Source organism: Haliotis asinina, chromosome 5, assembly GCF_037392515.1.
Source record: "Haliotis asinina isolate JCU_RB_2024 chromosome 5, JCU_Hal_asi_v2, whole genome shotgun sequence".
NCBI classification, from domain to species: Eukaryota; Metazoa; Mollusca; class Gastropoda; order Lepetellida; family Haliotidae; genus Haliotis; species Haliotis asinina.
The window spans coordinates 46,307,707-46,451,885 of NC_090284.1; the positions used below are offsets into that span (position 1 = coordinate 46,307,707).

At 38.8% G+C, this 144,179-nt stretch overlaps 5 protein-coding genes across 5 annotated transcripts; 2 read left to right on the forward strand and 3 right to left on the reverse strand.

The window, feature by feature from the left end:
- Positions 1-19,021: 19,021 nt before the first annotated feature.
- On the reverse strand, positions 19,022-62,099 carry LOC137284603 (guanine nucleotide-binding protein G(o) subunit alpha-like). Its single transcript, XM_067816484.1, has 9 exons — positions 61,638-62,099; positions 31,491-31,582; positions 29,353-29,445; positions 28,602-28,762; positions 25,890-26,018; positions 24,923-25,052; positions 23,513-23,584; positions 21,843-21,930; positions 19,022-20,674 (listed from the first exon to the last, which is right to left on the reverse strand). Exons 1-9 carry the CDS (start codon positions 61,759-61,761, stop codon positions 20,484-20,486), a joined length of 1,080 nt encoding a protein of 359 aa, XP_067672585.1. The 5' UTR covers positions 61,762-62,099; the 3' UTR covers positions 19,022-20,483.
- Positions 62,100-68,487: 6,388 nt separating this feature from the next.
- LOC137283507 (large ribosomal subunit protein bL27-like) lies at positions 68,488-70,110 on the reverse strand. The gene is made up of 3 exons (XM_067815046.1): positions 70,018-70,110; positions 69,004-69,185; positions 68,488-68,767 (listed from the first exon to the last, which is right to left on the reverse strand). Exons 1-3 carry the CDS (start codon positions 70,079-70,081, stop codon positions 68,573-68,575), a joined length of 441 nt encoding a protein of 146 aa, XP_067671147.1. The 5' UTR covers positions 70,082-70,110; the 3' UTR covers positions 68,488-68,572.
- LOC137283506 (crossover junction endonuclease EME1-like) lies at positions 70,077-85,680 on the forward strand. Its single transcript, XM_067815045.1, has 11 exons — positions 70,077-70,440; positions 71,383-72,177; positions 72,801-72,923; positions 73,602-73,760; positions 75,249-75,341; positions 78,083-78,204; positions 78,431-78,563; positions 79,552-79,667; positions 80,517-80,700; positions 81,063-81,119; positions 85,025-85,680. The coding sequence occupies exons 1-11, from the start codon at positions 70,279-70,281 to the stop codon at positions 85,133-85,135; spliced, it is 2,055 nt and encodes a 684-aa protein (XP_067671146.1). The 5' UTR covers positions 70,077-70,278; the 3' UTR covers positions 85,136-85,680.
- Positions 85,681-86,119: 439 nt separating this feature from the next.
- LOC137284608 (matrix-remodeling-associated protein 7-like) lies at positions 86,120-91,890 on the reverse strand. Its single transcript, XM_067816488.1, has 2 exons — positions 91,577-91,890; positions 86,120-89,763 (listed from the first exon to the last, which is right to left on the reverse strand). Exons 1-2 carry the CDS (start codon positions 91,812-91,814, stop codon positions 89,513-89,515), a joined length of 489 nt encoding a protein of 162 aa, XP_067672589.1. The 5' UTR covers positions 91,815-91,890; the 3' UTR covers positions 86,120-89,512.
- A 21-nt stretch (positions 91,891-91,911) lies between these two features.
- LOC137284609 (cytosolic Fe-S cluster assembly factor NUBP2 homolog) lies at positions 91,912-112,157 on the forward strand. Its single transcript, XM_067816490.1, has 8 exons — positions 91,912-91,935; positions 93,612-93,730; positions 94,607-94,695; positions 95,464-95,573; positions 96,822-96,976; positions 97,992-98,102; positions 99,655-99,724; positions 106,649-112,157. Exons 1-8 carry the CDS (start codon positions 91,920-91,922, stop codon positions 106,789-106,791), a joined length of 813 nt encoding a protein of 270 aa, XP_067672591.1. The 5' UTR covers positions 91,912-91,919; the 3' UTR covers positions 106,792-112,157.
- Positions 112,158-144,179: the final 32,022 nt, after the last annotated feature.

Consider the following 144,179-nt stretch of genomic DNA (forward strand, 5'->3'; position numbering starts at 1 on the left):
ATGCCATTTATGAAGCTGTCAAATGTACTCTTGCTTTTCTTGCAGATGGACTCAGAATTAACAGAGATGTGTGGTTAAATGTGAGCTTGCACACCTGAAGAGAACTACGTTGTTTTGTCGAGCTGTATATCTTTTTCAATTTGTTACAATCGTCTTCCTATCTTCTGGTTGAAACAGAGATATAATTGAAATACTATTTTTAAGAAAGCATAGGAAAAATGGATATTCAACATTTCAGTTGTATATATTTTGTATAGTTTAGTTTAACATGATTATCCTTCCTCAAGTGTAGTATCTTCACTGTAGGAGCTGGTGTCACTTTGAAGTACATCTTAAGATGCTGTCTTGAAAACTTGGAAGTGACCTTGACATTTGTGAGGTCAAGGTGAACATTACTTCAATCCACAGTTGTTGGCAAATATCAATCAAGGTCATTCTCAGACTGCCCCACCAAACACAAACACTGACAGTCTGTTACTAAGTTAACAATGCATACTCAATCTTTTCCAACTATCCCTTCACCAAGTTTGCCCACAGAGGCTGCAGGCAGGCAAATGGTAGGATTGTACGTTCCTCTAAAACAAGATCAATAGAGTCGTTTGCAGCAGTAAAGGCCATCCTGATTGAGGCAATGAATATAATCTGATTTAGTGTGGTAGTGGTAAGAATGTTGGTATTGATCGGCGGAGCGCGCAGGCAGATCGGAAGGAGAAAGGGCTCCTGTAGGTAGAGGCAGAAATTGTACCACAAGGGGCTCGCTCCTCACTCGTTACTGTAGTTACAGGAGTAAAAAAAGAGGAGAAAATTGGAATTGATTTGTCATGGAGATGACATTTAATTGTTAGTGTGCTTTTATAGTTTGTGGTGTTTTTAATGGACACTTAAAATTCAGACAGTGAAGATATGCCAAGATTCTCATCAGATGATCGATCGTGAAATATTCAATCTCATAAGGCAGTATGTAGCATCTGACATTTAAAAAATTTATTGGAATTGTTTTTTTCATCCTGTATCGCCACATGGGTACAATGTGTGAAGCCCATTTCCAGTGTCCTGTGCTCATATTGCTGGAATATTCCTAAAACCCACGTAAAACCTGACTTACTCATTCTTTACACTGTACCCTTTACACTGTAGCCTTTACACTGTAGCCTTTACACTGTACCCTTTACACTGTACCCTTTACACTGTACCCTTTACACCAAGCTGGGCAGAAGGAAAAGCAATTCTAAATGCCAGAATGCAAATCCAATTTAGAGAACAAATCAAAAATATTCCATTTTATTTAACTGGGTTCAGTTGCTTCATTTATTTCAAACTTTAATGGCAAATCATTAGTGATGTGGAAATGCCACCTGTAAGTGTTTCATTGAAGATCAGATAGAACAACCAGCAAAGAGAAAGCAGAGTAGCCGGTTTTATAGTTTGTTGTAGCAGCAAACACAGTGCTTCTAGTCTACAGGTATGACCAAAAATGAGGTACAAATCTGGACCTGTTGGGTGTAAGATAGCAAGTACAAATGACACAGAAAATATGCCTTTCTTTACAGTGATAGAAATCAAAACTGGTCTGCTTATGTTCATTGTAGTGAGTACTTTTACTTCACAGACACTGTTGCAATGCTGTAGACTGGTGAGTGCTATGTACATTGATGTCAAGTATCACAAATAGCATCAGAGTAACTTATTACCCACAGTCTCCTGATTCAGGAAGCATAACCCAATTAACCACCACAGGATAAACCATCATTGTTATCACCCTTAACAGAAAAGCATGATGTCCCTACTTAAACCAAAAGATCTGCCATAGATCAATATTTTGTCATTCGGATGCCAGTCACTTTGATGAAACCCTACAGCAATGGTATGGGGATGACAAACCTTGAAACACAGCAGGGTGAACCGTGATTCAAACCCGTTTTCATGGGTTACTGGCATGCCCAAACTGTGGCCTTCAGATGACGGGGCACCCTGTGGTCCATCTCTAAAGAATACTGATATTAGTGTGGTGTGTGATTATGTTTTTTCACACAATTCAGACTTCATCACAGAGTTTGCAAGCTTAGATAGTTACAAATGTTTGTCTGGGAAGGGGATGGTGGTGTGGCCTGGAGGTTAGAGAGTCCACTCGTCATGCAAAAGACCCGGGTTTGATTTCCCACAGGGGTACAAAGTGTGATGCCAATTTCTGGTGTCCACTGCAATGATGTTGCTTTAATATTAAGAGTCCCACAAAGCCATACTGACTCCATAGGGAAAATCTCCACTTTAATTGGTCTGCATCGTCCTATAAGTGTCTTAATGCTCGTGATGTCAGTCACTGGATTGCCTGGTCATGATAAACTTAACTCTGCAATAATGCAGAGTGCAGCATCTGCATGAGACATATTATTTGAGAAAGCACACGAATACTCAAATCTGATGAAAAACAAAAGTTATCCCATATCAGCCCTTGAATGAATGACAAGTATCTGAAATTGGAGAAATACCAAAGCTTAGAGATCGTGTCAAATCCTCCACAGATCCTGCATCAATTATTTATGTTTCAATTATTTCCTCAATCACATCACCTAACCGCAGCCAGTTTGGTAATGTCTGTAGGGTTCAGCCCACACTGAATAAAATCCAAGCGAGGTAAGACCTGGCAATTGTGTTTAATTTTGATGGATCACCCTAATTGTTCATTTATGTCACTTATTGATTTTCCAAGAGGAGAAAATATCACATCTCACCGTATTTGATGAGACGACCAAAACACACGCAAGAAAATTGCTACACATCTATTTCGCCAATGGACTTTCCTCTGTAAATGACAGAAGATTGCAGCATTTATAACAATTTTAAGGGCTTCCAGCTAGGACGGAATGTTCTTTTCTCAGTTTTTACTGCCACAGACTTTTTATTACCATGAATTGTCTTCATATGACTACCTTACTGTTTGAACTGAACTGCAGAAAGCAATTTTCCAAATACAGTGGAGCTTACCTCAACTGACCTGTAATGTCTGCCAATTCAGTTCCGGTCAAGAACTGAATAATGACTCAGGTGGAAACTCTCCAAACAGTGGATGAGTGAGTTGGGTTTTATGCCTAACTTATTATCAGTGTATGAAACTCAAAAAAAGACAAAACAGGCAGCCCACCAGGCTGATAACTGAAAAATGTTGCTGGCCCTGTGAACATGTAACCAGCCCTGTATTAAAAATAGGAAACTGAGGTAAGGTATTAAATTACTCTTATCAAAGAATTACTTATAGTGAGGTGAAGTTAAACATATGCAAAAGCAAATTTTACAAAGCATAACTTGGTGGTCCCTGTTGATTCATTTAGTGTCACTGCCATGTGAATGAGACAAACAGGCAAAGTCAGAATGGTCAGTATCTTTGGCAAGAATGGTCTCTACATGTTATTTCTGCAATGAGCATAGGGGATTTGTAACTGTCCTTGTGAAGAGTAAACATGCGCAACAGCAAATTTAACAAAAACTTGGTCACTGAAATCATGTTCAGTGTCAGATAAAAGGGTCGGCTGATATGTGAAAGCTGCGGTTTGATTGAACATGAACTCTACATACAGACGTCGTTTAGCTACCACAATTGTAAACTATTTTCAAAATAACACCCGTGGTCAATGACATGGTAAAATATATACCCATGGAAAATGGATTGGCTCACAGGGCTGGCTGTAAACTAAAGTTGTAAGCCCACCAAGTAACTAGTAAGCAGCAGGCCACCGGGCAGACACTATTTCATACACTGCTTTTATGCTGATTTTTAGCAATATTACAGTTATTTCATGGCAATGGACACCAAAAGTGTGCTTCACACAATGTACCAATGTGGAGCATCAAGCCCGAGACTCTACCATGACAAATAAATTCTTGCCCCAGAAGACTTGGTAGTTATGGCTAAGGAGCATCTGAATGCTCCAGTGAATCTGCCTTCTTTAAAGGGCACATGCACCCAAAAAATCAAACATAATCATCACTATATACATGGTATATAACATGCATTGCTGATTAGGAAAAAACAAATTAACAAAATTATAAGCATATAATCGCAAATCAAAGTGCAATATTCTGTTCTTGAGTTTACCTCCCTCGAAACGAAGCAGCTGTGATACCAAACTCAGAGCCGATGGGTGTGCTATCATAGAATAATAATTTATACAAAAATTCATTTATTACCACTACAAGCATTATACATTAGGATTCAGATGTTAAGAAAATATACACATAGCATATTAATTTCATCATGATCAGTAGTAGCTTAAAGTAAGACACCAGCTTAAAGCAAAAACTAATTTCATAGATCTACAACTCCACAAGGGTTTAAAATTACAAGTGCATTGTTTAAAGATGTTTGGTACATAAATCCTACCCTGAGATATTCAAAATGCCACGGTTAGACAAACTGTTCATTCTAGACAGTTTAATGAGCTTCTTTGAAGAAAACATATCATTAGTACAACAATGTGACAACATTTTTAATTAAGGTCATTAAGCCATGGCCCAGTGAAGCACATCTATTGTAATCCAAGCTATTATAACTGACACATCAAAACAAACTTGGATAGAACTAGCCCAAGCATACAGTAAATGTGCCAGCAGGATTAATGCCACTTAAGATAGGATTAATAGGATTAAGAGCACTCCCCTCTGTCTGGTTATTCCAGTAGGTCACACCCCACTCTGTATATTCAGTATTTCATTGGCTATTATAGGGCACACCCATTTTGTATCTTTTAACGAGCCACAACCTTTTGATTGTTTCAAGTTTAGTTAAATAGGCTCCAACTCCATTTGTCCAGAAGAAGGGTTTAGACTTCCAACTCAGACCAACTCTAGCCCTCAGCCCAGAGGGTTGTACCGACTCTCTGTGGCCACCCTTGTTATTCTAATTCTTGTTAATAAAATTGTAATTAGCTTCTTGTGACTTCGGACTCTTTGCTGAGTTAATTCCCCCAAGCAGACCAGCACGCCAGTTAGATAAGGGATTTCAGAGGTACGCTCATTTGGACCTGAGACCCTTATCATAATAGTGCACTGAAGTGTAAGGAAGCCTTTTCATTGGCCACTAGTTCATTTGCCGATATGCTTAGCCAGTTCTTTGTTTATAGCATAGAAGCCCGATAGGTGTTAATTTCAAATTGCATGTGGTCAATATTTGAAGTTGTTCTTTGCATATTGTCAATAGCAGGTACGCAGCCTTGTAGGTCATCATACACCTATGCATCTATTCACTCCACATGCGTTATGAGCACAGCGCAGCATAGGTGTTGAAACCACTTTTAAATCCCTAAGCACTGGGGGAAAATTAGTGAATCCTTGTAACTCCAATTTCACTGGCTTATTTTCATCATTTTGTTTTCTGCTTTATAGGTTGAACTGGCATCAGAATCTGCAAAGTTGTGTTTTACAGTGCATGTGACTTTGAACAGACACAAAAGGCACTTGGAAGATATCGCTCAGAAGGAGCATCTTTGGCAATAATGATTTATTTGGCATATTCAGAACTCAAACACACGTGGTAGTTATAGTTCAATATAAGCATCTGAAAGCTACTGTGAGTCTGGCAGGACTTTGATATCACACACAGGAGGCAGAAGGCTCCTGCTACACTTGGTAGTAGCGGTGTAGTAGGAGCATCGGCTCAGCAGGACAGCCTGAATGCTCCTGTAGCTTATGTAAGCGCAACATTGGCCTTTGGTAGATGAAGTTCAGCAGAAGCATCTGTATGCTCCAGTAGCTCCTGTGAGTCTCTGACTGGCCTTGTTTACCACACAGGGCTCAGCAGGACAGCCTGAATGCTTCTGTAGCAGGTATGTCCCTGACATCATTGGCCATAAACACAGCTTAAAACCTTTGGTAGATGTGGCTTGGCAGAAGGATCTGAATGTCCCAGTAGCTCCAGTGTTTCACAGAATGACAATCTTTGCAGTAAAAAGAACCCCGAACTGTTGGTTGTCGACCTTCAGACGAAGTCACAGATAAAGGTCTGAACCTCCCTAACTGACTGTTTGTCACCTACATTGTTGAGTCAGATGCCACTTCACTTAAGCTGTGAAGGGCAGGGTTCTGAAAGCCAAGATTTTGTCCTATAAGAGTCTGTAACACATGTATGTGGAGGTGCAACTGAATATCAGCGCAACAGTTTACATGGATGTATATTAATTTTAGCAATACTGCAACAACAGAATGTTGACAGACACCAGGAATTAGGAGTAGAACAGTTTACCTATGTGGAAAATCCAACTCTGGCATTTGTTATGACACTTTACTCACTAAGCTACCTCACCTAAACAAATATATTAGTTATAATACAATAACGTAGAATGTTATTTGTCAACATTTTGGGTGGATATTTAGAAGCTAGTGAATCAGATGAGGACAAACTTTATGAGCAAACAACTTCTACATTTGGATGATGCAGTATCATTTCAATACAGATTCTTGTATCGTTGTTTGACATACATGCTTGACAGTGATACAAAATTGTGTATGAAAATGATGCATCACCCCAAAAAATCATCCATAAAGTTGGTCATTATTTTATTTGTCAAAATGATCAAATAATATCTCCAAATGTTGGGTTTTACCACCTGATTGACTCAATGCATTTTATGAGATCTCATTAGTGAGCAAGTAAGTTTTAAGGTCACCTCAGGTCATGATATTTGTAAAAAGGGGCACCGAATAATGAGGTCAGGACCCCCTTCCTCAAATTGCATAGTGCATTTGCGTAGTTGATCGTAGTGCCATGACAATCGTAAGTCTATTTGTTGACTGTTTTAAAGCCTGGGGAATTTGCATGCACATAAGGTTGAACTAGACTCATGCAATATTGTCAAACAAAACATACAGAGCAGAAGTAAACAACCCCGAAAACCACATGAACATATTATTCCTTGTTCACATATGGTGTAACACCTTCATTGCAACACCTGCTTATCCCTGTGAACAGATGTCGATCTATCTTTTCTTTCATAAAATTATTGCTTTTATCAACAGAATAAGCAGATGACACAGAATTTTTATCAGATGAAGATAGCTGACAGACTGAATATCTTTCATGACATGTCTGCACGATAAAGCTAAAACAATGACCACACATTTACACTCGTACATATCAAATATAATCTTCAGCTAATCCTGCCTGGTTTAAAGGAGACAATATACTCTGAATTTTTAGTTATGCTTCGTGTTTTTATAAACAGTGTATAGTCTTGAAAACAACTATTAGCTTTACTCACAATATTTACAACAGATATGTCACTGAGGAAAAATATCTCATCATTGTCTCATACACCCAAAAACAGGAGCAACAAGAGAACATTAGTGTGTAAGTCTGGGTTTCTGATGCAATGTTAACGTCTTCAAAGGAGACATCTGTTGTGAATGGTACTTAATCCTTCCACAGCTATAAATCACATCAAATATGGGATGAATCATACTGGGACACAATTAAATGAAAAATAATGCAATCAAGAGTCATCTGATACTTCCTTAACAAAGTTATTCAAAATTCAAGACTAGTGAAACATTTGAACATGTTTTGTTTCCCAAATACTAAGATATTCTTTATGACTGCATTTCAAATTATAAAGTTTCTACTTATTAAAATCACAATATCATGCTACTGATACCTAAGAATAATGTTGCCAACCATTGTCTCCCTCAACACTGCAATTTGCAGCATTTTGTTTTGAAACCCAACATCCTGAACCTGTCATCGATCTCAGGACCCAACACTTTTAACCATTCTGAGGTTAGGACAAGCCATCAAAACACAGTAAAATGTTCAATGGAGAAGGAATTCTATCTGAACTATGTAATCTCTCTCACATTCCTGACTTGTTTATCAGACATTGTTAAGATTACAATCTATACACTCTTGTTATGGGGACACCAGTATAAGACTGTACATCAACCTGTCCTCTTGAACCAATCTCAGTCTAGACCCATTAGGATCAGCTATAACAGTAAACCAGTACATCTTCCTGGGGACTATTTCAAAACTGTTTCGGATGATTTTAGCTCCTGATAAAAGTTCAAATATCTCAAACCTCTAATTTGTTTTATTTGAAAAAATGTATAAACAGCTGTTCATTGAAATTTCCAAAACTAGTGAAATCATTAATTTTGTGCTTAATATAACCATGATATTTTGTGAAAACTTCACATCTCACTAAAATACTGCATTTCTAAACACAGCATAATGTGAATCATATGAAAAACATAACTGAGTTAACAGTGAATTTTGTATCAACTGCACTATTTTGAGTACTTGTGTAAACCCACCTGAGATTTATAGATTGTTACTGCATTTGATGGAAACTACTGACAGAGGCCAGAAGAAAAAGCGTTATGAAGCATTTTCTACTTTGTCCTTCAAGACTAGAAATCAGGGTTGTGGCATAGAACAAATGTAGTTTGGAGGATCAAGAAATAAATATCCTGGGAAGTTCAGAAAAAATGAGCAGTCATTACTCTCTTTAGGCATTATTCAACATAAATTTGATGTAACATGTTTAAGGAAAGGGTCATGAAAAAAGCACAAGCACTTGCATGTGGATGGTCTTCAAGAAAGGGAGCAGCACCTGCATAAAGCGGGTCATATCTTTGTGAGCATAATTTTAGTAAATTAGTGCCAGTTTCTGGCATTCCAGGTCAATCTATTTCTGGAATAAGTAGCATATAACCATGTTTACTGACCTAGAGAACATTTATGGACAGAAACATCTGAACCATTATCCGCAAGAGGCTAACGTCCTTAAGTTCCATGTAATCTGTGTTCATTAAAAAATAATTGTAACCTTGATATCTCAACATTAAAGTGTGACCATGTTCAAATTTGGGAACCCTTTTGCAAAATATTTTACCTGGTTTGAAGCCTGTGAAGGTTCAAAATATCTACATCATGTCTCCTTTTGAAAAGGCCACCCTTACTAGTTTTTGGTTTGTGGGATTCAACATTCCAGAGCCAAATGCACCATTTAGAAATGATACGAGTCCACAGAACCTTTGTTCACATGACTACAGTATCATTGTGTCATACTGCTTTTGACAATCTGTCACTTGTACAGCTAGCAGTAGCTGTGAGGTTCTTTCCACAAAAATAAATTGAGGAAACTATGAACAATTGTGTAAAGTTCTGAGTTTCATTGAGGAAATGGTCACTGTGTATCCAAATAATGTAAACAAGATATTGATGACTTGGCAAATGAGGGCCAATTATCAATGATGGTGTCTGGGAGATGAGCACTAATTGTCAGTGATGGTGTCCACACTCACATGTCAGGGTGTTGGCTAATCTGATAAACTCATTAGCCTTGCTTAGGTTCATAAGTTCTATCCCACACAATGTTGATTGATTAAATCAGGAAAACTGCGCTTGTCTCCTAAACTTTCAGATATTTTTGTTTTGATCTAAAGGTACAGGAGCTGCTTCTAGGTGAGAACCAAACCCAGTTTAATGGAGTCATGAATGTTATTTTTACCTCAAGGCTACCTTGCTTCCCCATCAGCCTTTAGACTTCACAACAAAACAGGCAATGACATGGCCCCTATGTCCATCAATGATATGTCGACTTCAGCACAGTGTTGACAGCTGATTATAGCTGATGCTGGATCACATTGATAAAGCTGCTTACTCCACTACAGGGAGCCCAGATTCTGGTTGCAGGACCTTGACAATATCAGGGTTTGGTCAGGATATATTTTACCACACTTACTGTCCACATGGGATCAAAGGTTTTAACACTCAGCAAGATATTATAAGAACATATGCCCCTTTTATATACTGTGACCTTACTTATGGAACAAAGTTTATGGATAACAACTTCTTTCATTTGTGTACACTATGTTTCTATACAGATTCTTGTACCATTGTCAAGAATTACTGCTTATTTGCACCATGCAAACCTCAGACATATGACCTTAATGCATCTGTTAAAGTGATTGGGTTCCTGACAGTTTCCAGTACGTACAAAGATTATTTAGGCCAGTCTGATACTTTGATCTCAACCCTACTTGTATAAGGACTATACTATGATGACAAATCTATTTGTATCAGGACTTGAAGTTTATCAGCAAGTATTTAAATAAACAGGATTCTTTCTAGCACTGACTTGTTATCCCATGCTTTATCAGGTACTGATAACCTGTTTGCTGAAGCTGCAAATACACTTAACACTGAGAACCATTTCCATGGTAAAGAGACAAACAACTTAAGCAGGACTTGAATTTAACATGAATACTCTAAAAGACACAGAAAATCTGAAATGATGTGCAAAGAAGCACATTTCAGAAATATAAGAACTTAACTGTCATCTCAGTATAAATTGTGATAAAAATCACTTGCATAGAGACTTAATTGCCAATTGATACAACTGAGAGATAATTTGTTTGATTGGCATTATTAAAAGTTGGTGAGTAATAAGGGAGTAAGATTCTTTATGGATAACAACTTCTTTATTACATATGATGCGACGTTTTGGTAGGGATCCTTATACTTTATAACATTGTCAACTTAGAGTCACTCTTGCTTGACAATGTTATAAGGATCCCTACCGAAATGTTGCATCATATGTGAAAGAAGTTGTTATCCATAGAGAATCTTACTCTCTTATAACTGAGAGATAACTGCCAATTAATAGACACAGTGGGAAAACATTATTAACACTGTTAGTGGTAACAGTGATTTCAGAAACATATTAGCATTACATTGTAAAAAAGATCATGAATAGAGATATTTTAACTTCCAATTCATACATACAACTGAACTGTCATTAAAAAGATAACAAGTAAAGAGATTTAACTGCCAGTTCATACATTTAGCTAACTATATAAAAATGTAAATAACATCCCAAGTCTATTAAACACCATGGGTAAAGAAACATCACTGATCATGATGTCACAACAACATTAAAACATATATATAAAGAGCAATTAAAAGATATGTCGAAATCACAGCCCCATAATACAGTGATGAAATCTGATTCATTGATATTTACACAAACTTCCATTACCAGAATGAAGGTCTCCAACCCTATCTAGTGATTACTACCAGCTAGTATTTGTAGAGTCTTTATTGATCAAGGGTAAACAGATGACTATTTATAAAGCAAATGAAATGTAGCTCATAAATTCCAATCAGCTAAGCTGGGAACCTGTGAAGGACCATGCCACGGAAAAGGAGGCCGGTCGGAACCTAGGGTGGTTCTGATGCGTTTTTATCGATTATGTCCGTCACTTCTCACAGTAACATTGATCTTCGTGGAGTGGTCACCACTGCTTATTGTGAGCAGTGACCGTTCTCACTGCCCAATGATGGATTAATGTATGTATTGATCTTACAGTGCCAGATTCTTAACAGGATAGAGGAAGAGTTGCCTCCCTTATTGTGAGGTGTAATTTTGGCTTGCAGCAGTTAAGAGTGTTGGAAAACACACACATCCAAAAGTCACTGATGGCAACCTAGAATTAACAACTGTTTTCCCATCTGATACTGACTTGGAATTGCAAGTTATTTCCTTACAATTATAGAGATTATTCTCACCATTAGGTCTTTAATGTGATTTTGAGAATTTTTCTGGAAAAGCTGAATAATTGTTTTTTAAAACTGCAGTCAGTAATACCATTATAAAGTTTGGCCATATTACAAATTACATAAGAATTATGTTTGGCTTGATATAACACAATAAGCTAGATAATTCATTGTATCCATCTGATGCCCATTGGTTGGTTTTTCCAACAATCAATTATGTCATGAGTGACACCACTGAGTGAGTGAGTGTGATTTCAAGCCACTTTTAGCAATATTCCAGCAATATCACGGTAAGGGACACCAGAAAACGGGGTTCACACACTGTTTCTACGTGAAGAATCAACCTTGGGTCTATGGCATCATAAGTGGATGCTTTAACTACCAGGCTACCCAACCATCCCCATAACACAAGGAAATGTGTAAACACAGGAAATATACAGTTCAATAATAAGCAAACAATCTTCCCTGCAAATAATTAAAAAAAAAACATTTTTCTTTTGTATTTTCTTTATTTCTATACGTTGCTAGAAGCATTCTTTGTAAATAAATCAACTGGACAGATTCTGTATCCACGAATCCTTCACATGAAGGGGATGAACCATGATGGGTTTTTTTGTGATGAAGGCATTCAAGAGAATTAACTTAAGACAGTAGAAGAGTTATTTCCTTTCTCAAAATATATATGATGAAATCTTGTATGGCATTAGCATTCATTGTGCAACTACACCACACTCATCATTATTTCAGCAATATGATGGTGTATCTGTTAATAAACAAGCCTGGATTACTGATGATCTTTCATAAGTTGCGACTGAGGTACAACCATGTTTTATTGAACAGGTTTTTGGGGACGAATTTAAATACTGAATGAGTTTGTCCATAAAGTTGCAAAACTGCTAGGATTAACATTAAAGAGTGACAGGCTTTAAACACTAGGTTTCTTAAAACAACGTAACCAGAATCTGTTCAGTTAATCACAAACAACAATAAAACATAAATAATATGTTTGGTACATTATGAACATGTATATCATACATGCTTATACACATAAAGTTGTATAAAATAATGATAATCTATGTTGCAGCCAATTCAAAATGAAATACAATCTTGGTGAGGTGGTAACGAGAGTGCAAGTTACAACAAACATCTATGTCCTCTTCCATAATGGCTTGAAAACAATGTTACAAGAAGATTGTGGTGATGATGTCATTGCTGCAGTGTGGTGTAGTCATGAAACTGTTACATAATAACAGTGCTACAAGACATGTTACATGACAAGGATAATGTTACAGCATGATTTTCGTTGAACATGACATGAGAATGATGTTACAATATGGCATTGTCATGACATTGTTGGAGGAGTAAGTATAGTTCTATGCCACATTCAGCAATATTCCAGCTACATGATGGCAGTATGCAAACAAATGAGTCTGAACCAGAAAATCTATGCAATTGGGATACCATGGTTATGTGTCAACTAAGTCAGCGTGTCTAACTACCCAATCCAGTTAGTCACCTTTTATGACAAGAATGGGTTACTGAAGACCAACTCTAACCTAGATCTTAATGGGTCCATTGTAACATGACATGACATGACATTGATGTTACAATATGACCATGTGATAACATTTTTGCAACATGTGATAATGTTTCATGATATGGTGATGACATAGTTACTTGACATGATATTGATGGCACAATATGGCCATAGGATAACATTTTTACAACACGTGAGGTTTCATGACATGGTGATGATATAGTTACATGACATGATACTGATGGTACAATATGGCCATAGGATAACATTTTTACAACATGTGATGTTTCATGACATGGTGATGATATAGTTACATGACATGATACTGATGGTACAATATGGCCATAGGATAACATTTTTACAACATGTGATGTTTCATGACATGGTGATGACATTGTTACATGACATGATATTGATGTTACAATATGACTATCTAAAGTCATTACAACATGACATGACAAGAATGTTCTTACATACCTCAAAGGAGTTAATCCAATAAGTGAAGCATGCACCTTCATATACAATAGCTAAACTCACTATTATGGACGTTGCAGTCATTATGTTGAATAATGTCTCTAAAACAATGTATCTCGTAATATGAAAATTGAGATACATATGTGCTGAAATTGAAAGATGATTGAATTGTAGACTTTTCCTAAATCTAGACAAGACAGTACAATACACATATTCTCCATGGAATGAATATGATAATGTATACAATGAGAAGGGTGAATACTAATAAATCTACAATAATTACAAATACATGTAACACTAATACACAATTATTAAATATAAACCATATCTAAAAACATTGGCCTTACATTACCCACACTCATTAGACAGTGTTTATTTGGTTCAATAATTAACAATCACTTATTACAAGCACAAATGCAAAAAATAGCAACATTCTACTTCAGCCAGAGACATGAAGAACCAAAACAAATCAAGTCAGCTCAACCTTGACAACCATACGTCTCTATCTCAATTTCAAACTGTCATCCCAAAGGTGCAACATCAGAAACTAAACAATCACCTCAGTGAACTGTAAGCAAAGAACAGAGTTGATGCACAGACACTGTCTTCCCTTCAAGGATATGTACACAAAATCTTTTGTTTATCTGTGACAAAGACCGTTACACAAACATACCCAATACCCTAGAAGTCTACAATATGTGGCAAGTCTAGATTATCCCGGTTTCAAAGAAGAAAGTCTCTGGGCTCCCTTTATATTTTATGAATGTAATACAGGAAATGTTTCTTTCTGTAAAATATGTTTCAGAGCAGATGTTAGTTCCTTTATCACACATGCACACATACAGTCATGTAAGTTACATTAAGTCAATTTCTCAGATCAGTCTGAAGGTGGGAAAAAGTCAGTTTCTCAGATCAGTCTGTAGGCGGGAAAAAGTCAAGCTTCAGACCAGTGTGAAGTTGGGAAAATGTCAAGTTCTCCGACCAATCAGCCTTTAGATTGTATTACACAAAGGGCTAAGTTTCTCCTGCAACAAGCCCCTTGTGGTCATGCATCTAAGCACTGCTTCAATATCATGCACAAGGTGGGTTCATATGAGGTTCAAACACTCATTTGACTTCCGTGAGTTATGCACATACACATTTGTTTACTTGATCAAATACATCAGGGGCATGTATTCAAAGTTGATGGAGGAGCCTTACGTATACATATCCAGGAAGTATTGACAGTCATGAGACACATGAACCTATCTGAAGCTAGTCTGTAGTTCTGACACAGCATATACAAGCAGTGTGCGAAATAGTTTCCAAATTTTGTTAGTCAGTCGAGATAGCCATGCCTGAAAGTTACTAGCCGTCAAAATAATTCACTCGGCCAAAATTTGAATGCACAAAATAAGATAAGATTACAAAAAATAGGTGAGAATAAAATAGTGTCGGCATGACATGTGTTTCATCATTAGCTGCTAATATGATGTACGTTTTTATCAGGCCATAATACTGAATGATACAAAAATGCATTATAACTTAACAAGTCAGAGAGAGTGATATATCTACAAAATGACCCCATGAAAATTCACTAGCCATTTGAGGCAGTGACTGAGGAGACTTACTGCTCCGACTTGATTTTCATCAGCTGTGGGCTAGCAAGCCAGTGGCTATTTTGGACACTGTATACAAGCATCAAACAAGTCATACTGTACAAGCCTTGCCTCCCTTCCCATTCCTCAAACACCAAAGCAGTTCCAACTAAGGATTCATCACACAAAGTCCCACATGTCTGATGTAAATTCTCGGTATTATTTCATTCATATGAAGATGAGGAGTGACCAGTCATGATATTGTGCTTCCAATTCCTGATTTCACTTGGCGGGTAATTATATATTTTGAAAATATTTTAATACACAAAATACTTCAACATCTGATCTATGAAACATGACAAATCTTAAAGACTTTCAAACATCAGTAACCAACACTTACAAATTATTGCAGACTTGCATTAGTTCTGTGGGAAATATTTGACAGCACACACAAATCAGGTCTGAATTTTTCTTTCGATCCATGCAGCAATTCATACATGAATCAAAACGTGCAGTGAAATGAATAAGCTAGATGTTCAAATGGATTTGGGTAGCATGAAATTTCAGCAGTTATTCATACTGACCAGGCAACTTACAAAATATAGCCTATTGCATAACACTGATCAATATTTGGGTAATATAACGTTCAACCACATACATACAGCTCAAACCGTAACACAATCATTAAACAAATCAATGTGAAGGCCTCTATCAGGCATCAACAGGTGCAACCATAGCAACAGTAACAGCTGTATCTTAAGCACTATCGGATGCTGAGGTAATGGACAGATGTATTCATCATGTTCATTATAGCACTATCATTGCATAGGCAGTTTGATATATATACAAAATGTCAAATATTCATATCATTGTAATAAGAAACATACAGACACCTGAACTTTCAGTGCCAGACAGAACCATACAGAACAATATCTATGTTATTACATTCTTTGATGTCTAACCCTATTCCAACCAATGTAATAAGTCTCAAACTACAGAAAACATATCAATGGAACATAGTGACATTTCCCAGACAATTTGTTCACAGGTCCAGACCTGTACAAATTCTTCTTGTCAGAAACTACAAACATAAACACTTACTAGTACGTACATTTGAAGGGTTATAATGAATAAGGAAAGGGTAGTCTCAGTCACCATTACAAAAAGGAAAAACCAATTAATACAGTTCAAAACACAGTAAATCTTAAACATCATACAGAAGTGCTGTCCTGACAAAGGGATCCATTGTTACCATGCTTCCTTCAAAAACTTTCTGACTGCCTGACTGAAAGATCTGAAGTAACTTAATATTGTCCTTAGCTATACGTAAGTATTTAATTTCTGTACAACAAACCCCTTTTAATCTCTTTATTTGGCACAAACAATTTGAAAACAATTCCACACTGGTTTTTCACCCATCAAATTCCGATACAATAAACATGGAAACAGGTGATATAATGTGACCTTTGCTGGAATGACAGGTTGCTAACTGTTATAAAATGTTGGCTTTTAGCCTGAATATATACAAACAACATGCGCAAATGCCCTTGAGATCTCAAGTATGACCACATCCACAGCTGGATGGTATGGTGTAGTTCATATGACACTATTATTGCAATTTCAATGTAGTTAGGTATCATGAAAAAATTATTTGCATCATGTATTGCTACATTTAATGTGTTGTCTCTTCAAAGTTGTAGGCAGGACATAAATAGTCTTGGTTGGATCAGAAAATTCAGTGATTGAAATCATGAACATTACAATACAAGCAGGTACAATGACATGTCTCAAGCAGGAAAATGAAATTCTATGGATAGTCAGTTTCTTTCTTGCATGGGTGTGACGTTTCGGTGCAGGTACTTGAACACCGTTATTGAGCAGGTGATGAAGACAGGTGATATAAGCACAATATATCACTGCACCGAAACATCTCACCCAATACAATAAAGAAGTTGACTATCTATAGAATTTAGTTTTCCCTCATCTATACAACTTCTATGATGCCTTTCAAAGAAGAAATGCCTCAAACATGTCAGTAATTTTGTTATTCTCCTCTTATGACAAGCATGAAGTGCTGACGGACAGCGTGTCATTATACAAACAACCTCAGTGCTAAGACTATCATAGTAAGTCTATGTTATGATATGGAACTTAGTGACATAAGGTGTTGTTTAGTAACCTAGCATCCAGTTCTGATCCAAATTCTCACCTAATGTGACACATATGTTCTGAGTAAAGGGAGGAAAGATGAAGATAAGATACTTCATACTTCTTAGCTGTTCCTTGTACTTGCTGACTTGGACAATTTCCAGCTACTCTGTACTGACATAAAAGTAGTAAGAAATGATACTGAAAATACTGACAACAATCTACAACTACAATTTACAATGATATCTATTGGCCAAGTCAAGGATCTTAAGCATTAGTGCCCACCTTAGCCAAGTGCATGCAAGAAGCATGATGTTCTAAAGGCTGAGATTTCAACATTGAACATTTCCTATCACAAAGTCAAACTTGATTTAAGAAATACAGGGTCACTTAGGAATAATGGGGATGTGGATTGACTGGTATTAACTGTTGTAGACAGTCATTACAGTACTGTCCTATATGTCTTGAATCTAGTGCAGTGTTTACAGTGCTTTAATTTGCCAGTTGGCCATCAGGGCCTGTTGCCGCCTCCAGGCTTTAAAATCTGCAGGCCCTGAATGAAATCTGCAGGCCCATTTTGTTAAAGTCAAACCAAAGAAAACAAAATAGACTACACTGTACACAGCTTCTACGAAATCAATTAGCAAGAGACGTTTTCACGTGTTGAAGACTGGTGTTGACATTCCTATGCACAAAGAAGTGAAACTTTAAGCTATTATAACACGATGGATCATGGATGATTTCTGAATGTTAATAAAGGGATTCCACTTGAAAAAAGACAAATAATTTACTGAAGACAAGAAGGGCCTGCAAATATTAGCAAATGCCCGGCTGATACTATAACAACTGGTGCAGGGCATCCAGGCTGGCGATTATTTGAAATGCTGATCTAGTGTCGTTTCTCTTAAATTAGTGTCAGCATTGTTCAATGCCTTCATTCTTCTTTGAAGAACATTGGCTTGCAATTGGATGGTAAAACTATGGCAACTGTCAACTTGACATAGGTTATTCTTGCTGAATATTAGACACTAGATTTGAAAAATATCAATTTAGACAATCCAAACAGGGTGAAGAAAAACATAACTGAAATGATAGCAGCACAAGCTGGATTATTGCATTCTACTTTTTTTCCCCAACAATATGAAGAATTGGCAAACTGACAATGTGTTGCACCATGTTCTCTGAAGGAGTTCTGAAATGGCAGTACAGAAGAGTCAGTGCAAATGGATTGCTGTAGGGTAGAATTGTATGTCAGATATGACAAAGCTGATAATTTGAACACAATCAGTACCACTAAGGTCTCTGCTGTGAACACAGTTTTACATCATGAATGTTTAATGGCACCCTGTGTAGCAAGTATGTGGTTCCTCGACTTTCTATGTTCTGCTTCCTGTAATTTTCTAAATAAACATAACCACAGACACAAACTGATCCCTGTGAATCTGAAACGTTGATGTCATGAAACTGAATCACACAGCCTGAGAGGATTGTGAGGAGCCAAACTGCCATTAAACATAAGGCTAAATAAAAAGTGAAATGTTTCTTATTGCCATTTAAAAAAAAAAGAATTTTGAGTTGGCCGTTTCCTGATCAAACATTTGTCCACTACAAGAACGAGTGTCTGTAAAAATGAGTATGACTGAATCTACTACTCATTAACATGTGTAAAACTTCGTAAGCTGTAATTCTGAGAGAAAAAAATATAAATCTGTTCCTCCAGCGTCACTTTTTTTCTATCAATTTTTTTTTCTAAATTCTTACCACGCTCTTCACTTTTGAAAACATTTTGAAAAATTTAATTTTATTTAATGCAGCCTAATGTATCTTTACAATTCATAAAAAATATAGTCATAGACAAAGACAATTAACAAGACTAACATTTAACATTTGATCACAATAGCAAAAGCTAAAAACATTTGATTAATGTGCATTCCCCCTGATAATCCATTATTAAAATACTACATTTGAAAAACTGTGAATGATTATGAATTATGAATTATTGCTCCTGTTGTGAAGATTGGAGAGATTGCATCTAACACAAAGTATCTGTGGTCAAACTTGACAGAAAACAACAGTCATGTAGCTCAAGTGACTTATAAAACCAGTAATGAAACCATTGCCACATTTTCTACATTATTACCGTACCTACCTTATAGTGCCTATATTTTTTATCTGTACACACACTGATACTGCCCTTATCTGGAGCCCTGCATAGCAAACATATTCAACAAGATCCCATACACTGTGGTAAGGGTACTGTACTTGTCTTTATAAATAATCAGGTCTAAATCTGTGAGATGGTAGAACTTGAAAATTCTCTTTCAACTAAAGGTTACTCTTTTTGTCATGATATACAGTTTCCAAACAGCTCCACCTAATACTTTTTCAAAGTGTGAACACTTCTTATGAAGATAAGCATGCTATCACATAGGCATAAAATTACACAGCCCGTGAAACAGGTTGGACAGTGTACAACAGACAAGTATTCCAAACAAGGCACTGGCAGCCAATGGACAGCAATGATAAACAATTAGCTTACTGCTCGTAAAACATCTATATTATTTCACTGCCTTAGAGTCACACAGCTTCAAGCTGACATGAAAGTAAGTGCAGATAAAGTCAGCAGACATCAAACAAACTCCATGAACACTCAAGCTACTCAAAATCATCCATTGATGAGGCATAGCTGGACAGTCTGAGGAAAGATAGACACCAGAAATCCGTCAGTTATGTCAGTGTTGAACAGCCCTAACATCCATACAGATCCATCCTATGTGTAGCTTGAGTAAACATGTAGACAGCTGGCATTGATGGCATACGTCAATGACTGTCTTCCTTATCCCACCAACATGCGACACAATAGACAGCTGACAACTACATTTACCCCCCTGCAATACACTTTGACACAGTGATCTCATCACAACCTGGCGAGGCCAGAGACTAAGATGAAGGAGGAAGTGTGAGGCTCTTTGTCCAACACTACCTGTTGGACCAAGCCAGTGCTACAAGATGGAGAAGATTTGACACTGTCTGTGTCTGGCATTAGCAACCTGCTGAGGCAAGTCCAGTGCTACAAGAACATAGATGGACTTGAAATTGCCTGTGTCCATCACTACTCAGAGATAGGCGAGTTCTGTGAGATACAGGGCAGAAGGTAGTCTCAGTGCTAATTGTCCATGACTACCTACACAGGAGGCCAGTGCTATAAGATTGAGAATGACTTGAGATTGTCTCTGAGTATGGAGTCCATCACAACCTGAAACACCACCTGGATGTTGGATGTATCTGTTGCTGTGGTGAAGTGTGGGTAAATGACCTTTGTTTGGAGGTTATTCTGCATCATGAACAAGTGCTGGATGTAGCGAAGAGCAGAGTCAACATCACGCTCTGGACCTGAAAACAATAAAATAGTTTAGCCAGTCAAGCTGGGCACAACACAATACTAACTAATACAGTTTAACTAGGCCCAGCACTTCTTCTGAAAGATTCAGGCGTATTTGATCTGTAAAAAATAAGTCTGGATCAGACAATCCAGTGATCAACTACATGAGCATGATAAAAGTTAATTTCGTCACAAATTGCAGAGAGGCAAAACTTCATCAATACAAGCAGGTTAAAGTTCCGCAATATATCAAAATGAGGGGGCATATATCAGAGCAGAGATCATTGCAGATTCTTTTCTGATTCAGAGCAAGGTTACAGACTTGTAAATCATCAAATATGGACAGATAGGAGACACATCATGCACCATGACATGTGCACACTAAACTCCTCTAACTACCAGCCTTGCTTGTGATACTATGGGCCAGATATTGATGTGGATATGTAGTGGTACCAAGTCATTCTCACAGAATACACTCGAACTAAGGAAACTAAGGAAATACATCTCCAGTACAGCTGCAAATAGAAACAGATAATAATGAAGTAAAGCCTCAACAAATTGATCCCTAGTTTGTCGGAATCACTTCCCCTCCTGAGGCTGAAATGACTATTCTTGGCTACAAAATTACCCCCATGGGGAAAAGCCTCATTATGAATTTCTAAAAAGGTGAAACAGCCAAGTTCTTTGAAACCTAAATGCCATATTCTGGGAAAAAAATTGTCAGCATTACATACATAAGATGCATGTAAACCACGCATTCCACTTATTTCTGACTAAAATACCCGAACATTTGAATATCACTTTGATATGCGTCTGCTCTCTCTTAGAGGTCTCCTAAAAGTGAAATTAGAAAGTTTGCCAAATGATATACTTTTCTCCCATCAAATCTATAAATCACACACAAAAGTCAGTACACCAACAGAATCAAAAGGTAGGCTAAATTACAATGACATTTTACATAAACTGTGGATTTCCGATGATGAATCTGTAACAATACACAATGCAGCTGGATAAGGAAACATAATTATGTCACAGACAATGTTTCACTTGTGGACCATTACATTATACAGCAGAGGGTTTATTTTGATATTATAGTTTCACTTGTCCCATCAATCTCCCACAAACACTTTCCTCATTTTGAGGAAGTGACTGTGTGAAAGAAAACAAACCCAGACCTACCTGGGTAGTCTGCAAAAAACTTTTTGAGATGGCGTCCTGAGTGTAGAATCTTGTCCTGGAACAAGTCCAGCTTGTTCAGAAACAGAATCTGAAAATAGCAACAAGCATAAATTGCATTATATTTTTTTAAAAATGATATGATCACAAGTGCAAACACAGTGAAGCATTGTTAATCCAACACATTTTTATAAGATTAGTCATCTCTGTCCTAACAGGCTCTTGTTCATTAATATGTTTCAACAACTGAACAATGTTTGTTTCTTCTACGATAATGTTTTCTTAAAATCCCTATTGACCTAGCTAAACATAATATTTCACTGTACATCACTAGTCATGGTGACTATCACCAGAAATTTCACTATTGCAAGAGTTCAAACACTATTGTTACAATGGTATAACCACAACAGTAGGACTTTGTATTATTCCAAATCATTCAGAGATTACTGATTAAAGTTACTGACAAACACTGTGTAATCTTATGACTTCCTTGTGATATATCTATAGTGTGGCTCCTCATAAGTATTTACTATATAATAGCACTGTTTCAGCCAAATAAGTGAACTCTTTGAAGTCTCTTCTAAAAATCCAACACTTCAGAGGTGTGTCCTAGATCTTTTTTCCTTGTAAACCTCCAACTATTTGTTAGCTCCCTTCACCACTGCACACAGATTTATCCTTTTCGTAGCATCTAGAGGAGCACAGAATGCAAGGATACAAATACCCACTATTCTTCTTCTTATTATTATTAATTATTGTGGTCTTTACATATCGCCTTTGTTAAATATACAAGGTCAGTTATACCAGCCTGAAGCATGTTGTATTGGTCCAAGACAACACCAAATATAAGAACATTCATTAGTAATTAAAATAATTAATTAAATGTCTACCGTATGTGAATGCAAATACAGTAAATTTTGAGGACCTAAAAAGTATTCTGCAGAATGGGGTAACCTGGCTATGATCTTCAGGTTGCACTTTCATCAAAAATATTTTTCTGGTGGTAAGAAAACAACATTGTATCATATTATGTGAATGAACAAGAGAAACCAGTTTTGCCACAAAAGACCTTAAATGTGCCTGAACCATGTTTCACCAAATAGAACCATGCAAAGGGATAAAAAAAAAAGCTCATAATGTCACAGTTATGAGAAAACAGGAACCATGCCTCAAGTGTCACAGGAGACAGAATCACATCTGTTGCCTTTATGTGATTACAATGTGATGAATGCAATCAGATGCCAAAACTGTACTGTCTCAGTCATACTGTCTGTCTCATGCCCTTATCTGGCCCACTAAATCTGCAGACCCTCTGTTGCTTCCAGGATATGCGCCTGTTTGAGCATGTTATCAACAGTCAATTGATAAATATTTTAACTTACACAGTATATTTCAACACATAAATATGGTTATAAGAACAAATCTACAACTGTGACGCAGACATAGACTGATCAATTCTTGAATGCCATAATTCATCTTTTTTGATCCAAGTACAAACTGCTGTCAAGATAGCACGGCATCTATACTGAACAGTAACAGACACACAACTCTGGCTTTTCGTTTTAAATTAAAGACAAAACAATTAACGCTTAGTTTTATGAGATTTAGGCTTTCTTGTTGAAAATTGTGCTTCTTCTGCTGTTTAGTACGTATTGTATCATTCTCATGCTTACCATAGTTGTGCTGATGAAAAATCTGTTATTGCATATCTGTCGAAAGAGGGTCAGACTTTCCACAAGCCTGTTCTGTGAAAAAAGGAAACAAGTAAGATTACTTCATTTGAGCAACACTGACATGTTTCTTGGAATAAACTAGAAGTTTCATACCGTGGAAGAATAGGGAAAATGGGCATCACTCACAATTCAGCTGAGGCATTTCACTCTGACGGCAATGTTATCCCTTAACAAAGGATGTCAAAAGGCATCTATACATCAATAGATCAATAACATTCTTAAACAATACACGACAAACACTCATCTGTCTCGATTCCTATTTTTATCCTTTATCAATTCTTACTTAAATCATATATGGTTCCAAACAAGGTCCCATTCAGTTGTATTTTATTTACTTAATTCCAGGCACACATCTAAGGTATTTTCCTATCAGTCTTATAATTATTGTAAACAATACCAGAGACTCCTTGTGTTGACACTCCAGTTTTATCTAAAATTAAGTATTGAGTGAACTGAGATATATTTACTTCCACTATGAGATCAGACATTCAAGGTTTCAAGGGTTTTGATAGTGTTTGTGCCCATTGAAATATTTATGCTCTTGCAAAATTCTGCCAATTAGCTATTGTGACAGTTGTCTAGGACACCATATAAGAAGGAAGTCATACTGTGACCCCGCTAACATTTCAAGCATGGCATGGGATTGAAACATTACACCAGTAATAACTTGGCAATTGATTCATCTACAAAATAACAGTATTCCAAAAATTTACCATTATTACATTTAAACAGCTCACTGAAATCCAAATACAACTGCTGGCAGCTAATGTACTACAACAAATATAAACTTATAGAACAAACAACAGCATCAATTAACTAATATATCCTATGTCTGTACAAACAAGACAGCATCACTGCCACACAGACCAAGCAAGGAAGGATTGAGCAGTAATTACTTGATGCATAATGATCAATATTACACAAAACCAGGATGAATAAATGATTAACAATCAATGTTGAGGGACAATTTACTCTAAGAAGGTTATTAAGTCTTTCAACCAGAGAGCAGGGTTGCAGATTGACATAAATGGCTTCTTCCCTGCGCTATAGTAGTAGATTTGTATGTTCTGATGCAGGTACAAGGTAACAGGCATGTTAGGAAAGGGTTATTTAGGCCCTATCTTTCACTAAGACTGCAGTATCCATACCAGCAATTTCACCTAAATGAGTGGGTGGGGTTGAGTAGATGAGTGAGTGAGTGAGTGAGTGAGTGAGTGAGTGAGTGAAAGAGTTAACTTTAACACTGTGATTTCTCTTATTTCTAAATGAAGGTTGCTGTTGACAAATGCATGTCAAACCAATATGCATAATTAGCAACAGTTTTATCAGTCAGTCATTATTTTATCTTACCATTCTCGTGTCCTCATAGAGGTAAAGATCATAGGAGCTGAGAGCAACTACAAACAATATACATCTGACATCATCGAAACACTGGATCCATTTCCGGCGTTCTGACCTCTGACCTCCCACATCAAACATCCTGGAACACAGAAATATGTCACAAAACCTGAAGGAGTGGATCGTTCTTGTTAGTGCAATATTGTTAGTTATAATGACAAAGTTTGACAACTTTTGTTATGAAACCCTATCTATTAACCACAAAAAATAACATAATGAGCATAAATTACAGAAACACAATTAATTCGAAAAAATTGGAGCTACACTGAATATTTGCCTCTTTGTTATAACGGGGTGACAGTGGTCATCTCTGTTTGAACTCTGTACTAGTTATATACTGAACAGCAAAAGAATCAGAACTGGGTTTTTTTGTCAAGCTTTTCAGTAGAAGACATAAACACGAATGTCTACTTTTATAAAATATAATTTTTTTCAACATTATTTTTGCTGTTCAGTATACAAAGAGATGAATGAATGTCACAATGACAAATACTGTTGGAAACTTAAACATCAAAAACACTAATATGAATATATTAACATCAACGATTGATCTATTTTAAAACCTTTTGAAAATAAAATGTTGCCAAGACCATCTAAAGGTTCCTCTTCTTCACTATCATTAAGGGGGCAGTAGGGTAGTTTAATGGTTACTGTTCGCTTATCACACTGAAGACCCAGCTTCTATTCCCCATACAGGAACAATGTGCGAAGCCCATTTCTGGTGTCTTCCCCTACCATATTGCTGGAATATTGCTAAAAGTAGTTCAAAACTAAATTCACCAAGCTATTCTAGATGTAGCACAGCTAGAAAAGGAACCTTTCTTCAGTGTTATGAACTTATAATGTCTCTGACATTGTCATAAAACATTATGTCGATATGTGCAAGTGTATCAGGAAATCAACAGAAACGAAACCTGACCTAATTATGACACTATCTATCTTGAAACATGTCTCTATGACCCCGGTCGTCCTGACCCGTGCCCTCAGGACATCTTTTGCTGTGGGGACGTAACTGGAAGAGCATATGCGATCCATGTTTTCAAAGTAACTGAAAAAAACAAACAAACCCAAATGTTACACATCAACTGCAATAGAACCTATATAAAGGGCAGTTAGATTTGGTAAATTTGTTGACAGCATGTCATCATACCACAACAGCATGGATCTGAACTCAGAACATCAGTCACTGGAACATGTGGTCCAGAGTCAATTATATACATCACTCTGTAGACAGTGCGGCATTAAACGTTAACTAAATAAACAGTCAGTCACTGGGCTGATTGGTCCATATATAACTATATATACCATTAAAAAAAATAAGGAATATTCCATTCCACTAGCCAATACCAATGCACATGAAAAAAAGTAATATATATTCATACAGATGTAACATTTCCTTCATCATTGGCATTTTATCAACCTTGTAAATCTAGCATACCCTACCTTTCTTAATGGTGCATCATAGAGCATCCATTAAAAAAGACATGTTGGGTTGCATCACTGATTTACCTGATTTAATGATGAAGCCAAACAAGACTTTATCAAGCAAGACTCATCAACTGTGTGACATTATTCATGAATGATTTCCTTTAAAAATAAACATTAACAAAAATGATATTCCAACCCAGTGACTCATTCATGTAACCCAAACTTCCTAACATTAATCTTTTAAGATTAAGTCGACCAAAGATTTAATGATATGTGAGTCAATTCATCTGGCAAACTCACTTCAGTACAATTCTATACACAGGTTTGAAGATGCAGTCAACCTACCTTTCAAAGAAAACTATGGATTCACTGAATCACTTTTCAAATGCATCTAATTAAACAATCTGACAGTACTGAACAATTCACCACAGCAATGACTGTCACTGACATAATTTTACCATAATTCTTTCTACTGAAACAGTTGTACCTATGTCATATGAACATGTTACATGTTAAATGGCTATTGATCACTGTCTAGTGGATCAACATACAGGAGATAAATCTTAATGAATATGAACACACACTGCGTGAATGTATTAAAGGTATACAAAACTCAGGGGGTTTGCTGCAGACAAGGACCTAAAACTATTTGTTATCATTCCTGGATTTTATCAGTTTCTAATTAACATTAATGTGTTAAAATCAGTGCAAATCCTGGGACACTTAAACTTATAAGTTCAAACTAACGTAGGGCAATCTTAGAGCTTGAGAAATTGACAGAAACACACACATAATCTTGAAATGGTACCAGTGCAAAGTTAACAGACACATTGATCGAAGTGGCAGTAAAATATGTCTAATTCTCTGAATCATCAATATATATATGACAACTATACCACCTATGTATATGTATATATTTATACACATCAACAATGAATTTCTTCAATGACCTGTTGGAACCAACAGCACATGTGATGCAGATGTACTGCATGAGTATCATGCATCAAACTGTAGAAAGGCATGAGCAAATATGCATGTGAACAACTGCATTTTGGTGTCAAGTTTTGCTGAGAATTCACAAAATTCCCCTTATGTTTCCAGTGTCTATTCTAGAACTGAAAATTTAGGGGGGATTTGTTGCCCCCTCACAAAAAAAAGGAGAGAGGATTTGGAAAATGCAGCGGGGTATACCTGTATTACCATCTTTAAAAATAGTGTGGATGTACAAAAGTTATTGCAGCCACCACCAGTGAAACTATTGCTCATTTTATTTTGGCTACAATAGTCACATATCATAGCACCAAGCTCATTTTGAGAGAGCCATGGCCATTCTTTCAACCATTTTTTTCTGAAAAACACTTGGCTTGTTCTTTTCAGAGTCGGAGGGACCGGGGTCAGTCTCGGGGTTCTGCTCACCTTTCGATTCACATGTCTCCTTAACAGGCATATCAGTCTGGGGAGACGTGGCTGACACTGTTGCTTTCTCAGCAGTATTTTGTGCAAAAAAGTCAGTTATTTTCATTCTTTTGCGTGACATAATTCACGCCAAATTACCATAAACCATTGTGAATAAAAATTTCGTGTTCATTTGTTGTCTGCAACTTCAAGTGGTAATATTGTCTGATTTTGAAAACGAAGCTAAAACGAACTGATGTTCTAAAAAAGATTGACCAAATTTTGTTTTGCAAGCGCTGTACACATGCACTATGTTTAGAGTTCATAATCTAACTTTGTCAATTAATTAACTAATCAAATCCTAACTTCATCGAAAAATGTTATCTATTCTCATACTGATATGAATGGTTCCCTAGTGCCGATAGTGGTTTTAACCAAGGGAAGTTACTCTGTTATGTTTACATGTTGTCACTCGAACTCCGATTTAGACAGTCATTCCTTGTCAATATTAAGCTTTTTCTTATGTTTAAAGTTAGGTAGGGAGCAAATTACTTTGTGCGACAGTTCGCGCTCTGTTGTTTTTATGAGGGGCGATTTGACCATTATTAGTGTGAATCGCGCAATCACGCATCCTAGAATAGACACTGTGTTTCATCATTTATTAAATTCAGAACAATAATCTTTCAGCGTCACGAATTTGTTTGACAACACACAGTATCTTAAAACAGTATGGAAGTAAGTGGTTACACTTACACTAAAGAGTCTACAGCTTTGATGGGTAGTGTATATGAGTTTTACTGATACTTACTATATTGCAGAATCATTGAGCTCATATTCATAGCCCTTGAACACAGAATGTCTGACCCCTCGGTCATGCCAGAGCAGTTTGAGGGCTTTGTAGACATGAGGCAGCATGATGGCCTTCTTGTCATAGCATCTCATGCAAGCCATGATCACCTGGGCATGTACCTGGAGAGCAGAATTATATACTTTACACCATACTACATATGATATATACAATATATACTCCATACACTACTTGTACAATATGATATAAACAATATATGCACCGTACACTACTTACAATGTGCAAAACATTTTCTACATACACTACTTGCACAATATGCTTTATACACTATGCACTACTTACACAATCTTCTTCATATTCATGTCAACTACTTATACAAAATGATACATAGACTATATGCACCACACATAACATGCAGAATACATACTACATATTCACCATACACTATTGACACTGGGGTCTAGGCTAACTGCCCTGTGGACAACTGCCCCCCCCCCCCCATCCATTGTGCCCCCTGGACAACTGAACCCTGGGTTAATAGCAGCACACAACTCACGCTTTATACACTATATACACCATACACTAATGACACTCTATACATCATGCAATACACATTACATATAAACCATATACAACCTATACAGTCAGTAACATACACTATAACACCATACACTACTGATGCAGTATACTCATCCTTCATACACAATATACATGATGCTGTGAGTGGCAGTGAATGAGAATGGTGTCTTACCCTGTTATCTGGGTTCTGCAGATTGATACGGAGCATGCCCATGCCAGTCAGGACGAACTTCATCGAGCTGACCAGATTGTCCAACACAGCTGTCTGAAACACAAACAACCTCATATACTTTAACTTGGTCCACATACACTCTAGTGAGTGTAGAATATACCATCGAGCAGTATAGACACACTTAAGTCTGGTCCAGCTACACTTTAGCTTTATCCAGCTATTCCTCAGCTTTATCAAGATACACTTCAGCTTCATCAAGATACACTTCAGCTTTACTTCAGCTTTATCCAGATACACTTCAGCTTTATCCAGATACACTAGATACACTTCAGCTTTATCAAGATACACTTCAGCTTTATCCAGATACATTTTATCTTTATCCAGCTACACTTTATCTTTAACCATATACACTGCATCGCTATTCAACTTAACTTTATCTTTTTCAGCTACAATTTAGCTTTATCAGTCACACTTTTTTCAGGGGGTAAGAAAAAGACATTGTATCGCTTTGCATAAACAAACAAACAAGGGATAACGAATATGTCAGTAAAGATGTTAAATTTGCAATTAAACATCACTAGACACGAATATTTACCTATTCAGTTCTAATTTGCTTTTACTAGGCATTGTCATATACGCAGGTATTAAGATTACTGTGTGTAATTTTCTCGCATACAGCACCAGAAATAGCAATCAGCTGTGCAATGCACACGCCCCTAACCATGAGTTAGCTAAAATGTACCCAACAATATAACAAGATGAATTCTGATGCAGTGATCTTAAAAATACAGCATCTAAAACAATTATTTTGTAAAGGGAAATATATTCTAGTATTGTGTCATTTTACTTGCAGGTTTTGCTTATAATAACTAAGTTATGTGACAGCTTTTTAGTGTATTGCTGGATAGTTTTTGTGCATGGAACAATTTGATGGCAATCTACGGAAATATATGGTAGTTATTTACAAGCATGCTAAAAAGAGGCTTTTAGTGATGTTTGAAAAAGACGACCCCACCTAAGGAATTTATGGTACTTGAAGAATCCCATCAGTGTAACCAGGAACTCATTTCCTCAACAACCCCCCAACTGAGCTCATTTGTTTCCTGAACAACAACCAAATCAAGCAATACATTCAAGGATTAACTGTAATTTGATATTGAACTTCGGAACTATTATCATTAGCTCTAACAGCAGGCAGACCATTATTGTACAAGAATGTAAGAAATATTGATTGTTCTGCAGAGAACAATTTGTTTAGATCACTAGTCACATAAAATTGAAAATCCATTTCTCCCTTGTACATGAATGAGCTTGGTACAGATGATGTACTGCTGGGATGTTGGCTAGTGCTTTACGATACGACTTCTAAACACGATATTCCTGTTTGTTGGGGATATGCCAGAACATGTAGTTTTTCCATACATCCTGGCTGACTTCAAAGGCATGATGATTCATCTCAAGTACAAGACTGTCTATGTAACATTGATTTGCCATCACTTCCCAACAGATCTCTACAGCAAAGCATCAATGACCTCAGTGTTGTGTTGCTAAGGAAGCCAACACACTTCAGTTGGGTTCAATACATAGAGTTGTCTCCCCTCTAACTCTGTGGCACACAAGCCATTCTATTCATTTCTAATAACTTTCAGAAAAGATGCATAATATGTAAGGTTTACCTAACTATATACAAACTCACAACATAAAAGCATCCTAGACGGGTAAAAAATGTAATCTAACACAAATTACAAAGTCTGAGTAAAAGAAATAATGCACCCATTTCACAGACTCAAGCTCCACTGATAGGAAGGCGCCTTGCGAACAAAGGGGCGCTGTTAAATCAACTCATTGAAATTACACAGGCTTGTTTATAAAAGAAAGTTAAATTCCAGAACCAATGGATCGTTGTGTGTACTTTACATACAGGCCAATATGCTTGATAAGTTTTGCGATAAGTAAACTGCCTGCACATTGTCCCTCCATACAACTGTTATGTGTCCTTTTTCTGCACAGTCATGACATTCTTTAATGAAATTGCTGTGTGCGTATCATCCACAACAACTAAATATGCCTAGTCAGCATAAAAGGATATTTGTTCACTAAAAACTTGTTATTTCTAAATAGAATGGAGCTAGTGTTACCTTGAATGAGAGCAGTTCCTCATGAGAAAATCCCTCATTGTGTATAATCTTCATCTGTTTGACTAGAGTACTCTTTCCACCCTCGGCAGTTCCTGACAACAAACACATGGTCAGACTGTTATTTATCATAATATGTATCCACACACTGAGTGTTATTCCCCCTCTCAAATACAACTTTCAGGTTCGATGACCCATCTATTGCCTACAGAATGTCCTTTCAAGAACTATCAACAACTATCATGAATAAATTCCTTGGATACAAGTACTTACTTTTTGCACTGTTATATTAATACAATGATATACAAGGTGATCATTTAAGGAATCTGTGAAAATAATACAGAAATGAAGTCTGCATGGTTTATGTTTATGGATGTTGAACATAAAAAACACAATGAGTATTAAGTTTACATATCAGTTTTTAGGCTAGACCAATTTCATTTCTTGTTTTACAAATATTTGTGCTCAGAAGACCTAGAGGCAAAAATACTAAAAGCATTTTACTTTTGGCATTTCATAAAGTTTATATGGTGCAAACACAATCTAAAAAAATTGTCCTTGTAAATTTACATTTTTGACCAAAGAAAACATTAGAAACATTATTTTTTGAGCCAGAAAAAACAAAACATTTACTTATTTATTTTTTATTCTTGAAAAGATATGGCTGGCAGATCCATAAAACAAGAAATTAAACTGGGCTGGCCTAACATTTATAACTCCATAAATATAAAACCATTTTGAAGTCCACTACAATGAACAATTATGACAAAAAACAGCAACTTCAAATATAACTTACTTATTAAGTAGTAACAGAAACAGTAACAGAAACAATTGTAACATAGGCAATAGCATAAATGTGGTAACATCATTTGACAAGCAAACACATGCAACATTATAAATACATTATCAGCTGGTCATGAAGCAAATGTCCATTATTGGGCATGGATAAACATTTGGGGGTTTGTGGAAAAAACAAAAATGCAAAACAGAATGAACTGCAACTGATATATATATTTTTTATCAAAGACTTAAACTTTGTTGATTGATCAATGTTCTAATGATTCTGTCACACTGGAGTGAGTGAGTGAGTGAGTGAGTGAGTGAGTGAATGAGTGAGAGAGTGAGTGAGTGAGTGAGAGAGTTTAATGCCGATTTCAGCAATATTCCAGTAATATCATGGTGAGGGACACAGGAAGTGCGAAGTGGGAATCGAGCCCTGGTTTTCAGTTAGACGGGCAAACACTTTAACCACTAAGCTACCCCCTTTGATACAGAAAACACAACATTACAATGTTCTGAAATAGTAACAAATGTATATTTATGATGGAAGGTTAGAGTTTAATCCCCAAGGTAAGCATCTGTGGACACATGTTCAGATGATCTTACCATCAGGTATGTGTAAAGTAAACAGTTTAGGTCTTATCTAAATACACACTCCATACTTGTGACCTGTGAACAGTGGCACAGTGACTTGACACATGCTGGCACTATGTCAACACTGTCACACAACAATATCAGCTTTTGTCAATGATGTACAGGTGTTTACATCTTGACATGCCCTCTTGAGCTAATACTGAACACAACAGAGCTAATCTAAATATCTACTCATGATTCATCCACTTCAAGAACAATGTAACATTTATATAGAAAGATTATGTAAATAATGATGCGAGATTCTTTGTCAATATGCAGAAGCAATCACACAATAAAGAATATATATATGTTGTTACGTTAGGTATCAGGTAAGGTCCTCCATATAAACTCTTTAATTCACAGTTTCAAAACCAGTGCATGAAAATATTAAAAGGGGGTGATGTGTTTTGTTATACAAAAGCAAATTATAACAATAATTGTTCTGCCTTTTTAAATTTAGGTTAGGCCAGTCACAAAGCCATAACCTGATACTGCTGCAGTCAAGGTAGGTGCACAATACGCCCATCAAATATCATAATCAGAGGCATTGTACAGTGTGTACACATATCCCCATTGTACCTGTTTATCTTTGGGGCTAGACAGAGCCATCAATTCCACAGATTCTTGTGGGTCATTTATAGTATCGGCATATCAGTCTTCAAAATTTACACTAGTCTACGTGCCAGAGATAATTTGGATGTGATGCGACATGGTATAAATCCTCTGACATGTATAAATCCCCCAACGGTTGCCTTGAACAAAACTTGTAGTTTATTGCTTTCAGGCAGTTTCAATGTTTCAATCTTGACGCAAACTGGAATTCTCAAAAGACTGAACATCTGTGACAAACTGTTGAACTAAGTCTGATTCAAAGATTTAGAAGTGGACATGGAATAATATTCATGAAGAATACAAAGAAATTGCAGTTTATAGTTTCTTTATCCCTCAGGTATTACTATTTCAGGTTGGTAAATGGAGCACACACATAACGATCTGTAGTCAAAATTCTTTCCCCTTTTTAAATTTGTTTACATAAATATTCCTCCACAGGGATAAATTGGTCTTAAAGAATATTTTATTGCAAAGTTAATTTCATTTTGATCACATACTGTCCCTCTAAATACCTCTCTATAGATAAACATCACATGAATGTTCTAATGAAGCCTAGTCATGAGGAATACTTTTACAAGCGAAAGGAACTGCCTCCATGTGTAGAGAAACAGTGATTACCAAGTCACTATTATCAATGCCAAAGATAATTATCTTCAACCTCAACAGAGCCAGCAATGCTGAAAAAATAACCAGAATAACAACTAAATCCTAGTGGATTTACATCAAAGATAAACCTTTCTCCTACTTTAAATATTTGCTGAGCAAAGTAAATTATAAAATTGATTTATTTCCATCTTGCGGAGATTGCTTAGATGGACATGGACAAAGCCAGGGGACCAATTTTCAATGGCTGGGTGGTTCAAGATCAAATTTCCTGTGAACCGTACTTGTGGATGAAATATGTTATAATTCACAAACCTGCCAAGCATGGGATGTACCTAGTCTAATATTGATCCATCTACACAAAAACTTCATGCATTGTTGTCTGAGGTGTCAAAAAAATACTTCCTGAGAATATTAAACAAGACTTCAGTTTACAGATCCAATATTCTACCCCAAGGCCTGGCTTCCCAATAAAGAAATATGCATGCTTTGCTAAGTCAATTTCACGATGAATGGTCATGCTTTATTTCCCATTATTTCCCCTTAAGACTGAATCTATCATATCAGCTATCAAATCTGTGTAACTCTTCCCTGCCAATCACCACCAATATTGAAATCAAGCACATCGCACAAAACATTTCGCTCATGGCAAACACACAAAACTGTATGCCACAAAGGCATGGCGATAACATCACCACCGGACCATGACCCATTATTCTGTGATTGCCAGTCCCCTGAAGTACTCTGTTGTTTATAACAATCACCCTACACTTATTGTGCACAGAAGTTGTGAACTTTCACCCAGCCACTTAACCCTTCAGTTCTCTATTTCACATACAAACACACACAATTCTGACGACATCTTGACCTAACTAGAGTTAAACATGAACACCTACAAGTCATATCTTGAAAGAAATTTATCACAAAGTCTTAATCTACCCAACAATGGAGAAAAGTGGGACCTCTGTTAATAGTTATCTTGTTTTTCCAGCTTTAATCTTTTCAACTTTTGACCTGGTTATCAAATGTAAACTTTGCCAAGAGACTAATCTCTTAACAGTCACTTTTGATTAACCTTCAGTGTTGTGACATGCCATGACTTAATGGAAACATAGCTAATTTTTACTCACTCAATTTTATGACATCATCAAACAGACCATTTTCTGATAGACCATGTGACTAAAGATCACGATTTAATTTTTTTTAGCATGAAATGCCTCAGCTAATACAACACAAAAATAATTTTCTTTGAGAAGTATTATAATAGATGTTGCAGTCCTAAGAAAGGTAAAGTATCCTTGAGGTAAGATATCTGAATCAACAAGGTAAGAGGGACATTTAGATACAAAAGTCCCATCTAATTGTAATAAGGAAGTTACACATCTGCATATCCTATCCTTACTAAGAAATAATTTACTTCATGCTTCATTAAACTGAAAACAGTCAACCTAATTATTCTTTTTTATTGTCAATGATCAGCTTTAATTTTTTATTAAAGATAGAACTGAGGTTTCCCGATTAAAAGGATCTTGATTTAAAAGGTCAAACTATTTAGAAATATTGTCATCCAGATCATCCATGAAGTTAGGTTTCCAGATTAAAATAATCCTGATTAAGAAAGTAGAGATATTGTCATCCAAGTAATCTAGGAATTGAGGTTTACAGATTAAAAGTGTCCTGATTAAAAAAGTCAAAATATTTAAAGGGATATTTTAAGAGATACTGTCAACCCAGATCACCTGGGAGGTGTGGTTTTCAGATAAATAGGTCCTGATTAAAAAAGTCAAAATATTTAAAGGTATTGTCATCTGGCAGGTGAGGTTTCCAGATTGAAAGGACCCAGACTAACAAGCTGTTACTGTATACAAACCATTCATAAACAGGTGTTCCAGGATTCCGCAGTATATCACATGCAAATAACGATAATTGCATGGACTACTGTAATATTACATTACATTACATTACAACATGACACAGAAATTGACATTATCAAGACACACCTACAAGTAACATCATGTCAGAGTGACATGGTCAAGGTTCAGTCAGAAGCACTACATATTTAGTAGTTAGCATGGTCATGAGTGGGACAACACTGCCTACTTGATTTATATTGTGTTTGACTAAACTTACTGTCACATAGAGCAATGTGTTGTCTGTAGTGAGTGCTTTATTTCACAGAGATGAAACCTAGGGCTTTAAACCCCATACTGAAGCTTAGTCCATTTATTTAAACAAACAACTCTATTCAAACAATAGAATCTGGACTTGCTTCATTTAAGACTTCAACAGCATGGTATAAGGAATGGAGAATATTATGGCTTAGGGACTGACAGAAACACTATCTTAAATGCTAAGTGACGGAGACTGTTTGTGTGATCCCCTGAGTTAATTACATAACAATTTCAGAACAAGAAATAATTACAAAATTACCAGTTCACTAAACAATAGTACATTTTGGAAACTAATCACTGTTTAATAGTCCTGAACTGAAAAGTTCATGGATACACATTGCAATTTACTTGCAATTGTGTGTGCCTGTGCGTGTGTGTGCTCTCAAAGCAGTTTGTTGGCATTTGATTTTCAAGTTAAAAGAAATATGATTTTTAACGAAACAAAGTATTTATATGTATCCATCTACTGTCATCTACATGTCATGTTAAAGCCTGAGTAGAGCCAATATGATTGTGGTTCCTATGAATAATGTTGATGCATCAAAGGGACACTTGACTGTGCCACAATTCATGGAAACATTATTGAAAGACATTTTAACTATGAAACTAGATTAAAAACATTAGTCAAGATATACAAAGAACATATTTTCTTATGAGATAGTGAATGTTGTTGCTTGTTGGTTTGCTGTTATATACCACACTCAGCAATATTCAAGCTATATTGTGGCAGTGCGTAAACAATCAAGTTAGGACCAGACAATTCAGTGATCAACAACAAAAGCATTTATCTATGCAATTGGGGTATGATGAGATGTGTCCACCCAGTATCGAGAGTCTGACCATCCGATCCTGTTAGTATCCTCCTAAGACAAGCATGGGTTGCTGAATACCGATTCTAAATCTCCTCGGGCCTGAGAGAGTGGAACAACAGGATTAATTTGCATACAGTAGTATACAGATATGTGATAATTTAATACACTGCTTGTGATGACTAATCATGAGATGATGTGCTGAAAGATTGTTAGTCCGGCTAATGTCCCAGACGCACCATTTTGATCCTGATTTTAAGTGTCATGCAATGACCTCGGCTTATTTGTGGGATCGGCTAATCAATGGTCCTGTACAGAAATCCCTATCATGACAATAATTTCGCTGAAAAGTCCATGTAGTGAAATTTAGCAATCATATCTAATAATTAGAGGAATGTGTTTATTTTGTGTAACAAGAGTTCATACAAAGCACCTGTTATGCCATGAGGAGGCTGCTACTAGTACATCATGAATTTGGCATGACTTGCACACAATGGCATATCGCAGGTACACAATATGTAGTCAGTAGGCTCAACGACCTACAGGTGACATGCTCAGGTAGATAACAATAGTGTACATCATGTCATCCTTAATAGGTCATGGATTCTTCACATACCATGATCTCAATTTGTGTGCAAGGATAGGAAACTAGTGAATCAGGTCTGTTAAATGAAAGCATGTCAAACCTGTCAGTGCATTGTTTGAGGACAAATATCGCTTGAAAAGTTCAGTATACCTGATCCCATATCTGTAAACCGAAATTGACTGGGAACATGCCTAATATCGATAAGATCCTATCAGTTTATTTTCATAAAATCTGATCCAAACTGTTTCAATGAAAACTTAGGGGCAAACATATAAAAAATTGCAAATATTCCTGCAAAATGATTGAAAGGGAATGTTTTGATTGACACTATTTATGTTTGATTTATTTGAAAGGTAAAAGAATGTCAACATAATATTATTGCATTTACTGTTTGATTAAGCAAAAATAATTTAATTTACTCCACTGTATTTACTTGATAAACACTAAACTATTCCAGTAGAATCCATCAATACAACATCAACAGGCAATCTCACAGGCTAACCCAATCTTGATCAAGCCACTATTACTAAGCAGAGACACCAAACAAATGTACTGGTAAATATTTACAGAATGTGAACACCAACTCACTCTTTGAGAAACACTCCCATTCATACCAACCTATAGCCTGTTTCACATAAGTACACCCTTGCCTAAGCTCAGGGTCTCACACAGGTAATGCCATTCAACATATGACCTTATCTAATATAGTATTTCCCCATTCCGCTCTTGGCTATGGGGGCCTTAACCTAAATGCAGGGATGACGGCATCGACCCTTGATCTTTAGAATACTTTGAATGCTTCCTCACTGAAATCATATGGCCAACACATAGCGACAAAAGGGTGATAATTACAGGCACTCCTAATGCAGTGTTTGCCACTTACCCACTCCCCTGGGGCTTTGGTGTAATGTTTAGATTTACCTGGTATGATGATATGGAATTATACCCATTATGGAACCTGCCTACTCGGGCGTCCCCTAGCAGGAATTATGGAACACTTTGCCACCATTTAGTGGGTGGAGATGTTTGATTTGTTCATTAATAACAGTTAACCTTTCCACAGGTGTCACTACCTTTGATCATTTGACAGCCAATGCTATCATAACACTGAGATAAAACAAGCTCTGTCATGTCAGCACATCTTGTGTATTATCTATTTCATTTCATCTCTCCTCAGCTTACTTTCAGTTGTGTTACCGGAGGTCATGTTGACTTTGATAATGTTACTGTTTTGAACAAATGTAATACTTTATCCAAAAGATATTTGGAATTAAGAGTCAAGGACTCAATTTTATTTCTGCAGCCCAAAAAAAACACTTTTGGGGCTCTTTGAAGGTTATGCTTAAAAAATCAGCCAGTAGATAACTTCTGCTACATGATACTACAGTACATTCTTGTATTGACACAGTTGATGTGTTATCACTAGAAGTAAAATCAATACCCTCACCAAGTCATGTAGATTAACTGCTGTAACAAGCAACATATATAACAATTATAGAACCTTTCAATAAGCAGTTTCATCAGTCAACTTTATGACAAACTGGAAAGTTGTGATAATGAGTGAAAATATTTATGACAAAATCAGACATATGGTCAAGAGGTAGAAAGGACATACTGCAATGCCTTTCATTCTTACTCCTGGATAAATATTTCATTGAATTTATACCATCATCAAATTCATATTCCTTCGCCTATGAACAAAAGTCCACATTGCCTTAGTACTAGCCCCACTGACTCAACATAGTCTTACATAATCAATACATCTGATCAACATGTCATGCCACTCCATACCAATATAAGCATTAGTTCATCGTGATTAAGACCAGGGTTCGAATCCCCTCATGGGTACTTGTCTCCTACCACATTCACTCCACATTCATCCCATTCTCAAGTCTACCAGCCTATACTTATTCCCTTTTCCAGTCTAGCTTGACTTTAATATTAACAAGAAGACAAAGACATCAACATCCCCCGCATTACCTCCAATTTCAGTTTTAGTCACACTTGTTGCCATGGAAACGCAAAAAATATTTTATTCAGAATTCCAAAACTATAAAAAGGCACCAGTACACCACTAGACCAATGTATGTGTCAAGTTTGCTGAAGAAATATTGAATGGTTTTAGAGTTCTGCTTTGGAAAAGATAAATGTGCACAGACGGACAGATGGACAGGGTACATTTTAATATCCCTGCAAAACACGTTGCAGGGGATAATAAGGACTTAAGGCATAATAATTAAGTTCCTTCTAGAATTATCATATTAACCTTACAATACTTTCAACATCTAAAGGTAGTCTAATAGTGGTAGGTTATTTATGAGTCACCATAGCAATACATACAAGGCATGTTATTCAATGCATCACAGCCATGAATAATTGAGATGTTCTGTTAGCTTGCCATCATTGTTACTGTAGCCAAGACAGAAACAAGTGATAGATAGAATTACATACTGGGTTGAAAGAGGCACTGATACGGCAGATTAGTTCTCTGGCAACACCTGCAGTAGTTAAAAGAAAGCATGGGAATGTCAAGAGGCCTCCATTGATTCACCCTTATCACTTGTGATGACAGCTAAAGCTGTATATTTTATAAACAGATAAAAATTAGCCTGAAAGTATTTGCTCTCAGGTTAAGCTTCTGTGACCTATGAATTCAACAGTGGATCTTTCACAGACATAAGTTTGCTCTAAACCATGCAGTTTGATGACTTCTAATTTGCATCTGTGCATGTGATGCTCCAAGTGTGTCACATATCACACCGCCTCATAAAAGCAATGCAAGCTCTGTCACAGTTACAGTTTAAGAGACTATGCCCTGTTCTAGGAATGCCCTGAGACATTTTGCATTATTCATTGCAATACAGTTCATGCGCAGATGTAGACTGATGCTTAGTTTCTGATTATATACATTACTTTGATTGAAAGAAAAAATTATATTGTAACAGTGAATAGAACAGTGATATTTTAATACATAGAGTTTATCTGACCTCTGTTTTAAGTTTGGGTAAAATTATGTGCACAGTGCCAATAAAAAATTAAATATGTACATATGAATTTAGTGCAAAAATGGTCAGTGCATAAAATATATGAGTCTTAAATGCCCTCTTGAATGCACTACATACTTTCAACACAACAAGCCCCACCTCTCACCTGCTGGGTGATACCTGAGTACGTGTCTCCCAAAGGAACACCTCTAGGTGTATAGTGTCATAGGAAAGTGCCATCCTCATATCGTACATGACACCTGCCACACTGCATTAAAGGTACTCTTCATCTATGGATCTACACTACTTCATTTGGCATTGGGAACTTGATGTATATGTAGCTTTACTTGCTACATGTACATGGTACATACATCTGTCAGGACAGACTTAAAGGGACTCTCCTGTTTGTGTTTGGAGCTATACATGTTATACGTACATGGTACATACATCTGCCAGGACAGACTTAAAGGGACTCTCCTCTTTGGGTCTGGATCTAACTCAGGTCTTCTGCATAAGAAGTGGACCCTATAAGCACAGGCTACCCCACCACCTCTGCAAGGACAGACTTAGGGTCTCTCTTCTTTGTGTTTTGAGCTATACATGCTACACATACATGATACATACACCTGCCAAGACAAATTTAAAGGGTCTTCACACTGTCCTGATATTTACAACACAAAAAGTCATATTCTGGATTGGAGTAATTGCATATGGTCACAAGCCTTAAAATTGGATGGATGGACAAAAGCACAAAGTAACAATACTATATCTTTTGATGTAACACACAGGGCATGTATAACGCAGGAATCTGTAAACCGGCATTGGTAAACCATAGCTAGTCATGAACAGCGGGTGACGGAACAGATTGAACAAATGTCAGATAGGTGCACACCAACATAAGGTTGTATGTGGACATGGACAAACCCAGGACATGACATGGCTACAGTTAGACACAAGCAGGCAACACGTTGTCAAACACAGCAGTGTCACAACCCTCAGATCAAACATACACTGAGACAGTCAGAAATAGGTGTTACACAGTGTGAGTCTTAGATATAGGTGGCACACAGTGTGAGTCTTAGATATAGGTGGCACACAGCGTGAGTTTTAAATATGGGTGGCACAGTGTGAGACTGAAGATCAGTGCGGTGTACAAGGTAAAGGGACTTAAGCAGATACTGTGTGTGATGTGTGGCCATGTCAGACACAGCCTGGAACGCACGACATGTCAAACACTGCAGGCACCCAACCTACTGACCATTCACACACAGTGTGACAGTCAGGTATAGGTGACACATAGAGTCACTTGCAATAAGAATGAATTATACATAGTATTGGGACCATACATGGTCACAGCAGGTGATATATTGCAAGAGGAATGAAGTGTACATAGTATTGGGAACATACATGGTCACAGCAGGTGATATATTGCAAGAGGAATGAAGTGTACATAGTATTGGGACCATACATGGTCACAGCAGGTGATATATTGCAAGAGGAATGAAGTGTACATAGTATTGGGACCATACATGGTCACAGCAGGTGATATATTGCAAGAGGAATGAAGTGTACATAGTATTGGGACCATACATGGTCACAGCAGGTGATATATTGCAAGAGGAATGAAGTGTACATAGTATTGGGAACATACATGGTCACAGCAGGTGATATATTGCAAGAGGAATGAAGTGTACATAGTATTGGGACCATACATGGTCACAGCAGGTGATATATTGCAAGAGGAATGAAGTGTACATAGTATTGGGAACATACATGGTCACAGCAGGTGATATATAGCAAGAGGAATGAAGTGTACATAGTATTGGGACCATACATGGTCACAGCAGGTGATATATTGCAAGAGGAATGAATTATACATAGTATTGGGACCATACATGGTCACAGCAGGTGATATATTGCAAGAGGAATGAAGTGTACATAGTATTGGGAACATACATGGTCACAGCAGGTGATATATTGCAAGAGGAATGAAGTGTACATAGTATTGGGAACATACATGGTCACAGCAGGTGATATATTGCAAGAGGAATGAAGTGTACATAGTATTGGGACCATACATGGTCACAGCAGGTGATATATTGCAAGAGGAACGAAGTGTACATAGTATTGGGACCATACATGGTCACAGCAGGTGATATATTGCAAGAGGAATGAAGTGTACATAGTATTGGGACCATACATGGTCACAGCAGGTGATATATTGCAAGAGGAATGAAGTGTACATAGTATTGGGAACATACATGGCCACAGCAGGTGATATATTGCAAGAGGAATGAAGTGTACATAGTATTGGGACCATACATGGCCACAGCAGGTGATATATTGCAAGAGGAATGAAGTGTACATAGTATTGGGACCATACATGGTCACAGCAGGTGATATATTGCAAGAGGAATGAAGTGTACATAGTATTGGGAACATACATGGCCACAGCAGGTGATATATTGCAAGAGGAATGAAGTGTACATAGTATTGGGACCATACATGGCCACAGCAGGTGATATATATGATATATACCCCTGGGTATAAGGCCACAGCTTTGCACAGCATGGATACATGGAAACATCTTGTCAAGATGAAGACTAGTGGGTGGCTCCTGGACTTAAAGGGCCATCAAGGTCAAAAATTTAGACTAGCTTGACATGTACAAAACATTCAAGAAAATTTATGAAACTAATAATGAAATTCAATTATGCATACTTTGTTTCTTTTCCATGTTTTGGGGGGGATGGGGTGGTGATGATTTTTTTAGGATAGGGGCCTTATTACTTGCTGCCACACCTTATTCCTTGAGGCCCTGTTCATTACAAAAACAGGAATTCAATCTGCTCAAAAAGAGTTGTTTTCCATATCAGTGTGAGATGATTGTGAGAATCTGGAGAAAGGTTTCACCATTGTGGATTATTCCAGTGTAGTATAAAACTATCTGTTGAGACCACTCTCTATGACAAAATATCTACCCCATGCTGTTGATAAAGTCATTGAATCGCAATGAAGAATGTGGTCATGTGACAAACAAAACTTTGATACCCTCGATTTATTCAATCTGCTATTTCTGCTATTGAATTACACATCCTCGAGATCTATCCACAGGTGTCCATTCTGTGGAAAGTGATAGACCACACTGCTTGTGAGTCTGATTAAACAGATGGACACTGTTTACCTGTGGGTTTACCTGCCTCAGCAAACCAACAACTGACAGTACTTGCAATTATGCATCTGGCATCTCAAGGGCCTAACAGCATGTCAAACCATGTTATTAGCCATACAGTTCTTACAGATTCATCAAAAGCACATTGATGCACAGAAGCTAAGGTTGCTAGAGACCTGTTTTACTGAGAATACATATACCTACAATGGCATCACTAACTCAATGTGTGGCAGAAATTCTGTTCTGTATAGTAGAAATTAGAACCTTTGTTTTTTCGAATGAGTGCACATATTGTTATAAATATGCGCGATTAAACAAACAAATAATGAGTAACAGTGATTATAAAATGGAGGAAGTAACATGCAGTTTTCAACATCTAAACGAAGGCTTGAACTCAGCAATGTTTCCAATATGTCATTGAGTCTCATGTATGCCAGTATATAAGGCAATACTGTAAGAATGGAGCCAATACTCAAAATAAAAGGGCATGCATACAGTCAAAAACATTGGTCTGAACACCAACAGTCTGCAATCTGTCTTCTTGACAGACACTCTTGTAATGAACATCTACATGTGAACCTTCTCAACTATAATGCTATAATCCAGAGAATGTTAATGAGGAGATTTCAAATGGAAAGCTACTTCCTAGTTTCACTGTTTAGGACATAATGTATCACACATTATTTCACTTAACATACAGGTAAAGAAATTATTGATGTTAATCTATCAATTATGACTGATTCTGTTGACTGAAATTGTATTTGTTAAATGTTGAGTCATTTGGACTTGACAGGAGATAGATAGTTGACAAATGCTGAAGAACACGCCTGAGTCACGTACAGCAAGATGATGTTGCATCTGTAATATTCTACAACCATCCACAGTTTCTGAGCAGTGCTACCACCTCTGCAGCAATGATGCTGACGGACTAGTGTGACCATCTCCTGAACTAGTGAGGAGAGAGCATGACTCCTCCAACCACACCGTAACATTACACCTGACTGCCAGGTCCTGCTGATACCCTCAGTCCGCCCAGCCACAGGTGAAGTAGGTCACAGCCAGTTGTCCCCTGCTGGGGGACTTTCACACCTGAGTAGAACCACATGTCTAACACTGATGCTAACTGTACTTAGCCTGTCCAGTCAGCTGTCCATGTTAACCTCTTGACCACTTCAACACTGTCAAGGGGATCAGGGAAAGGGGTCCTCAAGTGGGATCAGAAGGAGGGGCGGGATTTAGGGGACACCCACAACAATAGACAACTCAATTGCAGTTGCCTGCACCTTTCTGTAGACGTGTGTTAGAATGATCCAGGAGTGTTTAAGGGGAATTTGTTCGGTAACCTAATCTAGGAGTTATGGGATGGGAGATCCTGCATTCATCTGATACCCATGGTTAAACGTTCTGGAAACAATAGTTTAGGGGATGTTTGAGCTGTACTTGTTGGACATTTATGTCAGTGAATGTGTGATGTATCAAATATCAGACAACTGAGAACCAAAGATCTAGGCCACCTTTATGTTTTTGACAGTAAGATACTTTTCAAGTGGTTCAACTGTTGTAATTTGTAAAGCTCTCCTTTCTATTCGACACCTCTGCTGATACCTCCACACCCCACAGGACAATGTAACGATACAGGTGAACTGATGGTTGGCCCATCAATATGTCTCTCCATATTTTCTAGATACCTTTCACCAGTTACATGGTTAATGATTTGTTCCAACTTGCTTCACTAGGCTAAAAAAGGTATGATACTGTATGAATGATAACTACTTTATTATGTTACGACACAATTTTTCAGTATAGATTTTCATACCATTGTCAGATTCTAAAGCTCTCCTTTCTATTCGACACCTCTGCTGATACCTCCACACCCCACAGGACAATGTAACGATACAGGTGAACTGATGGTTGGCCCATCAATATGTCTCTCCATATTTTCTAGATACCTTTCACCAGTTACATGGTTAATGATTTGTTCCAACTTGCTTCACTAGGCTAAAAAAGGTATGATACTGTATGAATGATAACTACTTTATTATGTTACGACACAATTTTTCAGTATAGATTTTCATACCATTGTCAGATTCTAAAAAGCCACTAGGCTAGTTCATTAAATTCTTAATTTAGAGCTTAGGTGACAAAGATCTGTTAGAAGTGCTACAGTGGGGTAGCCTAGTGGTTAAAGCATTCGCATGTCATCTCAAAGACCCAGGTTTGATTGCCCACATGGGTACAATGTCCGAGGACCATCATATTGCCAGAATATTCCTAAAAGTGGTATAAAACAAAACTCACTCACTTACTCTTTGTTTGTCAGTGTTTGGATGCATTAACCAAAACCTTTTCAGATTTAGGAATGTAAAAATTATTCATTTTACATTCTTGGGATCAGTTCCCCAAAGTGAGTACAATATGAAGCCTGTTTCTGATGTCCTCATCTCTGCAATTGCTGATATTGCAAGAAATGACTTACAACCTTACTCACTCACTCACACACTCAATCCAATAACCAATGGTAAAGGTCCAAATAAGAAAGCAGTTTGAGGTAATTTTTTTAAATTAAAAAGAAAACACCCTTCACATTCATCAACCAGCAACAGAATCAAAGTAAATGGCACCACACAGAGATAATTATTCCTTCTTCAACTCATTAAAAATACCTTTGCATCATTCAACCAGATCAAGTATGAATTAACCATGCTGAAGAAGGGAAAGTACTGTATTGAGCAAATGAAACCTCAGGGAGCAATCACCTTAATTGCTACCTGAATACACAGTAACATTTCCCTCTGTAATCACTGGGCTGATTAATGCATTTGGTGTCATGGAATGGTAGTTCATTCTGTTGAAGCTGGCAGCCTTGAAACTCACCTACCCTGAGGCTATCAAACTGTGTTGTAACAACTAAAGATTCAGTTGTTGCAGGTCTAACTGGCTGGTAGCATTTGTGGGCTGTAATTTGGAATTGGTTTTAAATGCTTACATTTTGCTTTAAACATGTAACTGAATAAACTGACAAAGAATATACACATATTCAAATAATCCTCAGATTTCTGAATAAAGGTTTCAGTAGTCCTCAGGGCTTGTCTTTAAAGATATACTCTAAGGCTGGGTTGGTATATACTGTAATAACAATGAAAACAACAGACTTGGAAGATATCAAATACAGATTTAAAAAAAAATAAATAAATAAAATAAAGATTTTTTAAAACTTATTGGACATTAGATATTTATATTATGAAATGAACAACTTAAAAATAGTGTCATTTGAGATTAAAGTCACATATCCTTTCATAGGTGGTTCATGGTGCCATTGATCCAATCAGAATCATCTTATCTACCTACCCCTCTATTCATATCCCAACCCTACCCAGGTACTCACAGTTCGGTTCATGATTTAGATAAGAAATTCCAGATGGCACTGTTTTAACTAAAAACCTATTTACATCTTCATGATATGATCATGCATACACTGAGGTCAAAGAGGCTTTATCTTTTCCTTAAAAATACAAACATCAGAATGTTCGCAACTTTTCATGTAAACACTGCACTATACTGTTTCTCCAAATGACTATCCAAATGTCAAGGCTCTCCTTTGGATACTTGTGTCTTATCCAGGACCATAGTGACCAAGTTGTGAGACCCCCATCCTCATTAGTAAATGTAATGTCAATAATGATCATGAATTATTAAATTAATACCATGTACAAATACAACATGTAACAAGTCAGTCTTTGAATTTAAACTGTGAAAGAAGAAATGAAATTAACATTTTTTTTTCTCTTTTAATATGACCTGATTTTGGAAAACCAAAAGTATTAATTGTACACCTTTGCTGTTCATTCTGTATATTTACTAAACACATACTCTGAAAATATCTCACACCTATCTGTTGGTTGAGACACTGTCAAATCAGCATGAGCTACCCAGCACTGTATAGAGGATATTACATGAGTGCTCATGTTATACTATGTTTACAACACATGTGCCTAAATGTTGGTACTTCCCGAGCAAGAGCAAGTATGATATGGACACAAAAATAATGTTCTAATTATTACTGAAGTCTTCAAATTGAGGAAAATAAACCCCATTCTACTTTCAAACATTGACTGGCTATCTGCTGTTGCTGCTTGTAGAACACAATATCATCAAAGAAACATGATGTCTAAGCATTGTTCCTGACATCATGTCACTATGACAAAGTATTATTTTGCCCTACAGCATCATCTGAAAATATGAACCCCGATATTTTCACCCCAATAGGTAATAACATAACGCTGGACAGAGCTTGTCACACATACTTCTTCCTATGCATGTCAGCAGTCAGGCTCGCTGAGTTGGTTGACATGTATCATTGTATCCAAACTGTGTAGATCGATGCTCATGCTATTGATCACTGGATGGTCAGCTCCTAACACAATTATTGCCATATTGCTGGAATATTGCAGAGAGCAGTCTTAAACAGCAAACCAACCCTCCAACCAAGCAAATGTATTTTTTTTAGTGGAGCTTGTCACACATCTTTACTTTGACTACAAAATTCTCTTTGATTAATTTGATGAATCTCATATGGTCTCATGTAACAGTGACCTACCACATATACTCAACAGTCACATTCAGGGATCACATTGTTATGGACTTTTTCAGAACTCAATGTTAATCTCCAGGTATTGATGTTATCAAGTTAAAATAGTCCTCCATCAACAAATAAATGCCAACATTTCTACATCTAATTTTTCTAGTTTAAACAATATCTTTCACCACTATCACAGGAAATATTGCTTTTCAATACAGTAAATATTAAAGAAAACTGTTGACCTGTTTCCTTATCAGCAAAGTTTATACTTGAACACTGAGTATTTCTTTTCTGATATAGTTCAGCTATGAAGTATTTCTGTAAAAATACATTTATTGTGAAATCTAAGATCCTGTCCACTGCTGAGTTGCAATCCAGTCACAGTGATGACTTGTGTCTGGATAAACATTCATATCGCCTCAGGTGAGTTGGTAACTATGGAGTTATTTATAGGGAGTGATGAAACATGACCTGCCTAAGTGATGACAAAAGAAATACCTTTTGCTCTCCATAGTATTAAAAATGTATATACACAAGTACCAAATATGTTCAAACTGACATATATAACATTCTTTTGAGACCTTAATACAGACTGATTGTTTTAATGGCATGTCGTTTTGATGATAACACATGTCTATTTATACCCTGAGAGTTTAGGTGTGGGAATAAAAAATGAAATTCCACAGGCTGTTAAAAAGGTTTTCTTTAAGTCAGACATTACATAACACAACACAGATATGAGAATTTATCCTCCCTGTGGGCAAATATTGACTTAGCTCAGCAGTGTCGGCATGTGATAGATTATCATGAACATTCCTGTATGATAAATGTGTCTGGCATGTGGACAACAATAAAATAGCCATATTTCATGGTCTGTCTGTGACAACAACACAGCAAACTGTACTATAAAACCCAACCATTTGTTGGTTGAGGATAAGCCTGGATAAGTAGGACTTATGTACACAATTGTATCTCCATACCGGTGATAGTGGTCATATGGGATCTGTCATAATTACAGGCTTCACAGTGTCTTGTTTGGTCGAGTAAACAGATCCATTAGGGAATATAGACTCATTGGAAGTTATAATGGGAATGAAATGTATTAGTTTTACACTGTATTTCAGTTTACAACTACCATACATTAACCTTTTCTTAACTTGGAGAGGACAATTAATCAATGGTTCATGAAAATACATCCATAAGATGAACCGAAAATCCTACTAATTTAACTTTCATAATTCTGAAGTTAAAAATTTTGGAACATTTGTACCAATTTTGAGGTTATAAGGTTGAGTTTATGGTAGATATTATTGGTTACAAAGCATGGTTAATGGTCGCCAGCAAATGTGAGTGAGTAAATGAGCCAAGAATGAAGAGTGATTTCCCATATGGGCAAACCTTCTCCTCAACCTTTTAACCCTACTCATCAATGATCTCATTTGAATCTCAGAATGGAATGGCTATTGGGAATACAACCATTTGATTTTCATGGGGTAGGATGATTTTGGTTTATTTGTCAGCAATATATTTGTTTAGGGCCTCAATCATGTCTTTTTAAAAAAACCGCAAAAAAAACCCCAATGTTCCTTTTTCTAAGTAAACTACCCCAACAATGTGTATTGCTTGGACCCTTAAATACAATCAACATATAAAACTTAAATGATTTTAGAACACCTCTAATCATCCCCACCCTCTGAAAATCGTATGGATGCTCCTCAATTTTGTCATTGTTTATGTCTCTGTTGAAGGTGTACATTTCCTAGCACACAGACATACATTTCCTAGCACACAGACATAAAGACTCACAGTAAGCACTAAAACTTAAGCATTGTCCCCAAACATATCAATATGTCTACCAATATGGATCTGTTAAGCCACTAATGAATTAAAATATCCCGAACATGATGAGCTGGCCTTTGTTTAGATTGCCAACAACAACATGTGTTAAACTACAGAAACTATAACAGAATACTCTGAACTCAGTCACGTATTGATTCTTCAGTATTGATTCCATCACTAAGTAAATGCTTGACATTGTCATGACAATAAACTTGACATACAGACATGTTAAGGTCACACTGAGAGAAGTCATGCATGGGATCCATGTTAACAGTAATCCACTGCAGAAAAGACACAAGTAATGCCTTCGATACCAGCAGCTGTTGTGTTTTAAAGACATAACATGGTTTTCAGACTGGTATATAACTGTTAATTCCTGTTTTACAAAAACCTCTAACAGTGCAAATGAGGTAATGAGTGAGGGTATACAGTGCAAATAAAGGTATGTTACACCGCTGCTCAACTGAATTCTGGGAAAAGCAAGCTGACACCAAATGAATGTCTTTTTTCTTTGTAATTGTTACATTATCCATGGCTCAAGTCATGGATTGTTGAGACTGGTTACAGCCGACGTCAACAGTACAAGTCTAGTAAATATCTGCCCAGCCTCAATATCAGACAGGATACAATACCAGACTTGCCTCGGTTACAGAACTCCATCAATATGAAACTTACTGCAAAATATTCAACTGGCAGCCGTCTTCATTTAATGATTTATGCAATCATCATCATATGTGACCATATTCAAAATACTATCAAAACCAGTTCGGTGATATCTGTAATTTAAACAACAACACTTTTTTAAAAAAATGTCATCTATTTATTCAGTTGTACATATTTTCTTTCTTTGCAGGCACAGGTGACCTTTAACATTAAATACATCTGAGGCCTTTCAAAGAGCCTTCATCTCTACACCAAATCAACATAAACTTTAAAACCAGGCTACTGCTTCTGTTAGTTTTGAAGTTTTCGAAAGGTATTCAAATCTAATTTTGGAAACCTTCTAAAATTTTACAAGAACTGAAGTGAAAACTTATACAATATTGCTAAAATCAAGTTGAATCTATATAAACTTCCATTAAAAAAAAAAGAAATGATTTGCCATGCACGAGATATGAGACAGTTACACCAATGGCCAACATTGTCAGAGAGCTCAAGGTCTGGGAGTGAAGCTCTGATCTCTCACTCTAGATCAAACACATGGCATAGCTTGATATTTTTTGTTGTTGAGAAATTGCCATTCAAACTATTATTTATTACCTATTTATTACCAGTCCATAGATGTGCATATGGACCAACATGTCAGGACAGAAATCACGGTTGGGGTCTGCACAAACCTAAACACCCCATCACTATGGGTACGGACAGTATAACATGATAAAGTTTAGCTTCAACTGTGATCTCTTAACAGTTGTCAAGTCAGGTGCTTTGCTCTGACACTATGACAGCAGTAAGTATGGTATATTTCTTAATGTTCCTGTGTAGTGACTATCATAATAAAGTTATCAAGGGAGATGTTTCATCACGGTCTGTCACCTTTCGCAAGCAGCACCAGGCATAGGCTTGTGTTTGAGTTTCACAAGCAATCACAACAACTCATTCTCACCAAAGTGTCCAACTACACAGAAACACAGCTCCCGCTTTCAACACACTGACCGTTGGTGTAAGTTACTATATTGGCAATATTAACTCTCCGACCTTGAAGTACAACCAGTGTGTTCAAACATGCAACTTTCAGGCTGATACAAAAAACTGTCTGAGAATAAATCATGGCTTATCACATGCAAGTTAAAGAATGGGTCAAGTGCTTGTTGAAATGACTCACTTCATGAATTCATTTTACTCAGTAGGTCTTGTGTTTGAATGAATATGCCCTTTTCATACGCAGTTTTCATTCCAAATAAAAAAATGACATTTTTCACTTTTTTGCACCATTACATACAAGTGAAGTAAAAGAAAAGCCACTGAAACATTTGCAATAAATGAAATGAGGAACTAGGATATTCACAAACGTATATTTTCAGGGTTCAGACCCTTGTCAACTTGCATTCAACACTGTTGCTAAAACAAAATACATCCCAGAAAGTCTACGCAAGTCCAGAAAATGTGGCAAGTCTAACTTTCCACAACTTCTGAAAATGAAGAAAGTCTAAAGGATCCTTTTCATTGTATTTCATTCATTTTTTAACACTTTTTTACAACTTTTTTGTCTGTAAAATATGTTCATTTCAGAGACTAGTTGTTAGTCTAATCATGCATTTCCTAAGCTGAATGTTGTCTGGATTTTGAAAAGTAAAAAAATAAAAGTGAAACTTAATCTTTCTGTTTGTTTTCCTTTGAAGTATCAGTCATTACACCATTGCCATATTTCTAATCTTTCAGAAATCTATACTACACTCAAAATATAAAACAAACTTTCCCTTAATAAATAGAAGGACAATGCACATCCTGGATGTACTTCCTTGCAACCCCATGTACAGTTGAACATCACAATCAGCCCTATCTGTGCTGGCCAACATGCCTTGTGTAGATAAGAAGGTGATTGTTTGCCCAGATTTACATGTGGATATAAAGACAATGCTCCCTGGAGACCCAACCAGGTCACAGCAACAGGTAACACCTCTCGACACACAGCAGCAGTATCAAAACACTTGCCAAACATTTCACAGGTAGAAAGAATTCCTGTATACAAGTCACTTACACATTCAAAAACATTACCACCTATACTGCATAGCAAAAGAAACACAAGATTAAAAAATGCGAAAACTCACAAAAGTATGCATTTATGTTCATATCTTCAATTTTAAAAACGTGATAACAATCAGAATTTCATTTCTTTTGCTGTCCAACATATTATGATGATAAATGATATTTCTTGTAACATAGAGAGAACTCCTCCGTTGTCTTGCACTATAAGACAAAGTACATGCACGTACACATGCACACACACTACACAGCCAGGCACACACGTTCTCATACATGTACATGTGCAATAACCAAGAGAAGGCATGAATCTGAAAGTCAATTTTACCTCACCCATTAACATGCTTGGACACTTAAAAAAAGACTTCCCTTTGCAAATCTGCAACACTTGCCTAACAGATTATGTCTCTGTCTGACAATGATCCAAATTTTTGTCATCAAACTTCTATGACTTCCTTTCGGTTGAACCAGGCAACATTTTTATCACTAAAATGCAGAATTTTGCTTTAATTCAAATTCCTGCGAAAAGTAAATATTTCACACTATCATGTCCACTGGCATTGTTCGAAACATCAAGGAAATCTGCTAAAAAATCCCCGGAATCCCCCAGCCCCTATAGCAAACATCCAGCAAGGTCAACATACCAGCTTCCGTCCCAAGTTCAACTACGTCTCAACCTTGCACCTATCCTTGTGACAAGCATCGCTGCTACAAAGTAACCTTTCCTTGAAGTCTGACTTTCTGTCTCATAAAAAGATAAGGATATCCTGTATTCCCTCCTTTTTTTGCATTGGCGTATAACATTGGCCAATCAGATATTGCCATATAGTGCTCATGATCTGAATATGATATAATGAATATTAGACACCTGGATGTGAACTGTAATGATAACTCAGATTTAAGACTAAAGGGATTCTTAACATATTTTTCCAATAAGTAAATCATCTTATTTTTAAAATCATCTAATGCCTATAGGAGATCTGAAAATAAACTGTTAGGATTATTTCCTGCATAAGCGGGAGATGTTTTACTTTCAATGGCCAATCATGTTTTTTACTTTCATTGGCCAATCAGTAACTGCCATGTCATATTCATCATGAACTGAATATGACATAACACATGTAGGAGATCTGGATGTGAACTGTTATGATTACTTCCAATTTAAGCCTGTGGGGATAATGGGTTAGAACTGGCCACCAGCTACCAATAGGCTTGTCATAAGAGGTGACTAAATTGATCGGGTGATCAGATAGATGACTTCTTGCCCCATATGCACTTGTCATGCATCACAGTGCCTTGCCTTTCTTGTCGTAGAACAAATTTTACTACAAGTTGTTTCAACTTTATGTTCGTAAAGGCATTTGATATCTGGTGATACATTTTCTAATGTGTAAAAGTACTACACACGTGGAACTCACAAGTTAACTGTGAAAAGTAAATCATATTACCTTTGGAGTCACCATTTTTTTCTGGAGAGGTAGGGGCATCAGCGATTTGGTGCATAAATATCTTTTAACAACATGGGATGGGATCCACTGAGATTGTACATGTCCTGTAGGGGGATCACTTATTTGGTACATACATATTAGGGAAGGGAGTGTCATCATTCATTGTACATGAGTTTCTATAAAAGTCATCATCACCCCCTAGACATAAATTATGAACAGTTCCTAAAAAACACACATTAAACCAAAAAAAATCAGTCTATTTCAATCAGTGTCAGCTTTCTACAGTTAGCTCTTCCTGTTCCAGTATTGTGAGAGTTTGTTGCGAAGATAAAAAGTGGAAACAAACGAGAGGCACATAGTTTCTCTCAGGCCTACGAGGACAAAAAGCTAGTATAAACAGGGAAAGTGTGTACACTCCATCAGACTTAATACACTACTAAAACACAACAGCTGCTACCACTCGCACAACAAACATATGACCTTTGTGTTGGACCCCTCATCACAGCCACAGTTTCAATATTGGCACCAAGCTGTCATACCAAACACTGACCAGTGCAGGGCCAGGGGTTCAGCTGGCCAGGGGCAACAACAGCCTCAACCTTTAACACTTTAAACAGAAAAGAATTCCAAACGTTTCAGTGCCTGCAAATGAACTGGACACAGTAACTACTTTTTTTTGACACCACCCTTACTTTGGTGAACTTTGTGGAAGTCAATAGTAACATGCTATCTTCTGTAGACTGAAATAACAAAATTGCATACAAAAATGACCAAACATACACTCAGCTTTGATTTTTAACAAGATGGTTAAAAAATATGGGTCCGGAATTATAAAAAGATGTGTAGGAACGGGAGAAAAAATCAGCTAACAGTGACTTACAAAAGGAGGTGACCAGGCATGTCGTTTCTCAGTACGACAACAATAGTATTTTCTCTTGGTATAAAACGGGCTTTCAGTCACTGCTGAAGCACTCAAGTCTATGACATTTACATATGTCTTGACTGAGCTTCTGGTCATAATGATGAAATATAGCATCTCTGCTCTACAATTAAGCGTCAAAGGTTCTTGTTTCTTAAAGTGTACTGCCTAGTGACCCCAATTAAATTATAATATAGCGAAGCATATCTTTAACAGCCACAGCTTAGCATTGTCAAGGACAGTTGCAGAAATTCAGGAGCGGGGATAGGTGAACACAATGCTCAACCACTCATGGATTGTTTCTAATCTGTACTAAATGAAACTATGTCCTACAGGTGTGATGATGGCTGCCAGATATGGCAAAAGGTTTATGTACTGTATGTACTGGCTGGTCTACATACGTATATTGCTGTGATGCCTGACAACATGTTTTGTCTGTGTTGTAAGATTGTAGACAGAAGAATGTGTGACTCATCCATCTGCACGCTGCAGATACACGGCCTGCCATTGTACCTGGGTCGCTACTTGTGTCAGCAGCCACCCTTACAAGTTAACCCATTAACAATGGGCTACAGGGGTACATATATGACACACTATTGTATCTGGCTTGTTACCTGTGTCAGCAGCCACCCTAACAAGTTAACCCTTTTACAGAGGCTTACAGGGTATACAAGTAACACACTGTAGTACCAGTTGCTACCTGTGTCAGTGAAGACCCTGATGAGTTCTCATCTTCTACAGTAAGTTACAGGGATACATAAACAACCTACTCTTGTACCCATGATGGGTACAGTGGTGTACGTACATCACTAACATAATCACTTTAACTTTGATAAAACAATCCTCCAGTCATATAACTTGTTCCATGCAGCTCTACCATCATTATGATTATTATAAAGTCGTAGAGTATGATTTAATACTGATTTTAGCAAAATTCCAGAAATATCATGGTGGGACACACCAGATATGGGCTTTACTTAAAGCACCCATGTTTGAAACTGAATTCGGCCCTTGATGCGATGAGTGATCATTTTAACCACAAGGCAATCACACCAACTTTTTATTTACAGTCTCAATGATTTACAGTGATCGCGGTAGGTTTTATACGAGTGTGTGCAGAAATAAAATTATAAATATGTAGTCCAAATCAATTGCGTGTGAAATTTTCTGTGCAATCCAGAATCATGTTAAAATTTATTGTTGACTATATGTTGCAGTTTTAAGGTACTTTTTAGAATTATGTAGATCAGAATCTATGCGTCCAAAACATGCACGAAAAATATTTTTGCATGGTTATATTACCTTTTTGTGTGAAAAACGCATGTATCTGCATTAATACGAACACTGATTTAAGTATCAATGAAGCAGGAAGTGCTATCATACACATTGGTTATGGCTATATTAAGAACATGTCACACCACTCCCTACATCCAGCAGTGAAGGGGTTAACGATATGGCTACTGATGACAAATGTATAAATATGTCTCTTGTCCTAAAAGGCCAGTTTGTTCTACTCATTCAGCTATAACTGAAGATGATTCAGGGTTACAGTGATAAGATTGTCCCCTTTTATCTCATTTCAAAGAAAACTTTCTAGTTGACTGAACATATTTTTGATGTAGGAGATGAATGGAAGAGCTTGATTCAAATAGTTATTACCAGTACAGTTCCACTGATGATCTCAATGAACAATGTTCCTTCTCTCATTAAAGTGAGGCACACCCTGTGTTAGTGCAACTCGACTCTGTCGGACCAAGATCAAAGCAGTTCAAATTCATAGTGTTATCCAGTCTAACATAAAATCTGAATAAATATTAGAAGCATTCAATCCTTTAACCTCTGACATGTGAAGAAAACATTATATAAATGATTTTCAAAACCAAGATACATGTAGTTTGAAGTTCTTGCTGAAAGGTGCATAGGACATATTACACAGGTGATTCTAAATTCTAATGCATAAATGGTCACAGACCTTAATTATATTATATAAAGACAGTTGCATAAAAATACCCCTTGAAGCAAATTCTTGAGAAGAAATATATAAAGTTCCTGTATGGAAAGACATTATGGACCACTCATAATACATGGTTAGGGGTGGTGATGATGATTTTTATGAAAGATCATATACAATATGAATGATGACCCCACACCCTTTAAAGTTAAGTTTATGGATAAAGTAAGTGACCCACCCTTAATAAAATGTGCAAAATCAATGACACCAACACCACACCCACACCCACCTTCACATACTTGTTAAGCATAATTTATAAATTTATATATCTATGTATAAAATTGCTGAAATACCAATGTACATGTGTACAAAATTCATGACCCTCACTACCTGCCCAGAATGAAATGAGTGACTGCCCTTAAAATCATCATCACCCCACACCTTACAGTACAGTATACAATACCAATACAACATGCTTTTACTTTCAAGGCCTCTCCTGGTTTCTGTAAGATACAGTTACTACAGTTACGCCTTTATTGTTACTATGTAAGTCTCCAACTGCTGCTCACACAGTTCAACACGAGCTTTCTCTACCAGCTGTGAAGCAAGCATGAAATCTACATATGTAAGTAATGTTTACGAGTAGCACACAATAGCAAGACGCCCATCCTCAGCGTATAGGTTTCCTTCACAGGCCCCCCTCCCTTGGATATCCCCATACAACTCGGGGCATCCCAGTTTCCACCTGAACAGGTACTCATCATACAGGGTCATCCAGTGTTCTGTCATAAAGACAGGTGTTAAGAGGTCAGCACCTCCTCAGCATGGGTCAGTATGTTGATATGTGAGAGTTACATATACTATAAACAAGATACACCTCATGATCTGATGGGCTGACAGGGTATAGCTGAAGGCTAACAAGGTATAGCTGAAGGTTAACTAGATATATCTGAAAGCTAACAAAGTACATATGAAGGTTAACAATGTATGTCTGAAGGGTTAACAAGGTATGTATGAAGGCTAACAAAGTATATCTGAAGGGCTAACAAGGTATGTGTGAAGGCTAACAAAGTATATCTGAAGGGTTAACAAGGTATGTATGAAGGCTAACAAAGTATATCTGAAGGCTAACAAGGTATAGCTGAAGGTTAACTAGATATATCTGAAAGCTAACAAAGTACATATCAAGGTTAACAATGTATGTCTGAAGGGTTAACAAGGTATGTATGAAGGCTAACAAAGTATATCTGAAGGGCTAACAAGGTATGTGTGAAGGCTAACAAAGTGTATCTGGAGGGCTAGCAAGTCATATCTGAAGGGTAACGAGGTATCTGAAGGGTTAACTAGGTATATCTGACAGCTAACAAGGTAAATCTGAAGGTTAACTTGGCTACATCTGACTGCTTATAAGCTGTATTATAAGACCGTAGTTGAGATGAGTTGCGTCTTACATCACACCTGCACGAGACCATGTTTGCATTTATTACCATGTAAGTCCATGGTCCAAAAGAGTTTTGTTTTAAAAACATATATTTTCATTTCACTACAGAAGTTTGTATATCTTAAGGCTACAAATGTATAACTTCATGATTAATCAAGGCAATAATAATCAATAATAATTAATAAGGGCTTACAAAGTTACACTGAAGGAGAGCAGGTCCACTTGAACATGATGATGACTTGTTCAAAAGACAGTTTTTAGAAGTTGGCAGATAACAAAGTCACAAAATCTTTTCCATACTTGCGTAGGACATGCTTGGGTGTAGATTCTTACACCATTGACAGGCAAGGAATCTGTTCAGTAAACATTACCGTAACAGTATATTAGAGAATTTACTGTCCATAAACTGTGTCTTGACAGCAGCGAAAGCATCTAAACAGATTCTAAAACAACAAAGATCCCGAAGGTAAAATAATGTTTAAGAAGTACATTGTACTACTTCAGTTACTGAACACTTAGCACATGTCCTGACCTGCTCAAATACAGTGTTAATTATTCATCCAATTGCATGACAACTAGCTATCACACCACAACTTTGTCAAAGACATTAATATTTTTTCATTCAAGCACTTTCACATTCCACACATGGTACAGAACAAATGATTCCTTTTTTTAACAAATACGCTGAAGGCAAAACCTAGAATAGATTTCAAGACATCATATATTATGGAAACAGAATTCTAAAAATTCTAGTACATTTGCTTAACTCCAAATCATAATGTTATTGGAAAGAAAATAATTTTAAATTGAGTTCAAACTCCTCATAAAATAAAGGTAAATTTACATATTCTTTGTTGATCTAATGTTAAGACATATATGATAGTGAGCCAAATGACCACCCTCAGCATTAAATGCCTCATATATGACAATTATATGCTCACAATAACCAACCCTGAGTTCAAGGACAAATGCTAAGATCTTCATTACAAAATGCATTTATATTTCAATAGTTCAAACAAATGGATTATGACTGAATTAAAAGCTGCAAATTTCATATTTCATACAGTAGAGAAATTTAAATTTAATCCATGTTCCAAAACTTGACGTGTCTTTATTGTTTAACATTTCATACCAACTTTAAAAATGAAAGAGGGCAAAAATTAACAAAATGGAGAAAGGTGGAAATGGGACTGAATAAAAGTAACATAAAATTCTCAAATCATCCACATCGGAACTTAGAAATCATTTTTGGGAAATAAATGTGAATAAGGATATATAAATCTTTCCTGAAACATAACTATCAAAAGGATTGACAAGAGCTTATATTGAAAGTAAACACACATATATAACCAGTATATGCACAGATTGATATACTGGGTGTTTTTCAAGTCGTCATCTGTAAACATATCAAGCTCTTACTTCTCTTTTTACACCATAATGCTGAGATTATATCATACTATATTTGTTTCAACTTGTTTAGAGACGTTACATCTTTCAACCAATGCTCTGAGAGCAATGAAGATAATTACTTTTGCAAAAACAAATTCTGATTATAAACAGTCTCACATTTCATAAAATTATTTCAACTATTTTCTGAATGGTATTGTTCTGAGCCATATCCATAAACGAAGCAAGTCTTTTTTTTAAAAATAGAAAATAGGCCTACAACACTTACATAAATATAACACCAGACATGTTTTAAACAGCTTTAATGCCTGACCACTGACATGCGTCTCAGTGTAGGCTCTCTCCTCCAGGTTGCCTCCAGAAATAGCTCCAAGTGCAGAGTGTTTGATCTATCACAGGTTCACAAACATTTTTGTGTAAGCTCACAACAAAAACATTAATCCTTCACACCTTTCCACATTCATACCTTGTTTCTTCATCTGACATTTCAGATGGGGCTGTTTTTCATTTCTTGTGATGTTCTCAATTTTCACATGGCATAAAAAGACAAAGACTGCTTTAAATAACTGTGAATGTAACTCATAAAAGAAAGAAAAATTGCCTTGATCTTATAATCCAGATCAAATCTTTTTTCACTAGTTTTATCCAAAAAGACTATGATGCCACATGTGGTTTCAATTACCAGTACAGAATCAGTAAATCTGTGAAAGTCAATATCAAAATAAGATAAAGTCTTAAATACAAATCCAGAAAATCAACAGGTATTTCTGGCGCATGCCTTGAATACAGCTAACATGCTTTCAAGCCAGGGGGTGCTCCCTGTGTATTGTCGAACTACAACTGCTGGGGCCAAACAAAAAACCACACTGATGTCTCCATTGAAATTTATACAATACCATTAGGCGTGCTAATTTCATGAGGGCATGTTTTCTTCTGTTGTCAATTACCTGTTGATAGTATCTCACACCTATTGATTGTCTTCTTGTCAAAAGGTGTGTACATAGCTGATTGACTTTCACCACTTATCTGGGTGCTTACCTTAAACCCCTGCTAATAAGTTAATACACTGTTAAAATAACGGTAAGTCACCAAGTATGTAGGCTTATTGCTCCAGGGCTGTGGCAGTCGCAGTTATGCACCTGACGCCTACACGGTTAACTGCAATCCAATATCTACAAACTACCCGAGCATCTGATATAATAATATGTATAATTGATAAAGTTACTTCCTGAGATCACAATCTGTCATGTTCATTCAGAAATACATATGACACTGTTAACTAAATTTAGAAAGCAAATGAGTTTATTTTATGTACACTGTTTCACAAAGTACTTCTTGAAGTTCTTCGTGCCTGTATCATCGGTTATCAACTGCTTGTTGAATATATCAATATCCACACGTGTAATGTGTCATAAAACATAAGAGTCAATATGTAAGTTTAAAAGAACTGTTCACATTCTTTATCGCAAATCTGCGCCAAACTATGCAACAATGTACAAAACTTGAAACTCACCAAGCAAAAGAATCTTTATGACATTCTCCTCTTCTTTCGCCCACAACTGAAGGGTCCTGTCAATTGCTTCGCTCCTCGCACGAGCTTTCAGTTCTTCCTGATCCAAACTAAAACACAAGCCCATAGTAAGTCGTTTTTACACATTGAGCGAGAGTAAACTCCGTTTTGTCAAACATTTCACATTTCGTACTCCAAACTGCACACTAGTGCCACTCAGGTAAACTTTTGTCGTCTGCCAACTTTCAGTCGACGCTAAGGGCCGATCCTTCAGTTGAAGTCAACCCATCCTGCAGCTTGTTTATCCTAATCGAAAACTATCTTGAAAATGAACGCTGTCACAAACACTCACAGCCTGTCAGTGCACAAAACGCCTGTAGACTGTAGACAGCTATGTCACTACGTGGTGTAGTAGACACTACAGGCCCATTTCCCGTTTACCTGGCGTGCTCCCAAAACGAGGCTATCATTGAAGGTCCGTTTGATTGATCGCTGGGCTGTGGACTGTGACCGCTATTACCCGTTTCATAAATCGTTGTACAGGTGGCGTTTTGACATAGTGGCTGTCACTTGAAATTAATTCATTCCTGTAGCTACGCCTTCAAACACGTGTATCTATTTATGTTTACATATTGGATAATTATAGACTACAATGGGCTTTAACTTTACTGGTCTTTAGCTGACCTCTTCTCTTATGATATTACGCCATACAGATTACATGTCTTCCCTCGAATTGCAGTTTCTGACAATAGTTTTGAGAGAATTAACAAAATGACGATTTACTTGTTAGAATAGATAATTTATATGTTTCAATAAAACAGAAAATAATCGCGTCTTATTACTATCCCGTGGAAGATCTTCGGTGTAATATTTTTACAATATTATACTAGCGTAATACAGCTAGACTTATGACGTCATAACGATTCACAGTTTTGACGTCACAATGCTAATGTCACTGTCTCAGTAGTACTATACATTGCTTGACTCGCGGAAAGCTGAGAGGTCTCACCCTGTAGGCAGTGTAGCCGCAGTTTGTATCGATTTGTGCATTCGCTCGTTTGATACTCAATCATTAACTCGTTTAATACAAATGGTATTACACGGAAGGTCGTTTAGTATCTTCTGTATTTTACAGTATATGACTTAAACAACGGATGATAAATGTAAATGTAAGTTTTTAATGGAACATTCTTAATGTGTATACATTGCATTCTTTATAACGTTACATCACAACTGAGGACAAATTATTGCTACATTTGATCAGTCTATTCAGTTCAAATGTCATCCGCGACTTATGACTGTTTAGTTAAAATGCTATCCGCGGTTGAATACAATTTAACTAAAAACAATTCGTTCAATAGAAACTTCGTTTGAATAGAATCTTGTGAACCCTTCTATGTTTTAAGTTTTGTATACTGGTGTCAGAAAAATGCCTTTTTTCATTTTTTCAAAATAAGATGTCTAAGGTACTCATCAGTACTTGAGCATTATGAGAGCTTTTCTTACCTTTTTGAAAGTTTTAAATAAATTATCATATTTTTGATAAATAAAGCCTTATAGTCCTGGGTATGCACCATTACTGTACACTTTTGGATCTGATCTGACTTAATCTCAGTTTTGAATTAAAAATCAAACACTTGACCTTGAACCTTAGATTAAAACTGAAGGAAAAACTAGTATAGTGCCCTTTGCCCCTCTGTCTATAGCGTATTGCGCATCAATCGCCTTGAATATTTTAAGATATTGTATTTACACCGGCATCGGCCTAACTTGGCTTTTGCATCTCCTGCATTTGGTTCTCTGGCAAAACACCGGACTCACGAGACGCTACCCTTCAATAAACATTACCTGAAAAAACTATTGTGTTGTTATTTTTGTTTTGATCAACGATGTCCTCACCAATAACACGCGCTATTCCCACTGTACTTAATTGTCAGCCATGCTAGAATATGACAATAAGAAACTTTCCTTGATAAAAACATTTCTATATTTCAAAGCAGTCCAAATCTTCTAGAATCATATTATTTCCAATTTAATCACATTTATTCCAATTCAGTTTATAATGTGCATATACCACACTGTCTGTTATGGCATCCAATGACATTTACACGCCTAAACAACGACATCTATCCATTCCATCCCAGAGCATGGTATCCCCTTGATTGCATCCTTCGATAAAGAAAAAAACTATCGAACATGGCCATACAAGGAGGCGTGTAATTGCCACAAACACCCTTGATTGCATCAACATCTCACAAACAAATTGTATTTTAGCGTTAAAAGCGAATTCACTCAAATTAAAGGAAACTCGATTTTTTACCACGATGCTGTTATTTTTCTGAAACGTCTTAAAATCACTCGAAATATCCGGAGTTTTGGAGCAATGTGATTTCCTGAGCGGATAAGTCAAGTCCCCAAGAGCCCAACTGTAAAACATTGATAAACCTGTCTTGCATTAATTTCATTTATCGATATTAGCTATAGTCCTATTAGAGTATTTGATATCAACTTATGTGTCTATTACACATTAGACAAAAAACTTACACTGTTTGCCGCAAGAAATGTATATTTTTGCCAATTTTACGCTTCAGTATTTTCAATGTGTCTTTTCAAAAATAATTTCATAAGTGTCCATTTCACTGACAACATCGCCGCTTTCTACGACGACATCCTCGTTTTGAGGTCTGTTCGGTGACGTCACAATACATTCATGCGGACACCCAGCCTGTGTGATAATAAGTTTTGCAGTGCGGGAGATTCAAACTCGTGTTGCACGATACAGTCCGCGAAATATATCGGCAAAGACGGAAAATGTTATATAAATCAGCTTCAGGTGTGAATCTTTACCTTCATGGTTCGGGATTGGAGACTGGACGAGGGATACAAGAGACTTGCGACCATCACGCAGGGGTAGAGTGCATGGCCAGTTAGAAAGTCATCCTGAAATCGTTGTGTTGCGCACAAATTCAGTTACCTTGTGTGTTGGTAACAGTGTAGCAAGAACTAAACTGGCTAGCAATGCTTTTTCTGTACCTTCACCACCTCTGTGGAACACGTTTTACCACAGGGGATCACATCCTCTGAACCTTTGACATCTTCGACCATAAACTAAAAACCTTTCTGTTTAATTAGTAGCTATCCTCCTCCCTCCTGTATGTAAACCCCCACCGAGCAGCATATTTTAGATGACAGGTGCTATACAAATGTATTATTATGTTTTACAAATTAAAATAAATATGCAGCAGAGATACATAAAATAAATATGGCACACTCAGGCTGATAAGGCTCATCATCAGCTCAGGGCCCTTACCCCATCTACGCACTGCCCTGATAGCGATTGGGACCGCTCCCAGGAAACGCTGCCTAGTCGCTCGCCATGAACTTTCCGGAGAATATGTAGACTCCCCAACACTGCTGCCTTCTACATTGTCCAGAGTGTCAGAAGTTCTTTGTTCCCGGTGGAGAACTCGGCCAGTCTCCTGGTGTGCGTCAAGAGATCAGGAGGTAGCAAACCAAGGGCACCGAGAATAATGGGGAGCCTGATAACTGTGTACTTGAGATGCAAACGAGGCATTTCAAAGGCGAATCTTGCTAATTATGCTGCTGTCACGAGGGCCAAAACATTCAATACAAATATATACATCGGCTTTATCAAAACGACAATATCAGCTTTGTTGCCTGGAATTCATCTGTATGTAGGCCAGTATTCCACAGAAGTTTGAAAGTATAATTTTCCATGATGCCCTGGACATAAGAATCGTACCATGGATGAACCTCTGGGTCAAAGTCACAGGCACGGTAGTAAAAGCAGCCAGCCATGCCTTCATGTCTTGTACAGGCATCTTTTCGTGCCAAGGATGGGCATCCTGACACGGTTTTGGACAGTCTCTTTAAATTCATTGCAAAGTCGACATTTCATATTGATGTTTTGTTTATGAGTCACATTTTGGCGATTGCGAGTGGGAAATGACTGGTCCGGGGCAGCAAAAAGAAAGCCCTCAGTTTCACATTCAAGACCAGCCGACTTCATCCAGGCGAGTGAGTCAGATGGATTTTGCCCCAAGATTGTTGTGGTCACAACTGCTGAATAATGTATATTATAAACGGACCTTAGCAGGTTAACATAATATGAAATACCAGTCATTTCTTGGTCATCATTTTCCTGAAGATTCTGTTTACGTTCCAAATATTGCTCATCTTCGTAACATTCTTGAGGTCCTTGCGGGATTCAACGTAGATGACTGGCTGGTATCGAACGAGTTAAATTAATTATTGTTCAAGACGTATATCGGGTACGGAATCATAGGCGGATGTATATGTCCACTCGTTATTAAGCATTTGATAATAGATTAGGTCCCTAATGACGTGCATACGCTTGCTCAAAGAAGCGGCTTAATAAAACGAGTGATCTGACTTTGGCGACTTCGTGCGTATGTTTGTGTAATGACATGGATGGTTCATTCATAATATAACTATGAATATGAAAATGGGACCTCATTTAACATCCCCTGAATATTTGCCTGTCCAGTTTCGTGCGGTAGTCCTCATGGTCAAGGGGCCGGCTTAGTGGTTAAAGCGTCCGCTTGTCACACTGATGACATGGGTTCGATTCACATGGGTACAATGTGTGATGCCCATTGTTGGCTTCCCCTGTCGTGATGTTGCAATATTCCAGCAGTATCACAACGTACAACTCTTGTATTTGGCTTCACAAAAATACCTCAATCCGGACCATCCTTGCACGAACAAACCTTTAAACCACAAGAGTATTCCATTGTCTCGACATATACTATCAAAATAAGCTGGTAACATTCACTTTTTGGGCGACATTGATCTGAATTTAGAAAGTGGTTATTGAAAATTTGTGCAAGCGTTTTACCTGGTAAGCATGTGTACGCTGTTGGGGTGACTTCTGAATAATTCGGTGATAAAAAGAACCCCAGACAGAACAGTTGTTCTGATTTGTTTTAAACTGATATAAACTTTTCTTGACATGCGGTGTCTGGCGTGTAACAACTGGCTGCGTGCAATCAGCAGTTTGTAAATTCGATCAAAACAGCCATGACGTTTTATGGCATAAAGTTCGTAACATTTTACAGTCAGTAATCAGTAGATTACAATCACGATATCGAAAGACCAATAAGGATGATGACAGACGTCGATCTTGTCGACCAAGCGCGACAACTGGTGCACAAGACCGTTTTGCTAGAACTACTGTTAAAAAACCGTGGTCAAAGAGTCTAAAACAAGAAGGAACCTCAATGTGATACCCCACGATTAGGGTGTCGTCACAAGACTGAATATCACCTCGGCAACGCAGGACCAATCGTCGGACGTGTTTTCAGACCATTCATTGGACTCATTGAGTGCCCGAGACGGAACGACCGTTTGCATGACATTAAAGTTATACAGAACGATTGCTTTGGGTGTAGCTTGGCTATAGCGAGTGACTGGATGAGAGTGACTGGCAGAACACTTTTACGTGTTGTTCATTAAGCAATACTACCTTGAAATAGTCCCGAGGGATACATATTGACATTTGCACACTCGCATGAAGACAACCATCTTACAATGGCCTGCACTAACTCCAGACTTGTCACCCATTGGAAGTATGCTTGGGCATGAATAACCACCGACCTCTCTTTACTTATTTGTTGCTGAATGGAATGCGGAAAGTGGACACTAGGTGTTGATGAGGGTCAGCCTTATCTAATGAAGGATTTTCTCCAGTATAGAGCCTTATTCACGCAATATAAACCAGTTTACCACGTCATGGTCAAAATGTGATGGACAGTAGGGCACTTTGATCGATCATCTGACAAATCCTACGCTCATCTCAACTCAAACAACTAATTCAAACTTCAGTCAGATGTCCCCGTTACACTTTTTAACTTTTTGTCCCATTAAAGATAATATTAATAATATTAATATTGTGAAAACATATTTGTAAAAGTTGATCATGTTTTGCGTACAAAAACAGAGCCTGATACTCTGTAAAAAATATATCACATGCTACAACTGCATGTATGGTAATGATGTTTATCTAGCCTCATGTAAGAATGTTGAGTTTTGATTGGTCCACGTGACTCTGATAAAATACCATGTACATCCATCACGATCCGCGAGCGGGAGTATAAAAGTCGTGTAATCCTGCTATGAAAGTCATATCACCCAGTTATGCCTCGGTGATGACGTGAGGAGAGAAAAGCGTGCATCGACAACCCTTTATTAATGTGCGGTGCAATGAGGTCAAACGATCAACTGGTGTCAACATGGCAGCAAGTCGAAACGATGCATATTGTTTTTTTTTGATTTAGTGAAAACATTCAGCTAGATAAATGTGTTATCACATCATGTCTCGGTAAATACAGGGTTTTATCAGTCCCTCTTAAGGTTGCATTCCCCTCGACTCTGGCTCGGGGTTTACAACCTTACTCGGGACTGATAAAACCCTGTATTTCCCTCGACACGATGTGATAACTTATATTATCCCCTCAGTATCCGCACACAAATATCTTGGAAGTTCAACAGTTCAGTTCTTGATGAGTGAGAAAATATTCACAAACAAAACATATCACTACATACATTTTGAGTAACCTATTTACTTGTATTGCAGCCACTGACAGTATGAACGTTCATTCTAACTGAATGTCATTGTCAACACAATCCCAATATGCCAAATACATCTTGCTTGAAGCCACAAAAAATGTCTAACTTAATTGTTGGGGTCCCAGTTATCTCCCCTTGGAATGTAAAGCCTTCTTGCAATGTATGAAGAGACCCATATGATTAAGTAGCATCAGCTGACAATACAAAGTCTGACAATACTGATAAAAAGACAGTGTTCTGTTGCTTCTTTTATACTATTTAATACCACATACATTCTCTCTGTTGTCAGAAGTCTGTCACTCAACACACATTTTAATATAAATCATTGTCTATATCTGTGATACAAGTCTAAACTTTCCACGTAGAGGTGTCGGTACAACATGGAAGAACTTCTTGTATATTACAGCGCCCTCTTGTACTGGGCCATACATTGGGCTGTCTGGGAAAGGAGATAACTGCTCTGCTGTAACCATCACATTTCCATCTGTCATTGCATAGAGGCTGTTACCTCGCTTAAATTCAACCTGAAACAAAAATCATGATCTTTTGATTATCATATATTCACTACGCCAGTTACTGATTGTTCATTCTGTAGTCTTTAATAGACATAAAACTGACAACTGTATTGGTTCTACAAATAAGTAAACATTTTCAGCAGTGTTAATGAGAAGTTAACCCTTTTAATATCAAGAATTTCATTTTGAATTAAAAATGTTTCAAGCTTTTCCATCAGATTTCATCTACTATCATGCTAACATACATTTTCTCCTGGGTAAAATCTCATAGTCTTCTGTTTGACTAGCTGTTCGCCTGCATGTACAAAAGCCCCATCTTGTCGCTTCCATCCCAGCCGTTTCCCAACAGTTCGTCCCGGTTTATTACTGATTGCAGCTCTCTGAGCCATTCGTCTCACAGGGACTGCACTGATGACAATAGGTGTTTCTGAAAATGACACTACAGAAATAAAATACAACTGTATCCATTGCTCGTTTCAAATGTACCATTTGAATTGCTTCTGTCACTACAGTCTCTTAAGATTAAAAATGATCTATTTTTTTTGCTCACAAAAATTTCTAAAATAGCTCATATTCGGATAAAAATCTATCCTTTGAGGTTTGTGTTTTCCAGATCGTGACATCAGAAAACAAAAGCAATTCTTGTTTACAAACACGAAATCTTATGTCACAACTTTATGTGTAGAGGCCGAGTAAAACCGGAAGTGATAGGTGTGCGAAAATAGATGTCTGCGAATTTACATTATGCCAGGATAATCATGTATGATACTCACGTAATATGACACCTATTAGAGTGCAAGTTGTCTGCATGCCTATAAGTATGTTATTTTTTTTTCAAAAGAAAAAGCCCAAAAGATTGCACATACCTTAACTCAGTCTAACGTTCTCTAGTTACTGAGATCGAAAAGGGTGTGCTCGCCCTCAATTTTGTAAGTATTAACAGATCCTTGCACAGGATAAGGCTTGAATGGAAATTGGGACGTGGTTGGAACCCATTGCAGCTCTTGTCTTAGGGCAACACACCTTAACATTAACCAACCAACCACCCACTCAAGCCCCAGCCAATAAGCCCCAAGGCTCGATTAAAATAAACCTGAGAGGTTACTTAACATGCGCGAAAACTGTGTACATTACAACAATCTCCAAACACGGGAGTGATGTGACATATTATAGTCTTTCATTTGGTCGCACTCTAAACACTTCTTAGTTATCACCAATAGAGACGCTAATAAAAGGCACATGTCATCTTTTGGGGGTACCGATCATTTTCCTTGTGGCAACTGACAGAAGCTGCGATGCAGCCCTCTTCATGAGCGCAGCCATGTTGAAAGAACCCGTATGTTGTTATGGCCATGAAACGAAATAGAGCGCAGGAAGGTCTAGAAAATGGTATTCCCATCAGTATAAAGTAAACAAGGGCCAACTGTATTAATTACATATACAATGACAATATGGAAATATAACATACGCAGAACCGAAGCTCTATATGTACACGAAAGCGTAAGAATATTTTGGCCTGAATGGCGGGAGGTTCGAAAACTGACATGGACAGATTCGCACATGGATCTTTACTATTGCAAGTGTCAAGCGTATTTCCTGACTTTGAGAGTGACGTCATAAGGAAAGACCTGAGTTTCACACACAGTGCAGAGCAAACTATCAACAGAATTCTTGATGGAACGGTACGAGTTCGACCATTTGACTCATAATTAGATTCGTAATTGTGTTTCTATGTTGTTTACCAGTTGCAGCTGCATGGTAACATTGTCACGAAGCTTCCACATTCTGTAACCATGTTCTGATATCACAGAAGATTTGATTGGATGATATGGAAAGGCATACATCGCAAACTTTAAATAAATCTGTATAATACAAACCACAAGAGTTGTATCTGGTGGTAGAGAGATGATGTTACTCCTCCACTTAAACTATGTGGCATTCCCTTGTACCCTTCATTACCATCTGCTAAAGGCCTGGCATAAAATGATGTGCTGTACAATTTCCTATGCAACCATGTGTTATTGGTTTTCTGACGTTTGGAAACATTCATTATTTATTAAATCACATGAACAATTGTAAAACATGTCACCAACTTAACTCATAGATGTAATAACATTAGATAAAACACAAGCCACCATCTGAATATTTGCAATAACTATGTGATGCAACATGTCACTTTGTATTTAACACTGATGATGAAAGAACTGATGTCCCTAAACATATTCTATTCTATAACTCTTTGTTCAGATAAGTATTACTGTTGGATCTAGCTTTTGCTGCAAGGCAGTAAACCAGCAAAATATATTTACAATCACAGAATATGAGTGTTATCAGTATATGGGGAGTTTCCATGATGTTTGTTTCTTTGAGATGGTCAGTGAAAGCTGAACATTTTCCAGTTCTGAGTTGTCAGCTTATAATACTTAGAATATAAAATTAAGCACCACCCAGTATATTTTGCCAATGTAGGTTGTGTGATAGACATGCGGTAACACATACTTTCAAATGGGAAACAGAGCTGCTGTAAATTTGAACTAGTTTTCATGAAACTTGATAGGGCTTGTTTGCCATTTTCATATATGGATTTCGATCTGTATGAATATATTTGTTTGTTTTGTTTTTAGATTATTAGGTCTAGCCCACTGAAAAATAACAGCAGCGAAAGCTATGCTTGCAGCTCAACTGACATCAACAGTGACAGTGACCTCGACCTTCCACCTTTGAAACTTAAGCTTGATCCTCGCTGGCAGCCACGGGTATCATATGGGAACACATCAAAGTATGACAATGATGTCATAGACCTGTCACAGGATGATCACAGTGACACAGATGTTAACTCCGACAGTGACTTAGAATTGCCAGATTTAGCTGTTCAGACTGGAAAAAATACAAGTGATGGAAGGGATGTAGATTCTATAAATCCTGTTGAAAAACTCAGTTCATATAAACCAACAGAGAAAAATTGTCACAATTTGAATAAATACTCAAATATACATACACATGCAGATATCGGTAATAAGTATAGTGATAATTTGTGTAGTTACAAAACACATGATTTAACAAGTGATCCAAGTTCGAAAATGGATGAAAATGCTTTTAAACCAAATTTCTCTGTGCATATAAGTGATGATTCAGATGAGGATTGTGGACCTCTTACCAACAGACTTGGCTTGGCAGAACGATGTGGTTTAGGTGCCAAGTCAAGGCTCTTCACCAAAGTGTCGTCTGCTGCATCAGGTCCAACAGATACACATCATGAACAAGATGACTCTTGTGGTTTAGTTCAGGGAATCAAAAGAAAAAGCAACATCCTTGTTGATTCCAACCAGACTGAACATGGTTGTGAAGATGTCCCCCAGAAAAAGGCCAGGAAGAAGCGAAGCCCAGAGGAGATTGCAGAGAGCAAGCGGCTGGCTGAGGTACAGGAGAGGGCAACATATTTCTGTCATACTTGTCAAATTCATTGTTAGTTAGTGCATTGTTTTCATACAGATTTTTGAGCTGTCGTCATTTCATGCTTGATAACAAAACGCCTATCTGTGACGAAACGTTGTTCTCACGAAATAGATGACATTATGCACAGATTTATCAATATTGTCCTTCCAAGCTCCTAAAATTTCTCTCGAAGAAGTCATTGTTTGTCATTGATGACACAGGTTCTTTTTTTCTGTCAAACTTGTTAACTTGGTCCAAATAAATGGAACAGTGTACCAAGGCCAGATATCTTTTTGGGGGCTCAACTTGGCTTCTGTTTTATCATTTTGCTGATAAATGATAAAATTCAAAGTAAACATCCAAACATTAATTTAACAAAATAAATCCATGGACACAAATGAAATAGTCTAAGAAAATGTATTTGTAGAGATTGTCAGTTATCATTTGTTCCAAGTGAAAATTAGGAGTGTAAGGCAATGGAGCTTTGCCATACTTCTCATGTGAAAGATCAAAGGGTATTCAAAGATTCAAATGGGGTATTAAAAAGAAGGAGAAATTACGGACATCATCACTATTTCTGACTCTTCAGTGCTTGTTCTCGTGGCAGGAAAAACGTGCTGAGCGTGCCAGAGCTATGGAGGACAAGAAGGTCCAGAAGCAGCGAGAGTCTGACATGAGGAAAGCTTTACAGGAGAACAAAAAGCACTACAGGGCAGGGGACTGTGTCAAGGTGAGGAGCCGGCCGAGCACCAGTTTTACTGAGCCATATTATTCCAAAGACGAGGAAACACCTACACAGTTCAGTGATCAGTACTGATGGGATCCTGGGTCTGCATTCATGTCTTTTCTTTCCCTCTGCTTAAAGGTGTACCTGTATTATTTCTTCTTGTATGCACATCTGACAGCTGAAGTATTGTTAATACAATTTCGTCAGACATGACTGACATCATAAACATGGGTGCTTGATGTGACACGAATAAAAAATACGAACAAATCAGATCATTTGAACCCATGTAGTCACCTCTTGTTACAACCAGGGTGCGGAATAGCCTAGTTTTTAAAGCATTTGCTTGTCATGCCGAAAACCTGGGTTCGATTACCCACATGGGCACAGTGTTTTATCCTCTTTTCTAGTGTCCCCTGCCATGATGTTGCTGGAATATTTCTAATAGTGGCGTAAAGTCAAACACACTTACTCACTCTTGTTACAAGCAGAGATTGCTGAAGATCATTTCTGACACTGCGTGTCCTGTCTGATATGGTGTTGTCAACATTCACTCGAATCATCGCTCATTCTGTCAACCACTGGCTTGTCCAGTTTTTAACATTTACAGGTCACCATGATGAATATTCACTCATCCTTGTACATGTTTTATGGTGTCTATATTTGGTATTTTGTTGTGTGCAGTATCTCACCATGTCAGTAGATCCAGGGGTCATCAACAGTGGTCAGCTTGGGGCGGGTATCTTCAAGGTCTGTGGAGATCTTGGTGCCAAGTGTGTGACTGAGCCCCAGTTTGTCCCAAACACCATCACATGGAAGAGAGAGGTGTTGGACTGCAGTCAGGTGAGCTATCCTTCTTTGTGTTTATATACTTCTAGTGACGTCACTCTGTTTTCTTGCCAGGTTCTCCTTTTACCGGGAAAACCTCTCCAGACATTTTTGTGGTCATTCTTCATGAAATGCGATGGATTTTATACAGAACTGCACAGATATTCTGAGGAATAGCCCTTAACTATGAATTATTACTTGTTTGAAGATTAATACAACTTTGTCTAGCCATCACTGAACACTGTAGTAAAATATCTCATTATTCAAACTTCAATATATTGTGACAATACCTGGTTTCAAACCTGCAACCTTTCGCTTTCTAGTTTGGCAGTTTTATGTACTAGGCTATGAAGGATTGCTGTGGAGAATGAGATTGTTTGTCAGTTCCTCACAAGACAGCTTGTGCAGGCAGTGCACCGGCAGGACACCGGTAGCATATGCATTGTGCTTGCAAGGCAAGGTGTTGGCTGTCAATCGCATCCCAGATGATTTCAACATTAAGTACCAATTTTTATGTCATAAACTATCAATATTACTTGCAAACACCTCAGTTTTTACTTGCAAAAACCTGAGTTTTTCATGCAACAAAAATAATAAAAACACGCAAGAAATATTTTGCGTGTGTTTTGGATGCACAGATTCTGATCTACCTAATTTTAAAAAGTACCTTAAAACAGCAATATATGAAAAACAGGAAATTTTGATATGATTCAGGATCGTAATGAAAATTTCATGCGCAAAAAACCTGGAATACATATTGATAATTTTATTTCTTCACACACTTACAAATCCTACCGCGAACACTGCACTTTTCAGCTAAAGGTTTATTTCCCTTCTAAAAGTTAAACGTATGTGTGAAAGAAGTTTTTATCAACACTATTTTCGTCTATCTTTGTGACGTACCAAGAATGGAAGCCAGTGAGCCGACTTGAAACTTTACTACAAATCTACTGCATTAATGCTGACTCTAATAACAATTATTTGACTTAAACTGAAGTGACAAAAATAGTTAACTTGTCTTCCACATTTTGGTTTTCAGTTGTCACAATGCTCAGTGAATTTAATCAGCTGTTGAAAATAAACCGGGCTCAATCTTAAATGCTAAGCTGCCGCCATATTGGCTACACTGGTCACGTGAAGACCTACAGCACACTTTAAGGGGCTTTTTGAGGAGTGACCTCTCCCCTTGTTAGAGCCTCCCTGACAGATCATATGGAAGAGAGATGGTAGACTCTTAGACCGTAACTTCCATTTGTCAGTTCCTATGTTTGTCATGGTTGGTTGGTTTTTATCTGTTAATTACATTGTCTGCCACTTTGTACAGTTGAAAGTATGATTTGCTATAACGATTTATAATATGCCATATTCCAAGTAACATTGGAGAATGTATCTATTCATATATTTATGGACAGAAATAAGTGTGAGCTTATTATGATGACAAGAGTTATCCAGTGGATGTTAAACAACAGTTAAAAATAAGTGGTTTGTTCATGGTGTGTACAGCCCACAGCGATGAAGAGGGAGGTGGTAGAGGACGACGTCCTTGCAATGATTCCAACACACGACTTTGTATCCATGGTAACAAACTATACACAGGTGAGTGTATAGCACTTTGAACTGTTGCTTGAACACTTCATCAGAATATAGAAGAAATGGCATTCACTTTGTGTTAGTGCACTTGAGTAGGAATGTTCTTACCAATAATATCTGTTCTTAAATGTTGTTAAGTGTATATCATTTCATGCCACAAGTTCGTTACATACATCTAACTTTATGTGCACACTGACTACCAAATTGAAATGCTATAGTTCCTCTAAAGGAGAGGAGACATATATACTAGGCACATAAAGAAACTGTGCATACAAAAATTTAAAATCTAAATTTATCACACACACACATAAGGATTTAAACTCAGACGTTAGTGATATGTATCCAACATGCATGCATGTGCCACGTTCCATGACATCAGTGGTTTCGTCCTTCAGACGTGCAATACATTGTTGCACGTACCTTGTGGGAAAGAAAAACAAATGAATTTCACACAACACTATCACTTTGGAAAGCTCAACCACTGCCTTAGCAATCGTTCAAAATACTAAATGGCTATTGAAACGCATACGTATGCCACTGCTAACATCTGCACAATGTTATGAGGCCATTTGGATGGTCACTTGGGGAATGTCTCAACGACACAAGTGGCTGCACATTTCCACTGCCACTGACGTCAACGTGCCTGTAGATGCGTGGGAGAGCATTATGAACAGGCCTGTATGTAGGAGAGGAATCGCTTTTGTGCTGGTTACGCGATGATTTGGGGTGGAATAACAGCATGCCAAAGAACTCCTTTGGTGATTGTTCAGGGCAACTTAACTTGTGTGGGCTACAGGGATCAAATTCTTCGACCTGTGGCAATTCCTTTTCTGCAACATCATGGCCTGGGGTTACCATTCCAACAGGACAATGCACACCCTCATACAGCAAGGATTTCTTGTTGACTTACTGCCCTGGCCTGCAAATTCACCAGATCTCTCTCTGACAGAGCATGTTTGGGACGAGATGGATCAACATCTGCGCCATCTTCCTCATCTGCCAGATAACATCCTTGACCTTGCAACAGAACTTGAGAGAATCTGACGTGACCTCCCTAAAGCCTTCCTTGTACATTTGACAGGCTCTATGCATTGTTGCAGTGCTGTTCTCAGTGCCTATGGTGGATGTACCTGTTATTGAATTTGTGATGTTATTGTGACTGACTTTTCAGTTGAAATTTTCTGGACTTGTTATGGTCTCATGATTCCTCCATTAAAGTTTGTATGTACTTTTGACATTGTTATCGTACTATCAACTGGGATAATATTTTGACAATGCACAGTTTCTTTATGTGGCTAGTTTATATACAGGTGCTTTAAATGGTCTCTTCAGTAAAATGTTTTGTTCAACAAATAGATACAGACTACATCCTCATTAGATGAAATATGTCTGTCAAGAGCTACCTCTGTTAGTCTGTCGCAGCAAGTTGTAATGTATATTCACAGAGTACTTGATGTAAAAACCGATGCAGTCAACATGGTGGAAGGACATTAAAGTTAGTTTTAAATCAGTGGCAGTTATTGTTACTCATGATTGAGGACACATTCAAGAGAATTCAGAGAAAGTGCAATTTTCACTACCGTAGCATATATAGGTTCAGTATTCATTATTTTCAAAGCCTAAATGGATAATCATCAGTTGATGTTAGTCATGTTGAGTGCACATTAAGAGAATAGGTTCATTATTTTCAAAGCCTAAATGGATAACCATCACTTGATGTTAGTCATGTTGAGTGCACATTAAGAGAATAGATTAATTATTTTTAAAGCCTAAATGGATAACCATCACTTGATGTTAGTCATGTTGAGTGCACATTAAGAGAATAGATTAATTATTTTCAAAGCCTAAATGGATAACCATCACTTGATGTTAGTCATGTTGAGTGCACATTAAGAGAATAGATTAATTATTTTTAAAGCCTAAATGGATAACCATCACTTGATGTTAGTCATGTTGAGTGCACATTAAGAGAATAGGTTCATTATTTTCAAAGCCTAAATGGATAACCATCACTTGATGTTAGTCATGTTGAGTGCGCATTAAGAGAATAGATTAATTATTTTTAAAGCCTAAATGGATAACCATCACTTGATGTTAGTCATGTTGAGTGCGCATTAAGAGAATAGATTAATTATTTTTAAAGCCTAAATGGATAACCATCACTTGATGTTAGTCATGTTGAGTGCGCATTAAGAGAATAGATTAATTATTTTTAAAGCCTAAATGGATAACCATCACTTCATGTTAGTCATGTTGAGTGCGCATTAAGAGAATAGATTAATTATTTTTAAAGCCTAAATGGATAACCATCACTTGATGTTAGTCATGTTGAGTGTGCATTAAGAGAATAGATTAATTATTTTTAAAGCCTAAATGGATAACCATCACTTGATGTTAGTCATGTTGAGTGCGCATTAAGAGAATAGATTAATTATTTTTAAAGCCTAAATGGATAATCATCAGTTGATGGTATATGCCATTGCTTCCATGTTTATTGACCAACTGTGAGAGTAGTCTCCCCTACACCAGTCACAACCACCTCCAGCATGGCCAGTAGTAAGGCTTGAATCCATGTAACCTCTGTGATCATGATCTGAAAATGCAGAATTAGTCTGATTATGTTCTTAGGCTTGTTGGGTCATTGCAGGGGTGGTGAACACATACCACTGTCTCACATTGGCCTGAAAAACTATGATATAACACATATTCTATTTACAAACTCCAGAATGTCTTATGTTTGCTTTAAGATGCAGCATGGACTCCGACAAGCTGATGCTATAACTGTGAGGGACTATGTACAGACACTGCAGAGTGTGTATACAGGGAAAAACATATCAGTGTTTGTCATGGGAAGAGAGAAGTATTTTAGGTGAAAGTTCTATATTTTTCTATGCAGTTCCCAACACATTGACAAAACATAAAAAATGTGATATTTTTTCATGCTGATAGATTGGTTTGACCATGTCTCTGAAAATAATAGTTTTTGTATATCTGGTAATAATTTGAATGCCTTTTGACTAAGAAGTACTAACAAGGAGACAATCTTCTCAGTGACTCTATATGTGTGTACAAATCAGCAGTTGTGATGTTCTCAGTGATCTGAAGCTTTCTAACAAGAGAAACCACCGTGAGGCTGTGTTGAATGTCGGGAGTGGCGATGGCCACAGGCAGAGGAAGGCAAAGAAAGGAGGGTCAGAACCTGTGACATCTAGAGTTGAGATGGAGGAGGTGAGTGGGAGCATGGCAGTCCTATTGAAAACAGCATTTATAAAAACAACATAAACATTCCTCAGAGTATTGTGAGGAGATGATCAGGGATTAGAAAGTGTATTTAAAGAGCTCTAGTTTCTTTCTAAAGGATGTTTCACATTCTGTAATATGAAACAATGCCAGTTTTCTGAAAGGTTTCTTTCAGGGGCTGTGTGGTAGGCGTGTGGTTTAAGCGTTTGCTGATAACACAGACTGGACCAGATTCTATTCCTCACATGGGCACATTATTGGAAGCCAGTTTCAGGTGTCCCATGCCATGAATATTGCTAAAAGCAGTGTAAAACCATACTCACTCACTCACTCACTCACTCACTCACTCACTCACTCACTCACTCACTCTAAACGGTGACTCGAATACTTATCAACTATTATTATCCAACCCCCTGTGTTCAGCACAAATGCAGACCATATAGTATTAGGTTCCGTCTGTCCATCCCAACGTACGTATGGATTGGAATAACTTAAGAACCGTTGACTAGATTCTTTTCATATTTGACATCTAGGTTTATCACACTAATAGAAAGGTTTAAGTCAGGATTGGTGACCTTGACCTTCATCTCAAGGTCACAATTGGACATTAGTGTTTCACCTTGTCAGCAAGATATCTCGAGAACCGTTCACTGGATTTTCTTCATATTCAACACCAAGCTTATTTCTAGGGAAGGTGCACAGCCCAGGCGATTTTGATGTTAATTTTCAAGGTCCCTGCGACTGTTTTTTGGCTTCTGAGTTTCATACATAGGTGAAGGTCTACCTGACTCTTCAAAATATTTTTGGGTTTGAACAACTACAGTGCAAGATGTCAAGAGAATGTTTTTGTTGACATTTTACTTCATCTTAAACTATGACCTTCACTTTCATTTCTGGTTAAGTTTGATGTGATAATATGCAGCGGGGGATCTCGTCACCTTAGTGACAATGCTTGTCTATTTTAACGAAAATACAGGCACTGATAGATGCACAGCTCCACACAAACTGCATAGTGCAGTTCGCAGAGACCAGTCAGGATGCAGCAGACCTTGTCAAGTCCTTCACCAAAGCTGTGGCAGACAAACCAGCAAAGTAAGTTGGTTTAGTCTCTGTTGTAGGTGGAGGTAGGAGGCTGTATGTAGGACATCCTGCAGATGGCTTTCACGAGATATGACCTGAAGTGAAAGCTGATGCTAAATTTTACAATATAACGTTTAATACTATTGATAATATGTTCTTTGTTATGTCCTATGACCATTCTGAACCTGCTTTGGTTGTGCCTTTAGATCAAGGTCAGTTTGTTAGTAAAGGACTGGAAGAGGGCCTGGGTCTCCTTTTACAAAGCACTAAGGTGATCATAAGTCACCTCAGTGCAGTGTTAAAGGATGGAACTTAATCTTAGAAAATGTTGCTTTGTGAAAGGAGATCCTGAAATGTCAACGTGTCTGTTTAAGCTTAAAAATGAAAGTGACTTCTTCCATATTGCCCTTTATAGGATGCATTATACATGAAATTTCTGGATAAGGGAAGTAAGTCATCCACTATCATTAACATGTCATTATGCTTAAGAATTTACTTTCAAAACTCGGTCGAAATTGTTTTGGTTCCATAACATATCAACTTTTTGAAAGTCAAGGTGGGCTTATCTAATGATTAGAATACAGTTGAGGGTACAATGTATAAAGCTCACATGCTTTCTGCTTTCCCACTGACCCCCACCCCTGACTTGATATGATATTGCTGAATAATTGGAGTGCTTACATGTGTTCCATATGAATGTCTTTAATGTCACAGGCAAGTTTCACATCGTACAGCCTTTGAAACACCAAAAACCACATTATTACCATTTGCCTCTGTCACAAAGTCTTTAAAAACATCCCTCTTCAGACAAAGCCACGAAATAAAATAAACATGTAACAAGCAGTGATACACTTTCCTCAGGAGAGATCGCCTGGAGAATGTCTTTGACTTCCTTGCTGAAGGAGCAGCTGGGGTCAAGGTTGACAAGAATGGCAATGGGTTGCTGAAAGTGTGGAAACATCAGTTGCTGCAGTTTAAGAATGTTGGTCCAGACATGGCAGAGGCCATCATCGCTGTATACCCTTCACCTCGCTTGCTCTATGAGGTAACCACCTTGCTGTATGTACACAGCTCTCCAGTATTTTGGATAACAGTACTAAGTTATTGTGCTAGGGTTGCTGATATGTCTTCAGATGAATGCTCATTTTATACCAATAGTACACATCATCATTCTGTGTTTAAGGTTTCTTCAAATAATGAAAAGTCATTAACCACATCTAAAACACCCAGGCACTGAAATACTGCAATACTGTGAATATAGAGATCTAGTATGGCTTGTAGTTACTTTTTCCAAGGTTGAACAGGAAATAAAGACTGCCTGTTCACAACATTCTTTCAAAAAACATGGCCTGAGAACCTATACTTAAAATATTTATGGTCTAATAAATATGAAATGCCCTTTTGCAGGCTTACAAGAGTTGCACTACTGAAAAAGAGGCCCAGAAACTGCTTGAAAATATTGTTGTAAGTAAACTTGAAGCTATCCTGGAAATCCAGGTTCTTATGTTCCACAACATTTAGAGAAATGGTGAGGTTAGATACCATGTTACCTGTTATACCTAGTCCTGTGTTGTACATCTGGAGAAACTAGAGCTTGACAACTGATACAGCCAAAACGTGATCTTTATCATGTATAATGAATATTCATGTACTGACTAATAAATAGCAGACTTATCCTGGCTCTCTGCATTTTATCATTTTATAATATTCGAACATGGAGTCTTCTTCATCACCTGATGAAGAGGGAAGAATATACTTTGAAACATCATGACCCTTCACAATAAAGAAGTTGGTTGCAACTGGTGCAAACATCATTGATATTAGAGTACATCTTAAATGTATTCCACGTGGACCAGGGCCCGCTTGCACAGAGCAATCTTAGTTACAATCAATCTTAGGTCCCTACAATCAAGTTTACAATCATCGTACAATTGCTCTAATCCACTTGCACAAACACGATCTTAAGACAGCATGGATTTAAGATCGCAGTCTTAACTAAGATCAAACTCTTCCATGTTGGAGGTAGACATTTCTTAAACTCGACTCTTGTCTACAGTTGTCTTCTAGTGCGCATAGCATGCAGCGCAAATAAAAAGTGGAACTGGTTACTGCACGCAAATGACATCCCTTCCTTAATCGCACCTTGCAGATTTTTCATGAAAACAAAACAAAAAATAAAAACCAAAAAAAACCAAAACAAAACAACAACAATAAAAACAACAAACCCCCCCCCCAAACCCCAACCCACAAATCTTTCAAGGAAATGATAACATTGAAGAAGGAAGCGATAACGTGGAAGGTAACATGTATAATCACTCGTACCTCAGGGGTTATTCTCTAATTTTTCTACATTCTAATTTTTTATGAAGTAAACATGTGATACTGCAACCACAGAAATATCATGTTTTATGCAAGTATTGAAATACAAACATATACGTTAACAAATTGGGTCTTGAGTTATTGACCTAATAATCATGAAATTAAAAGATAACACATAAATAAAATTTCCTTATGATATAACACCTAAATGTACCATGATTTGTCAGTGGAACATAGTTTAGCATCTCGTAGGTGTTATTTGGAGTAAAATCCAAATTCATGACAGGGAAATATGAAAATGTTATTATTTCATGTGTGTTGTGTTGTTGAATGCTCATCCACAGTATATTAACTACTTTATGCTATTTTGTTGATAATTATTTTTTCGTTTTGTTAAAAAACGTTATATGCAAATTTCACATACCCCAACAAGTGTATTTTTCCCGTTTGTAGGATACTTGTATTATATTTAAAATAAATAGATTACAACTCTTGTCTCTCGTCAGATTCATTTTTTACAAGTAGAAAAAATACCTAATTTTGTAGGTTATCCAACTGTTGATTATTTCAATGATACACTAAGACAAAATCATTAAACGAAAAGAAATATGTGGATATCTGTTCTGTCACAACAGAACATACATTGTATTTGGGCATGGCAGATTTTACGGCAACGGCACAATCTGCAAAGGGAAACCACTCCCATCTTGTGTAAAAACTAAAATTAGCTGCCCCTGAGTTATTGAAAAGGTCATGGCCACTGCTAATCGCATGCAGACACTTTTCGTTACTATCCTTTCCTTGTTTATCAAAAAGTTATGGTGTTCATACTTTTTCCAACACTGAATCGGGTAAGAATTGTACTCTATGATATCGACTCGATAATGATATTGCTCACTACCGCTAATAACGCTTTATCTGACGTTAAATCGATGTTGCATTCTCTGTATCGCTGAAGTGTCGAGGCGAATCATACAGTTTTATGCAATATGAAAGCAATCCCAAACGTAAAGCCAATTATTTGCGTGAAATTGACACCAACTTGGACGCCATTTTGCTACTGACTACAATGATCTTATCTCCTTACAATTGGTACCGACCAATTGTAAGTTTTGATTGTAACTTACAATGATCTTAGCCTACAATTGCTTTGTGCAAGTGGATGGCGATTGTAGCCGAAGCCTAAGATCGCGATCTTAAGTACTTACAATGATTGTAGCTCTAAGATCGTTTTGTGCAAGTGGGCCCAGGGCAATTCTTTGACAGATATGGTGAGAATGTCAATAGTCAAGAAAAATGTCACATTTTTTTCAAAACATGTCATTGTATGTAACCCTTCTGGTCCAAGCTGTCAGTGAATGACAGGTTTCAAGCATTCAGTGTAGATCTGTCATCATGATCATGTGACACATGAGCTTGCAAATATCAGTCTGGTCGTTTCATTTTTAGACATTTTCCCTTTCCCATGATTAGTTATTATATATGCCATGTTTGCAAGACTTTTCCCATTAAGCTGACACAGCTTCACAAATCTGACATGGACCTGAAGTGCCCTGTGATTTGGGTCATGGATTATGCCTTTAGTTCACAATACACGATAAACAGCAATATCATCAGGTGCATTTCTTTAATAAATGAAATATGACATTCTTCATTTGAAGTTAAACTGTAAGTTATCAAAAAATAAAGAGTACATGACTGACATCTCTATAAAACAACCTGTGGTGTTCCCATGTTTGTGAGTTTGTTTGTGAACACTGGACAGAAATAAAGAGTACATGATTGACATCTCTATAAAACAACCTGTGGTGTTCCCATGTTTGTGAGTTTGTTTTTGAACACTGGACAGACAAAAGGTTAGTAGAACATGCCTTTGAGACTGACTGGATGTAAGTGTATTATATTACAGACAGAGTTAATCTTATTTACTTAGTCACATTGCTTCCAGTTTGAAAATGCCTGCAGGAAGGCTGAGATAGACAGCTTTCAACATGAGTCATGATTAGATTTGTCCAGTCTTGAAATATGTATGTAAGAATATGATATAGAGACGAACAACTTACTTGTTATAATATGGAGTGATGTTTCAGTGTATATTCTACTACCATTATTAAGATGTACAGGGTGGTGTACCTGAGTACCTTAAACCCTCTACAGTCTATGCTTAACAGGCCTCTCTTTTCTATTGTAAAAATAAGGCTTCATGACTGTATATATGCCTCTCCACAGTGCACTACCGTGTAGATCACTTACTGAAATGTGATTCCTCATTGTAACAAAGAAGTTGTTCATCCATACACTAGTATCTCATCCTTAGTGAAATTTGAAGTTAGCCGGGAAATGCTCACTTCTACGTGAAGATACATTGGTAAAATTGTTTGGAATATACTCAAGTTACATGTTTCCTTACTGTATTTAATTTACTTTACGTCTTTGAATCCTCCCGAATGGATATTTTCTGTGTCATTTATGATGCACCCTATCAAATGAAAGACTTGACTTGGTTTTGATATTTGTATAGAAGGCGTATTTATGGCTGGAACAACCATTAATTTTCATATGGCTGTAGATAATTTGTCATGGCAATGATGGATTACATGTACATGTAGTCAGATAGTTATGAAAGCTGTGTGTGTGTGTGTGTGTGTGTCTGTCTGTCTGTCTGTCTGTGTGCGTGTGTTTTTCTCTTAATCTCAGGAAGAGGTGACATTTCAGTACAATTTATGTTTGCATCCAATGTTTAAATAATATCAGGAAATATTAGTTACACACACAACTTGTAAAGGATGCATTTGTTTTATGTATTGTTAAATAAATTATGGCATAGTGTCTATATTTTTTATTTGTCATTTATAATATGTATTCAAGCAATCCAAAATTATGTTGTGATGATTTATTTATAATTAATATGTTGACATGAAGCTTATCTGGAGAACTGGCTCTACTTCAGATTCAACCATGACAGATTTGACTGACATCACATAAAAGATATTATGTAGGAACAGTGACAAAAACTTCTCTGAATGAATATCTACCTCACATTCTTTCAGGTGCGAAGAGGAGCTGGTGTGCTTGTAACAAATCGTCGAATTGGAAAAGAACTCTCAAGAAAAATTCATTCTCTATTTACAAGTACAGATTCAGAATTTATCATCAAGTAATTTAATATTGACATGGTATATACATTAAAGAGGGACTAAAACTAGACATGTGTATGTAAGTTCTTCACATTCAACTTTCATTGTCTGGTTGACTGTTTACTTTTTTTTTCATTCTCACATTTAATCATTGTTAATAATTACCCTACTTACAGAGACAATGCCACAGGTTATTCACATGGTGGTAATAACTCAGTTCAGACCACATCACAGAGAACAGTCTGTTAAAGTATGTAAAGTGTAAATTATACATTGTCACAGAAAGAAAATTACATACTCTTTTCTACTGTCCAGGCAATTATCACCCCATTATGATGTCAGATGTGAGAAACACAGTAACCATTACAATAATGTTTTCAGGAAGCGTCAAGGAGACAGGTTGTAGACAGTTCTTTGTTTAAATGAAGTTATTATGCTGAAGTTTGGCAGGGTGTTGAACAGGTATTTAGAAGATATACAGTGTCATCCAAATTAATGTTAAAATATGATATGTTCATTTATTGTTCATGTTATTTCTTTCTTAAGATATTAAAGCATATATAACTATACTTGTGATTTGTTTTGGTTTTGTTGTTTTTTTAGTTTTCAGAGACTTTGACCACTTAGACACAGTCTTTTGTGTTAGACTTTGCCTTGACATTTCAGGTACACAGATGGAATTAGCAATCAATGAACCATGTAGTATGTTTAGTTAGGTTGTATTCATGATGGGAGGGTTAGGTCTACAAATGCCTTAAGGGAATAATAGCTACAGAGTATGTTGTATTGCAGTAACTGTTACACTTCACTGCTTATCCATGATTGGGAGATTTTGTGAAGCCACATCAGCCGGCTGTAACAGATGAAGAAATCAGATGTTTAAGGTCTTTTGCGAAATATACATCACCTATGACTGTAACACTGCCTTTAACATTACCACCTTTCAGTGATTATGTGAGAAAACAAACCAGCTGCAAAAAAAATGATGGAATCATAACTTTAGAACTGCTATTTCATACAAACTTTATTCATGAAAACACAACAAATTTTAAGACATCTTTAAACTACACTCATGCAAAAGACGAGATTCACACTTTGATTTTTCATTATTTGCACTTTGGTATTATTCAATACCACACATTCTAGCAATTTTTTTTAAAGAAAAAACCCATTAAGTATCGCTGTTGTCAGTACACTTACAGAATTCTTGAACATTCGTTGTTTCTTTTCTATAAGTCTATTTTTCTTCTATTATTATGATGTTAATAAGTTGTGTAGTACCTCCAATTTGTAAGGACTAGGTAGGTACTGGCATGGTATCACAATACTTACATAATACTGAAAAGAAATTATCCAAATTTGACTTAAAATTTTGTAAGGCTTCTACTTGGTAACAAAATTGGACTCAAAAACAAAAATGTGAGAAATGACAACAGTTAACTTCACTTGTCATGTTTCCCAATTATAAAATACTTTGTAAAAATTATACATTCAGTATCTTGGTCCCACATCTTGGAATACTGGAATGGAAATACTATATTTGTGTATGGTGTGTTTTCTGTATCTATTTTGTTAATATATTTCTGGTAGTATCCTAGTTGAAGAATTAACACAAATTGGTCTTTATGAGCCTAAATAAACATGATACTGAAATAAAGACTCAGTAAAAGTGACATATCCTAATTCGTTATGAATCATCAACAGCTGATCAAGGAACATTCCTTTACAAACTGAGCATTCATCTTCCATCTCTACAACAAATCAAACAATCGTTATTTTTATCATGATCAACACCATGACACTCATTCAACCGTCACTCATCATTCAACATTTCAAAACAAAAACAGTGTAGAACATTCTGTCACACTAACATTAAGAAGGGTGATGGTTTCATTCATCAGAAAATCCTATGTTTTCTAAGATAAGGAAGCATTTGTGAACTTCATTTAATAAATGAAAGTACTTAAATGTACTTGGCAGAGACAACCAAAGAAATGGAAACAGTAATTAGATTTAAACCTATAGCATAAGACCTCAAAGGATCTGTTTACCTTCCAACCTATCAGTAATACTACATTGATAAGTAGTTAGAAATGAAGTGATGACTAGTTTGAATTTGCTCTTAGTTTATACCCCTGTATAAGTGACAGAAATTAATACCATTCCTATCTGTGTGATATTCCCAGAAAGTTACAAGTCTACGATTTAAAACTGAGCAGTTAGATATTTAACCTTTAAAGGTCAGTCACAAATTCATCTAAGAAATCTGTTCATGAATGAAAAGCTGAAAACCCTGATTACATTTCACTTCATTAAGAATACAATTGTGCATATCCATTGCATTAAACAAAGTCAAGTAGACACTGTAATTTTACACCTGACATTAAATGCACAATGAAGATGAATTAGAACCTGCAATATGAGCATGGTAAGAGTAAACAGGGTAAACTAATACTTTTTTGTGGAAAACACATAAAGGAAACTGTGGCCAAGCTGAACCACACTTTGACATTCAGCTGCGTTGATGTCTAGTAAAGAAGAACACAGTGGTGGTAAATTCCAAGTAAACAATGAGACAAACAAAAGACAACATTTACCATCGAAGTGAAAACTAAAAAAAAAGACTTACATAGTTGTTCATGATTCCTAGGATTTGTTGTATTTCAGAACTGTCTATCATGTCCATACCCTCGACATAAAGCACAATTCAAAACCTTCTTTGCCAAAATGGTTTTAATAAACGTAATAACAATCAATGCACAAATGCAAATGTCCATTGATCCAGAAACATTGTAAAGACATTGGCCTAAGTGACAATGTGTTGCTGCCGAGATGAAATATGAGCACAGACATAACTACTACCACAAGGCTGTTTGACTATCAGAAAATGTGATAACAGAGATGGAAATTGGTGAGTCTGATGTAAAAGATACCATAAGGGCTGTCAGAATGTCAAGCGTTAAGTCAGTGAATATTACATGTTATAACAATGTCATGCTGGTAGATGTTTCAGGCATTTTCCTGCTGTTGGGCTTTGTGACGTTGCTCACTGGTCAAGAGATTGTCTGATCCAGGCTTTTACAGACACATAAAGTGTATATCTTTGGACCAATGCTCAATTACAGGACAGAACTATTACTTCTGAAAAAGCTCCAATTCCTAACATACCGGTATTTAGTATAAGGACTCGCACATGGCATAGAACTGGTAGCAGCCGCAGATCTTTACATTGAAACTATGACCATATACACTGTTTAATTACAACACCTAAACACTGTAAAACTAAATTTTATAGAAACTTTAACTAGCAGACAAATTAAAAGTATTTTCAATGACCATATCATAAACAGCGTGAACAAATGCTTTGTCAAGCTTCAGCTTATACATAGTGATATCTACTTTTGTTTAATACAAGATATCACTCTGGCTGATGATTCATAAATGCATTATCATGATTGCTGGAAAAAAACCCACTTAATGGTACTATGAAACAGTCATAATTACATTTGTATATTACAGTGTACAAAGATGCCAGAACATTTTTAGGTATGGCTGCAATACACTATAGTTCTATGACCTCTGAAGAATACAACAACCTGCAGATGAAAACAGTACATTGTTATCAACAAACTACTCTTTCAGCATATTAAATACATAAATGCAGTGAACACTTAAAAAATTAAAAGGCAAAATCATTTCACTGAAACTGATATAACAGTTACAATTATATATCACAACATACAACTGTATCAACATCAAACAATGACCTAAAATCTGAAAACTTCACATTATCCATATAAAACACCACCGACTGTTCAACTCATACTTTTCATTACTGGTAATTAACACACAATAGTTAAATCATGAACATCACAACAAACCAATGTTTGAAACATTAATGTTCTTAAACAGTTGTGCACACAATGCTATAGCTATAGTTGAAATATCAGAAACATGAATTTCAGACATCTTGCAAGAAAACTGTTGTTGATAATGAACACGTTTTCCTTCTACATGTTGTAACATGTTCAATTTGTTGAATTCTCAGACGGCAAACTAAATATTATGCAGTGTTAAACCTAGATAATCAGGCAGAATTACTAGTCCTTTAGTATGGTTTGTCTGAAATGTCATGGAGTGCTTATCATCAATACAACATGCACATCTTATACCTAGATATCTGAATAACTTATTATCAAGTATATATCCTTTCAGATGAAAGCAACACAATGATGATACCAATGATGCATTTCATTCAGTAAGTAAAAGCTGTCTTGGGCATCTCTGTAGATGTGGAACATAACTTGTTCCGACAGCTGATATTAACTTCCTTTCAAGATATTTGAAAATCAGTGTTTTCCATTTTGCATTGCATTTTTAAGTTACAAGGCCAATTGGTATCTATCCATACAAAGACATCTGACGCTGAACATCTTCCATAGATGTCACACCGAATTTGTCAGGCTGGGTTTCCATCATCTTGAAGATCTGCGCAAGTTGTTCTCGTTGAATGTCCCGCTCTTCTTTCAGCTGCTCTGGAGTCAACCCTTCCTCAATCTTCTTTGTTGTGACTCTTTGCTTTACTCGTTTCACCTCCCCTTGAATGTGTTCACAGTATTCTACAGGGTCTCTCCCACCCAAGCCATCACCATCTGTTGGAAACAAAATGGTAAATAGTCATACTAAATATCAAGGTAAAGGGTTTGTTATTGGTATTTTTCTGATAAGTCTAAAAGTTGTTCGGTTCTATGCTGCTTTTTTTAAAAAGTATTGTATACTCAGAAATAACTCAACTTCCAAAATTGTACATGTTATTAGTTTCCAATAACAGTTGTATCATAATTATGAATGAACCGAGAACACATTACAACAGGTAGCAAAGACAGACAATGGATGTTATGACTTCCAGTGATCTTGACCTTTGCGAAAAGAAGGTATTTTGGTAGTATTCTTTTTCATGAAATTACAGGATAAAGTCACCAGTGCATATCACTAATCTGATTTTCAGACAAAATGCAACAGGTTAACCAATGTATGAAACTCCTAAGAAGGACAGGAATCCCACCGGGCTGATAACTTAAAAATGTTGCTGGCCCTGTTAACATGTAACCAGCCCTGTATTAAAAACAGGAAACTGAGGTCAGGTATTAAATTACTCTTATCAAAGAATTACTTATAGTGAGGTAAAGTTAAACATATGCAAAAGTTCATTTCTCTACATGTTATTCATACAATTGGCACAGGGGATTTGTAACTCTCCTTGTGAAAAGTAAACGTGCAACAGCAAATTCAACAAAAATGACATGGTCACAGAAAGCATTCTTAAGACCAATCACATTTAGTGTTAGATAAAAAGGTAGGATGATCTATGGAAGTTATGGTTTGATCATGAACTCTTCATACAGACGTCGTCTAGCTACCAGAATTGTAAACTATTTTCAAAATATCCCCCATAGTCCCCCATAGTCTGTGACATGGTAAAATATATACCCATGGAAAATGGATTGGCCTACAGGGCTGGCTATACAATAAAGTTGTAAGCCATGTAACTAGCAAGCAGCGAGCCGCCGGGTAGATGCTATTTCATACACTGGTTAACTCAACATGGGAAGAAACTTCAAAGTTTTAAACTTTTGAAACATGAATCAGCTCTTTCTTCTCAGAATCAAAATTTGTTCATTATTGACTATAATTGTGACTGGTTTGGCTTCTGTTGTTGGTTATTGCAGACAAAGCTTAAAACAAGAAGCTACGGATGAACATCCTTTACAACATGTTCAATAAGAAACAGCAAAGAACCCCTTAGTGACTTCTGGTAAACAAACTGGTGTTAACAAACTTGGTTGATAAAATATGAAATCTGAGATAAATTATCACTGGCATGATGACCTATCACTGATATTTGCATTAGGTATTTTAGATCAGCATCATGTTGTTGAGTCTGATGCTAACGGGCAACTAGTGATCAAGTGGATCATTAAAACTGCCCTTAATTGATGATTAGATGACTGAGAGATCTGGTTTTGTTTCTGATGAAGGTTCTCCATATGCGATCATGATTTGATTTTCACCACTTGCATGAGTTTTGTAACACTCAGAACAATACTTTTTGAAAGGATTGATTTACAGTTTGAACGTCATCAATGTTCACTGTTTTGGATATTTGAATGTGCAGTATTACCATAAAAAAACACTGACAAGATTAGACAAACTCCAACATTACATTTATGCACATTAAAGAAAAAAAGATGGATAGCTTTGCATTTACATGGGATAACAGAAAAACTTTGAAGTACAATATTCGCCCACTTCTAAAAGCAGATAACCCCAAAAATATCACGAGAAGCTAAAGTGTTGAATTGAATTTGAAAGTTGAATAAGCCCCCTCTCGTTTCAAATATATTGACAACTTATTTTATTCCCTGAGCGCAATGTACAAAAGCAATACTAGACGGTAAACCTTACCTCCTTTATGCTGATCATCATCATCTTCTGCTTCATCGTCGCCATCACAATCTTCTCCGTCTCCCTGCTCACTGTCTTTATCGTCTGCACTCAATTTGCGGGGATCACCCGCGTCCCAGATCCTTGTTATCGTTGATAACGTATATTTCGTTGACAGTATAAGTGCAATGATTGTAAAACCTAACACTACACCAGAAATACTTGCAGCATTATCAAAAATAAACGAAAGATCCAACATTTTCTTCTGCAGTTTTAGTCATCAAATATGACAGCTTGTAGACCTGTGTTGACGTTCGAGACGAATCTCGCGTCTCGCGTGTCGTTACGAGACCACATTTTCAAGATGGCCGCGCCCACGGGTACTAACAAATTACCGTACAATATTCAATGTAGAAGATTTATTCCCAGTTGCGGAATGATTTCGTTGATTATTGTTGTCACTGGCATTGCATGCGTGTCATTCAAATCTTGTCTGGTTTATTTGCAGGTGTCATGATGTTAGCACATTTAACTGCGTGAATCATTTAATTTTGGATTTTCTGTCTCCATGCTAATTGCACAGCATTGTCTCACACTCACGTCCTTCAATGCCATTTGAAGCTAAATAGTAAGGCGAATGTTTATAAGCCTACGACATTCATGTATGAGCTATTCGGAATTATTCTGGACAATATTCTTGTTAGTCTGTGTTATGTGGGTTTATGTGAAAGTATAAGTACAAGTAAGCATGACATGGCAGATTTTGGTAAGAGTTTCTTCCGTCCCCCCATCCAAAAATAACATTTATGTATTGATACTAGAATTATTAACAAAGCCTAACACAACAAGTAACAGAGGACACACAAAAATAACTAAGAGCCCCAAAATTAAGTACATTATAAAGGGTTGAACCACTTACTTTTGCCTGTTAATCTGCAGACGAAAGAATGTGGGGGAATGGAAGGATCTGTTTTCCAGATTTATTATAGTATCCCTGGAATATGTGTTGTAGCTTTTAGTGGCATTAAATATGATACAACTAATATGCTTAAACAGAGTGGATACCCACAGGTTGTCACTTGAATTAAATATCTCACATTTGACAGCAATATTTATAATCATGTATCGACAGACAAAATGTCTGATTGTCTGATGACTGAGAGTACTTTGGAAAACAATCTTCCAGGTTGCTATTGTTATCATCCTTGTAGATGGCACAGCTGTTAGCTTGTTGGCACCTCACATAATGTCAGTTGTCTCAGGCTATTTTTGGTTAGTTGTGTATGGGTAAGGGTAGATTACATGCGCGTAAACCAATTCTTCTATGTGTATGCTCGACAGTATGAAAAGTTACATATATTTAGATAATATTGAGGGCTTGCCTAACCGTTTTAGAAACAATCTCTCAGTATCATTAGAGTATGTTTGGTTAAAATAACTTTGCCACCATGTAGCTGTGTCTATCCCTGTTTCATGGCTGGAACATGCAGTATCATTACATATGTTAAGGTTGTGGCTTATGGTAGAATAATGACTTATGTTTTGGGTTGTCATTTTAGGCACTTAAGAATCAGCAGTTCTTGCGAGATTATAGCATGGCATTTCAAACAAGTCTGGCTCTGACAATCCAGTGTTTGTTATTATAAGCAACATCACACAATTTCTTTTTTAAATTTTCATTTTATTCAATCAGTAATGCGAATGTAATTGGCTCTGGTCTATTCACATTCAAGTAGGCTGATAATGTAGCCTTATGGTTCATGCCCAAGACATGGATTTGATTGTCCATGTAGGTAGAATGTGTGAAGCCCATTTCTGGTGTCCCCCTGCATGATATTGTTGGAATATTGCTCAAAGTTTAGTAAAACCTCACTCACTCACTCACTTACATGTAGTGATTCTGTCTTTATGATTGTTATGCTGGATAAAACCACTTCTTTGCAATGAACGTTTCTTTTATGACACACATGTAAAGACGTGGGAATAGTTGGTCCTGAAGTTCTGCCGTCGTTATCCATGGAACTATGGTAATGGGCGTATATTTCCACTGTTGTAGTGACAGATCACCTGTCAACTGTCCGCCATGTCATTCTGGTGCTGTCAGGAAAGGGAGGCGTAGGAAAGAGCACAGTTGCCACCCAGCTGACACTTGGGTTAAGAGCTGAAGGAAAGAAGGTATGCAGGGTGCCATTTGTGTGCCAGATTATCTCTCAGATGTATTAAGGATATGTCAGTCATGCATTTGTATTAAGTTTTGCACTCATTATGGCTTCACGTCAGCCAGAGGTAATGAGTTTGTCCCAAGTGATTAATGTCTGCTGCCTACTGGCAAACAAGATAAGTTTGATCAGTGCAGAGAACACGCTTCTGTAGGCTGTTCATGGCACTGAGCAAACATGTTTGGTTTGTGAAAGTGAGAACAGATGTAGGCTAGTGCACATGCAGTGCATGACAATGACAGGGATTCCGCGCATACTATGCCTGCTCATATGACAGACCATATGCTTCACTACACTAGATTGCGGACAACCTTCATTCACAAGCGGCAGTGGGCAGCACTCATACATGCCAATATGGGTCAGGTGTCAAGTCAGTGCTCAGCTTATCCTTGTTTGCCAGTAAGTTATGTCAGGCATCCATCCTACATTTAGCTGACATGCCTGAATATATAGATTTTATAACAGGTTCCAGACACAAACGTGTTAAGTTTTACTGATATGTACACATTAAATCTCCAAATCATCATCAATATATCATGGCAAGTATATCTTTTACTTCATGATGAGTGTGATGTTTTGATACAGATTCTGGTACTATTATCAAGCATATACACTGTAGAGCTCACCTGACTTCTTTAAGTTATGCATGGCATTATTTCACGACTTCACTGAAAATCGCTCTTTTGTACAGCAATATTAGACTTTGATGGAGGAACATGGTAATTATTATCATCACCTTGTTATGTTCAGAGGGTGGGATCGTTTGGTTGAACTGAATTCTGTTATCCCTAGATCAGAATGGATGATGGTTTTAATGACTATTTTGTGTCAGGTTGGCCTGCTTGATGTTGACCTCTGTGGCCCCAGCATACCACGCATGTTTAATGTGGAGGGCAATGAAATCCATCAGTGCCCAGATGGGTAAGCAGTGGTGGAAATGTTTGTATGTAGCTGCACTTGTGAAGAACTTAGTGATGACTTTTGTGAGTTACCTGTGCCAATAAGAATACTTTTCAAAAATTGGTGAATGTTTTTGTAACAAACTTAAGATTAAAAGTGGATGTAATTTAGAAGATTGTTTAATATCCTTTGAGATTCTTAATGTATCCTGTTCAGTGTTCTTACTTTCATTCCTCGTCTGTTTATTGAGTTACTTGTAAGAAAGTATGATAACACTGGTTTATGATAGCACTGGTCTATGCTAATTGCATTTGGCTTTCTGGTGTTGAAAATTTAAGTTTCACTGCATCCATACAATGTAAAACAGTATTTTGTGGATAACACTTCTTTATTTTGTGAGTGCGACGGTTTGATAGTTTCCTGTACCATTGTCAAGCAGGAGATTGACTCTGCTTGTATGTCTCAACTTGTATAATGCCACTCAAACATGCATCCAAACAATTGTAACAGTGTCAGTAAATGGAAATGGAAACCAGAGAAAATTGTTTTGTACAGTGACTGTAGTTTGAGACCGGTCAAAGCAAATGCATAATGTCTATGCAGATTAATGCAGATACAACAGACAGCTTTACAGTTTGCTCTGATCAGAGCAGAGGCAGTATAGTGTTGTCAGGATTAATGGAAGTCGTTTGGTTTTTATGATGCAAGTTTGAACACAGGACTTTTGTACTCTGATATCGTCATGGTCCAAAACCAGCATGGCTTCTTGACCGTTATTGATTGTGCCAGGTGGGTGCCAGTGTACGTGGACAAGGAACAAAGGATAGGCATCATGTCTATTGCATTCCTGCTCAACAACAGGGATGATGCAGTAGTGTGGAGGGGACCCAAGAAAAATGGTAACTATTACTCTTTAGAAATGTAACATACAAAAAAACCTTTAGATAAAACCTTTTTACATAGAAATGTTACATCCATACAGTATTGTCATACAGCTTTCAACAATCATCAAGGGAAATGGACTACTCTATTGGTTAAAGCATTAGCTCATGCAGAAGACCCAGGCTCAGTTCCCCACCTGTCACCTATTTCTGGTGTCTCTGATTTGATACGACCCGTGAAGGTCCCGGGGTAGAATAGGCCTTCAGCAACCCATGCTTGCCATAAAAGGTGACTATGCTTGTCGTAAGAGGCGACTAACGGGATCGGGTGGTCAGACTAGCTGACTTGGTTGACACATGTCATCGGTTCCCAATTGCGCAGATCGATGCTCATGTTGTTGATCACTGGATTGTCTGGTCCAGACTCGATTATTTACAGACCGTCGCCATATAGCTGGAATATTGCTAAGTGCGACGTAAAACTAAACTCACTCACTCACTCACTCTGATTTGATACTGCTTGAATATTGCTAAACTCCTTTCGGGATTCCAGGGTGGTGATGGTCCAAAATGTTCAACTTCATGGATCAGGTGTCCAGCCTAAGTCACTTTGTTGAGTCAATATTTTTGATGATAATATCAATCAGATTTCCTTATGCACAGGCCCATCATGTAGCGGTCTTATTCAAGGGAGATCCTCCTTGGGGTACTTGTAAGCATTAAAATGTCCAATTTTATTTCCTGTGACAGTTATAACTAATATTTCAGAAAAACATTGCAAAACAAAAAACTTTTTTCTGTCTTTTTCGGCCACCTTTTCTGGGCCCCTGAGGTCCCCAATGGCCAAGAGCATGTAACTCTAAACGTGAACCTCATACCTCACTTTTCACACTATCGTTCATGTGTCAAGAGGTGTGCATGGGTTCCTAAGAATTGAATTCTTCAAGCAAATACTATGAGTGAGAAAGAAGCAAATTCTGTATGTTCAGTACATTTCTTTTTGCACAAGCAATGGGTTGAACAGGTACACTTAATTTTCCGTTCATAATTCATTATAACTTTGCCATCAGGTCATTCGTTTTCAAGCCATGTGGCGTGCAAGATGGCGACTGTCATGGTGCTTTCTTCCTTATTTATCCAGTAGCATAATAAAGTGTCATGTAACAAGCAGCAGCAGCAGTATAGTCAGTGTAAGGGATACATATATTTGGTTGAAAGGAGCATAGAATGCAACTCCAACACTGTATGTACTGTTTTCCTCTGCAGCCATGATCAAGCAGTTTCTGAGTGATGTGTACTGGCGCGATTTGGATTACCTGATCATCGACACCCCACCCGGTACCTCTGACGAACACATCTCGGTAATGGAAGCCTTGAAGAAGTACAACCCTGATGGAGCTGTTCTAGTCACTACACCACAGGTAGGTTCTGACATCATAATTAATTGAGTGACCCAACAAAGGGGACACTTACAAGTTGTAAATTGTGTATTTTCATATTTTTGTAATCTTACTCCCCGACCCATATTCATGGGTGAGTTTAGAAGTAATTCAGGCATAAGACGTAGTTTATGTACTTAATATAGTTTACATGTCAATCTTGTCAGGTCACAAGATAATACAATCATCCTGTGTACAGTTATACGTTCAGTTATCTCAAAATGGACAATGCCATTTCTAAAGCACCAGGTTAGTGATCCAGTGAGGTTAAGGTGTTGGGATCAAGCCCACCTGTGACCAGGTGTAAACGCCTTGGAGTCAACTTTGTGTGCAGGCTCTTTCTGTGCTCTCACAACCCATAGTGTACAGTACACAACCCTGTTCACTTAAAACAACCCATGAATCCATTGGTATATGACCAGATGGTGGCCACATGAATACGTGCAGTAAAGTTGGACAAAGTACTGTAACTATGTGTCCCAACTGTGGCAGCAAGAGTTGTATACTCCCCAGAGAGTTCAGATTGATAATACGATGTGACATTGAGATTGACATTCAATGATTGAGGGAAACCAGTACCAGCACCTTGAGCAAGCACTGGTTGCTTGGATATGTGCGCTATATAAATATCCTATCCTGAAAGTTCTATCTTAGTAAATGTCTTCTGCCTGTCCAATCCTCACATTCATACAATAGTTGTTACTTAGGGAATATGTCGATGGTACTGAATTACACATTTGGCAATAATGGCCATATGTGATTTACAGAGGGTTGTATTTACAAACAACCAGATCATTTCGCTCACTGATTTCAGAGTATCACTGACTATAATATGTTGAACAGCAAAAGAACACAAGTTCGAAAAAAATGAAATTTCGTAAAAGTAAGCGTTCATGTATATGTCTTCTATTTAAAAACTTGACCAAAAAACCCAGATTTTTATTTCTTTGCTGTTCAGTTTATGTGCATATAATCTGTTATATGTAAATATACACAGGCTGTGGCTGTTGGTGATGTGAGGAGAGAGCTGACATTCTGTAAAAAGACAGGGATACCCGTCATCGGCATCATAGAGAACATGAGTGGCTATGTCTGTCCTCACTGTGCTGTAAGTTGGTAGATGGTAGCTCATGGTGCCCCTAGATGGTAGCTCATGGTGCCCCTAGATGGTAGCTCATGGTGCCCCTAGATGGTAGCTCATGGTGCCCCTAGATGGTAGCTCATGGTGCCCCTAGATGGTAGCTCATGGTGCCCCTAGATAGCAGTCTAAGTAAACTTAGCCTCAGTACTTTTCGTTACACTCCACTACTGAGTCAAACAAAACCTCATTTGAGGTTGCATCAGGTAACCTTTGAGATTGACCAATCAGATTGACCACAGCTTACCAAATCACAAAAGTGGACATTCATCACATACCTTTTGAATTTTCTATCTCAAGAAGGTTCGTACCCGAACAATTCCGGATGCTATTTAGTGTACAATTGCTTCCGGATGATGCACACAGCGCATGTTACAACCATGACAGCGGCAAGTTAACAGGCACTGAAAATAGTGTTTTTGGCAATATTCAAGGATGTCATCTTGTGGAAATATTAACTTATGGTAACCATGCCAACAGAAAACCCAAAGTGTATATGCTGCAGGTCAAATATCTGTATTTTATGCGGTTTGTGGAGAGATCTGTGTCAGTGACCTGAATATTTTGTAAGTGCTTCCGATCCCTAAGTAGTAGCCATTGTGTGGTTGATTAAATCTATTTAACTGTTTCGCTATTGATTGGGTGGTCATGTGTCGCTCAAAGGTTACCTGACATGACCTTCTACTAGGATTTGTTAGACTCAGTGGTTGAGTGTAACGAATAACACTGAGACTAAGTTTACTTAGACTGTCCTAGACGGTAGCTTGTGGCACTCCTAGACAGTAGCTCATGGTGCTCCTAGATGGTAGCTCATGGCTCTCCTAGATGGTAGACCCACTGTGTTCCTAGATGGTGTTTTGTGGTGCTCCTAGATAGTAGCTTGTGGGATTCCTAGATGGTAGCTCGTGGCGCTCCTAGATGGTAGATCCATTGTGTTCCTAGATGATAGCTTGTGGTGCTCCTAGGTGATAGATCATGGCACTCTTAGATGATAGCTCATGGCACTCCTAGACAGTAACTCCTATCATTCCTAAGTGATAGCTCATGGCACTCCTAAATAGTAGTTCATGCACTCCAAGACAGTAACTCAGTAGAATATAACATGAATCAAATCTTATAAATCAGATCAGTGGTCCAAACTATTTATATTATTGACATGGTAGCTTTATAATCTATAGTTATCAGTTTCCATTAAACTAACTAAACATTTAAATGTTTATCAGGGTTCGTTGAACTTTCCTTCGCACTTTATAAGGATAATTAAGTTAATGGTCATTGAAGAAATGCAAAGTAAATTATGTGTTTCTGGTGTTGTGAGATTTACAATAAACAGGGTTGGCTTGGTTAAGAGGAAGTCAACTGTTTGATGAATATAATTTTGTTATGGACATTATGTCTTTCATTTGATATTGTTACAAACAAAATTTGATCCTTAAAGACTTTTGACTGACAACAATATTTGCTGCTTCGGCCAAATATTGGCAACAATATGCAATGATGGTCTGATGTGTACTTCTTGCAGGAATGTACCAACATCTTCTCAAAAGGTGGTGGAGAATCATTAGCAAAGCAGAGTGGAGTACCTTTCTTAGGTGAGAAAACTGTTTTTATTTATGCCTGTAAAACATGTTATTCAATTGTTGATCACTTTGTGAAAACAGACAGACCTGCTTGACTGGAAATTTAGAAGGTGATTAATAATAAGAAAGTCACTTTATGGATGACAGCTTCTTCTTCTTGTTATATTTTGGTGCACAGTTTAGTATTTATTCTCATATTATTGTCAAGCAAGAGTTTTCACTCGTATGCATGGTAATATAATAAAGAATTCTTAACTTACCTTACCATAGGTCTTATGCATATTACCTCAAGCTTCGCTAGTAGAGATTAGACAGACGTTGATTCGCCATTGCCTGAATGGCTACCTCGTATAATCTACGGATGTAGTCACGGAAGTGACGTGATCTCCCTACTCGCGGGAAAGCGAGCCATCCCAAAATTCACTTTTACTTCTAGCGTTCGTCTGATCAGACGTGTTTGTTTCGCTCGGAGTTTTCTATTGTGTTGAATAAAGTTGTCGTTCAACAGGTAGGTATGTCTTGTTTCCCTAGGTGTGTGGTTAGTTAAATTGAATTTAACTTCACTTACCTTGCTACCTCGTGTTGTAAATGTTTCTTTTTTTTCTCACTTCGATGTGGGTTTTCCTGCGTCGTTTGTGAGGTGTCATGGCGGCCTTGGAGGTTCTTTATTCCGTCAGGAATACTTCCTCCATCTGTTCTGCTATTTTGTATGGTATTTCCTCCCGATTTTTGCCGTTTTTCATGTGTTTTTTGTCCCACGTGGCATGTTTCACAGGTAGCCATGTTGGTTGCTAGCCGTCGCTGTCGCGAGCTTACAGGCGTACCCACTTTAGGTTGGGGGTGCGCTTTTGCTGCATTTTCTGTGTAGGGGTGTTTTTCGTTTCTACCTCTAGCGTTATTGTTTTATTTCACGCTTCGGGTATGTTTTTATCTGTTGCAGTTAACTGTGTATGACTCTGCAGTTTTGTACTGTCTGCAAGGGGCAGAAGTCAGCCAAGGATCCCCACCCCTGGTGTCCGGATTGTGCATCGCAGACCTGTTCCCTTGACAGCCGCTGTCAGCATTGTACTAGTCTTTCAGTGGCGGATTTCAAGACCTTTTTAGCTGTCCGTAGAAAGAGGTTTACTCAGCGGAAGAGGAGAATGTCTTCCCCAGCTTCTTCTTTAGGTTCTTTACAGGACGACCCGGAGCTGCCTACCTTTACAGCACCAACGCCGACGTCTGGTTTGGAGCGCTCATCTACGACGCCGGTTCGATCGTCTCCGGAGCCACTTCGCTCGGACGCCTTTGTTGACTTATCCCGTCCGGACGCCTTAGCGCACCCAGAAGTTCAGAGGCTATTACGGTCTCTCCTGACGCCCAGCACTTCTACTAGAGAGCCAGCGCCGACCTCAGCTACTGTGCCAGCGCCCATGTCAGCGCCTGCCTTGATTCCCGAACTAATTTCAACGTCAACGCCTACGCCAGCACCGACACCTACGTCAGCGCCTATGCCCACGTCAGCGTCTACAGCCTTGATGGGACACCTTCACTGGTTCCAATACCAGCACCTATACCTACGCCAGCGCTTGTTCAGACGCCGGCTCCTGTGCCTCCGCCAGCGCCTTACCGGATCCCCAGGATTTCTCACACGCTATCTAGAGAAGAGGTGCTACAACGTCAGCTAGACGAGGAGCGCGCTCGGCGCTTAGAAGCTGAGCGCTCGAGACGCAGATCATGGTCCAGATCTCCGAGGAATCGGCGCTCCTGTTCTCCTCACCGTAGTCGGCGCCGGCGCTCGCGCTCATGCTCACGCTCTCCTAGACGACGGCGCTTCCGTTCGCGATCCAGATCTCCTCGGCGCTCTTCCAGAACCCGGCGTTCACGTTCACCAGAGGCCTCGCGAGTTTCACTGAAGGATTCTTCTACTCGGACGCCTTCTACCTCTTCCACCCAGCGGCGGGAATCGACTTCAGTCTCTTGGGAAGATTTGGAGGAGCAACACTTCTGCCCTGACTATGAAGAAGAGGCAGGTGTAGGCGAGGATGATGGCACCTATCTACCACTATCGGCAGTGTTTGAGTGGATTGCTGACAGGCTACCTGACTGTCCTTCTCCGTCAGTCGATCCTAATAATCCGGCGTCCATCCGTTTGTCCCCGGAACTACTCATTCCACCTCATCCTATGGTGGCGGATGCAGTGTCTCTCCTGGACGAGGATTTTGCCAAGCTGTCTCTGAATCCTACGATCAAGGCGTCTAAGTCAGATTACAAGATCCACAGCCTAGACTTCACAGATAATGGTGCAGCCCAGGACGACTCACTCAAGCGCTTGTCAAGTTCTTCACTCTCAGCTTATAAAGTGCAGGACTCCAAATTAGCAGCTATTGACACGGAACTCAAGCGTATGCTTAAACCCATTTCGGCGTTAGCCTCAGCTACTTCAGCGGCTGCAGCAGACCTATCAGAAGACAACGCCTCCAGGGTGGATCATCTCACGACGATCTTCCAGTGGCAGGGCAAAGTTCTTCATGACTTACTCGGTCACTTACGTGCAGCGTTGGCTATGACTACTTCGGTTCGCCGCTCCGGCTTCCTGGATACATGTAATTGGCAGGAGGAATTTAAGCGCCAATTACCTCGGGCTCCCTTCACTTCCAAGTTTCTGTTCGCCGACAAGATTCCAGATATTTACAAGTCGCACGCGGAATTAACGAACACTGAAGTCGCGCTGTCTACCTTTGAGGCGCTTGGTTCTGCCTTTCGTGGCAGAGCCAGAGGAAGTGGAAAGAAGCGCTATATTCCCAGGAGGGAATCCATCCGCTCCTCCTTTGGGAGGGGACGGGGCCGCACCAAGGATAATGACACTCAGCGGAAGCCCCAGGAGCGCAGCCGGGACACCCCCTCGACGCCAGGGCGAGGCAGAGGCAAGCGCCCCTACTCTGGTCGCTGAAGCCGTGGATGTCTCCGACTGGGACCTCCCACCCCCAGTCGTACCTGTCCATCCGACTCCAGTAGGTGGGAGACTAGGGATCTTCTGGCCCAACTGGTCATTCCTAGAGGATCCGTTTGTAAGCAAGATTCTGAAGTCCGGCTACAAACTACCATTGGTCGAGACTCCACCGCTGACATCTACTCCCCAGTCGCGGATATATCCTCAACACCAACTAGCTCTCCTAGAGTCCAATATCGACATTCTGTTATCCAAGAGAGCCATAGAGACAGTGCTGGAACCCCACCGCTCCCCGGGGTTCTACTCACCCATCTTCCTGGTGCCAAAGAAAGATTCCGACAAGATGCGCATGATTCACAACATGGCGGTCTTCAACAGACAGTATCTGGCCGACCCTCCTCATTTCCGAATGACGTCCCTAGAGCAGATTCGAGCCAAATTGTCTCCCGGGGCTTGGCTAGCCAGTCTGGACCTACAGGACGCTTACCTACATGTTCCCATACATCCGCGTCACAGGAAGTACCTGAGGTTCGTCTTCAACGGAATACATTACCAGTGGAGGGTGCTTCCGTTTGGCATTTCTACGGCCCCGTGGCTTTTCACACGCATCACGCTTCCGGTTACCAGGTTTCTTCATCTAAGGGGAGTGGACTTCGATCCATACATAGACGACTGCCTTCTCAACCACGGCAGTCCTCTACTGCTACGCAAACAGTTGGACTTCTCCACCCGCCTGCTGCATCAACTGGGTTGGATGGTCAACACCAACAAGTCACATCTGGAACCAACTCAAGAACTGACCTTCATCGGGGGATTATTTTTAACAAAAGACAATCTTGTCAGGGTCCCTCCAGATCGATGGCTAAAGATTCTGGCGTTTGCGGATCGAGGTCTCTCTCAACCCATGACCCTCAGAGAGTGGCAGTCTCTGTTGGGTCTTTTGACATCGGCGCAGGATCTTACTCTCAGAGGGCGCCTTATGCTACGGCCCTTCCAGAGGTTTCTGTCACCATTCATCCAGATGAACGACCTCAAGTCACGGGTTCTTCTACCTCCACATCTACATCAGTATCTCCGGTGGTGGATGGTAGAATCGAATGTCTGCGTCGGCGTCTGTTTGGAAGACTCCAGTCACGACCACGAGTTGTTCGTGGATGCGTCTCTACTAGGGTGGGGCGCCCATCTGGCGGGCCGAACGACCTCAGGGCTGTGGTCCGACGCCGAAAGGTTGTGGCACATCAACAACCTGGAATTGCAAGCCGTCATTCTAGCAGTTCGCCGCTGGCTACCGATTTTGTCCAACACCAAGCTCCTGGTGGCGTCGGACAACTCCACAGTCGTCTGGGTTATCCGGAATCAGGGCACGACCAGGTCCAAGCAACTTCTAGACCAGATGTTCGTGTTAGCAGATCTGCTAGACAGCAACGGGATCACAATCAGGGTTCGACACATACCCGGCTGCAAGAACATTCTGGCAGACGCGTTGTCGCACCCAGGCAGACCTTCACCGACGGAATGGATGCTTCATCCAGACGTGTTTCGTCAGATTTGCCTTCGCCACGGAAGACCCCTGGTGGACCTCTTCGCCACCAGCTTCAACCATCAGCTACCAACTTACGTGTCTCCCGTACCGGATCCACAGGCTTGGGCAGTCGACGCTCTATCTCTGTCGTGGGAGGGTCTAGACGCGTACGCTTTTCCACCACCCGTTCTTCTCCCAGAAGTGATTGGCAAGATCAAGCAGACACAGAACCTGAGACTGCTTTTGGTCGCGCCCTGGTGGCCAGCCAGACCGTGGTTCCCCGATCTGCGACGCCTCGTCAGCGGAGATCCGGTTCAGCTTCCAGATTGGCCACACCTCCTTCGTCATCCGCACAGCCAACAACTCCATCCAGATCCGCTGAGATTCCATCTGCACGGCTGGACCATTTACAGAAGGCATTAAGGGCGAAAGGCTATTCCTTGCATGTGGCGAATGCCATAACCCGAGCTCATCGGACATCCACCAGATCCCTCTATGATGACAAGTGGCGCTCATTTGAAAGCTTTTGTGCTCAGAGATCACAGGATCCCATGACAGCTTCCCCACAGTTCGTGGCGAATTTTTTGATGTTTCTACGTAATTCCAAGCATCTCAAAGGGAGTACGTTGGGTACCTACTTGTCAGCGTTGAACTCCGTCTTGGCGGTCAAGACGGATCGTCAGATTTCTAAAGTTCCAGAACTGGTTGCCCTGCTGAAGGCGTTCAAGTTGGAGGACCAGAAGGTCAAGTTCCGCCCTCCAGCTTGGGATCTGAATGTTGTTTTGCAACACTTGAGAGGCTCCCCATATGAGCCCCTAGAGGATGCTTCCTTCGAGCTGTTGTCCAGGAAGACGGTCTTCTTACTTGCCCTAGCTACGGCAGCTAGAGTTAGTGAGATTCATGCCCTGGATGTCACACAAGTGCGTTTTGAACAAGCTAGGCATGGTCGAGTCCACTTGGGATTGCTGTGGGACTTCATTGCCAAGAATCAGCTTCCCGGGCAACCAGATAGACGGTTCTCCATCCCGCCTTTATCGACCATCCTCGGACGACATGATACGGAGGAGGAGTTCCTGTGTCCAGTCAGGGCCCTTAGATATTACATCCAGAGGTCTGCCTTGAAGAGACATTCCCGAAAGAGACTGTTTATCCCTTTTTCTTCATCGTGCAAGGGGGAAGTTAATAGAAACACTATTGCTCTGTGGCTTCGTGCGACTATCCTGGCGGCGTACGATGCCAAGAAACTCCCCCATCCGACGGCGAACAACCCCCATGAAATTAGAGCCCTGGCGTCCACTATGGCCCTCCACAGGAACTGTACGGTGCCACAGATTATGGAGGGTTGTTTTTGGAAGTCGTCCACCGTTTTTGCCTCACACTACCTGAGGGACTTGGCTGTCGAGGACATGGAGGGGCTTCAGTCTTTTGGCCCGTTGGTGGTTGCACAGCAACTCACCCAGCCTTCCGCCCATTAGGTAATTGTGTTGTTCTTACCTTTGGTCTTAAGATTAACCTCACCCTCTGGGTGCGTCGGTTTCTCTTTGGAGTTCCCTTGGGTTATGCTTTGTCCTGTTTCCAGGTTTGCCCTGTGACGTTGGCATTGGTCTCCCGGGTCTCCTGTGCATGTGCTTGGTCTGCTGAAGATGTGAAGGTCCTCCGGAGTCCACACCACCGTCCTCTCTGTCGAAGCCATATGCATAAGACCTATGGTAAGGTAAATTAAAAATTTATTAAAATCTAAATATTTTAGATATTTAAATACTTACCTTACCATAGGGCGGTGACTCCCTCCCAACGCTGGATGCTCCTCCCCACTTTGGACTCATCGGACCTTTCTTTCCTGCTGCCAGTAAAAGTGAATTTTGGGATGGCTCGCTTTCCCGCGAGTAGGGAGATCACGTCACTTCCGTGACTACATCCGTAGATTATACGAGGTAGCCATTCAGGGAATGGCGAATCAACGTCTGTCTGATCTCTACTAGCGAAGCTTGAGGTAATATGCATAAGACCTATGGTAAGATAAGTATTTAAATATCTAAAATATTTAGATTTTAATAAAGTTGTCATTCATAAAATATCATAAATATCTTACTTTCAGACCTGTTGACATATATCTGACACTCAACATACATAAATTGTCACTCAACATTGTTCAAATATAATTTCATGAACACAGTGAAATAAAAGCTCATGAAAATCAATGTGCTGTACCTTGTTCCCCAAAGATATATCTATGAAAACCTGACTGACTTTAAAAGTAATGTCAACATTCCAGTAATTCAAACGAATTCAGTAAACATGTATAATTTTGTTTCTTAAATTTCAGGAATTATATGTAAGGAAAATTTCAGTAATTATGACATAATTCCTGAGTGAATCAGACATTATACATAATTACTGAAATTTTCAGTAATTATACTCGTTTACTGATTATACATATTTTCTGTCACATATACATTGCTTATATAATGATGTGTTACAGGATCAATTCCTCTGGACCCCCAGCTCACTGCCAGCCTGGACCAGGGAAAGAATATTGCAGAGGCATACAAAGACTCCCCAGCTCTTGGGGCTATTCAGGGAGTGGTGAAGAAACTGATGAAGGTGGATGAATATCTACCATGACAACAACACCAGCCAATCAGGGACCTCCAATATATTCCATGCAGAAGTAGCATTCACTGCGGAGCATGGGAAGTGAATATAGTGCTGTCCAAATGTAAACAGTACATTCCTGTGTTGATGTACATGGCAGATCATGCAGCCTCTCGTCACACCTTGTGATGATGTGAACGTGTAGTTTCTTTCCTCATTATATGGTGCTCACATCATTGTTTCTAGAAAAGCAGGAAGTGAATAGCGTGACCATGGCAACTGTAAGATCCCTTGAATGGTATCAGCATTGTGATAACTGAATGCTCTCCGTGTGTTAACCATAGTATAAACTGATCCTCATGATCAATGATAATCTTCATAAGAATGGCATAAAGATTTTAAGGTACGCAGCAGCCAGATTTAGTGAAAACTATTATGAAATGGAATCGGATCACAGAAGGAGTTCAGGTGAATACAATCATCATCAGTATTGTTTTACCTCAGTCATGACTTTGAAAAGAAATACTATTAGACTTGTTGATTTTGATGCCATGTTCATTATATTTTAAGTGCGATCAGTATATATCAGAACTTTCCTGCCCTTTCATTCTGCTGTCATTGAAACATGAGATGCCTTCTCTTGTATTGTCATCGCATCTTTGAGTGACAAGGCATTCCAGGTTGATGTCATGTGAGAACTGTAGGGAGTGAGCGCTGTGGAAATGTTTTATTGTACAATGTTGATAGAATTGTTTTAGATTTGTGGATGTTATTTTCTGCTTCACAACTGTTTGATTGGCATTCTGTAAGTTGATGAATAAGAAAGACAGCAGCGAGTTTTATGGCACACAAATTCTGGTTTAATATGTAAGGTCACATTTCAATTTTGATACACCACTCCCTCTCACTCCAGCTTGATACCTCTTTTAAAATCTTTTTCAAAATGTCCCTACGGGTAATATAACAGAAGTTACCCTCCATATGTGGTCAGCGTGTTTTATGAGTCACCTTATATATCACCTTGCACTAAAATAATTTAAATTAAAATTTTGCACATGATTATTGAGATTCAATTTATTGAAACCATCACTTGAGTTGACTGTAATCATAAAACAGATACCCACATATACCCAGAAACAATCATTGTTTGTTAGTTTTTTTCTTTAGAAGATTTTTGGTTTTTGTTGTTATTTGTTTAACTGTTGTAGATACCGTGTTGTTTGGATCAGTGATGGTACACAGTACATATTTCCACACAACTGGTGCAGAGTATAATTTTATGAAGCCAGTAGACCAGTCTTTACTAGCATTAACTGTACATTTGTTATGAAAATATGATGTATCATGACGAAAAACATTTATTTTTCATGGTGTTCACCAACTGTCTCACTGAAGTTACCGCAGAGTACTGGCAAACAAAAATAAACACTGACCTGACAGTTGACTTATATTAGTATGCATGAGTGCCACCCACTGGCTGCCAGCTTGCCATTGTCAGCAAAGGGGCCCCAGCTTGTCCAAATGTAGTGCAAAGGGTGAAGCGCTTGGTCTATCTCAGTGCGGAATCAATTTCATTGTCATACACTGCACATGCACTAACCTACATCTGCTCTTCCTTTCACAAACCAAATGGGTTTGTTCATTGCCATGTACTGCCTATTTCTCGTTAATGCGTTTTCTGTGCCGATCCAACTTATCCTGGTTTGCCAGTAGAGTAATAATCCTGATTCAGTTTTCTTGAAACCTATTTTGTCACTATGTCTCCTGACATTTTTTGACTGGATGACATCATTGGTGAAGACTCACTAGCCATTAGAAATTTCCAATGTGACTCGATAAAAAAGAGTGCATGTGACAAGTAGTTTATTGAGTGGATATAGCACAATAGAATGATGCACATTTAACCACCTGACTTTTTCATCTGATCTTTGAACAGTTTGAGGGTAATAAAACTATTTCTAAAGCAATACGTGCAGACATTCTTAACATCTTGTTAAATCAAACATCATTCATGATACCATTTTGAAATAACTGTCTATCAACTCTATATACGTTGAATTCTGAGAACTCCCAATACTTGGTGAGAGTTTAGTTTATTTTTTTAATTACTTTTTCTTATTTTTGAAACATTTAGGTTTGTATTTTATTCTTGGGCTTTGAATTTTGTCCTATGCAAATTTAGTGCTGAATACATTCACAAAGTCAGTCACAGAATAGGCTGTTAAAGATAAAGTTTTTATGTCTTGAAGTTCTAGTTCTAAATGTCTATTGAAGGCATGATACTGGCTGATAATTGATATTCTTCATAATGTCAGTTGATCAGTTGATGTGGAATTATTTAGCAACATATTGATAAAAACTCTCGGTTGTTACTAAAATCTGGTTGAGCTTGACAGAGCAAAGATCACAATGCTGAGCTATACCAGTAGCAGTGTGTTGGTAGATACATGTATGTATAATAGTGTCAGGAATGTGTGTTGGAGTTGACACCACTGAAATATCCAGGTATCGGTGTCTGTCAATAGATACATGTTATAGTATCAGGGCAAGTGGTTATGTCAGTTGCACTGAAATATCCAGGTATCGGTGTCTGTCAATAGATACATGTTAGTATCAGGGCAAGTGGTTATGTCAGTATCACTGAAATATCCAAGTATCGGGGTCTGTCAATAGATACATGTTATAGTATCAGGGCAAGTGGTTATGTCAGTATCACTGAAATATCCAGGTATCGGTGTCTGTCAATAGATGCATGTTACAGTATCACGGCAAGTGGTTATGTCAGTTGCACTGAAATAGACAAGTGTTAATGTGTCTCAGTAGATACATGTCTTAGCATCAGGACTATGTGGTTGAGTTCATATCACTGAAATAGACAAGTATCAATATGACAATAGGTACATGTCTTAGCATCAGGGTATGTAGTGATATTGTATCACTGAAATATACAGGTATCAATATGTCTATAAGTACATGTCATAGTATCAACATGTGGTGATATTGATATCACTAATATATCCAAGTATCAATGTCTCAAAAGAAACATGTTATCATATCAGGACTGTGTGGTTGAGTTAATATCGCTGAAGTCTACAAGTATCAGTATGTGCCAGTAGCTGTTCTGGAAGCATTAACATGATAGTATTCTACTCAACTTTGGATAGGGATAATCAGTTTCAGTACATACTTGGCATGCATTTCAGTTTTATGAATCATGGCAAAACAAATATTCCCTCAAGCTTGGAGGGATGGGAGGCTTGGTCTGAGTAGCCACTTAGGGGAATCTGCTGCTGACAGTAAAACCCTTTATGCCTCTGTACAGCTAGTAATGTCCCTGCTACTGGTGATGTTGCCCTGTCCGTTGCTATGGCAACATGTTGGTGCTACCATTGAATATGTGCTTAGGATTAGGATAGACTGAAATTTTGTATGTAGTGGGTATTTCACTGTCTTTTTAAATGATATTGTTTTCTTTCTTTTGATTTAATCTTTTTGAGTTTGGATCACAGAATTGAAGGATAATTTTCTCTAAATCATATTTAATTCAGTCATATGAAAACTGAGTGTTCTTTAACTACATCTGAGGAGCATATGTTACACATAGGTCAAAAGAAAATTCATTTGGAAATGGCGTATTTTAAATTTTGATTGAGATGAATTCAAATAAAACTTTTCACAGAATTGTTTTCGGCTTCAAACATTTAGAGCAGTATTGTAAAACAATTATTTGTGGTGAGCCTTGATAGTGTTGATCATGTGTAAACTATGGATGGTGATAGGGTAGAGCCTGGTACAGGACATATAGGATCCATGCCTCTCATGCTAGCTGTAAACGTAGTAAACAAGAGTTGTCAGTCAAGTAACTAAGACTGGCTTTGAAGCATTACCAACACTCATGGGCTTTCATGCATTACATTCCTCTACTACTACATTCTAGCTATTTTTAAACTCAAAATACTTGTAAAAATGCAATTTCTCAATAGAACAGAACACATATTTTTATTTTCTCTCAAGACAAGTAGTGCAGATCACAGTGACTCTGAAACATATTTGTCTGTATTAATCAATTTATGTTCGACATTGTTTATACATCAGGAATGTTTAATTGTTTGCCTTACAAGTTCATGTTTAATATTAAGAGCTTGTTCATGTAAACTCTTAGCACATCAGTGATCCAAGATGGAATTTTTTACCACATGTTTATGCTCTGTTTCATCGCATCTAAAATCAGCAAAGGTGGAAAAACTTACTAGTGTTCAGATGGTTCTGAAAACCTATTAAAAATCAGTCTTTACAACACTTCTCAGTCTCAAGTATAACAATGAAATGGATGAATTTCAAACAGTTTTGCTATTGTCTAACATTATGGACATCTCTTGCCCTTGTCCTATATGTCATGACTGTTCTCGTGTAATAAATTATTGAAACTTGCTTAGCATTCCCTAAATGATCTAGGAGATGAGGCTTCTGGATGACATGGGTCCTAAAGGTAATGCTTCTGGGTTACTGGGGTCAGGAAGATGAGGCTTCTTGAAGTCCCAAAATCGATCATTCTGGGTTAATGGGCCCCAGAAGGTGATGTTTTCAGATTACTTGGGTCCAGAGGGTGATGTTTATGGATCATTTGGGTCCAGATGGTGATGTTTATGGATTTCTTGAGTCCAGAAGGGGATGTTTATGGATTACTTGGGTCCAGATAGTGATATTTTGTATGACTTCGATCCAGAAGAGGACGTTTTTGGTTTACTTGGCTCCAGAAGATGTTCCCAAAGGAGATGTTTTAGGATTGCATTGGTCCTGATGGTAATGCTTTTGGATTTCTTGGGTCCAGAAGGTGATGCTTTTAGATTACTTGGGTCCACAAGTTGATGCTTCTGGATTACTTGGGTCCTAAAGGGGATGTTTTTGAATTACTTATGTCCACGAGTCCAGAAAGCAATGTTTCTGGATTACTTGTGTCGACAAGGTGATACTACTGGATTGACAGGTTTTAGAAGGCATATGAAGCTCCAGAGAATCATGTTTCTGGGTCTAAGGGTTATTGGTGTCATGGCCAAGAGGTGTCCTTGTATACTCCAATTCTTCTGTTTGAATTGTCCCCTGTATGTTTCATCAGTATATTGTCTAAAGTGACACATGTAGCTATTACTTTAGTGGTTAACATGGATCTTCCAACTGCATGTTTTACAGAATTATGTTTTTATTAGTAATTTGTGTAAATACACCTGACCTTTATCAGCTATGATTAATTTGCTTCAGAACCTCTGTTTGACCAGTGGAACCTTTCATGCAAACCATTCGTCCATACTGCAGTGTACAATCATATATATGTGTTTGTTATATAAATATGTGATAATGTTAAATAAAAACAGAATATTGCATGTATTCCATCAGAACTTTGTGGCATTGTCCTTTTTTCATTAACTGTTTCAACACCAGTCAACCAGAAGCTTTTACTGCCATGACACCGAGTTCCCAGTATGCCATATTTTGAGGGTGAGTGAAGGGAGAAGCGAACCAGCGCCTATCATCGGCTGCACAATTGCCCCTGGATTGTTGGACAGACCAGGGCCCGCTTGCACAGAGCAATCTTAGTTACAATCAATCTTAGGCCCCTACAATCAACTTTACAATCACCATACAATTGCCCTAATCCACTTGCACAAACACGATCTTAAGACATCATGGATTTAAGATCGCGATCTTAATTAAGATCGAACTCTTCAACGTTGGACGTAGAAATTTCTTAAACTCGACTCCTGTCTACAGTTGTCTTCAAGTGCGCATAGCATGCAGTGCAAATACAACGTGGAACTGTTTACTGCACACAGATGACATTCCTTCTTTAATCGCACCTTGCAGATTTGTCATGACAACAAATATAAAACAAACAAACAAACAAAAGAAAAACCCAAACAACCCCAACCCACAAATCTTTGAAGTAAATAATAACGTTGAAGGAAGCGATAACGTAGAACGTAACATGTATAATCACTCGTGCCTCAAGGGTTATTCTCTATTTTTTCTACATTCTAATTTTTTTATGAACTAAACATGTGATACTGCAACCACAGAAATATCATGTTTTATGCAAATACTGAAATACAAACAAATACATTAACAGATTGGGTCTTGAGTTATTGACCTTATAATCATGAAATTAAAAGATAACACATAAATAAAATTTCCTTATGACATAACATTGTAACTTACAATGATCTTAGCCTACAATCGCTTTGTGCAAGTGGATGGCGATTGTAGCCGAAGCCTAAGATCGCGATCTTGAGGATTTACAATAATTGTAGCTCTAAGATCGTTTTGTGCAAGTGGGCCCAGGGCTACAATCGCCATCCACTTGCACAAAGCGACTGTAGGCTATGATCATTGTAAGTTACAATCAAAACTTACAATTGGTCGGAACCAATTGTAAGGAGCTAAGATCATTGTAGTCAGTAGCAAAATGGCGTTCACGTTGGTTTCAGTTTCACGCAAATAATTAGGTTTACGTTTGGGGATTGCTTTTATATTGCATAAAACTGTATGATTCGCCTCGACACTTCAACAACACGGACAATGCAACATCGATTTAACGTCTGAAATACCGTTATTTGAGGTAGTGAACAACATCATTATCGAGTCGATATCATAGGGTACAATTCTCACTCGATTAAGTGCTGGAAAAAGTATGAACACCATACCTTTTTGATAAACAAGGAAAGGATGGTAACGAAAGGTGTCTGCATGCGATTAGCAGTGGCCATGACCTTTTCAATAACTCAAGGGCAGCTAATCTTGGTTTTACGCAAGATGGGAGTGGTGTCCCTTTGCGTATTATACCGTTGCTGTAAAATCTGCCATGCCCAAATACAATGTACGTTATATTGTGACAGCGCAGATCTCCACATATATTTCTTTTCGATCAAAGACGTATCAATAATCTACAGTTGGTTAACGTACAAATTTATATTTCTTTCTGACGACAGAATAGAGTTTTAATCTATGCATTCTAATACAAGTATTCTTCAAACAGGAAAATACACTTGCTGAGGCATGTGAAATTTGCATTTTCCACAACACTCCCACTTTCATGTCACACTTTCATATCTTTACACATCTAATGCTTGTAGGATATATTTGGGATTTTACTCCACATAACACCAACCAGATGCCAAACACAGATTCATTGATAGGCATTGACAAATCATGGTACATTTAGGAGTTGTATAATAAGGAAACTTTGTTTATAATTTATGTTTTCTTTTAATTTTCATGAGTACTAGGTCAGTAACTCAAAACCCAAATTTGTTAATGTCCTTGTTTGCATTTCAATATTTTATCATAAAACGTGATATTTCTGTGGTTGCAGTATGGCATTCTTAGTTCATAAATAATACTAGAACGTAGTAAAAATAGAGAATAGCCCAAGAGGTACGAGTTACCATATATGTTATCTTCCACGTTATCATTACAAAGATTTGTGGGGTTTTCTTGCTTGTTTTTTTTTGTTTTTGTTTTTTTGTTTTGTTTTGTTTTGTTTGTTTTTTTTTTTGGGGGGGGGGGCTTTGTTTTGTTTGTTTTTTTGTTTTTTTGTTTTGTTTTCATGAAATATCTGCAAGGTGTGATTAAGGAAGGATTGTCAGTTGCGTGCAGTAACCAGTTCCACGTTTTATTTGCGCTGAATGCTATGCGTACTTGTAGACACCTGTAGAGAAGGAGTTTAAGAAATTTCTACCTCCAACGTTGAAGAGTTCGATCTTAGTTAAGATTGCGATCTTAAATCCATGCTGTCTTAAGATCGTGTTTGTGCAAGTGGATTATAGCAATTGTACGGTGATTGTAAAGTTGATTGTAGGGGCCTAAGATTGATTGTAACTAAGATTGCTCTGTGCAAGCAGGCCCAGGACTTCCATGTACAATGAATGATACGTTGATATTATATTAGAGGGAGAAAAAAAAACAATCCAAGGGGACCTTCTGACGTCCTTAAGATAGATGTGTGGAAGCCGTTTGGAAGACATGTTTGTGTTGGTTGATGGTTTCCAGGAATATACTTATTTTTCGGACTAACGCATCCATTTCCAAACAATAGGATACATGAAGAAATGTACATCCATTTGCATATGGAAGGTTCGGAGATGTCGATGCTCGGGGACATTGTCAAAGAAAATCCCTGATTCCAACTCATGGGTATAGAGAAGGAGGTGGGCACTTATCATTACACGTGATAGTTTGTTCAAGTCATAAAAACGAAAGATGATCCAAACTCCATTCATCTCCTCAAATGCTACAGTCATCCACCCCTTTGCTCACAGTGTCACTTCGTAGCATTTACATCTTTCTAAAATTTGACATGCACTAAACTCTGTTTCCTATGAAAGAAGATATGATGCAGCTTACCCTCGTCGACTACCCGTCCTTATCTTATCAGTGCTTGTCTTTGCAGTATCCAAATGTGTGTCCCTGGAGTACATCCCACGCCCGCCTTGTACTGTATGTCAGTTGATTGTCTCTGACGTCAGCTGATTGTTGACGTAATCTTTCTGTGATGTCAAGAGTTTGGGGGACACAGTAGGTCGTCACGTGGTTCCTTTCTTTACGTCATCAATTTCTGTTTGCCCACCGAAACGATTGTTTCCTGAAACTTTTCTCACCCCTTCCATACCTTTCCTTGGCGACGCACGTTAGTATTCTAGCTAGTAAATAATATCTCGTCTCCTTTCAGACACGCGCCCGGTCTCCCAACAGTGTTTTTTACAGAAACAATGAAAGTTTAGGAAATACACAATTTCTACTAATCCAGTTGTAACATTGATGTAACTTCGGGGCAAACGCTTTTATAAACATGACATCTACACGCAAAAAATACATATCAGATAAAACGTGATGAGATTGCAAAGGGATTATACTCTCAAGACATACCCAAACAAATACGCATAGGCTGATGGTTTCCAGGAATATACTTATTTTTCGGACTAACGCATCCATTTCCAAACAATAGGATACATGAAGAAATGTACATCCATTTGCATATGGAAGGTTCGGAGATGTCGATGCTCGGGGACATTGTCAAAGAAATTCCCTGATTCCAACCCATGGGTATAGAGAAGGAGGTGGGCACTTATCATTACACGTGATAGCTCGTTCACATCATAAAAACGAAAGATGATCCAAACTCCATTCATCTCCTCAGATGCTACAGTCATCCACCCCTTTGCTGACAGTGTCACTTCGTAGCATTTACATCTTTCTAAAATTTGACATGCACTAAACTCTGTTTCCTATGAAAGAAGATATGATGCAGCTTACCCTCGTCGACCACCCGTCCTTATCTTATCAGTGCTTGTCTTTGCAGTATCCAAATGTGTGTCCCTGGAGTACATCCCACGCCCGCCTTGTACTGTATGTCAGCTGGTTGTCTCTGACGTCAGCTGATTGTTGACGCAGATTCGAGCGTTTTACTTATGTGTAAAGGAGAATGCAATTTCTACAGTATCCAGTCACACAATCCACAGGTCTGGGAGCGATAGTATCACTTATCATTACACGTGATAGCTCGTTCACGTCATAAAAACGAAAGATGATCCAAACTCCATTCATCTACTGAAAAGCTACAGTCATCCACCCCTTTGCTGACAGTGTCACTTCGTAGCATTTACATCTTTCTAAAATTTGACATGCACTAAACTCTGTTTCCTATGAAAGAAGATATGATGCAGCTTACCCTCGTCGACCACCCGTCCTTATCTTATCAGTGCTTGTCTTTGCAGTATCCAAATGTGTGTCCCTGGAGTACATCCCACGCCCGCCTTCTACTGTATGTAAGCTGGTTGTCTCTGACGTCAGCTGATTGTTGACGCAGATTCGAGCGTTTTTCTTATGTGTAAAGGAGAATGCAATTTCTACAGTATCCAGTCACACAATCCACAGGTCTGGGAGCGATAGTATCACTTATCATTACACGTGATAGCTCGTTCACGTCATAAAAACGAAAGAGGATCCAAACTCTATTCATCTACTGAAATGCTACAGTCATCAACCCCTTTGCTCACAGTGTCACTTCGTAGCATTTACATCTTTCTAAAATTTGACATGCACTAAACTCTGTTTCCTATGAAAGAAGATATGATGCAGCTTACCCTCGTCGACTACCCATCCTTATCTTATCAGTGCTTGTCTTTGCAGTATCCAAATGTGTGTCCCTGGAGTACATCCCACGCCCGCCTTGTACCGTATGCCAGTTGATTGTCTCTGACGTCAGCTGATTGTTGACGTAATCTTTCTGTGATGTCAAGAGTTTGGGGGACACAGTAGGTCGTCACGTGGTTCCTTTCTTTACGTCATCAATTTCTGTTTGCCCACCGAAACGATTGTTTCCTGGAACTTTTCCCACCCCTTCCATATCTTTCCTTGGCGACGCACGTTAGTATTCTAGCAAGTAAATAATATCTCGTCTCCTTTCAGACACGCGCCCGGTCTCCCAACAGTGTTTTGTACAGAAACAATGAAAGTTTAGGAAATACACAGTTTCTACTAATCCAGTTATAACATTGATGTAACTTCGGGGCAAACGCTTTTATAAACATGACATCTACACGCAAAAAATACATATCAGATAAAACGTGATGAGATTGCAAAGGGATTATACTCTCGAGACATACCCAAACAAATACGCATAGGCTGATGGTTTAAAGGAATATACTTATTTTTCGGACTAACGTATCCATTTCCAAACAATAGGATACATGAAGAAATGTACATCCATTTGCATATGGAAGGTTCGGAGATGTCGATGCTCGGGGACATTGTCAAAGAAATTCCCTGATTCCAACCCATAGGTATAGAGAAGGAGGTGGGCACTCATCATTACACGTGATAGCTCGTTCACGTCATAAAAACGAAAGATGATCCAAACTCCATTCATCTCCTCAAATGCTACAGTCATCCACCCCTTTGCTCACAGTGTCACTTCGTAGCATTTACATCCTTCTAAAATTTGACATGCACTAAACTCTGTTTCCTATGAAAGAAGATATGATGCAGCTTACCCTCGTCGACTACCCGTCCTTATCTTATCAGTGCTTGTCTTTGCAGTATCCAAATGTGTGTCCCTGGAGTACATCCCACGCCCACCTTGTACTGTACGTCAGCTGGTTGTCTCAGACGTCAGCTGATTGTTGACGCAGATTCGAGAGTTTTACTTATGTGTAAAGGAGAATGCAATTTCTACAGTATCCAGTCACACAATCCACAGGTCTGGGAGCGACAATATCACTTATCATTACACGTGATAGCTCGTTCACGTCATAAAAACGAAAGATGATCCAAACTCCATTCATTTCCTCAAATGCTACAGTCATCCATCCCTTTGCTCACAGTGTCACTTCGTAGCATTTACATCCTTCTAAAATTTGACATGCACTAAACTCTGTTTCCTATGAAAGAAGATATGATGCAGCTTACCCTCGTCGACTACCCGTCCTTATCTTATCAGTGCTTGTCTTTGCAGTATCCAAATGTGTGTCCCTGGAGTACATCCCACGCCCGCCTTCTACTGTATGTAAGCTGGTTGTCTCAGACGTCAGCTGATTGTTGACGCAGATTCGAGCGTTTTTCTTATGTGTAAAGGAGAATGCAATTTCTACAGTATCCAGTCACACAATCCACAGGTCTGGGAGCGATAGTATCACTTATCATTACACGTGATAGCTCGTTCACGTCATAAAAACGAAAGATGATCCAAACTCCATTCATCTCCTCAAATGCTACAGTCATCCACCCCTTTGCTCACAGTGTCACTTCGTAGCATTTACATCTTCCTAAAATTTGACATGCACTAAACTCTGTTTCCTATGAAAGAAGATATGATGCAGCTTACCCTCGTCGACCACCCGTCCTTATCTTATCAGTGCTTGTCTTTGCAGTATCCAAATGTGTGTCCCTGGAGTACATCCCACGCCCACTTTGTACTGTATGTAAGCAGGTTGTCTCTGACGTCAGCTGATTGTTGACGCAGATTCGAGAGTTTTACTTATGTGTAAAGGAGAATGCAATTTCTACAGTATCCAGTCACACAATCCACAGGTCTGGGAGCGATAGTATCACTTATCATTACACGTGATAGCTCGTTCACGTCATAAAAACGAAAGAGGATCCAAACTCTATTCATCTACTGAAATGCTACAGTCATCCACCCCTTTGCTCACAGTGTCACTTCGTAGCATTTACATCTTTCTAAAATTTGACATGCACTAAACTCTGTTTCCTATGAAAGAAGATATGATGCAGCTTACCCTCGTCGACTACCCGTCCTTATCTTATCAGTGCTTGTCTTTGCAGTATCCAAATGTGTGTCCCTGGAGTACATCCCACGCCCGCCTTGTACCGTATGCCAGTTGATTGTCTCTGACGTCAGCTGATTGTTGACGTAAACTTTCTGTGATGTCAAGAGTTTGGGGGACACAGTAGGTCGTCAAGTGGTTCCTTTCTTTACGTCATCAATTTCTGTTTGCCCACCGAAACGATTGTTTCCTGGAACTTTTCCCACCCCTTCCATATCTTTCCTTGGCGACGCACGTTAGTATTCTAGCTAGTAAATAATATCTCGTCTCCTTTCAGACACGCGCCCGGTCTCCCAACAGTGTTTTTTTACAGAAACAATGAAAGTTTAGGAAATACACAGTTTCTACTAATCCAGTTATAACATTGATGTAACTTCGGGGCAAACGCTTTTATAAACATGACATCTACACGCAAAAAATACATATCAGATAAAACGTGATGAGATTGCAAAGGGATTATACTCTCGAGACATACCCAAACAAATACGCATAGGCTGATGGTTTCCAGGAATATACTTATTTTTCGGACTAACGTATCCATTTCCAAACAATAGGATACATGAAGAAATGTACATCCATTTGCATATGGAAGGTTCGGAGATGTCGATGCTCGGGGACATTGTCAAAGAAATTCCCTGATTCCAACCCATAGGTATAGAGAAGGAGGTGGGCACTCATCATTACACGTGATAGCTCGTTCACGTCATAAAAACGAAAGATGATCCAAACTCCATTCATCTCCTCAAATGCTACAGTCATCCATCCCTTTGCTCACAGTGTCACTTCGTAGCATTTACATCCTTCTAAAATTTGACATGCACTAAACTCTGTTTCCTATGAAAGAAGATATGATGCAGCTTACCCTCGTCGACTACCCGTCCTTATCTTATCAGTGCTTGTCTTTGCAGTATCCAAATGTGTGTCCCTGGAGTACATCCCACGCCCACCTTGTACTGTACGTCAGCTGGTTGTCTCTGACGTCAGCTGATTGTTGACGCAGATTCGAGAGTTTTACTTATGTGTAAAGGAGAATGCAATTTCTACAGTATCCAGTCACACAATCCACAGGTCTGGGAGCGATAGTATCACTTATCATTACACGTGATAGCTCGTTCACGTCATAAAAACGAAAGATGATCCAAACTCCATTCATCTCCTCAAATGCTACAGTCATCCACCCCTTTGCGCACAGTGTCACTTCGTAGCATTTACATCTTCCAAAAATTTGACATGCACTAAACTCTGTTTCCTATGAAAGAAGATATGATGCAGCTTACCCTCGTCGACCACCCGTCCTTATCTTATCAGTGCTTGTCTTTGCAGTATCCAAATGTGTGTCCCTGGAGTACATCCCACGCCCACTTTGTACTGTATGTAAGCAGGTTGTCTCTGACGTCAGCTGATTGTTGACGCAGATTCGAGAGTTTTACTTATGTGTAAAGGAGAATGCAATTTCTACAGTATCCAGTCACACAATCCACAGGTCTGGGAGCGATAGTATCACTTATCATTACACGTGATAGCTCGTTCACGTCATAAAAACGAAAGAGGATCCAAACTCCATTCATCTACTGAAATGCTACAGTCATCCACCCCTTTGCTCACAGTGTCACTTCGTAGCATTTACATCTTTCTAAAATTTGACATGCACTAAACTCTGTTTCCTATGAAAGAAGATATGATGCAGCTTACCCTCGTCGACTACCCGTCCTTATCTTATCAGTGCTTGTCTTTGCAGTATCCAAATGTGTGTCCCTGGAGTACATCCCACGCCCACTTTGTACTCTATGTAAGCAGGTTGTCTCTGACGTCAGCTGATTGTTGACGCAGATTCGAGAGTTTTACTTATGTGTAAAGGAGAATGCAATTTCTACAGTATCCAGTCACACAATCCACAGGTCTGGGAGCGACAATATCACTTATCATTACACGTGATAGCTCGTTCACGTCATAAAAACGAAAGATGATCCAAACTCCATTCATCTCCTCAAATGCTACAGTCATCCATCCCTTTGCTCACAGTGTCACTTCGTAGCATTTACATCCTTCTAAAATTTGACATGCACTAAACTCTGTTTCCTATGAAAGAAGATATGATGCAGCTTACCCTCGTCGACTACCCGTCCTTATCTTATCAGTGCTTGTCTTTGCAGTATCCAAATGTGTGTCCCTGGAGTACATCCCACGCCCACCTTGTACTGTACGTCAGCTGGTTGTCTCAGACGTCAGCTGATTGTTGACGCAGATTCGAGAGTTTTACTTATGTGTAAAGGAGAATGCAATTTCTACAGTATCCAGTCACACAATCCACAGGTCTGGGAGCGATAGTATCACTTATCATTACACGTGATAGCTCGTTCACGTCATAAAAACGAAAGATGATCCAAACTCCATTCATCTACTGAAAAGCTACAGTCATCCACCCCTTTGCTCACAGTGTCACTTCGTAGCATTTACATCTTTCTAAAATTTGACATGCACTAAACTCTGTTTCCTATGAAAGAAGATATGATGCAGCTTACCCTCGTCGACCACCCGTCCTTATCTTATCAGTGCTTGTCTTTGCAGTATCCAAATGTGTGTCCCTGGAGTACATCCCACGCCCGCCTTCTACTGTATGTAAGCTGGTTGTCTCAGACGTCAGCTGATTGTTGACGCAGATTCGAGCGTTTTTCTTATGTGTAAAGGAGAATGCAATTTCTACAGTATCCAGTCACACAATCCACAGGTCTGGGAGCGATAGTGTCACTTATCATTACACGTGATAGCTCGTTCACGTCATAAAAACGAAAGAGGATCCAAACTCCATTCATCTACTGAAAAGCTACAGTCATCCACCCCTTTGCTCACAGTGTCACTTCGTAGCATTTACATCTTTCTAAAATTTGACATGCACTAAACTCTGTTTCCTATGAAAGAAGATATGATGCAGCTTACCCTCGTCGACCACCCGTCCTTATCTTATCAGTGCTTGTCTTTGCAGTATCCAAATGTGTGTCCCTGGAGTACATCCCACGCCCGCCTTCTACTGTATGTAAGCTGGTTGTCTCAGACGTCAGCTGATTGTTGACGCAGATTCGAGCGTTTTTCTTATGTGTAAAGGAGAATGCAATTTCTACAGTATCCAGTCACACAATCCACAGGTCTGGGAGCGATAGTATCACTTATCATTACACGTGATAGCTCGTTCACGTCATAAAAACGAAAGATGATCCAAACTCCATTCATCTCCTCAAATGCTACAGTCATCCACCCCTTTGCTCACAGTGTCACTTCGTAGCATTTACATCTTCCTAAAATTTGACATGCACTAAACTCTGTTTCCTATGAAAGAAGATATGATGCAGCTTACCCTCGTCGACCACCCGTCCTTATCTTATCAGTGCTTGTCTTTGCAGTATCCAAATGTGTGTCCCTGGAGTACATCCCACGCCCACTTTGTACTGTATGTAAGCAGGTTGTCTCTGACGTCAGCTGATTGTTGACGCAGATTCGAGAGTTTTACTTATGTGTAAAGGAGAATGCAATTTCTACAGTATCCAGTCACACAATCCACAGGTCTGGGAGCGATAGTATCACTTATCATTACACGTGATAGCTCGTTCACGTCATAAAAACGAAAGAGGATCCAAACTCTATTCATCTACTGAAATGCTACAGTCATCCACCCCTTTGCTCACAGTGTCACTTCGTAGCATTTACATCTTTCTAAAATTTGACATGCACTAAACTCTGTTTCCTATGAAAGAAGATATGATGCAGCTTACCCTCGTCGACTACCCGTCCTTATCTTATCAGTGCTTGTCTTTGCAGTATCCAAATGTGTGTCCCTGGAGTACATCCCACGCCCGCCTTGTACCGTATGCCAGTTGATTGTCTCTGACGTCAGCTGATTGTTGACGTAATCTTTCTGTGATGTCAAGAGTTTGGGGGACACAGTAGGTCGTCACGTGGTTCCTTTCTTTACGTCATCAATTTCTGTTTGCCCACCGAAACGATTGTTTCCTGGAACTTTTCCCACCCCTTCCATATCTTTCCTTGGCGACGCACGTTAGTATTCTAGCAAGTAAATAATATCTCGTCTCCTTTCAGACACGCGCCCGGTCTCCCAACAGTGTTTTTTTACAGAAACAATGAAAGTTTAGGAAATACACAGTTTCTACTAATCCAGTTATAACATTGATGTAACTTCGGGGCAAACGCTTTTATAAACATGACATCTACACGCAAAAAATACATATCAGATAAAACGTGATGAGATTGCAAAGGGATTATACTCTCGAGACATACCCAAACAAATACGCATAGGCTGATGGTTTCCAGGAATATACTTATTTTTCGGACTAACGTATCCATTTCCAAACAATAGGATACATGAAGAAATGTACATCCATTTGCATATGGAAGGTTCGGAGATGTCGATGCTCGGGGACATTGTCAAAGAAATTCCAACCCATAGGTATAGAGAAGGAGGTGGGCACTCATCATTACACGTGATAGCTCGTTCACGTCATAAAAACGAAAGATGATCCAAACTCCATTCATCTCCTCAAATGCTACAGTCATCCATCCCTTTGCTCACAGTGTCACTTCGTAGCATTTACATCCTTCTAAAATTTGACATGCACTAAACTCTGTTTCCTATGAAAGAAGATATGATGCAGCTTACCCTCGTCGACCACCCGTCCTTATCTTATCAGTGCTTGTCTTTGCAGTATCCAAATGTGTGTCCCTGGAGTACATCCCACGCCCACCTTGTACTGTACGTCAGCTGGTTGTCTCAGACGTCAGCTGATTGTTGACGCAGATTCGAGAGTTTTACTTATGTGTAAAGGAGAATGTAATTTCTACAGTATCCAGTCACACAATCCACAGGTCTGGGAGCGATAGTATCACTTATCATTACACGTGATAGCTCGTTCACGTCATAAAAACGAAAGAGGATCCAAACTCCATTCATCTACTGAAAAGCTACAGTCATCCACCCCTTTGCTCACAGTGTCACTTCGTAGCATTTACATCTTCCTAAAATTTGACTTGCACTAAACTCTGTTTCCTATGAAAGAAGATATGATGCAGCTTACCCTCGTCGACCACCCATCCTTATCTTATCAGTGCTTGTCTTTGCAGTATCCAAATGTGTGTCCCTGGAGTACATCCCACGCCCGCCTTGTACCGTATGCCAGTTGATTGTCTCTGACGTCAGCTGATTGTTGACGTAAACTTTCTGTGATGTCAAGAGTTTGGGGGACACAGTAGGTCGTCACGTGGTTCCTTTCTTTACGTCATCAATTTCTGTTTGCCCACCGAAACGATTGTTTCCTGGAACTTTTCCCACCCCTTCCATATCTTTCCTTGGCGACGCACGTTAGTATTCTAGCAAGTAAATAATATCTCGTCTCCTTTCAGACACGCGCCCGGTCTCCCAACAGTGTTTTTTACAGAAACAATGAAAGTTTAGGAAATACACAATTTCTACTAATCCAGTTATAACATTGATGTAGCTTCGGGGCAAACGCTTTTATAAACATGACATCTACACGCAAAAAATACATATCAGATAAAACGTGATGAGATTGCAAAGGGATTATACTCTCGAGACATACCCAAACAAATACGCATAGGCTGATGGTTTAAAGGAATATACTTATTTTTCGGACTAACGTATCCATTTCCAAACAATAGGATACATGAAGAAATGTACATCCATTTGCATATGGAAGGTTCGGAGATGTCGATGCTCGGGGACATTGTCAAAGAAATTCCCTGATTCCAACCCATAGGTATAGAGAAGGAGGTGGGCACTCATCATTACACGTGATAGCTCGTTCACGTCATAAAAACGAAAGATGATCCAAACTCCATTCATCTACTGAAAAGCTACAGTCATCCACCCCTTTGCTCACAGTGTCACTTCGTAGCATTTACATCTTTCTAAAATTTGACATGCACTAAACTCTGTTTCCTATGAAAGAAGATATGATGCAGCTTACCCTCGTCGACCACCCGTCCTTATCTTATCAGTGCTTGTCTTTGCAGTATCCAAATGTGTGTCCCTGGAGTACATCCCACGCCCGCCTTCTACTGTATGTCAGCTGGTTGTCTCTGACGTCAGCTGATTGTTGACGCAGATTCGAGCGTTTTACTTATGTGTAAAGGAGAATGCAATTTCTACAGTATCCAGTCACACAATCCACAGGTCTGGGAGCGATAGTATCACTTATCATTACACGTGATAGCTCGTTCACGTCATAAAAACGAAAGATGATCCAAACTCCATTCATCTACTGAAAAGCTACAGTCATCCACCCCTTTGCTCACAGTGTCACTTCGTAGCATTTACATCTTACAAAAATTTGACATGCACTAAACTCTGTTTCCTATGAAAGAAGATATGATGCAGCTTACCCTCGTCGACCACCCGTCCTTATCTTATCAGTGCTTGTCTTTGCAGTATCCAAATGTGTGTCCCTGGAGTACATCCCACGCCCGCCTTCTACTGTATGTCAGCTGGTTGTCTCTGACGTCAGCTGATTGTTGACGCAGATTCGAGCGTTTTACTTATGTGTAAAGGAGAATGCAATTTCTACAGTATCCAGTCACACAATCCACAGGTCTGGGAGCGATAGTATCACTTATCATTACACGTGATAGCTCGTTCACGTCATAAAAACGAAAGATGATCCAAACTCCATTCATCTCCTCAAACGCTACAGTCATCCACCCCTTTGCTCACAGTGTCACTTCGTAGCATTTACATCTTTCTAAAATTTGACATGCACTAAACTCTGTTTCCTATGAAAGAAGATATGATGCAGCTTACCCTCGTCGACCACCCGTCCTTATCTTATCAGTGCTTGTCTTTGCAGTATCCAAATGTGTGTCCCTGGAGTACATCCCACGCCCGCCTTGTACCGTATGCCAGTTGATTGTCTCTGACGTCAGCTGATTGTTGACGTAATCTTTCTGTGATGTCAAGAGTTTGGGGGACACAGTAGGTCGTCACGTGGTTCCTTTCTTTACGTCATCAATTTCTGTTTGCCCACCGAAACGATTGTTTCCTGAAACATTTCCCACCCCTTCCATATCTTTCCTTGGCGACGCACGTTAGTATTCTAGCTAGTAAATAATATCTCGTCTCCTTTCAGACACGCGCCCGGTCTCCCAACAGTGTTTTGTACAGAAACAATGAAAGTTTAGGAAATACACAGTTTCTACTAATCCAGTTATAACATTGATGTAACTTCGGGGCAAACGCTTTTATAAACATGACATCTACACGCAAAAAATACATATCAGATAAAACGTGATGAGATTGCAAAGGGATTATACTCTCGAGACATACCCAAACAAATACGCATAGGCTGATGGTTTCCAGGAATATACTTATTTTTCGGACTAACGCATCCATTTCCAAACAATAGGATACATGAAGAAATGTACATCCATTTGCATATGGAAGGTTCGGAGATGTCGATGCTCGGGGACATTGTCAAAGAAATTCCAACCCATAGGTATAGAGAAGGAGGTGGGCACTCATCATTACACGTGATAGCTCGTTCACGTCATAAAAACGAAAGATGATCCAAACTCCATTCATCTCCTCAAATGCTACAGTCATCCATCCCTTTGCTCACAGTGTCACTTCGTAGCATTTACATCCTTCTAAAATTTGACATGCACTAAACTCTGTTTCCTATGAAAGAAGATATGATGCAGCTTACCCTAGTCGACCACCCGTCCTTATCTTATCAGTGCTTGTCTTTGCAGTATCCAAATGTGTGTCCCTGGAGTACATCCCACGCCCACTTTGTACTGTATGTAAGCATGTTGTCTCTGACGTCAGCTGATTGTTGACGCAGATTCGAGAGTGTTACTTATGTGTAAAGGAGAATGCAATTTCTACAGTATCCAGTCACACAATCCACAGGCCTGGGAGCGATAGTATCACTTATCATTACACGTGATAGCTCGTTCACGTCATAAAAACGAAAGAGGATCCAAACTCCATTCATCTACTGAAAAGCTACAGTCATCCACCCCTTTGCTCACAGTGTCACTTCGTAGCATTTACATCTTCCTAAAATTTGACTTGCACTAAACTCTGTTTCCTATGAAAGAAGATATGATGCAGCTTACCCTCGTCGACCACCCATCCTTATCTTATCAGTGCTTGTCTTTGCAGTATCCAAATGTGTGTCCCTGGAGTACATCCCACGCCCACCTTGTACTGTACGTCAGCTGGTTGTCTCTGACGTCAGCTGATTGTTGACGCAGATTCGAGAGTTTTACTTATGTGTAAAGGAGAATGCAATTTCTACAGTATCCAGTCACACAATCCACAGGTCTGGGAGCGATAGTATCACTTATCATTACACGTGATAGCTCGTTCACGTCATAAAAACGAAAGAGGATCCAAACTCCATTCATCTACTGAAAAGCTACAGTCATCCACCCCTTTGCTCACAGTGTCACTTCGTAGCATTTACATCTTCCTAAAATTTGACTTGCACTAAACTCTGTTTCCTATGAAAGAAGATATGATGCAGCTTACCCTCGTCGACCACCCATCCTTATCTTATCAGTGCTTGTCTTTGCAGTATCCAAATGTGTGTCCCTGGAGTACATCCCACGCCCGCCTTGTACCGTATGCCAGTTGATTGTCTCTGACGTCAGCTGATTGTTGACGTAAACTTTCTGTGATGTCAAGAGTTTGGGGGACACAGTAGGTCGTCACGTGGTTCCTTTCTTTACGTCATCAATTTCTGTTTGCCCACCGAAACGATTGTTTCCTGGAACTTTTCCCACCCCTTCCATATCTTTCCTTGGCGACGCACGTTAGTATTCTAGCAAGTAAATAATATCTCGTCTCCTTTCAGACACGCGCCCGGTCTCCCAACAGTGTTTTGTACAGAAACAATGAAAGTTTAGGAAATACACAATTTCTACTAATCCAGTTATAACATTGATGTAACTTCGGGGCAAACGCTTTTATAAACATGACATCTACACGCAAAAAATACATATCAGATAAAACGTGATGAGATTGCAAAGGGATTATACTCTCGAGACATACCCAAACAAATACGCATAGGCTGATGGTTTAAAGGAATATACTTATTTTTCGGACTAACGTATCCATTTCCAAACAATAGGATACATGAAGAAATGTACATCCATTTGCATATGGAAGGTTCGGAGATGTCGATGCTCGGGGACATTGTCAAAGAAATTCCCTGATTCCAACCCATAGGTATAGAGAAGGAGGTGGGCACTCATCATTACACGTGATAGCTCGTTCACGTCATAAAAACGAAAGATGATCCAAACTCCATTCATCTACTGAAAAGCTACAGTCATCCACCCCTTTGCTCACAGTGTCACTTCGTAGCATTTACATCTTTCTAAAATTTGACATGCACTAAACTCTGTTTCCTATGAAAGAAGATATGATGCAGCTTACCCTCGTCGACCACCCGTCCTTATCTTATCAGTGCTTGTCTTTGCAGTATCCAAATGTGTGTCCCTGGAGTACATCCCACGCCCGCCTTCTACTGTATGTCAGCTGGTTGTCTCTGACGTCAGCTGATTGTTGACGCAGATTCGAGCGTTTTACTTATGTGTAAAGGAGAATGCAATTTCTACAGTATCCAGTCACACAATCCACAGGTCTGGGAGCGATAGTATCACTTATCATTACACGTGATAGCTCGTTCACGTCATAAAAACGAAAGATGATCCAAACTCCATTCATCTCCTCAAACGCTACAGTCATCCACCCCTTTGCTCACAGTGTCACTTCGTAGCATTTACATCTTTCTAAAATTTGACATGCACTAAACTCTGTTTCCTATGAAAGAAGATATGATGCAGCTTACCCTCGTCGACTACCCGTCCTTATCTTATCAGTGCTTGTCTTTGCAGTATCCAAATGTGTGTCCCTGGAGTACATCCCACGCCCACTTTGTACTGTATGTAAGCAGGTTGTCTCAGACGTCAGCTGATTGTTGACGCAGATTCGAGAGTTTTACTTATGTGTAAAGGAGAATGCAATTTCTACAGTATCCAGTCACACAATCCACAGGTCTGGGAGCGATAGTATCACTTATCATTACACGTGATAGCTCGTTCACGTCATAAAAACGAAAGATGATCCAAACTCCATTCATCTCCTCAAATGCTACAGTCATCCACCCCTTTGCTCACAGTGTCACTTCGTAGCATTTACATCTTTCTAAAATTTGACATGCACTAAACTCTGTTTCCTATGAAAGAAGATATGATGCAGCTTACCCTCGTCGACCACCCGTCCTTATCTTATCAGTGCTTGTCTTTGCAGTATCCAAATGTGTGTCCCTGGAGTACATCCCACGCCCGCCTTGTACCGTATGCCAGTTGATTGTCTCTGACGTCAGCTGATTGTTGACGTAATCTTTCTGTGATGTCAAGAGTTTGGGGGACACAGTAGGTCGTCACGTGGTTCCTTTCTTTACGTCATCAATTTCTGTTTGCCCACCGAAACGATTGTTTCCTGAAACATTTCCCACCCCTTCCATATCTTTCCTTGGCGACGCACGTTAGTATTCTAGCAAGTAAATAATATCTCGTCTCCTTTCAGACACGCGCCCGGTCTCCCAACAGTGTTTTGTACAGAAACAATGAAAGTTTAGGAAATACACAATTTCTACTATTCCAGTTATAACATTGATGTAACTTCGGGGCAAACGCTTTTATAAACATGACATCTACGCGCAAAAAATACATATCAGATAAAACGTGATGAGATTGCAAAGGGATTATACTCTCGAGACATACCCAAACAAATACGCATAGGCTGATGGTTTAAAGGAATATACTTATTTTTCGGACTAACGCATCCAATTCCAAACAATAGGATACATGAAGAAATGTACATCCATTTGCATATGGAAGGTTCGGAGATGTCGATGCTCGGGGACATTGTCAAAGAAATTCCCTGATTCCAACCCATAGGTATAGAGAAGGAGGTGGGCACTTATCATTACACGTGATAGCTCGTTCACGTCATAAAAACGAAAGATGATCCAAACTCCATTCATCTACTGAAATGCTACAGTCATCCACCCCTTTGCTCACAGTGTCACTTCGTAGCATTTACATCTTTCTAAAATTTGACATGCACTTAACTCTGTTTCCTATGAAAGAAGATATGATGCAGCTTACCCTCGTCGACCACCCGTCCTTATCTTATCAGTGCTTGTCTTTGCAGTATCCAAATGTGTGTCCCTGGAGTACATCCCACGCCCGCCTTCTACTGTATGTCAGCTGGTTGTCTCTGACGTCAGCTGATTGTTGACGCAGATTCGAGCGTTTTACTTATGTGTAAAGGAGAATGCAATTTCTACAGTATCCAGTCACACAATCCACAGGTCTGGGAGCGATAGTATCACTTATCATTACACGTGATAGCTCGTTCACGTCATAAAAGCGAAAGATGATCCAAACTCTATTCATCTACTGAAATGCTAGTCATCCACCCCTTTGCTCACAGTGTCACTTTGTAGCATTTACATCTTTCTAAAATTTGACATGCACTAAACTCTGTTTCCTATGAAAGAAGATATGATGCAGCTTTCCCTCGTAGACCACCCGTCCTTATCTTATCAGTGCTTGTCTTTGCAGTATCCAAATGTGTGTCCCTGGAGTACATCCCACGCCCGCCTTCTACTGTATGTCAGCTGGTTGTCTCTGACGTCAGCTGATTGTTGACGCAGATTCGAGCGTTTTAGTTATGTGTAAAGGAGAATGCAATTTCTACAGTATCCAGTCACACAATCCACAGGTCTGGGAGCGATAGTATCACTTACCATTACACGTGATAGCTCGTTCACGTCATAAAAACGAAAGATGATCCAAAGTCTATTCATCTACTGAAATGCTACAGTCATCCACCCCTTTGCTCACAGTGTCACTTCGTAGCATTTACATCTTTCTAAAATTTGACATGCACTTAACTCTGTTTCCTATGAAAGAAGATATGATGCAGCTTACCCTCGTCGACCACCCGTCCTTATCTTATCAGTGCTTGTCTTTGCAGTATCCAAATGTGTGTCCCTGGAGTACATCCCACGCCCGCCTTCTACTGTATGTCAGCTGGTTGTCTCTGACGTCAGCTGATTGTTGACGCAGATTCGAGCGTTTTACTTATGTGTAAAGGAGAATGCAATTTCTACAGTATCCAGTCACACAATCCACAGGTCTGGGAGCGATAGTATCACTTATCATTACACGTGATAGCTCGTTCACGTCATAAAAGCGAAAGATGATCCAAACTCTATTCATCTACTGAAATGCTACAGTCATCCACCCCTTTGCTCACAGTGTCACTTTGTAGCATTTACATCTTTCTAAAATTTGACATGCACTAAACTCTGTTTCCTATGAAAGAAGATATGATGCAGCTTACCCTCGTCGACCACCCGTCCTTATCTTATCAGTGCTTGTCTTTGCAGTATCCAAATGTGTGTCCCTGGAGTACATCCCATGCCCACTTTGTACTCTATGTAAGCAGGTTGTCTCTGACGTCAGCTGATTGTTGACGCAGATTCGAGAGTTTTACTTATGTGGAAAGGAGAATGCAATTTCTACAGTATCCAGTCACACAATCCACAGGTCTGGGAGCGATAGTATCACTTATCATTACACGTGATAGCTCGTTCACGTCATAAAAACGAAAGAGGATCCAAACTCTATTCATCTACTGAAATGCTACAGTCATCCACCCCTTTGCTCACAGTGTCACTTCGTAGCATTTACATCTTTCTAAAATTTGACATGCACTAAACTCTGTTTCCTATGAAAGAAGATATGATGCAGCTTACCCTCGTCGACTACCCGTCCTTATCTTATCAGTGCTTGTCTTTGCAGTATCCAAATGTGTGTCCCTGGAGTACATCCCACGCCCGCCTTGTACCGTATGCCAGTTGATTGTCTCTGACGTCAGCTGATTGTTGACGTAATCTTTCTGTGATGTCAAGAGTTTGGGGGACACAGTAGGTCGTCACGTGGTTCCTTTCTTTACGTCATCAATTTCTGTTTGCCCACCGAAACGATTGTTTCCTGGAACTTTTCCCACCCCTTCCATATCTTTCCTTGGCGACGCACGTTAGTATTCTAGCTAGTAAATAATATCTCGTCTCCTTTCAGACACGCGCCCGGTCTCCCAACAGTGTTTTTTTACAGAAACAATGAAAGTTTAGGAAATACACAGTTTCTACTAATCCAGTTATAACATTGATGTAACTTCGGGGCAAACGCTTTTATAAACATGACATCTACACGCAAAAAATACATATCAGATAAAACGTGATGAGATTGCAAAGGGATTATACTCTCGAGACATACCCAAACAAATACGCATAGGCTGATGGTTTCCAGGAATATACTTATTTTTCGGACTAACGTATCCATTTCCAAACAATAGGATACATGAAGAAATGTACATCCATTTGCATATGGAAGGTTCGGAGATGTCGATGCTCGGGGACATTGTCAAAGAAATTCCAACCCATAGGTATAGAGAAGGAGGTGGGCACTCATCATTACACGTGATAGCTCGTTCACGTCACAAAAACGAAAGATGATCCAAACTCCATTCATCTCCTCAAATGCTACAGTCATCCATCCCTTTGCTCACAGTGTCACTTCGTAGCATTTACATCCTTCTAAAATTTGACATGCACTAAACTCTGTTTCCTATGAAAGAAGATATGATGCAGCTTACCCTAGTCGACCACCCGTCCTTATCTTATCAGTGCTTGTCTTTGCAGTATCCAAATGTGTGTCCCTGGAGTACATCCCACGCCCACTTTGTACTGTATGTAAGCATGTTGTCTCTGACGTCAGCTGATTGTTGACGCAGATTCGAGAGTGTTACTTATGTGTAAAGGAGAATGCAATTTCTACAGTATCCAGTCACACAATCCACAGGCCTGGGAGCGATAGTATCACTTATCATTACACGTGATAGCTCGTTCACGTCATAAAAACGAAAGAGGATCCAAACTCCATTCATCTACTGAAAAGCTACAGTCATCCACCCCTTTGCTCACAGTGTCACTTCGTAGCATTTACATCTTCCTAAAATTTGACTTGCACTAAACTCTGTTTCCTATGAAAGAAGATATGATGCAGCTTACCCTCGTCGACCACCCATCCTTATCTTATCAGTGCTTGTCTTTGCAGTATCCAAATGTGTGTCCCTGGAGTACATCCCACGCCCACCTTGTACTGTACGTCAGCTGGTTGTCTCTGACGTCAGCTGATTGTTGACGCAGATTCGAGAGTTTTACTTATGTGTAAAGGAGAATGCAATTTCTACAGTATCCAGTCACACAATCCACAGGTCTGGGAGCGATAGTATCACTTATCATTACACGTGATAGCTCGTTCACGTCATAAAAACGAAAGAGGATCCAAACTCCATTCATCTACTGAAAAGCTACAGTCATCCACCCCTTTGCTCACAGTGTCACTTCGTAGCATTTACATCTTCCTAAAATTTGACTTGCACTAAACTCTGTTTCCTATGAAAGAAGATATGATGCAGCTTACCCTCGTCGACCACCCATCCTTATCTTATCAGTGCTTGTCTTTGCAGTATCCAAATGTGTGTCCCTGGAGTACATCCCACGCCCGCCTTGTACCGTATGCCAGTTGATTGTCTCTGACGTCAGCTGATTGTTGACGTAAACTTTCTGTGATGTCAAGAGTTTGGGGGACACAGTAGGTCGTCACGTGGTTCCTTTCTTTACGTCATCAATTTCTGTTTGCCCACCGAAACGATTGTTTCCTGGAACTTTTCCCACCCCTTCCATATCTTTCCTTGGCGACGCACGTTAGTATTCTAGCAAGTAAATAATATCTCGTCTCCTTTCAGACACGCGCCCGGTCTCCCAACAGTGTTTTGTACAGAAACAATGAAAGTTTAGGAAATACACAATTTCTACTAATCCAGTTATAACATTGATGTAACTTCGGGGCAAACGCTTTTATAAACATGACATCTACACGCAAAAAATACATATCAGATAAAACGTGATGAGATTGCAAAGGGATTATACTCTCGAGACATACCCAAACAAATACGCATAGGCTGATGGTTTAAAGGAATATACTTATTTTTCGGACTAACGTATCCATTTCCAAACAATAGGATACATGAAGAAATGTACATCCATTTGCATATGGAAGGTTCGGAGATGTCGATGCTCGGGGACATTGTCAAAGAAATTCCCTGATTCCAACCCATAGGTATAGAGAAGGAGGTGGGCACTCATCATTACACGTGATAGCTCGTTCACGTCATAAAAACGAAAGATGATCCAAACTCCATTCATCTACTGAAAAGCTACAGTCATCCACCCCTTTGCTCACAGTGTCACTTCGTAGCATTTACATCTTTCTAAAATTTGACATGCACTAAACTCTGTTTCCTATGAAAGAAGATATGATGCAGCTTACCCTCGTCGACCACCCGTCCTTATCTTATCAGTGCTTGTCTTTGCAGTATCCAAATGTGTGTCCCTGGAGTACATCCCACGCCCGCCTTCTACTGTATGTCAGCTGGTTGTCTCTGACGTCAGCTGATTGTTGACGCAGATTCGAGCGTTTTACTTATGTGTAAAGGAGAATGCAATTTCTACAGTATCCAGTCACACAATCCACAGGTCTGGGAGCGATAGTATCACTTATCATTACACGTGATAGCTCGTTCACGTCATAAAAACGAAAGATGATCCAAACTCCATTCATCTACTGAAAAGCTACAGTCATCCACCCCTTTGCTGACAGTGTCACTTCGTAGCATTTACATCTTACAAAAATTTGACATGCACTAAACTCTGTTTCCTATGAAAGAAGATATGATGCAGCTTACCCTCGTCGACCACCCGTCCTTATCTTATCAGTGCTTGTCTTTGCAGTATCCAAATGTGTGTCCCTGGAGTACATCCCACGCCCACCTTCTACTGTATGTCAGCTGGTTGTCTCTGACGTCAGCTGATTGTTGACGCAGATTCGAGCGTTTTACTTATGTGTAAAGGAGAATGCAATTTCTACAGTATCCAGTCACACAATCCACAGGTCTGGGAGCGATAGTATCACTTATCATTACACGTGATAGCTCGTTCACGTCATAAAAACGAAAGATGATCCAAACTCCATTCATCTCCTCAAACGCTACAGTCATCCACCCCTTTGCTCACAGTGTCACTTCGTAGCATTTACATCTTTCTAAAATTTGACATGCACTAAACTCTGTTTCCTATGAAAGAAGATATGATGCAGCTTACCCTCGTCGACTACCCGTCCTTATCTTATCAGTGCTTGTCTTTGCAGTATCCAAATGTGTGTCCCTGGAGTACATCCCACGCCCACTTTGTACTGTATGTAAGCAGGTTGTCTCAGACGTCAGCTGATTGTTGACGCAGATTCGAGAGTTTTACTTATGTGTAAAGGAGAATGCAATTTCTACAGTATCCAGTCACACAATCCACAGGTCTGGGAGCGATAGTATCACTTATCATTACACGTGATAGCTCGTTCACGTCATAAAAACGAAAGATGATCCAAACTCCATTCATCTCCTCAAATGCTACAGTCATCCACCCCTTTGCTCACAGTGTCACTTCGTAGCATTTACATCTTTCTAAAATTTGACATGCACTAAACTCTGTTTCCTATGAAAGAAGATATGATGCAGCTTACCCTCGTCGACCACCCGTCCTTATCTTATCAGTGCTTGTCTTTGCAGTATCCAAATGTGTGTCCCTGGAGTACATCCCACGCCCGCCTTGTACCGTATGCCAGTTGATTGTCTCTGACGTCAGCTGATTGTTGACGTAATCTTTCTGTGATGTCAAGAGTTTGGGGGACACAGTAGGTCGTCACGTGGTTCCTTTCTTTACGTCATCAATTTCTGTTTGCCCACCGAAACGATTGTTTCCTGAAACATTTCCCACCCCTTCCATATCTTTCCTTGGCGACGCACGTTAGTATTCTAGCTAGTAAATAATATCTCGTCTCCTTTCAGACACGCGCCCGGTCTCCCAACAGTGTTTTGTACAGAAACAATGAAAGTTTAGGAAATACACAATTTCTACTATTCCAGTTATAACATTGATGTAACTTCGGGGCAAACGCTTTTATAAACATGACATCTACGCGCAAAAAATACATATCAGATAAAACGTGATGAGATTGCAAAGGGATTATACTCTCGAGACATACCCAAACAAATACGCATAGGCTGATGGTTTAAAGGAATATACTTATTTTTCGGACTAACGCATCCAATTCCAAACAATAGGATACATGAAGAAATGTACATCCATTTGCATATGGAAGGTTCGGAGATGTCGATGCTCGGGGACATTGTCAAAGAAATTCCCTGATTCCAACCCATAGGTATAGAGAAGGAGGTGGGCACTTATCATTACACGTGATAGCTCGTTCACGTCATAAAAACGAAAGATGATCCAAACTCCATTCATCTACTGAAATGCTACAGTCATCCACCCCTTTGCTCACAGTGTCACTTCGTAGCATTTACATCTTTCTAAAATTTGACATGCTCTTAACTCTGTTTCCTATGAAAGAAGATATGATGCAGCTTACCCTCGTCGACCACCCGTCCTTATCTTATCAGTGCTTGTCTTTGCAGTATCCAAATGTGTGTCCCTGGAGTACATCCCACGCCCGCCTTCTACTGTATGTCAGCTGGTTGTCTCTGACGTCAGCTGATTGTTGACGCAGATTCGAGCGTTTTACTTATGTGTAAAGGAGAATGCAATTTCTACAGTATCCAGTCACACAATCCACAGGTCTGGGAGCGATAGTATCACTTATCATTACACGTGATAGCTCGTTCACGTCATAAAAGCGAAAGATGATCCAAACTCTATTCATCTACTGAAATGCTACAGTCATCCACCCCTTTGCTCACAGTGTCACTTTGTAGCATTTACATCTTTCTAAAATTTGACATGCACTAAACTCTGTTTCCTATGAAAGAAGATATGATGCAGCTTACCCTCGTCGACCACCCGTCCTTATCTTATCAGTGCTTGTCTTTGCAGTATCCAAATGTGTGTCCCTGGAGTACATCCCACGCCCACTTTGTACTCTATGTAAGCAGGTTGTCTCTGACGTCAGCTGATTGTTGACGCAGATTCGAGAGTTTTACTTATGTGTAAAGGAGAATGCAATTTCTACAGTATCCAGTCACACAATCCACAGGTCTGGGAGCGATAGTATCACTTATCATTACACGTGATAGCTCGTTCACGTCATAAAAACGAAAGAGGATCCAAACTCTATTCATCTACTGAAATGCTACAGTCATCCACCCCTTTGCTCACAGTGTCACTTCGTAGCATTTACATCTTTCTAAAATTTGACATGCACTAAACTCTGTTTCCTATGAAAGAAGATATGATGCAGCTTACCCTCGTCGACCACCCGTCCTTATCTTATCAGTGCTTGTCTTTGCAGTATCCAAATGTGTGTCCCTGGAGTACATCCCACGCCCGCCTTCTACTGTATGTCAGCTGGTTGTCTCTGACGTCAGCTGATTGTTGACGCAGATTCGAGCGTTTTACTTATGTGTAAAGGAGAATGCAATTTCTACAGTATCCAGTCACACAATCCACAGGTCTGGGAGCGATAGTATCACTTATCATTACACGTGATAGCTCGTTCACGTCATAAAAACGAAAGATGATCCAAACTCCATTCATCTACTGAAAAGCTACAGTCATCCACCCCTTTGCTCACAGTGTCACTTCGTAGCATTTACATCTTACAAAAATTTGACATGCACTAAACTCTGTTTCCTATGAAAGAAGATATGATGCAGCTTACCCTCGTCGACCACCCGTCCTTATCTTATCAGTGCTTGTCTTTGCAGTATCCAAATGTGTGTCCCTGGAGTACATCCCACGCCCGCCTTCTACTGTATGTCAGCTGGTTGTCTCTGACGTCAGCTGATTGTTGACGCAGATTCGAGCGTTTTACTTATGTGTAAAGGAGAATGCAATTTCTACAGTATCCAGTCACACAATCCACAGGTCTGGGAGCGATAGTATCACTTATCATTACACGTGATAGCTCGTTCACGTCATAAAAACGAAAGATGATCCAAACTCCATTCATCTCCTCAAACGCTACAGTCATCCACCCCTTTGCTCACAGTGTCACTTCGTAGCATTTACATCTTTCTAAAATTTGACATGCACTAAACTCTGTTTCCTATGAAAGAAGATATGATGCAGCTTACCCTCGTCGACTACCCGTCCTTATCTTATCAGTGCTTGTCTTTGCAGTATCCAAATGTGTGTCCCTGGAGTACATCCCACGCCCACTTTGTACTGTATGTAAGCAGGTTGTCTCAGACGTCAGCTGATTGTTGACGCAGATTCGAGCGTTTTACTTATGTGTAAAGGAGAATGCAATTTCTACAGTATCCAGTCACACAATCCACAGGTCTGGGAGCGATAGTATCACTTATCATTACACGTGATAGCTCGTTCACGTCATAAAAACGAAAGATGATCCAAACTCCATTCATCTCCTCAAATGCTACAGTCATCCACCCCTTTGCTCACAGTGTCACTTCGTAGCATTTACATCTTTCTAAAATTTGACATGCACTAAACTCTGTTTCCTATGAAAGAAGATATGATGCAGCTTACCCTCGTCGACCACCCGTCCTTATCTTATCAGTGCTTGTCTTTGCAGTATCCAAATGTGTGTCCCTGGAGTACATCCCACGCCCGCCTTCTACCGTATGCCAGTTGATTGTCTCTGACGTCAGCTGATTGTTGACGTAATCTTTCTGTGATGTCAAGAGTTTGGGGGACACAGTAGGTCGTCACGTGGTTCCTTTCTTTACGTCATCAATTTCTGTTTGCCCACCGAAACGATTGTTTCCTGAAACATTTCCCACCCCTTCCATATCTTTCCTTGGCGACGCACGTTAGTATTCTAGCTAGTAAATAATATCTCGTCTCCTTTCAGACACGCGCCCGGTCTCCCAACAGTGTTTTGTACAGAAACAATGAAAGTTTAGGAAATACACAATTTCTACTATTCCAGTTATAACATTGATGTAACTTCGGGGCAAACGCTTTTATAAACATGACATCTACGCGCAAAAAATACATATCAGATAAAACGTGATGAGATTGCAAAGGGATTATACTCTCGAGACATACCCAAACAAATACGCATAGGCTGATGGTTTAAAGGAATATACTTATTTTTCGGACTAACGCATCCAATTCCAAACAATAGGATACATGAAGAAATGTACATCCATTTGCATATGGAAGGTTCTGAGATGTCGATGCTCGGGGACATTGTCAAAGAAATTCCCTGATTCCAACCCATAGGTATAGAGAAGGAGGTGGGCACTTATCATTACACGTGATAGCTCGTTCACGTCATAAAAACGAAAGATGATCCAAACTCCATTCATCTACTGAAAAGCTACAGTCATCCACCCCTTTGCTCACAGTGTCACTTCGTAGCATTTACATCTTACAAAAATTTGACATGCACTAAACTCTGTTTCCTATGAAAGAAGATATGATGCAGCTTACCCTCGTCGACCACCCGTCCTTATCTTATCAGTGCTTGTCTTTGCAGTATCCAAATGTGTGTCCCTGGAGTACATCCCACGCCCGCCTTCTACTGTATGTCAGCTGGTTGTCTCTGACGTCAGCTGATTGTTGACGCAGATTCGAGCGTTTTACTTATGTGTAAAGGAGAATGCAATTTCTACAGTATCCAGTCACACAATCCACAGGTCTGGGAGCGATAGTATCACTTATCATTACACGTGATAGCTCGTTCACGTCATAAAAGCGAAAGATGATCCAAACTCTATTCATCTACTGAAATGCTACAGTCATCCACCCCTTTGCTCACAGTGTCACTTTGTAGCATTTACATCTTTCTAAAATTTGACATGCACTAAACTCTGTTTCCTATGAAAGAAGATATGATGCAGCTTACCCTCGTCGACCACCCGTCCTTATCTTATCAGTGCTTGTCTTTGCAGTATCCAAATGTGTGTCCCTGGAGTACATCCCACGCCCACTTTGTACTCTATGTAAGCAGGTTGTCTCTGACGTCAGCTGATTGTTGACGCAGATTCGAGAGTTTTACTTATGTGTAAAGGAGAATGCAATTTCTACAGTATCCAGTCACACAATCCACAGGTCTGGGAGCGATAGTATCACTTATCATTACACGTGATAGCTCGTTCACGTCATAAAAACGAAAGAGGATCCAAACTCTATTCATCTACTGAAATGCTACAGTCATCCACCCCTTTGCTCACAGTGTCACTTCGTAGCATTTACATCTTTCTAAAATTTGACATGCACTAAACTCTGTTTCCTATGAAAGAAGATATGATGCAGCTTACCCTCGTCGACTACCCGTCCTTATCTTATCAGTGCTTGTCTTTGCAGTATCCAAATGTGTGTCCCTGGAGTACATCCCACGCCCGCCTTGTACCGTATGCCAGTTGATTGTCTCTGACGTCAGCTGATTGTTGACGTAATCTTTCTGTGATGTCAAGAGTTTGGGGGACACAGTAGGTCGTCACGTGGTTCCTTTCTTTACGTCATCAATTTCTGTTTGCCCACCGAAACGATTGTTTCCTGGAACTTTTCCCACCCCTTCCATATCTTTCCTTGGCGACGCACGTTAGTATTCTAGCAAGTAAATAATATCTCGTCTCCTTTCAGACACGCGCCCGGTCTCCCAACAGTGTTTTTTTACAGAAACAATGAAAGTTTAGGAAATACACAGTTTCTACTAATCCAGTTATAACATTGATGTAACTTCGGGGCAAACGCTTTTATAAACATGACATCTACACGCAAAAAATACATATCAGATAAAACGTGATGAGATTGCAAAGGGATTATACTCTCGAGACATACCCAAACAAATACGCATAGGCTGATGGTTTCCAGGAATATACTTATTTTTCGGACTAACGTATCCATTTCCAAACAATAGGATACATGAAGAAATGTACATCCATTTGCATATGGAAGGTTCGGAGATGTCGATGCTCGGGGACATTGTCAAAGAAATTCCAACCCATAGGTATAGAGAAGGAGGTGGGCACTCATCATTACACGTGATAGCTCGTTCACGTCATAAAAACGAAAGATGATCCAAACTCCATTCATCTCCTCAAATGCTACAGTCATCCATCCCTTTGCTCACAGTGTCACTTCGTAGCATTTACATCCTTCTAAAATTTGACATGCACTAAACTCTGTTTCCTATGAAAGAAGATATGATGCAGCTTACCCTCGTCGACCACCCGTCCTTATCTTATCAGTGCTTGTCTTTGCAGTATCCAAATGTGTGTCCCTGGAGTACATCCCACGCCCACCTTGTACTGTACGTCAGCTGGTTGTCTCAGACGTCAGCTGATTGTTGACGCAGATTCGAGAGTTTTACTTATGTGTAAAGGAGAATGTAATTTCTACAGTATCCAGTCACACAATCCACAGGTCTGGGAGCGATAGTATCACTTATCATTACACGTGATAGCTCGTTCACGTCATAAAAACGAAAGAGGATCCAAACTCCATTCATCTACTGAAAAGCTACAGTCATCCACCCCTTTGCTCACAGTGTCACTTCGTAGCATTTACATCTTCCTAAAATTTGACTTGCACTAAACTCTGTTTCCTATGAAAGAAGATATGATGCAGCTTACCCTCGTCGACCACCCATCCTTATCTTATCAGTGCTTGTCTTTGCAGTATCCAAATGTGTGTCCCTGGAGTACATCCCACGCCCGCCTTGTACCGTATGCCAGTTGATTGTCTCTGACGTCAGCTGATTGTTGACGTAAACTTTCTGTGATGTCAAGAGTTTGGGGGACACAGTAGGTCGTCACGTGGTTCCTTTCTTTACGTCATCAATTTCTGTTTGCCCACCGAAACGATTGTTTCCTGGAACTTTTCCCACCCCTTCCATATCTTTCCTTGGCGACGCACGTTAGTATTCTAGCAAGTAAATAATATCTCGTCTCCTTTCAGACACGCGCCCGGTCTCCCAACAGTGTTTTTTACAGAAACAATGAAAGTTTAGGAAATACACAATTTCTACTAATCCAGTTATAACATTGATGTAACTTCGGGGCAAACGCTTTTATAAACATGACATCTACACGCAAAAAATACATATCAGATAAAACGTGATGAGATTGCAAAGGGATTATACTCTCGAGACATACCCAAACAAATACGCATAGGCTGATGGTTTAAAGGAATATACTTATTTTTCGGACTAACGTATCCATTTCCAAACAATAGGATACATGAAGAAATGTACATCCATTTGCATATGGAAGGTTCGGAGATGTCGATGCTCGGGGACATTGTCAAAGAAATTCCCTGATTCCAACCCATAGGTATAGAGAAGGAGGTGGGCACTCATCATTACACGTGATAGCTCGTTCACGTCATAAAAACGAAAGATGATCCAAACTCCATTCATCTACTGAAAAGCTACAGTCATCCACCCCTTTGCTCACAGTGTCACTTCGTAGCATTTACATCTTTCTAAAATTTGACATGCACTAAACTCTGTTTCCTATGAAAGAAGATATGATGCAGCTTACCCTCGTCGACCACCCGTCCTTATCTTATCAGTGCTTGTCTTTGCAGTATCCAAATGTGTGTCCCTGGAGTACATCCCACGCCCGCCTTCTACTGTATGTCAGCTGGTTGTCTCTGACGTCAGCTGATTGTTGACGCAGATTCGAGCGTTTTACTTATGTGTAAAGGAGAATGCAATTTCTACAGTATCCAGTCACACAATCCACAGGTCTGGGAGCGATAGTATCACTTATCATTACACGTGATAGCTCGTTCACGTCATAAAAACGAAAGATGATCCAAACTCCATTCATCTACTGAAAAGCTACAGTCATCCACCCCTTTGCTCACAGTGTCACTTCGTAGCATTTACATCTTACAAAAATTTGACATGCACTAAACTCTGTTTCCTATGAAAGAAGATATGATGCAGCTTACCCTCGTCGACCACCCGTCCTTATCTTATCAGTGCTTGTCTTTGCAGTATCCAAATGTGTGTCCCTGGAGTACATCCCACGCCCGCCTTCTACTGTATGTCAGCTGGTTGTCTCTGACGTCAGCTGATTGTTGACGCAGATTCGAGCGTTTTACTTATGTGTAAAGGAGAATGCAATTTCTACAGTATCCAGTCACACAATCCACAGGTCTGGGAGCGATAGTATCACTTATCATTACACGTGATAGCTCGTTCACGTCATAAAAACGAAAGATGATCCAAACTCCATTCATCTCCTCAAACGCTACAGTCATCCACCCCTTTGCTCACAGTGTCACTTCGTAGCATTTACATCTTTCTAAAATTTGACATGCACTAAACTCTGTTTCCTATGAAAGAAGATATGATGCAGCTTACCCTCGTCGACTACCCGTCCTTATCTTATCAGTGCTTGTCTTTGCAGTATCCAAATGTGTGTCCCTGGAGTACATCCCACGCCCACTTTGTACTGTATGTAAGCAGGTTGTCTCAGACGTCAGCTGATTGTTGACGCAGATTCGAGAGTTTTACTTATGTGTAAAGGAGAATGCAATTTCTACAGTATCCAGTCACACAATCCACAGGTCTGGGAGCGATGGTATCACTTATCATTACACGTGATAGCTCGTTCACGTCATAAAAACGAAAGATGATCCAAACTCCATTCATCTCCTCAAATGCTACAGTCATCCACCCCTTTGCTCACAGTGTCACTTCGTAGCATTTACATCTTTCTAAAATTTGACATGCACTAAACTCTGTTTCCTATGAAAGAAGATATGATGCAGCTTACCCTCGTCGACCACCCGTCCTTATCTTATCAGTGCTTGTCTTTGCAGTATCCAAATGTGTGTCCCTGGAGTACATCCCACGCCCGCCTTGTACCGTATGCCAGTTGATTGTCTCTGACGTCAGCTGATTGTTGACGTAATC

What these genes read in the sequence shown, in the direction of transcription:
- LOC137284609 (XM_067816490.1), top strand. An exon ending in TAAGAGCTGAAGGAAAGAAG is followed by an intron (nt 93,731 to 94,606) that starts GTATGCAGGGTG and finishes ATTTTGTGTCAG; the next exon opens with GTTGGCCTGCTTGATGTTGA. An exon ending in GAGTGGAGTACCTTTCTTAG is followed by an intron (nt 99,725 to 106,648) that starts GTGAGAAAACTG and finishes GATGTGTTACAG; the next exon opens with GATCAATTCCTCTGGACCCC.
- LOC137283506 (XM_067815045.1), top strand. Translation starts at nt 70,279, where the DNA reads ATGGCGGGAGGTTCGAAAACTGACATGGACAGATTCGCACATGGATCT. An exon ending in GGGCAGGGGACTGTGTCAAG is followed by an intron (nt 72,924 to 73,601) that starts GTGAGGAGCCGG and finishes TGTTGTGTGCAG; the next exon opens with TATCTCACCATGTCAGTAGA. An exon ending in GGAAGAGAGAAGTATTTTAG is followed by an intron (nt 78,205 to 78,430) that starts GTGAAAGTTCTA and finishes TGATGTTCTCAG; the next exon opens with TGATCTGAAGCTTTCTAACA.
- LOC137283507 (XM_067815046.1), bottom strand. Translation starts at nt 70,081, where the DNA reads ATGGCTGCGCTCATGAAGAGGGCTGCATCGCAGCTTCTGTCAGTTGCC. An exon ending in TGCCACAAGGAAAATGATCG is followed by an intron (nt 69,186 to 70,017) that starts GTACCCCCAAAA and finishes TGTCATTTTCAG; the next exon opens with AAACACCTATTGTCATCAGT. An exon ending in GATTTTACCCAGGAGAAAAT is followed by an intron (nt 68,768 to 69,003) that starts GTATGTTAGCAT and finishes TTTTTGTTTCAG; the next exon opens with GTTGAATTTAAGCGAGGTAA.
- LOC137284603 (XM_067816484.1), bottom strand. Translation starts at nt 61,761, where the DNA reads ATGGGCTTGTGTTTTAGTTTGGATCAGGAAGAACTGAAAGCTCGTGCG. An exon ending in AGGAACTGCTCTCATTCAAG is followed by an intron (nt 29,446 to 31,490) that starts GTAACACTAGCT and finishes TTTGTGTTTCAG; the next exon opens with ACAGCTGTGTTGGACAATCT. An exon ending in GTTTTTTGCAGACTACCCAG is followed by an intron (nt 20,675 to 21,842) that starts GTAGGTCTGGGT and finishes TATTGTTTTCAG; the next exon opens with GTCCAGAGCGTGATGTTGAC.
- LOC137284608 (XM_067816488.1), bottom strand. Translation starts at nt 91,814, where the DNA reads ATGTTGGATCTTTCGTTTATTTTTGATAATGCTGCAAGTATTTCTGGT. An exon ending in TGATGATCAGCATAAAGGAG is followed by an intron (nt 89,764 to 91,576) that starts GTAAGGTTTACC and finishes TGTTTCCAACAG; the next exon opens with ATGGTGATGGCTTGGGTGGG.